Here is a 143,736-nt window from a genome sequence, read left to right as displayed (position 1 = left end):
ATCAGCACGTGCCTATGAGATGTAAGTGTCTACTGATGGAGGAGGATTTCTCCTACTGTTTCCATGAGTTGGAGGGTCTCTTTATGGGCGCGGTGGTGCAGGATGTAATTGGCAATGGCAGATGTCTTATCAGTGAGGTTATCCTCGTTCCATTAGGACGAACTAAATTAGCACGCCTCAGTTCTACCCCAATGTCCCGAGTTCTCTATGCTTAAGGTTCTGATCACAATGCAAGAGGATTCACTGGGGTGTTTTGTCTCCGTGAATATGTCCCAACTCGCCCTGGTGGGTTGTTATGGGCATTTCTAGGAATCTGTGTGGAAGACACGGACCTAAGAGTCACAGTTCTGATCGACCAACTAACATGCGGATGATGGTTCCTGTGATGATTAGTGGGCTGAGCACTTCCGTGATTTCGCTCTGAAGGTACAGAGCTTAGAGTGGAGGTCCTGATAGAACGACAGGGTTTGGACCGGTTATTCCTATGGGACTTATGGGACCCACTTTGCCTCTTTCCGACATTAGCATCGGTTGCAAGAGGGGGTAATCGAGCCACGACCTCCTCGATCTGTCTGTTTTCCCTAGCGAAAAATGGCTCCTTAATTGGGAATTTTCCATCTCGATGGTTGTTAGATATCCTGGATTAGGATTTGGTGGGCGTGACGCTGAACTCTCAGTGTCGTCTGGGCCCACCAGTTGCTTCCCAGGATGTTGCTGAACATCTGGGCCCTTTTAAGTAGGAACGACTATATAATGCGCCTCTTGCCCACTAAGTTGTTCCATTTCGTTGTCATGCATCGATCGAGTAACCACCATGATGAACGTCGAATGAAACTTGTAAAACACAAATTTGCTCTCAACGAAAGCACCAAACTGTTGACGCGATTTTTCGCCAACGGAAGTTTTGGAAATCTAATAAGAGTATTAGTGCTTATTTGTAAACCGTGATGAACTTATATGAACCTTTTCTCACACACACAATTTTATGTGGTTTAGTGGTTAAAATCCACCTAGTCCACGAGATAATATTATTGCTCTTTCACAATTTATGCAGAGTTTCAGTATTCCAAAAAGGTCATCCATTTTCTTGTCCATTATCAATGATATTTATAGTGGAATTTTCTGGACATGTTTGGGTAACCGTGTGCATAAATATGGCATACATTTAATATAGATAATTCCCTAATAGAATATGCTCTTGTTATCTCGGACAATAAATAAAAAATTTGCAATACAACTTGGGCATTAATGAGTGTATAAAGAGCCTCCGAGTCTCTCGGGATCCTTTAGTATGCATCATGACCAGGTTTCCACGGGCTAAACATCTTCATCGAATTGGTGATCAAAGAATATCCGAACCTTAGTTCGGATTATCTTCAAAGCGCCCGAAAGAGGATCTGGCCACTATATGTCTCGAACTGGAGCGTCATCCTAAGAGGTGACCTGCCAATTAGGGGTGAGCATCTAAACTGACAAACCGCGGTGACCAACCGCACCGCACCATACTACACCGCAAACCGCGGTGTCAAAAGTGTAATGGTTCGGTATGGTTTGTATTTGAGCTAAACCGTGCGGTGCGCGGTTTGGCGGTGTAAAATTTTGGTTTGCACCGCACCGCACCGCATACATACAAATATATTAAAAAAAAATAAACTTTACATATATACCATTTTTTAAAGTTACCCAATATGGGAGACTTGTATATTTTTTTTGAAAAATGGGAGACTTGTATATTTTTTTTGTGTTTCACTGAACTTAATTGATAACTTGTGATGTTGTTTAGAACTTATTAAGGATTTGTTATGAACTAAGGATTAAGTATTTTTCTTAAAATTTAAATTTTGTTATGACATATTTTTTAACACAAACCGTGGAAAACCGCCCAAACCACACCGCAAAAAATGGTTTGGTTTGGTCGGTTTGGTGCAACCAAATCATACCGCATGGTGTGTTCTAGTTACTAAACCGCACTTGTGGCGTGGTGTATTAAAAAGTCTTCAAACCACCCAAACCACACCGTGCTCACCCCTACTGCCAATTACTTGAATGTTGTCCTGTAAAGTCCTAACTCGAGTTGCTCACATCATCATTAGCTAGATATTCTACTCGTCTGCTTTTTCCATATATTCATCTACCACCTGTACCCCTACCTAAGTGATTAAACTCATGCTAATTTTAGGGTACAACACTCACATTTTCATGTCTTAGACTAATGTGTCTAGACTTTCCATTATACACACTATTATATGCTCTATCAAGTGCAGATTGACTATCACAATGTATTAAAATTGTTGATACCATATCCGTGATTAAAGGAATATCCATCATGAGATTCCTAAGCCACTTGTCCTCTTTGTCGATTATCGCTAAAGCTATGAACTTCTCTTCCATTGTTGAGTGTTATATACACATTTGCTTCTTGGAGCCCCATGAGATTGCACTTCCTCCAAGAGTAAACACCCAACAGGTGGTGGAGAGATTATCTCCAATTCCCGATATCCAATTAGCATCGGAATATCCTTCAAGCATCTTTGGAATGTTTGTATAGTGAAGAATATAATCTTTGGTACCCTTAAGATAGCCAAGTATTCTCTCAATACCTTTTCAATGCTTGATACTCAGATGTCTAGTAAACCTACTAAGTTTACTAACCGCATATGCAATATCCGATGAGCAGCGTACATTAGGCTACCTATCGCACTTGCATATTTCGATTGAGCCATCGCTCTTCCTTCATTCTTTCAAACTTCATGTTTGAATCAAATGGTGTATGTGCCTTTTTGATTTTGATATGACTGAATTTGTCGAGCACTTTCTCAACATAGTGGGTTTGACTCAATACAAAACCCCCACTATTCCTTCTAACTTTGATACCTAAAATGGTATCCACCTCTCCAAGGTCTTTCATTTTAAAGTTAGAAGATAGAAACCTCTTCATTTTCATTATTCTTTTCATGTCATTACTCAAATCAACATATCATCTACATATAGACACACAAGTATGACATAGTCACCACAAATCTTAGAGTATAAGCATTTGTTCGCATTATTGTGTCTAAATCCATTAGAAACGATGACTTTATCAAACTTCTCATGCCATTGTTTTGGAGATTGTTTCAAACCATATAATCTATTTATTTGTACCAATTGGTTTGGACCCCTTTGGAAGGTCAACCAATTCTCAAGTGTGGTTTGACATAATTGAATACATTTCATCATTAATTGCCTCCTTCCAAAAAATGGAGTCCCTTGAGGACATTGCTTCCTTGAAGGTTTTGGGATCATATTATATTTGAAGTATTATTGGATGTTTCCAAGTAACTTCCTCATTATCACCTTCAACAAGGTATGGTGTCTCTATTGGAGAAAACTTCTCATTTCATCCCAAATCTTTGATCCTTTGGCTCCTTCTAGGAAATTGAGGTTTCTCACCAATTATTATAGGAGTCTCCTATTGAGGCTCTCTAGTTTGAGTTTGTTCTAACTTGTTGTCATCGCATGACATGTTCTCAAAGAACCTAACCTCTCTAGATTCAATTTTTACATTAGACTCCAAGTCTAATAATCTATAAGCTTTGCTATTTTGAGCATAACCCACAAGTGCACATCTTATAGTTCTTGGACCCAACTTGGTCCTTTTTGGATCGGTGCTCTTGCAATAAGTAAGACACCCCCACACTTTAAGATAACCAATGTTTGGTTTCTTTCCTTTCCATAACTCATATGGAGATATATTATTTTTCTTCATGGGAATACGATTCAAAATATGACAAGCAGATAGCAAGGCTTCACCCCACAAACTAAAATTCAATTTAGAGTGTAATAGCATAGCATTAATCATCTCAATAAATGTTCTATTTTTTCTTTCCATTGGAGTATAAGGGGTTGTACATTCATGAATTATTCCATGTTCTTCATGAAACAAGTTAAATTCATTTGAAAAAATATTCACCACCCCTATCACTTCTAAGTATTTTAATTTTCCTTTCAAGTTGATTTTCAACTTCCGCTTTATACATTTTAAACACATCAAATGCATCATCTTTACTTTTAAGCAAATATACATATGTGAACCTAGAGCAATTATCAATGAAAGTAATAAAATATCTACTTCCTCCTTTAGTCAACATTCTAGTAAGTTCACATAAATCAATATGTATCAAATCTAGCAACTTAGAGTTTCTTTCAACACTAGGAAAAGGTTTCTTTACCATTTTTGATTTAGCACATAATTCACATTTTTTATGCTCAACATTATCACAATCAATTAATCCACATTTGACAACCCTTTTAATTATGCTAAACCCTATATGTGCAAGTCTAACACGCCACAAAGTAATAAAATTTGAGTCAAGCATATAACAACAAGAAAAAGAAACTTTATTGTTCACATTGTCAATAGAAGTACAAAGTTTTAACATGCCATCACAAGCATACCCCTTTCCCACAAAAACATTGGCTTTAGATAGAATAAGCTTGTCGGAATCTATCACAATCTTGATTCCTGGTTTGCCAAGTAAATTGCCACTCACAAGGTTTCTACTCATTTTTGGTACATATAAAATATTGGTGAGTAGAACCTTCTTGTAGGATGTGAAGAACAAGTCAATGGTTCTCTTTCCTTCAACCTTGAACCTTTTCTCATTGCCCATTTGGATCTCATGTCCTTCCTTTGAAGATTCAAAGGTCTTGAATAGAGTTCTATCATAGGTAACATGAATGGTGACACAAGTATCATACCACCACCCACTTACCTTTCCATGTATGGCACTAACCTCACTTAGTGTTGCCACTAGTTCCTCTTGGGCTAAGTTGACTTTTGCCTCATGGTTATGGCTCCTCTTGAACCTACAATCTATAGCAAAGTGGTCATTCTTGCCACACACAAAGCAAGGTCCCTTGAAACTTTTGAATTGTCCCTCATTCTTCTTGGGCCCCAAGGGTTTTTTACCATTGCCCTTGTTCTTGTCATTTCCTTTCCCCTTGTTAGGAGGATTTGCAACAACATTGGCCTTAGAAGTCTCTCCATTGGACTTCTCTTCATTTATATCTCTAGAATGAGATCTCTCCTCAATTCTCAAGTGTTTGAGATTTCCTCCAAAGAAATCTCTTCATTTCTATGGAGCATCTTTTTCCTATAGCCTCTCCATGAAGGAGGTAACTTGGCTATAATGGCACCAACAAGAAATTGTTCCGACAATACAATTTTAAGAGTGGACAATTTATTCACAATAATTTGCAGCTCATGAATTTGAGGGAGAAGGTGTTTATCATCATAAAATTTAAATTCCATATATTGAGTAATAAGGAATTTCTTAGTACCTTCCTCTTCTGCTTTGTACTTATTTTCCAAGGCCTCCCAAATCTCCTTGGCGGTTTTGGTGTTGGTGTAGAGATCATAGAGCCTATCCGAGAGGGCATTGAGGATGTGACCTGTACAAATCAACTCATCCTCTTTGCGCTTTTTCCTTTCTTCGACAACTTCTTGTGTATCACCTTCCTTGGGCTCTTCCAAGGCCTTTAGGTCTTTATCCAAGTTATAGAAAACTTTCAAAGTAGTGAGCAAGAACCTAATCTTGTCTAGCCAACGAACAAAGCTAGTCCCATAAAATCTATCTAATATAACAAAGTCTTGAGTTATGAATCTCAATGTTGAAAGAGAGTTAGATTCTTTCATGTTATGCTATCTCGGATTATATAGTATTAGAATGTTGGGGGAGAGTGAGATAACACCACCACAAGAAATAGAATCTACACAAAATTTGGATTGACAGAATCTTAAAAAATATTAAGAAAGAACAAGCAAACCCAAGTAGAACAATGGTGTTCTTCAACTTTGATGAAGCTTTAAACCCTAGGCAATATCACCACTTTGAGCAAAACTTTAAGCAATCTTTTGAGCCAACCAAACATGAACCAAGGCTTATACACGTTGCAAAACGTTGTCCTAATACTCTATTTTGTAGCCACCATTGATGCTTGAGGCCTTCTCTTGAGGAAATGAGGATTGAGATTGAACAAGCCTTCAAATCTCTAAGTCAAGCACTTTCTTGGAGAGTTCTTGGAGCTAGAGAGAGAGAGAGGGGGGAGGGTAGAGAGAGATTGGAGAGAGTGATCAATTCTTCCAAATCACTATTTTTTACTATTATATAGAGTAGGCAACGTCATTATGTCTAACCAATAAACTTAGACTTGAAAAACACGCCATTTAGAGCATTTACGATATTTCACGTAATACAGCAGGTGACGCATCGCCTGCTAAGATTTCTGGAAACCCTACGTCTAGGCGATGTCTCGCCCCACCCTCTTTGACTTTGGACACTTCCATAGGTCCCAAAATTGCTCTAAATACCACCAAAATTTGTGGGAACCCTTAGAGATACTCACATGTATCACTTTGGACCCAAATTTGCATTTTATAAGTGCCAACAATTGAAGCTCAAATTCACATCTTCATTATGTGAATTCAACTAAGTGTTTATACCTTGCTTGTATTTTAACACTTATCATTTGTATTTAACCAATCATAACAGTTAGTCCCGAACATGTGTGGGTCTCGCCATCACTCCTCGAGTTTGGACAGGTCTCCAAACATCATTGGACGGAGGAGGAGTTCCAAGATTACCAAGACCTAATTGACGCTTTCCTCCACCATCTAGCGAGAAGGATTGACCCCCAGGGTTTCGTGCCATTGGACGAGGTGATGTACATGCACGCGAAGTGTTTCTGCCAGTACGAGATGAACACCACTCAGGAGGTGGGCAGACTTGTGCGAGGATTTTCCCACTATATTCTTCACCTGGAGTATACATCTAGTGATGAGTCTCCCAAGAAGTTTTCATGCATATTTAAAATATTCTGCATGCATTTTATTCTCTGTTTCTTTTCCTCCAGAGGCTAACCATTTTTCGTTGCTTAGCAGGCCACATGGATTTGTCCGATTCTATTTAGGTCAAATGCCAGAGAGTGTCGGGACCCTCTCAAATCCAAATCTTGGCCGCATCAACCATGGTGGCTATTCCTCCAGCCCCTAGAGTCACTGCAGCTCTGGTAGCTATTCCACTGGTATCCCCCCCCCCTCCGAGGCTGGTGGCGACTAGAGAGGTCATTTTTTGGGGGGGTCCCTGGTCCGTGATGAGGGGACTTCGAGGATGGAAAGGACTTCCCATCCTCCGAGGTGTCTGGCAGTCTACCAACCAGAACGCCTCGGTTTGTCATCTTCCCAGAGCACTTCAAATGGGAGGATCTGGAAAGGCACCGGCGGGTGTTTGAGTACTTCAACTTCCACCTGGAGGAGGAGAATGAGGACTTCAAGGTCTTTGCAGAGTTCCTTTGCTAGGACAGATTAAAGAACCCGATGCCACTTCCTAGCTGCGAAGAGCTGGAGCCTTTCCTAGTGGGGAGGCTCAAAGAAAGGATAGCTCCACTGGTGGCAGAGCTCCTTGAGGGTTTGATGGGATCCTTCTACGAGATGCCTTCTTGCAAATACACCAGTTGTAGAGGAGACAACAATATATCTCTCCTTGCAACTTGTCATTATGCCACATTGCGCATAAGTATTATTCTGAATTTTCAGGACTTCTATTTTTATAGCTAAGTGTTATCTTGAAGCTAATTTTAATTTTATGTATAGGTTGCGGCTCTCTATCAGCGGCTTGAGGATGTCACCATGATTAGGTCCTTCAAGCTCAAGGAGCTAAGGGAGGCTTCTATCTCATTGGAGGAGCATTCAAGGCTCCAAAAGGCATAGGAGGACAAGAAGGCTCGTGCCTCCAACCTAGAGACTTGTTTAGTGACAGAGCAGTTGAAACTCCAAACAATCGAGGAGACTTCCTCCAAGTTTTTGGAAGAAGCCACGGGGCACTCCAAGATTGTTGAGGAGGTTGTCCATAAGTTCATGGAGGACCTTAAGGTGTCACGGGAGGAGAACTACCTTGCCCGCGAGGAGGCAGCCAAGCATGCAGGGGAGTCTTCGCATCATTCTAAGGATGCCGCCAAGGCCCAAGGAGACACCACCTGAGCTCAGGCGAAAGCTGCGCAAGTGGTTTTGATGGCTCAAGTTGCTGCCACGGAGTTTTAGAGATTGAAACTTCAAGTCCAAAAGCTGGAGAAGGACCTTCATGTGCTGGCAGAGGGCACCCTCTATGTTATTTGGCAGAGCAACAGGAAGATAGACTTGGCCTTCACCTTCACGGATGACCCCAACATTAGGATGTTGTTTGAGGAGCACTTTCAGGTGAATGAGGCCTCAGCTGCTCAGGCCCAGATCGTAACTGCTCAGGCCCAGGCTGCAACTGAGGTGGGTTAGGCTCACGAGGTCAATCCCATGATATACATCATCGTGAAGGTTCCTCCGGGCGAGTAGGCCCTTGTGATTTTATTTTATTTCATTTTTCTTTTTAAACAGGTTTGTGTGCCATTGCTCTATTTGAGGTACAAGAAAGTTAATGCTCGAGCCTTGAGCACAATTGCAAATACTTTTTACTTTACTGGATGGCTCTTGCTTGGACTATTTGTCTGTCTTCATTACATTGTCACTCAACCCATTTTTAGCGTTTAGTAATTGTGCAATTCGGTCATAAATTTGGTAAGGTTTTAATCTTAACTCTGATGCCACAATAATTTTAAACCTTAACCTGTCCATCACACGTGGGCAATAGTCTTCGAGACTTAGGTCTTAATTTCCCTAGTCAGTCCAACTAGGGACTTGCATTTGATACAGCGACTTGAGTCTCGTTGACTCACCTAGTATTTTGATGTTTTAAGCACTTAGTGTTGCTTTGTCAGCTCACATTCCTCGGAAGTAAATCTAGTGCGATGTCAAGTGGGAGCACTCAATGTGTCCTTACGTCCACGAATCCCAACAACTCAGGTCATAGGAGGTCAAATTTACTTAGGTTCTAATGACACAGTGTTTCTCCCTAGGCGTGTAGTCATCGGGAGGTCGCATCCCCCCCCCCCTGAGTACGAGTTACTCGGGTTTTAGAAATCAGAAACTCACTGCTAGTTCTCGGGCTCTAAGTCTTCGAGACATGGATCGAGATCTCCGCCCCTTTACACCAGGCCTTGTGATCAAGCTTTTGGCAACATGATGTTTGCGCCCAAGTACGGGAGAGTTGGGGCTTGAGAGCTGGTTACTATTCCTTGGGTGTGCACTCCTCAGGAGATAACCCAAGGTCACCCATTAATTGGGTATTTTAGGTTTTTCCAACGTAGGTTTTACAAATTTTCCTAGGCCGTTATGTTCTCAAAAGTTGTGACACTAGGCCTATTCCACTCATGATAAGCTTAGTTTCCTAGGTTATGCTCCGCGATTATGGGTGGTCAAGTTCTGGGTAACTTGATATTTGCGCTCAAGTCAGGTGACTCGGGGTTTGAGAACTGGTTATTTCTCCTCGGGTGCATAGTCCTCGGAAGATAACTCAAGTTTAGGTGAGTTTTGCACCCGAGTAATACCGATTAATCTTCGAGAGCTGAGAATTGGTTGTTAATCCTCGGGCGCGTAGTCCTCAGAAGGTAACTCAAACTCACCCCTAAATCTTATGGTTTTCCAACGCTAGGTTCCATTCTCGCAAGTCATGACACTAAGCTTACTCTGCTCACGACAAGCTTAGTTTCCTAGGTCGTGTTTCATGAGCGGTTACCCTGCGAGGTGACCCAACTATGCCCCCCAAGTGATTGGAGACTGGTCTCCATTCACTTGTCCAAGCCAGCGAGCGGGTGCTCCATGAGTAGTAAATTAAAATTTAACAAACTAAAAGAAATATAAGAAGACTTTCTGAATTTTATCTGTCGTGTTTTGTATACATGGTTTCCATTAATTGTGCTCGGAAGCTACAAAATGACTACAAAATTAAGAAAATACACTGCTCATACTACTGATAATACCGGTGAAGATGCTCGGCATTCCAGGCGTGGGTCACTAACTCCCCATTCAGTTGGGCCAGTTTTTATGTCCCTAGACACACGATGCTCTTGACTTGGTATGGGCCTTCCCAATTAGGGCCCAACACTCCAGCACCAGGGTCTCAGGTGGCTAAGAAAACTCTTCACAACACCAAGTATCCGACCCTGAATTTCCTATCCTTCATTTTAGAGTTGAAATACTAGGCCACCTTTTGTTGGTAGGATGCTACATGTAGCTGTGAAGCTTCTCGGAGCTCCACCACAAGGTCCAGTGACTCTCGGAGTAAAGCGTGGTTTGTGGTCATATCATATGTATCTAATCGGTGTGTGGAGATTGCTGCCTCAACTGGGATCATGGCTTCATACTCGTATCCCATGAAGAATGGCGAATGGCTAATAGAGGTCCTATTAGTGGTGTGGTAGCTCCACAATGCCTTAGGAAACTCCTCAGGCCAGGCTTCTTTCGCTTGCTCAAGCCTCTTCTTTCAAAGTGTATTTAAGCGTATGGTTGACCGCTTCCACTTACCTATTTGCCTGCGAATGTGCCATAACTCCGTGCCTTTGAAAAAAATCTATGAACAGTTCGCTGTCAAATTACAGGCCGCTGTCAAAGGCTATCTTCCTCGAGAGCCCATAGCGACAAACGATGTTTTTGATGACAAAGTCCAGCACCTTCTTGGAAGTGATTGTAGCGAGAGGTTCAGCCTCGATCCACTTCATGAAGTAGTCGACTAACACCATAGCGTACTGTACTCCTCCCTATCTTGTGGTCAATGCCCCAGACTGCGAAAGGCCAAGGACTTGTCATCTGCGTAAACTCATTCGGAGGAGCTTGAGGTATGTTTGCATAGCGTTGGCACTTGTCACACTTCTTGACATAGTTCATTGCATCACCATTCATTGTAGGCCAAAATTATCCTTGTCTTAGGATTTTCTTGGCGAGGCTCTGCCACCCAGCGTGGTCCCCGCAAAATCCCTCATGCACTTCTCGAAGGATGAGGCTGGTGTAACGCCCTACTTCCTTAGAGTAATTACTATGTGAGTTAAAAATGTGTCATTATCTCGCTAATCGAGGTTTAGGTTAAAAGCGTGACTAAACTGAAGTTAAACTCGTTAAGTGAAATAAATTATAAAATTTGGACTATCATTGAAATTATAGAAAGTTATACCATTGGGATCCCCAAAATACTCTTTAGAAAAATACATTACAGCTCAAAAATACAATCGAGGTCAACCTAAGCGACAAAACAGTTATTTACAGTACATCTCCCAAAAATAACCCTAGCCGTGGTAGCCAGGTAGGCTGAACATATACCCGTCACTCCACGCTCTCCATACTCATGGTTGGTCAACCTTTCCTTTGCCCTTACCTGCATCATAGAGCACCCGTGAGCCAAATCCCAGCAAGAAAACTCAACACAAAACATATAACATATACATAACAATCCACAATATACAACAAAATAGCCAACGGGCTAAACACATAGTAGCCAACGCCATCCCATGCGCTTTACCAGGCCCTAGGCTCGCAGGCTTCACCGAGAGGGTGGCTCCTGCACCCTAGGAGGGTCTCGCCCTAACGGCCTACACTCAGCGTGCTCAATGATAATCTCGGCCCCTTACTGTACTCATTTTCTTGTCATTCTCGGCCTTCGTCATTCCCAGCCTTCACCGTTCATTCACAACATGCAGCACATAGCATACTATACATAGATATTTAAATGCATATTAAATACAAGCATTAGGGTCACGCCCTGCAATACAAGCAATAGGGCTACACCCTATAATACTAACAATAGGGCTACACCCTGCAATACAAACAATAAGGCCATGCCCTGCTCTACGGGTACAATCGTTTTTTTACATGTGTCCCGAGCTATCTAAGCACCACGATCCCGAGCACAGTCCTCTAATCCGAGCCTCATTGAAAACCTAGTCACAATGCATTCATAATAACCATCCATCAAGTTATAATCCAATAAATAACTTCATAATATTAATCTAGCCTCCGGGACCTTGGATTCTACCAAACCAGGTAGTAGGATCCTTCCCGAGCTTAAAACCCTCAAAGAACCATAATTTTGCATTTGAGTCGCGACCCAACCCCTTAAGGGCTGCGACGCACTCAAGTCAGAGTCAAAATGCCTCTGTGCTGAGGGACACAGGTCGCAGTGTGCTACACCTTGCGTCGCAGCACGCCTAGGCAAAACAAAGGCCTTCCAGCCTCTTCGTGCACACAGGTCGCGGCGCCTGAAGAACAAGGTCGCGAGCAAAGCCCCCAAACCAAGAAAATCAACCTTTTTCTCTGCGTTTTCCTCGAGTCTATTAGGATCAGCTAGAGGAGTGCCAGAGTTGAGTGTCAATTTTGAGTAGGAGCACATGGGAGTAGGATGAGGCTTAGCATCTGAGAGGTGGACCTTATGCAACAAATCTTTAATGTACTTTCTTTGACTGAGATATAAGCCAGATGAGTCTCGATAAACCTCAAAGCCTAAGAAGTATTGCACTGAACCAAGGACTTTAAGTGCAAACTGTAAGTGGAGATCAGTAATAAGCCTATGAATATGAGCTTTATCTTCACCAGTGATGAGTATATCATCAACATAGACTAGTACAATCAACAACTTGGTATGTTTTATGGTGAAGAACAAACTAATATCAGCTTTAGAATTTGTAAAACCCCATTGGAGCAAAGAGTTTCTGAGTTTGTCAAACCAGGATTTAGGGGTCTGTTTGAGACCGTATATAGCTTTGTTAAGCTTGCAGACATGATTAGGAAACTCTTTACTGATGAAGCCCGAAGGTTGTTGCATAAACACAGTCTCTTCCAAATGACCATGCAAGAAAGCATTGTTGACATCTACTTGCTGAATGTCCCAACCATAAGTAACAGCAAGGGTAAAAATGACCCGTATGGTACAAGGCTTAATAACTGGGCTGTATGTCTCAAAAAAATCTAAACCTGGGGTTTGTTGAAAACCTTTGGCAACTAGTTTGGCCTTGTACCTATTCACACTCCCATCTTGATGATATTTGACGCAAAACACCCATTTGTTGCTGACAATAGCCATATCATGTGAGAATGGTACCAAAGTCCAAGTATTGTTGTCAAGTAGTGCCTGAAATTCAACTTGCATAGCTTGTTTCCAAGCTAGATTAGCAAGAGCAGACTCTACATTTAATGGTTCTAAATCAATATTACTAGCATTAGTAAGAAAAGCTTTTGGTTTAAACACATTATTTTTAGATCTGGTAACCATGTGATGAGTGTTGCGGGGTTGAGGAGGTGGAGGAAGGGCAGTATGGACATTTGAAATGGGAACACAAGAATTGAAGTCAGGTAATATGGAAGACTCAGTAGACTGAATTGGAGTGGTGTAGGAAGTAGGTTGATTGGAAGGACTAGGAAGAGATGGGCTCGGAGAAGGAGCTAAAGGAGTTTGACTTGGAGAAAAGGAGGTGGGCATGGAAGAAGAGGGAACTCTGTACGAGTTAACATCAACAAAGGCAGAAGTGGGGGTAGTACACTGGTTTGAGGGAGGAAAGAGAGTGGAATAGGGAAATTCACTTTCATTAAACGTAACACTCTTAGCTATATAGAGTCTACCACTTGGGTGTAAGCATTTATATCCATGATGAGTAAGACTATAGCCTAGAAAAAGACATTTTGATGACCTGAAACTAACCTTATGAGGCTGGTAAGGTCTAAGAAGAGGAAAGCAGGAACATCCGAAAACTTTGAGAAGGTTATTGATAACTCTATGATTTAGAGTTATTTTTATTAACTTTGAACTTGAATTTTGGGTGAAAAGAGTAATGAGGGTGTTGTTAATTGTAAGTTTGTTTAGTTTTTACCTTTATTTTCTAATTATTGTGTCAATTCAAGAGTCTTGTGATTTATTGGTAGTAATTGTAAATATTTATGTAAATATGTGTGTTTTGTTATCTAGGAAAGGAACCTTAAACTCGCCAAGGGAATCAAAAGAAAAAGGGGACAGAAAGTTGGAATTGCTGCTCGAATGTTGTAGGCCAAAATGTTAGCAAATCTGGAAAATGAAGACTGACGTGGACAAAAGCCAGCTGCAGTTATTTACTGATTTCAGCGCCTATGTGGCACCCATTTAAAGAATTAAGTCAGCTGGCTGAGGTGGAAAGGAGTAATGGACCAAAGATGGAAATGGGCTTTCTAATTAGGGTAAGGTGAAAAGGAAAGTACCCCAAGAAGGAAGTACAGCCGTAATACATCAAAAAGAAGAGAATAGAAAACACAGTCCGTTATTCAGCAAGAAGAGTACAGAGAAAAACAGAGAGATACACAGAAGGGAAAGATCAAAGAAGCTCACGGCTAGGAAGGAAGAGGGTTTTAGCACAAGACTTTACTACTCTCTCTCTCTTACTTCTACATTTCCTCTTTTGTAGTGTATACTCTTATTTTGATTAATCTGAGAACTGTTGTTACCATGGATGAACTATTTTTACATGGGATTGTAATTTTTAGTTTAGACATGAACTAATCATTTTGAGATTTGGAAAGACTTATTAATGAAATGCATGAGTTTAGTAATTTGCCTTTGTTCATTCAAGTGAGATGAATGTTAAATGATTGTTAATTACTGGCCATGACTAACAATTTAATTAGCTAGATCTGATTTTGGGAAGAATCTATCTAGTGGAGTTAACTTGAATGATACAAGAGGAATACCATGTTTAGGTAGTTCTTAGTGAGTGAAATAGGAATATTTTGCTACCTTGTATAACCTGAGATTTGGTGTGTGATTGCATGTTTTACAACCTGATTTAATATAGGAATGTATTGAATTACGTTGTGGAATTACCTCAGTGAGTTTTGGAAAAATCTCACTGGCTTATTTAGAAATCTGTTAACTCTGTGCATAATTGCTTAACGATTGCTATAACAACTGGGCAGATCAACATAGGGGGAAATAGCCATTCAGATCCATTAGTCCATAGATACTTTTTCTTGCAATTAATTTTTCTGTCATTATAGTTACATTTTAAGCAGGTTTATTTACAATCATTTAAATTTAGATTCATTACCCAATCATTCCCATATTTTCCATTTATTTCAAGTTGTTAATTAGTTGGTTTTACATTGAATTTTGTTTGCAATCCCTGTGGAGACGATCTTACTTATCATTATATTACTTGTGTGACTGCGTATACTTGCGTATATTAATTTCCACAACAAGTTTTTGGCGCCGTTGCCGGGGATTGAAAATTAAAATTCTGTATTATCAACTATTTTGCAATTATTTCTGTTTGTTTCTAATTCTGCTTGCTTGGGTTGTGCGTTTCTCAGGTTTAATCTAGTGCATGAACGAACAAGAAGAATTTTCACTTGCTCCTATTGACCCCGAAATTGAACGTACTTTCAGAAAAAGGAGAAAGACACAAGAGGCTAAAAGCCGCTACAACATGGCTGAAAATGTTGGAGAAGAAGAAGAGGGTGCGCAAAACATGACTAATCCTATTGTCTTGGCGGATGATAGAACCAGGGCAATAAGAGAATATGCTGCCCCTATGTTCAACGAGCTCAATCCGGGCATTGTGAGGCCCGAAATTCAAGCACCTCAGTTTGAGCTCAAACCTGTCATGTTTCAAATGCTCCAAACAGTTGGGCAGTTTAGTGGGATGCCCATGGAAGACCCTCATCTCCATCTTCGCTCATTTTTGGAGGTGAGCGATTCTTTCAAGTTACAAGGAGTAAGTGAAGAGGCGCTAAGACTGAAGTTATTCCCGTTCTCTTTAAGGGACCGAGCTAGATCATGGCTCAACACCCTTCCTCCCGATTCGGTGACAAATTGAAACGACTTGGCTGAAAAATTCTTAAGAAAGTACTTCCCTCCCACTAGAAATGCAAGGTTTCGAAGTGAGATTATGTCTTTTCAACAAATGGAAGATGAATCTACTAGTGATGCTTGGGAAATATTCAAGGAGCTATTTAGAAAGTGCCCTCACCATGTTATCCCACATTGCATACAAATGGAGACATTTTACAATGGTCTCAATGCAGCCTCTCGAATGGTATTGGATGCTTCAGCCAATGGAGCCATTCTTTCCAAGACTTATAACAAAGCATTTGAGATTTTGGAAAGAATAGCAAGCAACAACTACCAATGGTCAAATACTAGAGCTCCTACAAGCCGAAAAGTAGCGGGTGTTCTTGAAGTAGATGCTCTAACCGCTCAAATGGCCTTAATGACCAACATCTTAAAGAATATGAGTTTGGGAGGGAATATACAGCTAGCTGCTGCCATTCAAAGTGCAGAAGTCTCATGTGTTTATTGTGGGGACGGACATACTTTTGAGAATTGCCCATCAAATCCAGCCTCGATTTGCTATGTGGGTAATCAAAATTTCAACTGCAACAACAATCCGTATTCAAACTCTTACAATCCAGCGTGGAGGCAACATCCAAATCTGTCATGGGGGGGTCAAGGAGCAAGTTCAAGTGGAGCGCCAGCACAAGGGAAACAGTCATTTCCGCCAGGTTTTTCTCATCAGCCAAGGGCTCAACAACCTCACCAATCTCAAGGCTCTCAATCCAGTTCCTTGGAGAGTTTAATGAGAGATTATATGGCCAAAAATGACGCTGTAATTCAAAGCCAGGCAGCTTCTCTTCGCAAACTGGAAATTCAGTTAGGGCAATTGGCAAATGATCTGAAAAATAGGCCCCAAGGTTCCTTGCCTAGTGATACTGAGAATCCAAGGAGGGATGGTAAGGAACAATGCAAGGCAATCAATCTACGGAGTGGGAAAATTCTGGAAATTAATGATGACAAAACAAAAGGCAGCAGGGAGCCCACTTCAATCCAAACTGAAGGGGAAACAAGTAAAAAACCAGCAAGTTCAGCTGCTGAAATTGGCCCAGTTGATATAGCATCGGGTCAGCATTCTATTACAGAAAAGACTTTACACAAGCCACCTCCACCATTTCCTCAACGTTTTAAAAAACAGCAGCAATATGGGCAGTTCAGGAAGTTTCTGGATGTTTTGAAGCAGCTCCATATCAATATTCCCTTGGTGGAAGCCTTGGAGCAAATGCCAACTTATGTGAAGTTCTTGAAAGATATTTTGACAAAGAAGAGGAGGCTTGGTGAGTTTGAAACAGTTGCTTTGACGAAGGGTTGTAGTGCAATGTTAAAAAGCAAGATTCCTCCTAAATTGAAAGATCTGGGCAGCTTTGCAATTCCATGTTCAATTGGTGGTAGAGATGCGGGAAGAGCTCTATGTGACTTAGGTGCAAGTATTAATCTAATGCCTATGTCAATTTTCAAAAAGCTAGGCATTGGGGAAGCTAGACCAACCATAGTTACTTTGCAATTGGTGGATCTTTCTATGGCGCACCCAGAAGAAAAAATTGAAGATGTTCTAGTGCAAGTTGATAAGTTCATTTTTCCGGCCGATTTCATCATTCTCGATTATGAAGTGGATAGAGATGTTCCCATTATCTTGGGTAGGCCATTTCTAGCTACTGGGAGGACCTTGATTGACGTGGAAAAAAGGGAGCTCACAATGAGAGCTCAAGAAGAATAGGTAACTTTCAAGGTATTCAATCCTATACGTTCTCCAGATGAAGTAGGAGATTGTTTTGCCATCATTGTCAAGAACTCTAATATGGAGGAAGAGGTACCCACAAGGTATAACAAGAAAGTGAGGATGAGGTTATCTCTTAAAGAATTTGAGAGCAACAATGAGCTAGGGGCAAGTATAAACAAGGCATCGTCTCATTTGCAAGAGCCACGTAGAAAGAAGAAAAAGAAGTGTGGTAGGAAAGCTCATTCCCAAAGGTTTGAAGTGGGGCAGCGGGTGTATTTCTCTAATTCTAAAATGAAAGCAAGTTCCAGACATCTAGCATCAAGTTCCTTTTATTCATTCTTGATAATTAAAGTCTTTCCTTGTGGTGCATTGGACTTGCGTGATGAAATTTCAGGAAGAAAGTTTAAAGTGAATGGCCAGTGACTTAAGCACTATTGGGAAGGAGAGGTCAACCGAGCGAAGACCTCCATTACTTTGGAGGATGCATGAAGCGAATGGTACTTCGGGTTCCTTGTGCTCCTTGTGTTATTTTAAGGGAGACCCGAAGAGAGAGATTCAAGCAAGTCATTTTGTAAACATACCTATATATATAAACAGCAAAAGAAAATATATATATATAGCAAGAAAAAGAAAAGAAAAAAAAAAAGCAGGATAAAAATATATATACATATAGTTATATTTTATATTACTTAGTTCAAATTTTATTTTCTGCATTTTATTGTTACTGATTTTTGTTTTAGTGTTGCTGTATTTTATTTTTATTTTTTTTTAGGTCCACTGGAGGCAGGGTAAATCTTGATTTTGATGCACTGTTGCAGTTTTGGGGTTAGAAAATTACTGATTTTCGCAGCTTGGGGGAAGAAAATCAGTTTTGGCAAGCCAATTATCAATGTTCCAGGATGCTACAGCATGGAATTTAGCAAACAGGCCTCTTTACTAGACAAATTTGAGGACCAATACAGAGGCTAGGCTGTTTAATGATAATAAAAAAAAAACACAAAAGTATATAAAAAGCAAAAACAAAAATATCAAGAAAACAGAGAAATTAAAGGCAATTTCCCAAGTTAGTCAGCCTCTCCTCAGCCCGTGTCTCCTCAGCCCACCACCGAAGCTGCTGTACGAACAACCCCACCGTCCGCCACCACCCGCACCGTCAGACCCAGTCCGAGCTCAGCCCCAGCCGCCGTCAAACCCCGGCCCAGCACTTCGCCGAGGAGGTCGACCCCATCCGTGAGTTCTCTGCCCCGTCTCTCCCATTGAGCCGACTGCCATAGCCACACAGCCCGAGCTGCCGTCAAACCCATCCATGCCCCGCCTCTCCCACTGAGACCAGTGCTCCAGTTGCGAAGCCCAAGTACGCATACCCTCTAAGCATCTGAGCCACTGCCGCCTACCCACCATCCGATCCCTTTGCCGAGACGGTCGACCCCAATCACCACACCCAGGTGCACAACCCCACCAGCTCCATTATTTTTCCATCGTGGGTAACTTCGGTTTGGGCATTTCTTTGATATTGGCTCCATTTTTACTGGGCTTTGTTTTTCTCTGAGGCATTTGGGTGCATTATTTTGGTCTGTTATTCTGCTTGGGGGTCAACTAGCATTTTCACTGTTCATTCTAGAATATTTGGAAGCAAATTCTTGGGTTTTGTCTGGCTGGTGCTGTGTGTGTACACCTCTGTTGATAGTTTTAGCTTGCCATTGATGTTACTGATACATGTCTCGGCCAAGGAAGAAGTGTGGCCCGAAAAACAAACAAAACAATGCTAAAGATCTCAGCTCTATTGAACGATTTTCTTCCCCAGAAGCTAGGCATAAATTTGACGATTTTATTCGACTTAAAGATATTTATCCCGAGAGAAGTTTTCTGCCTAAAAAGACTCCATTCACAGGTGTTCCATCTTGGCTGGCTGATAATATCAAGGCCAGGAAGTGGGAATCTTTTTGCCAGCAACCTGATGAGCTGTGGTTCCCGTAGTCCGAGAGTTCTACTCCCAATTCATCACCTCGGCATGGCCAGATTCTGTTACTGTTCGTGAAGCGAGTGTTCCATTTTCAGGAGGATCCATTAATCAGTTATTTGGGTTACCTGAGGTTGAGTGCACATACTCTCAGCTCGTTGAAAGTGCCAATGAGGAGTGTGCTGCAAAAGGCTCTGCCCAAAGCTGGTCCGCAATTTCCAGCGTTCCCATATCAAATTTTGAATCCTTGGACTAACGATGTTGATGACAAAGAGGAGTTCCATGGCGAGGACTCCGAGTAGAGGGGGTTTCCTTTCCTTGTTATTTTATTTTCTGTTATTTGGTGTTTTGTGACTGTTCTTCTTGTGTTTTTAGTTCAGGTTGTTTAAATTGTGTTTTAGCATTGAACTTTAATAGCTGTGATTGTGTGTTGTTTGTATTTGTGGTTGAGAGATACTGTTGTTTGGTCTGGCTTAGCGAAGCGCTCGATGATGATATCATCCACCTTCCTCCATTTGTGTTATGCCCTGATTTTATGTGTTAAATATGCTAGTTTAGGTGCTATTGCTATCTTTAATGCCATCTATTAGTGATTCTTTCAATAGTTGTGTGCTTGTGCTATCCCACCATGCTTTGGGTCTCTAGAATAACCAACATCTTAAGAAAGTTTAAGCTTCTAGAATTGGTTAGTGTAATCCTTGAGGCGAAATCCTAGCTAGCTTTACCACTTAGAAATGATCTAGGCCATCCTTGGACGTTTGGGCCTTTCAAGCTTTCCCGTTGAATATTAATTCCCCTTAGTCACCCTTAGCTGAGCTAATTTACCTATTCTTTCTTAATACCTATCATTAATGATAACCCCTTGCTTAACTTGTTATTTTTAACTTTCATTAACCAAGCCTAGCTGCTGAAATTTATCAAGAACAGATTATTTGCAGTAAGTTTGGGGTGAGTGGGGTTAGTTTTAGCCATGTGGTGATCTATTCCAAGTTCCATTTTTTTTAGCCACATTGGGGACAATGATGGGAATTAAGTCTGGGGTGTGTGGGAATAAGCTCACAAGAAAATATACATAATTCTCTTGCTATATATATGTATATCTTTTTACTGTGTCAATGACAGGTTGTTCTCTTTAGAAAAAAATAATAATAAAAAAAATACAAATAATAGTAGCAAGGGAATTAGAGCTAAATTAATGATTCATTGTGGGTTATAAATACATTTTGGGGTGAAAGCTTGAGAAAAAAAAATAACAATAAGAGAGGTTCTTGATAAGTTGAGGTGGTTAGGTTGTAAGCCATTAGAAATATTATCTTTTATCCTACCCTAACCTAAGCCTTACACTACAAGCCGAGTAAAGTCCTTTTGATCTAGGGGGTAAAGCTAGACTACATTAGTGGAGAGGGTTGCACTAATTCAACCTATAGAAGCAGATATTTTTAAACTTGAGGATCAAGGGTAGTTATTAGAGGAATTCAAGGTGTTGGTGGGAAGTATTTGCACACTCTAGTGATTGAGTTACTCTCGGGAGGCATTAGTGATATCAATAGCACTCAAAATGAGATTGAGACACATAAAGTCAAGGCATATTCACTACCATCATATCAGTTATAGTCTGGTTTGAGGTGGAACAACTTTTCGAATGGAGAAACAAAGTTCAAAGTAGGAGTGGGAAGTCTATTAATCAAGTAAGCTGCAGAGAGATAAGCTTCCCACCAAAACTTTAGAGGCATATCTGCCTGAGCAAGGAGTGTTAAACCAAGATCAACAACATGCCTGTGTTTTCTTTCAACACGACCTTGTTGTCGATGTGTATGAGGGCAAGAGTTTCTCCTGATAATTCCTATATCTTTGAACAAATTATATAGTGGTTGATACTCTAGACCAAGATCTGTTTGAATCGACTTAATTTTCGACTGAAAGTTTCTGTCAACATAAGCAAGAAATTGTCTAAAAAGATGTTGAACTTCAGACTTAGCATGCATAGGAAAAATCCAAACAAACCGAGTAAAATCATTAACAAAACTAAGATAGTATTTGTAACCATCTGGAGATGGGTAAAAAGAAGGACCCCATACATCAGAATAAATAAACTCAAATGGTGCAAAAGTTTTATTACTTGAGCTTTTAAAGCTGAATTCATGAAGCTTGCCCATTTGACAAGCATTACAGAAACCAACATTGGTGGTGCTTACATTTGAAGAGACAACTGATAGAACTTTGGCTAAGACAGACTTAGATGGGTGACCAAGGCGGCAGTGCCAAACAGAAGTTGTCTTAGACTTATTATGTACAAGATTACTTGAGGTTGTACAATTGAAAGCAGTAGGAAGACAAGATAAAGGTTTGGAGTTACAACTAGAAACAGAACTGGAATTTGGGGTGGAGACTTGAAGCTTGTACAGGCCATCACTGAGGGAACCCCGAAGAAGTACTTGCCTAGTGCTCTTGTCCTTTATAAGACAACAAACCGAGTCAAATTCAAGTACAACATTATTATATTTAGTGAATTGAGAAATGCTAAGTAAATTCTTGGTAATGTTAGGAACATGAAGGATGTCTTTTAAGACTAAAGAATGATTTGAAATGCTAGTATTAACTGAATTAGAATCTATGTGAAGTATAGGCATAGAAGTACCATTACCAACAATGACTTTAGCTTTGCTTTTGTAATCTTCTTTGGTGTTGAGATTTTGAGCATCAGTGGTCATGTGATGCGTAGCCCCACTATCCAAGAACCATGATCCAGGGGAGTCATCAGCAAGAGGAGATTCAGTGATGTAAGCCTGAGGGGATTTAGATCCATGGGAAGTGGAGGAAGAATCAGAGGTAGGTTGAGTACCATTGAAGGTGATATCAAACCAATGATAGCACTTGTGAACTGTATGACCAGCACGGCCACAAAGTTGGCAAACATGCCAGTTTCCTCGTCCTCCACGGCCACCAAAGTTGTATCTACCACCACGGTTTGGTGTATGACTGCTTCCACGTCTTGAACTTCTATAGGCACCACGGAAATTCATACTGGCAAGGTTTGCTTGAACATTTTCAAAGGCAGTGCTAGTCTGTTGAGTGATTCGCATTTCTTGGTTGTGAAGGCTGAATCGAAGTTCTTGGAGAGTGAGATTCTCAGCTCGATTGGTGAGGTTAACAATCATAGCTTCATACTCGGGTCCAAGACCTCCCAAGATGTAGAGACAAAGGCTGTCATCAGAAATTGGTTCCCCTGCTTCAGTAAGAGCATCTACATAGTGCTTCATTTTTAGAATGTAATCATCAATGGAGGTGGATCCTTTCTTGGTTGCTTGAAGAAAACCTTTGACTTGCAGAATCCGAGCCTTAGACTTCGTTGCAAATAGTTGAGCAAGAAGATTCCAGATCTCAGCAGATGAACGACGGTGAATGATATGGCCAAGCATTGCCTCAGAAACAGCGTTCATGAACCAGTGCATTAGAAACTGGTCGAAGCGAAGCCATTGAAGATAAGTAGGGTTGGGAACATTACCTGCAAGAAATTGAGGTGGAGAGTGAATGGTGCCAAGAACATAGACATCGAGATTATAAGCACGTACAGTTGCTAGCACAAGTGCTCTCCAGTAGGAATAATTTGTGCGATCTAATCGGAGATTCAGCGGAAGAAGATTGTTGTTGGGAAGATTAGCAGGATCGATTGCTGGAGCTGGAGGTGGTGGTGGAGGCAGCGGTGGTGCATTGTCGCGAGGATTAGGAGAAGTTGACTGCACGGATTGAGAACCTTCTTCAGCCATTGCAAGAAGAACTCTGATACCATGTAAAGGTTTGGAAAAACTAGAAAAATGAAACCAAAAATGCAGAGAAAAGACTTATGAAAAATGAAGAGCTCAACCACAGCACAGTGAGACTCTTGATATATATATTGATAGTGTAAAGAATTTGTTACAAAGAAATGGTTACAAAAGCTGTTAAGACAACTATGTAACAGAATTCTGTTATAAAACAGATTTACACTAAAATGATCACGTGTTGTCTAGCTCATCATATACAGTGTGTCTAATATATGAGTTTCTAATCTTTTTAAGATTATTAAGGTGATGATGAAATAATATGTAACTAAATAGTATTTATTTTGTATGTTGATTTCCCATTTGTGTGATGGCTGTCGTATACCACAACAAATTTAACAATGATTTTTCTTTCAATACTTCCAATTATTTCAGTATAATAGCAAGCACAGGTCAAACCCACGAGGACTATCGTTCACCTTATTATTCAATAATTAACACTAAAACTTAAAAGGGGGATTTTGATTTTTAACTCAAAATTAAATAACATAAAATAGAAAGCAAATAAAAATTGATATTACGATATTAAGAAACAGTTAAAGGTTAATCTCCACCTTCAACAATCATTCTCAATCGCTAATAATAAATATTATTCTAATTTCTCAATTAAACTATTAACCCCGCAGATAACGCTGAAGCAGACAATTATCCCAGTCTCCCTATTATAATTAATCAAGGTGAAGCGCTCAATAATTAACTCTTTTATCTAAGCAATAAATCTATGAATCATACAATCTATTTAACTTAGATAAATCATTAAGTCCTATGTAAATAAGTTATTCTAGCCAATAAATTAATGAAGCATATAATTCATTTAACCTAGGTTCTATTTTTCATCACAATCAACAATTCTTTTGACACCACTATCAATTGTAATTTATCACATACACTTAGAATCCTAAACTATTAGGTGAGTAGTAATTTTAAAATGACAATTGAATAATGTAAAACCTTAATTAGTTGGCCACCTAACAAGAAATCACAAAATTCATAACATTCAATTGGAAAAATAGAAATAATTTAATATTGAGAGAAATTAAATAATAATATTCATTATCAACAATAAGAAATTCATGTCTTGGGTTTTGAATTAACCCTTAACCTAAAAAGAACCTACTCCATAATAGTAATCATAATCACAAACATAATTATAATTAAGATTAAAGAGATTAAGGGAAGAAAAGAAACTAGATTGATGAATAATAGTGTTGTAGTCTTCTCTCCAGCCATTTCTGAGTCTTTTTCTCTCCTAAACTGTCATAAAAAAAACCCCTCTAAAATTAACCCTAATCATCATTTATAGTCTCAATTAAACTATAATTAAAAAGTAATTAAAAATCTGAAAACGATGTCGCAAGCTGCGGCCTGGAAAATGTGAGCCACGACCTAGAAATTTTTTTTTGCATAAATTGGTCCGCAGGCAGCGGCCTGAAAAAACTGAGCAACGACCTGTCTGGAATAAAAAAATTTATGAAACACCAATTCCATTTAAAGTGTCGCAGCCTGAATTTTATGAGTCGTGGCCTACCTTCAATTTCTTCAATTCTTGACCTTAGATAACTTGTACATTGCCGCCACTTCAACATTTCAATCCCAAAAGCCTGGAATACTCCTAAAACTTCATTTTAACTACACTTGCCGTCAAAATGTCAGATTTATCATCATAAAATGCAATGTAAAAAAATATGTTGTAGAATCACGAAACTAAGTTAAAACTATTAAAAATGCTATCATAACACCATCCAAGCATAAAAAAACTTAACAAATATTAATACAAAAATGACATTATCATTGTGCAACAAAGTTTATGGATTTTTATTTTTCAAATATCTTCTTTCATCTTAAATATCATGTATTTTTTATTGTTAGCAGATATTTACACTTTGTTCTTCATTAGTGCAAAATCATAATATTTTTTTATTAAGGTGTGCCATTAAATTGTGCACATCAAATGCTTAAAACAAAAATATTATGTTTTGCCTTATAAATAATATTCATTGATTTATTTGTTATTTCATTAGATTGATTTACATTAAATATTTTGAAACTATAATTTTAAAAGTGAAGATAAATCCTATATTTTTATAAAAACTTGTGCTTAAATAGAATATCTAATTTGAATAAGTGATGGTTTGATTAATTTTTAATATTACTAAAACTTGGAAATCAATGTTCTTATAAATATTATTGAACTTATATTTTGTGGATTCTATTATCTTAATAATCTTTCTTTTACCATCTTGATTTCTACTATTAATTTATTTTTATTTATTGTCTTAATTTCCTTTATTATTGTCTCTTATTTGATTTTCTTGTCACAAATTCTTATCAATCTTTGAAGCTAGGTTATAATTTATTAATTTTGATTTAAAATAATTTTCTTTTTGATTTTAGACAACTCATTTGGGTTCGATCTCGTGCTTGCATGAACACTATATTTCATATACGATTCGTGCGCTTGCGAATTACAAATTTTTAAAACATACTCGTTTTGGGTCCATCACTTAACGTTCCTTTCTTGTCAAATCTCTTAATTCCTTTCATAGGTGAAACACGTAGGAATACATGATTTCCCACCTGGAACTCAACGTGCTTACGTTTAGGGTCAGCATATCTCTTTTGTCGATCCTGCGAGGCGATCATGCGCGCTCTTATCTTGGCAATAGCTTCGTTCGTTTCTCGTACTGCTTCAGGCCTAAATACTTACTTTCGTCCGTCTCATCCCAATGAACCGGGGACCTACATTTTCTTCCGTAGAGCATCCCGTATGGTGCTAACCCAATAGTTAACTGATAACTATTATTATATGAGAACTCTATCAATGGAAGGTACTTGCTCCATGATCCACCAAAATCCAACATGCACGCTCTAAGCATGTCTTCCAGAATTTGTATTGTTCTTTCTGCTGGGGGTGGAATGTTGTACTGAATTTCAACTTGGTACCCATCACTTTCTATAATCCTTCCCATTACTTATAAGTGAATTTAAGGTCTCTATCTGAAATGATTGACTTTGGTACTCCATGAAGTCTCACAATTTCTTGCACATATAGCTTTGCATATTGTTCTACTGTGTTTCTTGCACGTGGATGGAGGAGAATACTCTCCTCCCACACTTTGGAGTTATCACCCCAAAATTCGAGAAGTTCTTTTGGGACATTAGAGTAAATGGGTTGTGATGTTACAAAAATAAGATTACAAGTTTATCAGTACAAAGTTTTTGAGGTTTATATGAATTAACTATTTTACCAACGCACAAACATACTGAAGATGAAATCTTATTAAACAAAAAGTGCACGTGGGCTAATTTTTTAATAATTTAATAAGATTATATGAACATTATGATAGTTTAATCAAACATTTGAAAATTTTAAGGTTATTTCTATCTAAATAAACTACATGATAAAACTACTAAATTAATTATCATAATTCCTACGGGTAGATTAAGAAAAAATAATTTAATACAGTATCCTAATTAATTATATAAACATAATAAAATCCATGTGGGTAAAATTATTATATTTATATAATTAATCACAATTTACAAACAATATGTGATCCTAATTAGCTTAATAAATTATTTATTATCATTAGAGATGTTGTGGCTACTCCCTAATTATTTAAAATTATATGGCTCACTAGACATTATGTTTTAGGCTCGACTTAATTCCTAAGAACAACTATGCAGCAACATAATAGGCAATCACTAAGAGTGCTCCTAGTGTGGTCGTCCGAAGATCATTAAAAACCATTATAGATTGAACATTATCTCAGTTTCATGCTTTTTCATGTTAATCACAAAATTGTTTATGTATTATTCATAACTTAATTATTCTAATTAATTATAGAATATTTTATAAATCTTAAAGTGCTAATTTTTAACTAAACTTTATTTTAAAATTTTTATGAATTTGTTGATGCGATTTCTCGCCAATAGTGGATTAAGAAATCCGACAATAGAGATATTAGGCTTTTGCTAAACCATAATTGAACAAATGAAAAATATCACAAACACTCACACTTTTACGTGGTTTAGTGGTTAAAATCCACCTAGTCCACTATAACTCCCCACATAACTATCGCTGCTTCCTAGAATGACGACTGACCCTGCAAACCAACATGAGTCTTTCCAGCGTGCTTTGTTCTCACTCGTACGCTTCTTGGGAAAACTTCCCAGGAGGTCACCCATCATGAGACTACTTCAGGTCAAGCACGCTTAACTTTGGAGTTCTCAAGTGATAGGCTACCGAAAAGAAGATGCATCTTGTTGGTATAGGTAGTCCATTTAAGCCATCTTCAACTGTGTAGTCCCATACCTACACAGTCTTAGAATCATCACACTTGACCTTCCTCAGGCGATGTGGGATTGCACAACTTTTACCCGGTCTTTCCCCCTACGGATCATGAGATTTTGACTGTCACATCCACGAGACAATCTTATTAATCTATTTAGGGCTTTGGAAGAAATTGTTCATGACAATTTCAGCAGAGTTTCGTTATATAGAGAGTTGGTCCCTTATTCTGTCCATTCCTCTGGTATTTATAGAGGATTTTCCTGGACAACTTTGGGTTACCGCGTACATAAATATGGTAAATAGTAAATTTGGGTAACTTCCCATTTACATAAAGATATGATTGCCTATAAAATTTACATCCGTTATTTAGGGTAATAAATGTGTAATAAAATATGGGCATTAATGAGTGTACAATGAATCTCCTAGTCTTTTGTGATCCTTCACTGTGCGTCGTGACTAGGCTTATGTGATATGGTCACTTCCTACGAGCTGGATGCCTCAAAGCTAACCTATCCTGACACGGACTAGGTTCAGAGTTTCTAGAAGGCGATTGGGCCATCACATATCTCAAACTAGTTTGTTGACGCAAGAGGTGATCTGAAGATTACATGGTTGTCGTAAGCTGTCAACTCAAACTCGAGCTGCTCACTCCAGAGTTAGCTAGATATTCTATCTATACACTTTCTTCATGCACTTGTCTGTCAGCTGTACCCCATGCTGAGTGATTCAATTCGTATTTATTTTGGAGTACAACATAATTTAATTTATTTACCACTTAAATGACAATTAATGTCTAAAATATTTATGTGATTCTTATTGTCATAATATATAATTTTATTTAATTAAAGATGATGTGGCTACTCTATAATTAAATAAAATTATATGAATCACTAAAAACATTTCACTTATGCTTACAAAATTCTGAAAATTTTATGAGTATATTTTATATAGCAAAAATTAATTAATAAATGAATATTATATTAATTTTTATGCACTTAATTATACTCATAAAATGTAATAAATTACATAATGTGAATAACAATATGTCAATAGTAGTTAAGCTTAAAAATACAATTATGGAATATATATCATGCATTTAACCCATAAAATCTTACATATATAATATCTCAAAATTAATTGTACTAATACTAAATATTGCATGAATTAAAACATGAATAAACATACATAATTAGCACAATCCACTACATTTATATGTATGATAAAAAATAAATGCAATAATTTCATAAATAATTAAATGGTAGAATTAATTTTAAAATTAATGCTTAATAAAGTAATAAATAAATTAATCAATATTTGGTAAATTAATAAATAATTGTACTAAAACTTAATTGTAAAACATTAAATGTAATTACATACTCAAATTAGTACAATTATCATTATTGCATGCTCAATAAATAAAAATAAATCATGCAATAAATATACCAAATAAAACATTTGCACATTTTAATTAATTTCCAAATGATATATAAATTACCAAAGTTATATTCATAATTAAAATAAGCAAAATTAAAAATTAATTTTATTGCCTAAAATAATGTAGAAATTAAGAAAAAATTTAGTTCCAAAAATATTTTACAAAACTTTAATTTTTTGAAAATTTTCTTAGTTAAGAAAAAATTATGTCGTTTTCCCCTTATTGTTGTCGTATAACCCGTCAAACGACGGGTCGTTTTATTTGCTGCAGGGGGGAAACGATCGTTTCCCCTGTCTCCTTCCTTCAGCCAGATCAAATTGACTCGATTTTCTGTACTCGGGTCAGACAGACCCGAAACCAAAACCCGGTCGGAAGTAGCCATTTTTGACGTCGAAAACTTATTTTTTCAGCCCAGATCGAACCGAAATACATGTCTAAAGAGATTCATGACATTTGTTTGGATAAAAAAACAACTAAAGTTCGATCATTAATATCTAAAATTAATTTTGGTCATAACCGGGTTCTTAAAGGTTTCAGCGACTTTCAAAGGTTTCAAAACTCATTTTTTATGCATCAAAACATTAGAAAACAAAAGCTAAAAAGTTTCTAATGGTATTTACTTTGAAAAATGGTTTTGAATTATAAAGCCAAAAAAATTATAAACATTCGACTATGAACCTGTGGGATTTAAAAAAAAAGTGATGTTTCCATTATTTTTAAACTAGTTTCTCAAATAACAAATCATTATAAACATTTATGAAAGGATTTCTAATGCAACTAAAATGAGAAACAAAATTTAAATTAGTAAATTAAAATATTGAACCATTGAGACATATATAGAACATACACACGAACAAATATGTGTAAATAAATATGAAGGCATATATAAATCAAATAAATATATATGGGTATTTGCGATATAAATACCATATGTTTTCGGTTTTATAGACTTATATATCACATCTTTTTTTCGACGGATTAAATACCGAATGTTAAGTTTTTGTTACATCAGTCACTACCAAGTCCGTTAAGTGCTGACATGGTTGTTGTGATGACACGTGTCTCACTACCATTCGACCACTTCATAATATATATTTTTAAAAATGATTAATTTATTTTAAAAATAAATGTAAAAAATAAAATACTAATCCATTAAAAAAGAACTGACTTTTATGATTAATAAAAAATAATTAGAACATTAAAAAGAATATTATTTAAAATAAGAAAAATAATACAAAATAAATGTAATGAATTAAAATCAATTAATCAATCAAAATAAAAACTAAAACAAAAATCTAATTAATTAAAAGCAATAATTAAACTTTCTTCTTTCCTTTTTGCTCTCCTTCATCGCGTTAATTTCTATTACCAGATAATAGCAACCATCATGTTCATCAACAACAAATTTTCAACAAAGCAACAAACCAGATTTAAAACAACAATCATCTACTTATTTTTTACCCAATAAATCTGTTCAAGCTTGTAGATCTGAAAAAAATAACCAATTTCCAACAAAGCAACATACCAGATTTAAAGCAACAATCATCTACTTATTTTTTACCCAATAGATCTATTCAACCTTGTAGATCTGAAGCAAATAACCAACAAGCAATTTCAACAACAATCATCTACTTGTTGTCGTCCTTGAACCCCAGCCCAACCCCGTTGTTGTCGTCCTTGAAGCCTAGCCTAGCCTAGCCTCGCCTCGCCATTGTCGTCCTTGAAGCCCAACCATTGTTGTCCCTGAAACCCAGTCCCATCGTGATCTTCCCTAAAGCCCAACCCCGCCATCGTGGATCTGCCATAGACGCGGATGCAGGAGGTTGAGATGCTGGAGGTGAAGTGCAAATCGAAGAGAAGGGGTCGGGGTTGTCATGTTGAAGAGAGAGGAAATTTTTGGGGTTTAAGCTTTTGGGTTTGAGTGATATGCAAACACCACAAAGAAAAGAAGAAGAAGAATAATAAGTCGCGGGAAGAATTGAATGAGAGAGAAAAGGGAAAAAGAAAAAGAGACGAGGAGAGAGAAAAAGAAAAAGAAAATATTTTTTTATTTTTTTAATGGATTAGTATTTTTATTTTTTACATTTATTAATAAATTAATATATATATTTTTTAAAATATTATGAAGTGGTCGAATGGTTGTGAGACACGTGTCATCACAACAACCATGTCAGCACTTAATGGACTTGGTAGTGACGGATGTAACAAAAACGTAACATTCGGTATTTAGTCTGTCGAAAAAAAAGATGTGGTATATAAGTCTATATAACTGAAAACATGTGGTATTTATGCCGCAAATTCTCTATATATATGCATACAACAATATCAAGACAGAGGTAAGCACGACTCTTGATAACAAATATAAGATTAATTTATTCTAGATGCATAACAATCATAATATGTGAAATAAAGTGAATAAGATTGTCACAAAATTAATAAGATCGATATAGTATATATCTAATCATTGATTTTGATAACCTCGATATAATATCTTTAGATCTACAAAAGAAAATAAAAGAGTATTAGTGAGGGTAAATGACTTTTAAATTCTTACTAGCTCTTTAAATGACGTATGAGAATGATGGCTGAATTTGGGGACCAAAAATCTGTATTTATATAAGTGAGATATTTCTCTACAGTGTCTGTCATAACATAACATGTGACAATTAATAGAATATAAAATATTAAGTTACTCAATATTAAATAATTTGTCAATTAATCATAATATTCACTTTAATCATAATTAATTAGAAAGAGGTATTTTTGGTAAATCTAATTAATTTAATAAAATATTGTAACAGAGGACTGACAAGAAAGGTACTGAGAGGGTGAGGAAGAGAGTGGCCATGGGCATTTATGTGCAGCCCTAGTCATCCAAGCCAGTAAAATAAAAAACGTTTTCTGGCTTTTCTAATTTTATTTTTAAGAACCCTAAAATTGCTCTTCCCTTTCAAGTAGCAGCCGAGCACTCCAATCTCTACCACTCCATTGCAGAGTACCTCATAGACAACCACGCTATTGCCGATATCCATCTGAGTAAGCTCTTTCTCTTTCTCTCTATTCTACATTTGATTTTTTTTTCTTTGAATGTTTGGTTGTAAAGACTTGGACTTTGAATATTTCTGCTCTTGGTTTGAGTTTGAATGATTTAATATTGAAGGAGAAATAAATTTTGAATGCATCTGAGTTTGAATGTTTTTGCTCTTGATTTTAGTTTATTCACTTGCTCTGTCCATGGTTTACTAGCTCAGTTTGGATACGTGAGAAAATTATAGTAGGAGATTGAGAAAAACTGTATATAGATATATGAATGTATGTATGTATGTGAGACCCATTGCCTCTGTGTGAACCCATTGAGATCCTTCTTCCCTCATAACCAATTTTTTTTCTGGGTTTGAGTTAATTGACCTCAACAACTCTATTTATAGTTTTGAGTTGACTGACCTCAGGAGGCCTTGTTATGTTGTGATTGGAAATAAAAATGAAATATCAACTGGAAATTGATTGTGATTGGAATTAATTATCCTTTGTTATGTTGTGCTCATTAATTTTCAAATTATCGCAATACTTTGAGCAAATATATTATATATATCTGTGTGTGTGTGCTTTTGTCTACTTGAGTTCTGCATCTACCTCTACAAGAAGTGATGTAACAGAGTCACTATTTTCCATGGCTAATGCAGTAAAGTAGGACAAATTTAGGATTATAGACATGTACAGAGGTATGTTCGAACTCATTTTCATGAAATTTAAATTTACCATCCTCAAGATTCCTCCTAATTGGTAATTTGCACTTGTAAACGTAAACTTAAACTACAAATAAAATTTATAGATTTTTTGCATGCAGAAGTTACATGTTTATGCTTCTGTGACTTTACTCAGTTTGTTTGGTTGTCTTTATATTGCAAATAGTGGTTTAAGGTAGGTCTGTTTTTTTAAGAATAAATCCTGGGTAAAATTTTATTTTATGTGATTTGGAATTGTGTGTTTGAGAGGGTACATAATGTCCAACTGTTGTTATTTGAGTAGTGTCTGTATGCTTGCTGTAGGCAGTTCACGTTGCTACTCAATATGGACAAACAACTTTCTTTTGAATCATATTAGCTACTATGCTCACCAAGGATGTTGAAGTACTAACAGAGTATTGTTTGGATCTTGTTGATTAAAATGCAAATGTGGGTTGGGGTTGTTGTGATCCCTATTGCTTTGTTAAATATTGACAATTCAGTTTGCTTTGGACAAACAAAATGGAAGAATTCATAGTAGTTGTAATTGTTAGATGCATTAGCCATATACGCGAAAGTATTTTGTAGATTTCATACTTGTATATGGTTGTCCCAATTTTTCTGTATAAAATGAACAATAGGAAGTCGAATTTGATAGAGTGAGAAAGGAGAACAATACACAAGTTTGTAAGATGGACAAGTGAGATGGTCTAGTAAAATATAACTTTAATTAAAAAAACAAAAAATAATTTAGTAAATCAAAATTTAATATCATACAACATTTGTTTAAAATAGTTTTTTTATTCAGTTGAACCAATCATATATTCCGATTCTGTTATATTTTTCAAATTTTCTATCAATCACATATTTTATTTTTTTTAAAATTTAAAAACAATTTACTGATAGTAAACCATCACATTTTCAGAATTATGTTTTCAGTCACTAAACTTAGATTTTCATTTTAGAATCATAATTTTTGAAATAATAGTTTTCCAATCACAAGCTAGTCAGGCCCTTAGCTTTTTTCTTTTCCCATATTTTGTGGCAAATAAGTTAAACCTCTCTAAAATCTCAGTTCACTCGCTGCACTCTGCGGAAGGCCACTCTTTCCCTCGTGCTCGTGGCTTGCACCAACCTATCTTTTTCCTTGGCGCCCTCACATTCTCCTGCCTATCTCGGCTCCCCTCCGTGACAACACCACTGAAGATTGGCTTCTCACTTCTCGAATAGGGCTTTCAAGACCTTTCTCCGCCCTGCTTTTATATAAATGCTATAAGTAGAATCCTCTTTCGCCGAAATGTAAGTTCTATGTTTTATATTATTATCATTGAGATTTTGAGGTTACTATACATGTGCTTTGATCAAACTTATCAAAATAATGAGTTTGAACTGATTTTTAGGTCCAATAATGGTGGTGAAGTCCCTAATCCTCCTATCAAAAGTTCCCCCATTGATAAGCAGTTTCTTGCTGCGCCCATTAAATCTGCAGTAGACAAGTTTCAATTACTTCCTGAATTTTTGAAGGTATGCCAACCAGAAATATTTTTTATTTATTTATTTAGAATCTATTTTATGTTGTTGTCGCTTTTTCATTGGTGTTGTTGAATGGCATCGCAGATCAGGGGATTGGTTAAACAACACTTGGATTCCTTTAATTACTTTATCAATACTGAAATAAAAAAGATTGTACGTGCCAATGATCGTATTGTGTCGAGTGTCGACCCAAGTATCTATCTCAGGTTATGTTTACTGTTACTCAGTTACTTAACGTGTTTAAATTCAAGTATTCAAAAGCTTTCTGAATTTGGTCAATGCTCATTTAGTTTTGAAACTTTGGTTGATTAGATTGTTCAGATTTCACCTCAAGATTTTGTTGTAATGCTTCAAATGTATTGTGCTTAATAAATAGGGAACCAGCTTTAATTTAATTTATCTTTGATAAATTTGATATCTTGAGGCATGACTTTTTTTTTCATATTTTAATTTACTTCTTTCCTCCTACCTGAATGTTTATAAACAGTTCTCAATGATTGCTGAAGTTTTATTAACAAATCTCAATGAATGCTGAAGCTTTATATTTATATTATATACATTGTTTGGTGCAGGTTTAAAGATATTCGAATTGGCGAGCCGTCTGTGACATTGGATGGTGTCAGTGAAAAACTTGAACCCCAAACATGTAGATTATCTGACATGACGTGAGATATCTTTATTTATTTTTATTTGAATACTCAATTCTAGATTTTACATTGCTATAGCAGGTGTTTTGATTTGAAAATATGTTTTTATTTCCTTATTTGACATGAAATTTTGTCTAATTTCGTATTTTAATTATTGCTTCACGTGGCTCTCTGTATCCACCTGAGTTGTTGATATGTTGATGGTCAATTATTTATTTTCTTCTTATTATAGCATTTTAGTTGTATTTGATTATATATTGTTGAGTTATAAATTTAGGTATGCTGCTCCAATAAAAGTGGATGTTGAATATATTGAAGGAAGTCACCACTTAAAATCTAAAGTGGAAAAGGTATGCAGAAACATTTGATACATGGGGTTATTTCAGAACACATATATCTGCACTATATTATCTTATTTGTTTTGCAGAATGACGTCATTATTGGAAGAATGCCTATCATGTTGCGGAGTTGCTGTTGTGTCTTATATGGAAAAGATGAAGCTGAACTTGCAAAACTTGGTTTGTGTGCTTGACATGAAAAATTCTTATTTGTTGAAATACCTTTTGTGTCAATGCTTCTTCAATATCTTGTAAGATAATCCTTCTGTATGTTTCCTGCTGACAACAGGTGAATGTCCACTTGATCCTGGAGGATATTTTGTAATCAAAGGAACTGAAAAGGTGAAGTTCTGGCTATAGTGTTATAATGATTTCCAATATGTTGGTTCATCTTAGAATTGAATTCTGGAAGTGGCTTCAATTTCCTTGCTACTTATATCACATAATTTTTTTCATGGCATTTTATCCTTTCATCTCTTTATTGCTAATGTGATATTTGTTGTAATTCTTATTTTTCCAATGCTTGGCGAGACTGGTATGTTAAAAATTTCCATGAGCAAAATTAGGTGAAAAATATAATTTTTACTTGGTGAAAAACTTTCAAAATGTGACTGCCGAGAGAGCTTATTTTTAAATATCTTTATTTTTCTAAATTTGTGGAAAAATATATTATATATGTGCCAATTTATGCATATTTTGTATCTGTTTTTTATGTGGCATGATTGAATACGTGGTTTTCTACTTCTTGAGTAGCTAGAAAGTCAAATAAAAAACGTGGCTGTGCTTAAGCATTTTGTACATTTAAACTTCTTGCCATGTCATGATGTGTTATTCTTTCTTCATATTTCACTCTTCTTTAGATTTACACCTTAATTAATACCAGTTTTAAAACATTTGAACATTTTTCATTAATTTTAGTGAAAACAATTAATTGAATATACTTCTTCAGTTCGGTTGCCATTATTGAGGCGTGAAACAATAGTCATTCAATCATTTGGATTTTTTATTTGTTGGCTTGAGTAAAGGAATTGAAGGATTTTTCCCTTTTCATTATTTTTAATATTTGCAAGTGTTTCTTGATTTGGATTTTACTGTCTTGTGTGGCCATGGTGGATTTAAGTCCAATTTTTTTCTAAATGATTTTGTAATTTTCTTTTTGCGTAAGCGTCTTCAAGTTTTTGCATGAGTTGTATGTTGTTTCATATAAAAAAGAAAGTTGTATGTCATTTCTTTTTCTCGTATTATCACTGAACTTTGAGATTTTTTTTTCACAGGCATGCTTGGTTATTGATTTGTTTCTTTGTTGATTATTCTATATTAGCATATTATGACAAAACCACTTCTTCCAGGTGCTTCTTATACAAGAGCAACTATCTAAAAATAGGATTATAATTGATACAGACAAGAAGGGGAAGTAAGTATTTGATTTTGGTTTGTTATACTGTTTTCATTGTAGTTTACTATTGTTCCATTTAGTGTTTCAGGCATTCAATGGATTACTTTTCTTATATAAGTCTATCACCAATTTATGTATGCACCACATATATGATTTAAAGTTTTGAATCAATGCCATAGTAGGTTCTGTTAATACCTTTTCAACGGCTTATTTTATATGTTTAATATACAATATTGTGCCACATCCTAATATAAAAATTATAATTGATGATAGAGGACAAGATAAAGCAAGATTTTAGACTGTGTTTCCCATAATCAATGACAAAAAGTAAACCTTCTAATTTTTTTGAAAAAGAAATATATGATGATGACCAAAAATTGATCCGATATTGTCAGTCTCAAGTTTGCATTTGAAAGTCTTATTTTCCCCCCAAACCTGTAGACAAATATTCAAATTAAATTTTGCATCTTATTTCATCTTATTACTTGTGTTTGACACTTCTAGTTTCTTTATGCTTTGTGACATTGATCTTTTCTTGTGTTCAGCATAAATGCATCTGTCACAAGCAGCTCGGAGGCAGTGAGGAGCAAAACTATTATACAAATGGAAAACGGGAAGTTGTATTTGATGCTTAATCAATTTTCAACAAAAAAGGTTAACATTTTATAATTTTAATCTAGTAAACTTAACGTTTTTTTAATCTCCAGTCCCTCAATGTGACTGACTCAATTTTCTTTCTAATAATTTTCTATAGATTCCTATTATGGTAGTCATGAAGGCCATGGGAATGCAGAGTGATCAAGAAGTAGTACAAATGCTTGGAAGAGATCCTCGATATAGTGGCCTCCTTATGCCATCTATTGAGGTATTAATTTATTCAAGGATGTGTATTTTCATTAAGCATGTTAAAATTGGAAATTTCTTGGACATGGGTACTTGGTAAGACCAATGTCCAACCAATAAAGTACTACTTAATAGTTTGGTTTGTAAAAAGATTCTAAATATTCCAACCCCATCAATGCACAGAAAGATGAATGAAATTCCTTTATCTATACTGCAGTAACAAAGTACTGGCCTTAGACTTAGTCCAGAAAGTAAAGTAAGTTGATTTGAGAGTTCCACTTTCATAAAAGAAATTGTCCTTTGCTTTAAAAATATAAAAGAGTTGTAGCTGGTTAGAAATATCAATAAGTATACTGTTTTGTTTGGAACCAGTAAATAGCTATGTTCTGCATGGCATATTATTACGAGAGAACGTTTGGACTGTTTCTACCGTTGAGCATTTCTTTGTTTGGAACTGTGGTGTTGTAGGTTATAATGATGAAAGAATGTGAAAGTTTCTACTGCTGAGCATTTCTTTGTTTTTCCAACTTTATTATTCTTCTTACCTTTAGAATATTGCTTTGATTTCAGGAATGTGTGAAGGAAGGAATTTATACAAAAGAACAAGCCTTGGAGTACCTTGAGTCAAAGGTGGGGTTGCATGATAATCTGTAGAGAATATGGTGTCTAAAAGCCATTTTAGGAATTTTAATTTCTTTCTCTCCCTCTCTGAACTCTATAACCATAGGGAGGAAAGAAACACAAGCAAATTACTTGGTAGGTCATGTGAAGAATCGGACCCCAAACATAATGATAATAGGGAGGTAAAACTCTATTTTTTGATGTATTAAAACTGAAAGAAAAGCTAGAATTTGTGGGGAAAATCATGTCATCAATCCTACCATTGAATCTTCTTGATTATAGGAACTCAACAATCCCTTAGATTAGTAGATTAACACAAAAAATTCAAACTTACAATAAAAAGAAAGATGGATTTGGCAATGTATTGGAATTTAATGACTTTTGATAGAATTATGTCGATGGGTTAATTAGCAGTTAGAACTACTACTTCCCACCTAAAAATGATTAAAAATGTTCTCATAGAACATGATAGATTGAGAAACCTCCAGGAGATTTTTTTTTAATGTCCTTAAGCTTGTAATTTCAGCAATGATTTTGTTGATTAATATGTGTACTGATATTCAGATTTCTTATTTCTTTAAACTCCTGGATAATGTATAAACCTCTACATCTTCTCTTCTCTGCATCATGTGTATATATATACATATATATTTTTCAGCTTCTCTGCATCAGCACAGCATATGTATTTATTTTGCTCAAATTTTAGTTCCTTGCTTCTTGTAGGTGAAAAAGTTCATGTTCTCTAATGCGTCATCTGAGAAGGTAATTCTTTTTCTTGTCAAATGCATGTATGTGCTTGTTCATTCATTCTTTTTGTTTTTTGGGTTTGCATATACATGTTGATCTTATAATGAAGTCAGTTGTTTTCACTTTTGTTTAGGATGGTAGAGTAATGCCAATCCTTCGAGATGTATTCCTTGCTAATGTTCGGGTACTTTTTCTGGTTTTCTATTTATTCAAAGTATTTTTAACTAGATTAATATCTTTGACTCTTCACACTTTTTTGTTTTTATTTTTGTTCCATCAGGTGCATCATAATAACTTCCGCCCAAAATGCATATATGTTGCCGTAATGTTGAGGCGCATAATGGATGCAATTTTAAACAAGGATGCAATGGATGACAAGGTAGATCATTTATAAACTGTTGAGGTCATTGTCAATGTATATTATATAATGCAGCATATGGAGGACTTAGGGTGCCATGGGGGTGTTCAGGTTAAAGAAAGATCGCATTATAGAATGTGTCTGACCTTGCCATTCTTTGGGCAGTATGGTTGGGTAGAAACAATAGAATGTTCAATAATGTAGAAAAGGTTGTGGGAGTCATTATACAGTTTTGAAATGGGTGGCTATCTTCAACAATAAGTACTTTAGGGCCTTTACTTTGTCAATGTTCTTTTTCTTTTTTGATTGGCATTTGTGGTCTTTATATGTAATAGTCACATATCTTATTAGATGTTTTAGAATGCAGTGCCTATTAATGACTTTCTAGGATATAATATAGGTGATACTTCATCATCTCTTGTTATTACAACTTTAAAGAAAAAATAGGTATTCTTAAATTGACATTCTAGAAAGTCACTAATAGGCTAATGTTGTTCTATAGAAACAAATAAATTATACTGTGATGATTTCAGGATTATGTTGGGAACAAGCGGTTGGAGTTATCTGGTCAGCTTATTTCCCTACTTTTTGAGGTAAACATATATTTTCCCATCTAATGCTTTGCATTGTATAATAACTAGATCTTTTACTTTTTAAATTTTGTTTGGGTGTTTTTTTTAATATTGTAGGATTTGTTCAAGACAATGATTAGTGAGGTTAAGAAGACTGTGGATACTATTTTAACAAAGCCCAGCAGGTCTAGTCGTTTTGACTTTTCTCAGGTAAGCTCTGCTAATTACTAATTTTTTTTAACAGAAATGTGATGAGAAATATTTTTATCACTAATGTTTACTTAGCTCTCCAAAGTTTCTGTTAGGAGGTTGGAGGATATTGGAACCAAAATGATTAACTTATAATTTATTTCTTTTTGGTTAAAGATAAAGACACTGAATTTTTTTCCATTAATTTGATGGTTTCAAGTGAATATTTGTTATCTAATTCTTATCTAGGGTGCATGTGAAGTGGACAACTTCAAATTTGATTGACTTGACTAGGTTTGCTTTACTACTGGAAAAAGAAATAGATCTTTGATGTGTGTATGATTACACAGGAAAAAAACTATTGTTTGGTACTGTCCTAAGCATTTTTAGACTAGGCTTCATTTCATTCTAGTCTAGCTTGTATCCAAATTATTAGATTCATATTCAACAGATGTGTTCAATTTTTCTGCAGACTGATTTTAATTTTAGCGACAAGCATGATAGGCTCAAATTGATATCAAACAATAGGATTAAATAAATAGAGAGAATTCAGGGGGACTGTATTTTTGAATAAGGAAATATAGAAAAACCCAGGTATTCAAGACCAAGTTCTCTCTAAGTGCAAGAAGTTTACTACAGAAAACAGATTGCAAATATGAAATTTTGATGGAATGTAATTTGGTTCTTCTTTGTGTTATTTGAAAATCGTGTATCATTTCTTTTGTTTTTATGCTAATGCAGTGGATAGTGAGAGATAGCATAACAATGGGACTTGAGAGGAGCCTTTCTACTGGGAATTGGGATGTTAAGCGATTTAAGATGAGCCGGAAAGGCATGACACAGGTTGTATACTTCCCATAATTTTAATATTTTTTCCGGTATATATGTTCTTTCAGCCAATTTTAGTTTATCCTATAATTTTTGTTAGTATTTGGCACTTCGGTTGGTCCCTAAATCATGAGAAAAATCTCATAATTGCATTCGAATTATATAAATTCGGGTAGTTCTGTAAGCTTGCCAAAACATTTTATCTCGACGAGTTTTTAGAAATTTTTTGTCGAGGTTGAGGTAATGGAGGTTTTGCTGCAATTTATAAGATCTCTTGGAGTCCCCAGTCTGTCTTGCTTTTGAATTATAATTGTGGGTCAGGGATGTTTAATGTTCCTTTGGCGGAGCTTTGGTTTAGGTGTGCTGCCTAGGCAATTCTCCTTTAATTGCATTGTTACTGTATACAATACTTATTAAGTACTTTCTAGGTTGTAATATAGATGATACCCTGCCATCTCTCATTATTCGAAACTGTCTCTCATAAATAATATTTTTGGTACTGAAAAATTTCTGTTGAAGAAGGAAAAAAATAGTTGTTTCATATATGTAGATACATCAATTAATTACTCTCAGTTGGCCTCTAAACCTAGACGAAGGTCACAATTTTTCTGCTAAAGAATTGTTGAGTAGAATTAGTGTGGAACTTATTAGCAAGTTACTATTGTTGACTACAAACCATGTGTATAAAACTAATTATTCTTCTACAGGTACTTGCTAGGCTATCCTTTATAGGTACTCTAGGCCATATGACCAGAATCCTCCCCCAATTTGAGAAATCAAGGAAAGTGAGTGGACCAAGAGCTTTGCAACCTAGCCAGGTAAAGCATGATGTCCTAAGTTTTAAAGGGTTGGTTTTCTTGATTTGTTAAGGGAATTGTTTTGTGATTTGTATCCTCGGTTTGCATAGCTTATATTCGTACTTTTGTTCTATGAATAAAATTTGCCATGTTTCTTATCACACACCAGAAAGGAAAAAAAAAGGAAAAATGGAAAAACAGTAAGGAGTGATGTTCATGGTTCATTATTTAAAATAAATAGTGGAGTCTTACATGTTCATCAGCTGAATTTCAATATGTTTTCTAATCTTTCTTTGTTTCTGTGATAAGTGGGGCATGCTTTGCCCATGTGATACTCCAGAAGGTGAAGCTTGTGGACTTGTGAAAAACTTGGCGCTAATGACGCATGTAACAACTGATGAAGAAGAAGGTCCACTTATATCTCTGGTATGCTTTTTTATTGCTATAATATAAAATGTCGATGAAGTTTTAATTCTTTTTTTTTTAATTAATGAACTGAGTTTGATGGGTCAAAACAATTCTTCTTTTTTATTAATTCATTTATATTTTTAATTTTTAAAAGAGCATAACAACCCTTTTAATAATTTTGTCTAAGGTGGATGGATGTTGTACAGATATCATCAATTTTTCTTTTGGCCTGCTCCTCTTTTTGTTTAAGTCTTTTGTACATGTGTCCTTGTCATAAGGAGATGACCAAGTTGTCCATTAGCAAACTAAGATTTTGGACACGAACGATGTAGGACTTTCGGTTATTGAATCAACTAGTTTTGGTCATTCTGTTTTGTTATGATTTTTTATTCGGAAGTTTTACAAATTATATTTATATATTTGGTAATATACTTATCTATATGCAAAATCATTTAGTACTCTTCTATTACTTGATGTTATAAAAGTCACTCAAATCTCTGATGGTAGATAGAAAGCCATTTAATATCAGATTCTTAGAAGTTTCATATTCCATTAACCAAATATAGATTTACTACACTCTGTTTAGCCATGTATGTGGATTAGTTTAGTTTCATGATAAGGACAAAGTTGTTACGAAAGTAGAAGTTTATATTAAATTCACAGGGAGAATGGACATCCTTGATACTAATTTCATTTAACACAACCAAAAAAATGATAATTAATTGAAGATTTAGAGGGTTTGCTTTTCTCTAATTTTCTGAATGAAAAAGATACAAGAGATATAAAGAAGCTGGCAGCAATCTGCCAGCTACATTATTTAAATCTAATTAAGCTAATAGAGGAAAGTCCCCAATAAACTAGGAAAACTGGAAACATAATATTAGATTTTCTTATTCAAAGTACATTAAAAAAATCTCTGGAAATCAGATGTAATTTGGATGAGAATGCGACATTAAGCAATATTCTTAGGGTCATAAAGATGGGACAATGCAATTCCAGTGACATGTATGTTGTAACAGTTGTATATTATCAATGTATTTGACTATGGTCGCACTGCATATTAATGACATTTAACTATTGTTGGATTAGTTCTACTGTCTTGGTGTTGAGGACTTGGAACTACTTTCGGGTGAAGAACTTCACTCGCCAAATTCATTTCTAGTGATATTCAATGGGCATATTCTTGGCAAGCATCGGAGGCCGCAGGTACATAGTTAGATCCATCTAGATATGAGCAAATACACATGTAGTAAGCTGTTTCTACTTTCAATAATTAAGTTCAGCTTGTGACTTGCTATTTAGTTGTTTGGAGACATGGTCTCTGTTGCAGCAGACTTTTATAATATCACTTTTTCTTATCCATCAAGTTTAAAATATTAGCATGGTGATTTTAACAAATTATTGAAGTTACTTACTCATGAAGGGTAGTTGAGTGGTCACATCCATGATTTGCTCCTAGATCTCATTTCTTTCTTGTCCCCCAAACATTAGGGTTTAAGTATGTTGCTTTTGAAATAGTTAGTGCATTTAATGGAATGTTTGAAGCCATAGCTGTACTGATATTTGGTTTCATGAGGGATTGGGGGTTCTCTTTTGTAATCGTTATATAATTTTTTGGGGGAACTCCCTGTCTTAAATATTGTTTCTAGCTTCTATATTAATAATGAGTTGTTTATTGCTACAAAAATATATAAATAAAGAGTTGTTTATTATCAGAGAAAGCAAAGGTTTTGTATTTGCTGCAAAAAATAAGGGTAAATACCATTTAAGTGGCATGATTAGTATGATGCTGCGACAAGTAATGCATATTTTCTAGAAGGTTAGGCATGTATAATTATTATATTTGGTTGTTTCTGTAATCTCTTTCTCTTTTTTATTTCCTTCACTCAAATAGCGTTTTGCCACTACAATTAGAATGCTACGTAGAGCTGGAAAAATTGGAGAGTTTGTCAGTGTCTTCCTCAATGAAAAGCAGGCAAGTTATCAATATTTCTCCAACATTTTTTTTTCCATTTTGTTGTGGCATTGTGCCCATCTTGAATTTTTGATTTTTTTTTTAAAAAGAGAACAACCACATGTACGTGAGTGGACGTTTCCCAATTTTTGATTTTCCATTTAAGTATTGATTATAAAATTGATAGAACCTAAAATGGATGAAACACCACATAGATGAACTCAAAAAATTTCCTTCTTGTGATGTTAGAATAGAGATTTTCATGGAAAGTATTATAATTTTTTTGAGGGGGTGTCCTTTTTGGACCTCTCTCGGGATCGGGGGAATTTATGTTTTTAATGTTGCGGCGAGAGGGGTTTTGTTGTGTTTTTATTGTTGCGGGGAGTGGGGTGTTTGTTTTGCCTTTTTTGTTTTATTGGTTTGTGTAACCACGGTTTTCCTCTGCCATAAGCGAGGGCTCTCAATAAATTTGAGAGGAGGTCAGTCTAAGACAAAGGCCTCTCTCTTTTTCAAAAAAAAAAAAGACAGTAAAAGAGAAAGCTACAGAGAAACAAGTGGATGTGAGAAGGATATTTCATTCAGCATTCTTGAAAGTCTACACTACATAGTTGATTCTATAAAGATCAAAAGTTTATAGAAAGCTAAGCAAAAGCTTCCTTAAAAGTCTGTTCATAATTTCCTAGAAGAAATAAGTTTAAATAATATAATATAGCATTGCAATTATCTATATGCATAGCAAATGTTTCCATTATTTATAACCTTCAAACATATATATATATATATAGAGAGAGAGAGAGAGAGAGCACAGAACAAAATGGATTAGTAGATCAGAGGTCTATCTCTAATCACTGAGCCAGGTTTATTCTAATAGGATAATTTGTGAGACTGTAATCTCCGTTTTCCACATTGGAAGTAATATTCATGTTGGATCTTACTTCATATTATGCACTAATCATCACAACTAACAACATCATATAATGTCAGCGTTGTGTCTACATTGCTTCTGATGGAGGTCGAGTTTGTCGTCCACTTGTCATTGTTGACAAAGGCATACCAAGAGTCAAAGAGCATCATATGAAGGAGTTGATGGTAAACAAATTTTATGTTTGCTTTCTACTTGAAGAATGATATTGGTTCAAATCTAATATTCATTGTCTGCACCTTTCAAGGATGGAGTACGCACATTTGATGATTTTTTACGTGAAGGGTTGATTGAGTATCTTGATGTCAACGAGGAAAACAATGCTTTGGTTTGTCCCTATTAATGGCTTCTGTTGCTTTCTGATGGAAATGCTCAACTTCATTGACCATTACTAATGCAAACTTTTGGATTGTAGATTTCTTTGTACGAACAAGATGTTAAGACTGATACAACACATCTTGAAATAGAACCGTTCACCATCTTGGGTGTGATTGCTGGGTTAATACCATATCCTCATCACAATCAGTCTCCTAGAAACACTTACCAGGTTTTTATTTTATTCTTTGGAATTTATGTTTTGATCACTGTTTTCATTTTAAATTACTTCATTTATCAAGTTATATTGTTTTTAATTATTGCTTTGCCCCTCCTTTTAGTGTGCTATGGGAAAGCAAGCAATGGGGAACATTGCATTCAACCAGGCAAGCAATTGACATTTTTTCTTTTGTTTTCTTTTTCTCCTGTTCCACGTTTGGTAATTGTCTTGTATTCTTTTTTCCTCATGGAGTATAATGGTTATTTTTCACAACATGATTTCTGTCTTCATGGGAATATATTTTATTAGCTTTGTTGGTCTATGAAGAATTCACACTTCATTTTCTCTGGCATGTTTAGCAACTTGGATTTTTTTTTTTTTTGAAAAAAGAGATAGAGGTCATTTGTCTTAGACTGACCTCCTCTCACATATATAGATAACCCTCACTTTTGGCGGAGGAAAACCATGGTAACAATCAAAAAACAAACAAAAACCGAAAACAGACAACAAGAAACTTCCCCACAAGCAAAAATAAGGATACAGACAACAAGAACACACCCTCAACAACAAAACACCCCAACTACACATGCAAAAAAACTTATCTTCACCATCAAAACCTTTGGTACGGTACACCCAAGTGGCAACCCAAAATTTAACCCTCTCCCAAATTTGATCAAACGAAGATGACTTGTCATAAAAAATTCTGCTATTCATCTCTAACCAAATTGCCCAAAAGCAAGCCAAAATCGTAGACCTCCAAAACTTATTCAGCCGCATATCCCCCACTAAACCACAACACAACAACTGGGAGTAGGAACCTGGCAAACACCAACTCAACCAAACTCTTCCAAAACCCTTGACCACAACATTTGAGCCAAGTCACAATACAGAAACAAATGAGTGAGAGATTCAACCCCCTTTTACAACAAATACACCAGCTTGGAGAAAGACACTGGTAAGGATGGCATCGTTGAAGAACAACATTAACGCTAAGCTTCTCAACAAACAACCACCACCCAAGCACCTTAACTTTAGAAGGAACTCGACTCTTCCACAAAATTTCAGCCCACAACACATCAGCCTGCTCATCATAGGATCTAAGCTTCTGCAAAGCAGACTTACAAGAGAATAACTCACTAGGGTCAGGCTCCCAAACCCTTCTATCATCCAGAATCGACGGCAAATTAACTGTTTAGCAACTTGGATTGTTCAATGTCTTTCTTTTCTACAATTGTTAGTGTTGTAGATACTCAAGCTAAGGTATCTTAACTATGTTTATCAAGTATATAATGTACTACGAATTTGTATTTCTTAATTTTTTTTATAAGAAGCAATAACTTTGACCACTGGTGGAAAGATTGAAACACGAGTAAAATGATAGGATAAGATACACCCACACCCACACCCACACCCACACTCACACCCTATTATTTTACTTCTTAAAACTTTATCCCAAATGATGTTTTTTTACTCCAGTGTTTGTATGTATCCTTATATCCATTATAAAGCCCCCAAAGGTCATGCTTTGTTATCTTATGTATTATGAGTTATTTATTAATTATAAGGTTGTTTTTAGTTCATTTATCTTAGACTGGGTTGTGGTCATATTCTTGCCACTGTTCAGTGTTCATTCTGTTCCTTCTTTTGGTCTTTTTCATTTTTGCTGATCATAACCCTTCATAGAATCTTGCTTATGTTTTACTAATACATATATATTATCTTGATTTTGTAGCTGTGCCGGATGGACACATTACTTTACCTGTTAGTGTATCCTCAAAGACCGTTATTAACGACAAGGACAATTGAACTGGTTGGTGTACTTTCTCTGATGCTGTTTGATTATCTGTTGTTAGTTCTTAACCATTGTGCTTCCAGGTTGGCTACGATAAGCTTGGAGCAGGGCAGAATGCAACTGTTGCTGTAATGAGTTTCAGTGGCTATGACATAGAGGATGCAATAGTCATGAACAAGGCTTCTCTAGATCGTGGCTTTGGCCGTTGTATTGTCATGAAAAGGTTCTTATCTTCACCTCCTTTTCTTTTTCAATTAAACCCTAAGCCGTCATGGCACTCTGTAGCTGTACATATCATAAAGTTATTGTTGATTATATTAGGGAGTTTTTTCATGAACAGATTATCTGCTGTCAATCAAAAGTATGACAATAACACACAAGACAGGATTATCAGACCTGATAGGGAAGGATCTGATGCCGGAAGGATGCAGGTAATACATGTTGACATTCTTACTGAGTCCTTACATTGTTTTGAAATAAATTGGTTAGTTTTGCCTTTTATCTATTTAACAGTTTCTGTTTTTTGTTTTGGGAATATACACCTGTAGATGTTTGTTGTTCATCTCTGTAGTCTATTATAATTTTTCTCTGTTCAATTCAAAGAGTATGGAAATTGATATATATTGGATAATTTAGTAGTTTTAGTTTAGTAGTTTGTCACTTGAATCATATGAAACAGCAAAGAATGCGAAGTACGTTTAAACTTTCACTAGGGGTGAAAAAGTATAAACACTTGACTGGAAGTTACTGAGAATATTGCTGAAGTGAGGGTTCTAATTTTTATTGAGAGAAGGTCAATGTTTTGACCTCTGTCTCTTTTTCAAAAAAAAAAAAAGAATATTGCTGAAGTGAAGTTGCAAACATAGGGGCAAGGCCTATTTATGAACTGACTAATCATTGTCTTACTAGAAATCCCAATCCGAATAAAAGTCTTAGAGAATAAAAATCTTACCCAAACTAGAATACTGTATCAAAATAAAACTATCTTTTTGTTTTAATAAGAAACTAGAATAGTTTATTTGAATACAGGGAGAATTATAGATGATTTTGACCACAAGGATAATATAAATATTCACAATGAGCAAGAAAGATTCTTGTTCAGACTCAGAATCTTTCTTGCTTGTCTTTTGATCACATGGTTTTACATTGTACCTTCAGTTGAAGAGTCTGGTAAAGGTTGTTGGTGGATTTAACTTTCAATGGTCATGCAAGTTAAGGGCCTTGTGGTAATGAAGGGGCAAAAAGCTATTGAATTCAGCTTACCTATCTGTCTATTGGCTGATATGATTGGAAAGGAATAGGATAATCTTTAAGGTAATTAAGAAGTGTTTCATCAGTTATGTAACACAGTATCGTATTGAGTGATGGGGAAATGTGTAAAGAAATTTCCTTTATTGAATTTTTTGAACTAGATAGACTATTTGCCACTTACATCCTCAACAATACTCTGATTTTTCAAGAAATACTCAGTTGCAGAATTGGTTATCTGATTTCTCCAGGTGTTGGATGATGATGGACTTGCTGCACCTGGCGAAATTATTCGACCAAATGACATATATATTAACAAACAATCGCCTAAAGTTACTAGGGGGCCACAAATGAGTTCTGGACTAGCTGATAGGTCTGATGTTCTTGACTTCTTGCTAACTTATATTTTCTGTTATGTTCTTTAATTATCAGTTTAGTAATTCTCATTTATCAATGTAGTGACTATAAACCTGCATATCAGACGTTTAAAGGTCCTGAAGGGGAATCTTGTGTGGTTGATAAAGTTGCTCTTTATTCTGATAAGAATAACAATCTGTGTATAAAATTCCTAATACGTCATACTCGCCGACCAGAGGTAAGAGAGTTGGGTGTTTTCATCTAATGTGGAATCTGTGTAGTTTGTGGTTGCTGATTTATAGTGTGTGCTTATTTCTATTTTTCTTTTCAATTTAGCTTGGTGATAAATTTAGTAGCAGACATGGACAGAAAGGTGTTTGTGGCACCATTATCCAACAGGAGGATTTTCCTTTTTCTGAGCGTGGAATTTGCCCTGATTTGATTATGAATCCTCATGGGTTTCCAAGGTAATTGCTTCTGCTTCTATAACTAATCAATCTCAATGGTATGCTGGTCTTATTGATATGAAAAGCAAGAAAGTTTATATTTTTCTATACTAGTTATGGCAAGAAAACAAATATGGTAGACAGATCGGCTATGTGGTTCTGGCTTAACTGAGGTCCCAACTAAAGTTCTTGCTTGACTTAACTCATTGCTGCATCTCTCACCATGTTTCTTGACCCAAGTTGTTCTTATGCACTCTTCTTCACATCCTTTTGTTGTTCAGACTATTCTCTCAACTTCACTTAGAAGCCAGCCTGAGATAGAATAAGGATACATACTGCTTTAGGCTATCCCACAATACTTGACACTTTTTGGCAAAACTAACGTTCCATTTCTGTTTAACCACCACCTGAAAAGTACAAACTATCATTTTTTCTCGAAGAATTGCCTAATAAAACTCAGTCTTGCTGAACAACTCCTTCCAATCCTCCTGTATTGTGATCTCTAAGACAAATAAGTTTAGATATGTGACACTTTCAGTGATTTTTTAATAATTAATAATAAAGTAAATAAGGGTTGAGGCTTCAAATCTCATAAAAAAGGAAGCAACCCGAAATAAAACCATAAAAAAATCACCACGCATTTGGACCATTTTGCTCGAACATCCTGCACCAATGTGAGGATAGGTGAATGATTCTCTATTTTCCTGAAAATCGTGTGTATATATGATGAAGAGGAAGGATGTTTTGAGGACACATGGTTTCCAAATGACATAGATATTGATAAGAGAGAATGCAATACCAATTTAGCATGCTGTTTTTTTAATTTTTATTATTTTAAATTCCTCGACCATTTTTATGTGAAATCATTGCAAGCTTAAAATGTCTGGTAAATATTAACACTCTTCTGTTGTCATCAGTCGAATGACTATAGGCAAGATGATAGAGCTTCTTGGAGGTAAAGCTGGAGTTTCATGTGGCCAGTATCACTATGGCAGTGCATTTGGAGAACCAAGTGGTCATGCAGACAAGGTGGACGATATAAGGTGCTTAAGATCTCGTTGCTGTCTTTCATCAGGCGCTTTCTATGATTTCTTTACCTTACCTTTGTTCAATTATTTTATTTTATTTTTGCAGTAATACACTTGTGGACAAAGGATTTAACTACTGTGGCAAGGACTTCCTTTATTCAGGTTTTCTTTCTTTTCAAGGCTGTTTCCATTTGAATTGAAATATAAAATAGATATAAATCCATACCTATTGAATGTCGTGCACATTCCTCTCCTTTTATAGAGCGTCAGTTAACAGTCTACGACAGAAAAGAAAATCTTGTTAATGAATATATATTTATATATATATATCACATTTATATTACGAGGAGGATTGAGGGTTGATAGACCACCAATTAGGCTAACGTACTCTAGGAGGCCAAATAATACTTAATGTAATTTTAGAAATAGTTGAGGTGGCAAATTTCTGCAATGAGCTGCTTAGTGTTTTGTTAGTATGAGGTGGCAAATTTCTGTAATGAGCTGTTTAGTGTTTTGTTAGTACGAGTATAAATAGAAAAGTTAGATAATTGTATAGGCATGGATTTTTGTTTGTAAAAGAGGAGTAAATTTACTCAAGGAGATCCCAAGCACCTCGAATAGCTTGGAACCATTGTAATTCTTTCTGTGGATATCAATAACAATAACAACCTATATTCTAATTCTTTCAAGAACTGAGTTGGAACTATAGTTTATCAATTGGGATCAGAGCCAAGTTCAATTTATAGATTATAGTTGCAACTCAATTCTTGAAAGAATTAGAATATAGGCTGTTATTGTGGAAAATTAGCATTTGATAATCTTTATTGATAGAGAATAAGGTCTTTAAATAGGCACTGTACAGGTATAAACAAATCTGGTATTTAATACCAAATATTCTAGATTAATTAAAGATATTTTAGGGTAAATTAATTAGCCTAAAACTAAATAATTTAATTATAGTAACTTTCTAATAATTCAGTTTGGTTTCCTTATTGGAAAGATACGGAGTAAATGCTTAATATATAATATTTTCTACACCCTCCCTCAAGCTGGTGCATAGAGATTCCACATGCCCAACTTTCAAAATAACTCGTTGAAACTTTCTGTTGATAGTCCTTTAGTTAATAAGTCAGCCTGTTGTTGCTTGCTATGAATATATACAACACATACTTCCTTTCCATTAGTTTTTTCTTTAATGAAGTGTCTATCCACTTCAACATGCTTGGTTATGTCATGATGGACTATGTTGTGTGCTATGTTGATTGCGTACTTGCTGTCGCTATACAACTTTAAAGGCTCGGTCCCTTGAAGTTTTAATTCTTCAATTATGCGTTTGATCCAAATTAATTCGCATACTCCTTGAGCAAGAGCTCTGAGTTCTGCTTCGGCACTACTTCGGGCTACCACTGGTTGCTTCTTACTCCTCCAAGTAACAAAGTTCCCCCATACTTTAGTACAATATCCAGTTGTTGATCTTCTTTCTTCAACTGACCCTGCCCAATCTGCATCTGTGAAAGCCTCAACACCTCTTTCCTCATTTTTTTTAATAGCAATCCATTTCCTGGTGTTTTCTTCAGATAGCATAAAATTTTGTACACAACTTCCAAGTGTTCTTCGAATGGATTGTGTATGTATTGGCTAACTAAGCTCACAACAAATGCAATATCAGGCCTTGTGTGGGATAGGTAGATCAACTTTCCCACTAATCGCTGATACATTTCTTTGTCAATTGTCTTCTCTTTTGTTGGTTTATACTTGTCTTTTGGTTCGACTAGTGTTGTCATAGGTGTTACAACCACTCATTCCTGTTTCCTTGAGTAGATTTAGGACATAATTCCTTTGAGACACAACAATTCCTTGTTTTGTTCTTGTAGCCTCCATTCCTAGAAAATACTTCATTGGTCCAAGATCTTTTACCTCGAATTCTTGGGTTAGCAATCCTTTAAGTCTTTCTTGCTCTCCATAATCATCACCGGTGAGTATCATGTCATCAACATAGACAATGAGAATAGTTACCTTATCCTTTTGCGAGTGTTTGAAGAACAAGGTGTGATCTGATTGAGCCTGTTTATACCCATACTGTTTTACCACCCGATTAAATCTTTCAAACCATGCCCGTGGAGATTGTTTCAAGTCATAGAGAGATTTTTTTAGATGACAGACATTTTCTTTTCCATATCTTTACTCGAAGCTTGGAGGGATTCTCATGAAAACTTCCTCTTCCAAATGCCCATTAAGGTAGACATTTTTGATGTCTAGTTGTTGTAGGGGCCAATCGAGATTTGCAGCAACTGATAGGAGAACCCTGACTGTGTTTAACTTGGAAACGGGTGCAAACGTCTTGTTGTAGTCCACTACATATGTTTGGGTGAATCCTTTTGCAACTAGACTCGCTGGGTATCGGTCTATCGTTCCATCAGCCTTGTGTTAATCGTAAATACCCACTTACATACATCCAAGTAGTGATGCACACGGGGCGAGGAATTGGCAGGGAGTGCTCCCCTCTAATCCCTGTCCCCGCTTATTCCCCGTCGAGGACGGGGTGAGGAATCCTTTATTGGGGCGAGGAATCCCCTCGGGGAACCCATTTATTTAAAAAATCAATTTTAAATTAAAATTTTAAACTAAAAATAGTAAATTATATGTAAATTAAAATATTACACAATATTTATGATTTAAAATACTAAACATGATCCCAAATAAAATTTAAAATATTAAAAAAAGTTACTAATGTACTACAATAACACAAAGAAAGATATAAAATATTAGAAAAATATATAATAATTTAAACGGGGCCCTGTTGGGGCGAGGAATGCCATCCCCGTCCCCACCCCATTTAACATTCGGGGATAGAAAATTATCCCCGTCCCCTCCCCGTTCCCCATTTAGAGATGGATTCCCTGCCATATTAGGGGTGGGTCCCCACGGGGCCCCGTCCCCATGGGAAAAATGTGCAACCCTACATCCAACCACATGTTTATCTCTAAGTCGATTGACTATTGTCCTAGTTGTGTTGGTTTCTAGTGCCCCAATTTCCTCGTAGACTGCTTTCTTCCATTCTTTCTGTTAGAGGGCTTCAGTTATATCCTTAGGAACTATCACTTGCTCGACTTTTACTAGGAAAACTTGATATTTCGGAATTAGTCTACTATAGCAGACATATCTGAACATTGAATGTAGCAACTTCGGACTCCCTTCCTCTTGGCAATAGATAACTCAGATTCGGGTTCCACCATATTAGAAGGCTCAACATTAGGAGCATCATTAGGCAAGATGGGATTGAGAGAATGATCACTTACATTAGGAACAATCTGTGGGTCAGACTCATGAGATGTTAGAGCAGTAGTTAGTTGTATTACCTGATGATCCTTTGGTCGCCGAGAGTAAACTAAAAGTTCTTTAGTTTGGGGCTGAGATTGTTGCTCAAATGTTCCTATGTCAAATAGAGAAGGAGATGAGAGATTGATGTGAATAGTTTGATCAATTTCTGGGATAGCTTTAGGTAGGCAAGTGTCCCAACTAGAAACTTCACTCACTGTCCCTCCTTGAACTGGAATGTTGGGCTAAAAAGGTTTTTCTTCATTGAATGTGACGTCTAAGGAGACATACATACATCGAGGAAAAGGATTATAGCATTTATACCCCTTTTTGGTAGAAGAGTAGCCCAAACAAATACACCTAAGAGCATGTGGTTCAAATTTGGATTGGTTTGGACCTAGAACATGGACTTAAGAAGTACAACCAAACGTTTTTAAAGGGAGATTAGAAGCAAGATGAGTATGTGGATATGTAATAAGAAGGATAGAGAGTGGAGTGTGAAAGTTCAACACTCGAGAGGGCATACAATTGATGAGGTAGACAGCGGTAAGGATAGCCTCACCCCAAAGATATTTAGGGATAGATGTGGTAAACATTAAGGCCCTAGCAACCTCCAACAGGTGTATTTTTGCGTTCGGCAATCCCATTTTGCTGGGTGTGCCTACACATGAACTCTCATGAAAGATGCCATGAGATAGAAGATAATCACCTAAGATGAAATTAAAATATTCAGTGCCATTATCTGTGTGCAATACTTGAAGATTAGCATTCAACTGATTTTTGAATATAGAATGGAAGTTTCTAAATGTCATGGCAGCATCAGATTTCTGTTTAAGAAGAAAAACCCAGCTAACACGTGTGTGGTCATCAATGAAAGTGATGAACCATCTAGTATATGTGGCATTGGTTATTCTAGATGGTCCCCATATATCACTATGAATAAAAATAAATAGTTGAGTTGATTTGTCAGGTGCAGAACGAAAAATAACACTTGTATGTTTAGCAAACTGACAAATGTCACACTTAAAGGAGCTCAAATTTTTATTTTGAAACAACTTAGGAAAGAGATTTTAAATAGGAAAAACTAGGGTGTTTTAGAGGAATCGAATCAATGTAATACAACCCACTACATGCCTTTGCACTCCCAATCGTCTTTCCTGAGGATATATCTTGAAAAGTACAACAGAGTGGTGAGAATGATGCAAAATTTTGCTGATCTCGAGTGACTTTACTGATAGAGAGCAGATTACGCGATAGATTTGGGACATGAAGGACATCATAATGACTAATAGAGGGAGATAAATATATAGACCATTTACCAGCCACAGAGGAGAAGGAACCATCAGTAATCTTAATTTTTTTAGTACGTGGACAAGGGGTGTATGTGGTAAATTGATGGGACTGACCAGTCATGTGATCCGAGGCCCCTGAATCCACACTTCAGGCAGAGTTTTGAACTATTAAGTCAGCGGAGGTACTTGGATGTGAAGAGAATGATGGAGTAGATGCAGTGGCATTCTTAGAGGTATTAAGCAACTAATGGAGTTGGGTGATCTGAGCTGGAGTGAATGGGAAAGACTTAGATGGAGCGAGGCTTCCAACCAGAAGAGTTTTTATTGAGAGTGGCCATAAGTAAAGAGACAAAGGCTGAGAGAAAAGATGGAGGCTTCGAGGTTTCTAGTTTAGAGGGAAATCACTTATACCATGTGGAAAATTAGCCTTTGATAATTTTTATTGATAAAGAATAAGGCCTTTAAATAGGCACTGTACGGGTATGAGCAAATCTGGTATTTAATACCAAATATTCTAGATTAATTACAGATATTCTAGGGTAAATCAATTAGCCTAAAACTAAATAATCTAATTATAGTAATTTTCTAATAATTCAGCTTGGTTTCCTTATTGGAAAGTGTTATACCCAAAAATTGGAGAATGCATCCTAGGAGGCTAAGGAGAATGCATCTAGGAGAGTGCCTCCTAGGAGAGCTAAGGGGAGTGGTCCTAGGAGACTCCAAGGAGGATGTGGTCCTAGGAGACCCCAAGGGTGTGTAGGAGGTAAGCCTCCCAAGGTTTTCTAAGTGTTGGCTCGAACGTGTCCAAGGTAAGTAGCTAAGGAGGAGGAGTCTCATGCAAGAGAATGGAGACTTAGATTTTGATAAGGAGAGCCTATACAATGTTCGATCGGACATGTTTGGGAGATGCTAAAGGAGGTTCCCTCAATGTTGTCCAAGGTGAGGTTCCCTCAATGTTGTCCAAGGTAAGGTTCCCTCAATGTTGTCCAAGGTGAGGTTCCCTCAATGTTGTCCAAGGTGAGGTGCCAAGGAGGTTGCCTCGGACCACCTTGGTCCGAGGAGAAGCCAAGTAGATTGGTTCAAGGAGGAACATGGCATGCTAGAGGAGAGTACATGTTCGAGGAGAACCATGCACGTTCAACCCACCAAAAGCATGTCCTACCACCATGCATATCCTACCACCATGCATGTTCAACCAGCACTTGCATGGGTAGTGAGTAGGAGGTGGACCAACTAGCTAGAGGAGACTAAGTCAGACACAACTTCAACAACGTGCGCGGGAATCTCTCATTCTTCCCACAAATGAGGAGTTTGTTACATTTTGAATTTTGAATGTTTATTTGTAATATAAATGTAATAAATATAATAAAATATCCCTATTATAAGGGGATATCAGTTGAGGATCCCATCTCTATAAATAGAGAGCTTATGAGATGAGAGGGTTCCCTTCTGCTTCTTCTTTCTAGAGAGATAAAATTGGGTCTGTCTATTCCAGAGAGAGAAAGTGCTGAAATTAGAGAGAATTCTTGTATTTTCACAATTTATACTGAAGAAACTCAGTTGGCATAGTCCATCTGATCTTGAGTATAGATTTATAAATCACAACTCTAAGTGGATTAGGCGATTACCGACAATCGGGGCTGAACCACTATAAAAATCTCCTGTGTTCTTTACTTTTCTTGTTTATACCGTTTGTTGTCGTTTTGATTTCTCTTGAAGGCTTGTCGTTATTGACGTGCTCACGTCGTTGGCTAAAAACGCAGTCAACAGAAAGATACTAAGTAAATGCTTAATATACAATATTTTCTTCAGTTATTGATATCCACTGAAAGAAACAAACAAAAATCCATGCCTATACAATTATCTAACTTTTCTACTCATACTAACAAAACACTTTGCAGCTCATTACAGAAATTTGCCACCTCAGCTATTTCTAAAATCACATTAAGTATTCTTTGGCCTCCTAGAGTACGTTAGCCTAATGGACAAACTCCTAATTGCAAAGTTCAGAAATGGGATAATTGGCACATTTGGTGAATATTTAAGCAGTGACGATTTTGACTGTAATTTTTCAACTTTGGCCATATATCCCCTAATTTGAAAGACGAGTTTTCTCTCCTAGTTTGTAGTGATTTTATCTTTCCGTTTAGATGCATTTTCAAATAAAGAGATGAGATGATAGAAACTCTTGCATGGCACTGTTGTTCTTTTCTTCTGATTTTTGTGTGGAAAAAAGTCACCAAAAAAGCTTGGTTTATTAAATTGATTTAAATACAACAAAAGCTCAGTATGCTTTTGTATTTCTCTTTTTCTTAGTATTTCTTTGTTTTTTATTTTATTTGTGGCACTCTTTTTCTTAGTTGAGAGAAGGTACATCTGTCACTGATTGGGAAGTATAATATGGTTCTTCTAGGTATCACTGGTTGTCCACTGCAGGCATATATTTTCATGGGACCAATTTACTATCAGAAGCTAAAGCATATGGTGAGATTTGATTCAAGTTATTAGTTTTTCTAATGATCACTTTTTTTTTCATTTTTTTAAAAAAATTTAATGTTGTGCATCATTTTGCAAATTTATCATTTATCCTTTACTTTGGAGGCCAAAAATTGTGCCCTGCACAAGGTTAATCGTGTTTGAAATTGAATTTGTATTAGATTGAATGCTTATAATCTGATATATTGGAAGTTTTACTATTCATCTTCCTAGTTTTGTACTGATTAACTGTAATTATCATTAGCATCTTCTTAAATTTATAAGAAATGTTTTTGTCCAGTTGTAAAATCTTGCAGAAGACAGAATAATTTTCCTCAAGAGTACTGTATATTGTATAAAGATTGTGTGGAATTAGTTAGATGTTACCTCTCAAAATTTCTTGTTCTAGTTTTATTACTTTCCTTCCCCAAGCATATTCATTTTGGTATACATGCAGTATTATTGTTAATATTATTAATTTATTTAAAAAACCAGACATCCCTGATATTATTAATGATAAAAATAATTATTTAACATAAATGTTATATAATATGACAATTTATCATTTTAATTCATAGAGTTGGTTTATTTATTTCTTTATTTTTAATCCCTTATTTATTTTTGTTATCTTCATAATGTTAAGGTATTGGATAAAATGCACGCCCGTGGTAGTGGCCCTCGAGTCATGCTAACAAGACAACCAACTGAGGGAAGAGCTCGAAATGGAGGTTTTTATTCCACAATCTCTGCATTTTATGTGTATATACATTGTTAAAAACATACAAAATCATACATAATGAAATTCATGTCGTTTAGGTAAAGAGTTTAAGATTTAGCAACGTATGTTATGATCTTATTTGTCTCTTAGGTCTACGAGTAGGAGAAATGGAACGCGATTGTTTGATTGCCTATGGAGCAAGCATGTTGATATTTGAGCGCCTAATGATTTCTAGTGATCCTTTTGAAGTTCAGGTATCAGCTCTGTAATGTGCTTTGAAATCATAGAATATATTATCTTTCAGTCATTATATAACATACTAGTATTTTACAAATCTTACTCACGTTTGTATATTATTCCTAGAAATTACAAAACTTTACTCCACTTCCTTCATTACTCTCTCTATTTCTTTTTGGTACATTTCTCATGGTTGGAAATTTCGCACTTTTAACACAGGTATGCAGAGTTTGTGGTCTATTGGGATACTACAATCACAAGCTTAAACAAGGAATTTGTTCGTCATGCAAAAACGGAGACAATATATCAACCATGAAATTGCCTTATGCATGCAAGCTCTTGATTCAGGTAACACCTTTTCTCTTGAATGAGGAAAATTGTTAAGATCACTAGTTATTCTGTTCATTACAGCATTTTACTTTTGATTTTAAATTGGTTCAATAGTATTGAAAATATGATATTTGGCTAAAATGAATAAACTTGCATTCTCACCAAAAATAAGAAATTTTCATTGAAGTTTGCTTGTTATATATATATAAATATATATTCTATTCACGCAGACTTTTGCTTTTGTCACTTTGTTAAATTTACAAGTTTTGGGAAATTCTAGGGTGCACTCCGTTGTGTTTTTGGCACCTAGATGATTTTCGGCCTAATTTTTTTGTATGATAGTGTATATTGTATTTATTTAATGCAACTGCAAATTTTCGAGAAATTTCGAATAATCTACTATCCCACCGAAAGTAGGGTTCAAGTTGGTTATTTTTCACGCGCACAAAGAAAAATAAGCATGTGTGCAATGAACTATTTGAATCATGTTTTCGGCACCGTAACTTATTTAGAATTTCTAAAAATTTTACAGGAAGCTCTAAATAATTAGAATATATCCAAAATCATCTAGATACTGAAAACACATAGACGGGGTGTACCATGCATCCAATAATAGGGGGTGCACCATAGAATTTTCATAAGTATTTTTTTGTCATTCTGCAATGTGAATATGAGAAATGGAAAAATGATTGTTTATGTATTTTAATATGTGCTCCTTTCAATTTTAAGTTTCTTTTAATTGGCTAAATTTTATTTTATTTTATTTCCAGGAACTTCAATCAATGAACATTGTTCCTCGCTTGAAACTAGCGGAGGCATGATCTGATAGCTGTTTTCATCACAAATACAAATGAAATTTAATCTCTATTTTTAGGTTAGTTTATAAGTTATTGTTGTATCAAGTTCTTCCCTTCAAACACATTTTTTTTATTGTAAATTATCTAGCGAGGCAAAGAACAATTGTTCTCTGCAGTGAAATCAATTTTGTAATTTTAAAAAAAAATTAATATGAAGAGAGTGAAATAGAGATCGAGACATTTCTTGCTTGAAGTTCTTTATTTGGTTGGACCAATTATCAATTCATAAAAGATGAGGTTCAGTGTCCGAAAGGCCTCGGCTAATAATAGCTAAGAAACTCTAACTGTGAATGATTATGTCCCACATTAATTGAATTTTTCTGCAGCGCTGTACTGTAGCAGCTTTCTGTAAAAATATATGTAAAATAGAACATCCTCTAAAATCTATAACCCCAATTGCTACTAGAATACTACTTAGTTTATCTGAATCTGTTCCAACAGTTTGAGTTAATCTTGTCTTTCTTTGATAAAAATCTAACATGTTTTTTTATAAGATTTCTCATTCATCCGAAATACCATGTCTTCATCCATGGGATCCCAAATGCCTGGATCAATCAAAAATTCAATTGTATATGACTTCATTTCAAATAACATGTTCACAAGTATTCACTTTTTATTTTAAAGATTTCTTATAATTTAATCCAACTGCTCTTAGCATAAAAAAAATAACAGTATAAAATTAATTTGGTTATTCTATTAAAACTCAATTTTGTGGGAAGTCTTCTTTCTGTTTAAGAAAGATCATTATCCCTATCAAGGTGTAAACTGCCCTTGTCTTGGAATGGAATATTGGGTCTGTTTTGTGTTGATAAACAGTTCGTTAGGTGTTCACCTTGGCTGGTTGGCGGCACCAAAGGTAATTATTTAACTATTATACGTGTGTTCATCCCGTGCTATGAATGTTGTCCCTTTAGGCCAACAACATCTAGAGACTGATACGTAAAGCAATATATTCAATATTATACAATATTTAGTAATATAGGATACGCAACATCACGCAAATATTTATATAATTATATAATTTTCAATATAACAACATAGATGTTGGTCAAAATAACTGTATTTTTGTTCCGAATTGTTAATTTGTTAAATTAATTGTGATTTTAGTTAATTTTTTTTTTATCAAAGTTAGGTTTAATGGTATATTTGAATCATTTTACAAAACATAAGGTCTAAAAAATAATTTATTAAAATATAGTATCCAAATAGGTAATGAGATAAATATTAGTTCAAAAATAATATAATTTATTTTTGTAATGGCACTTCTTTCTTTTCACAATTGAATAATACAAAACACTTATTTATCCCACAACTCGTTTACAGTCGATCGATCTCGTGCACGATCACTGTTAGGGAAGTGGTTGTAATTCATGGCAAGGGTAGTGGCTGCAATTTATGGCAAGAACTTTATCCAAGCAATGTACTTAATTTATCACTCCTCAAGATTACTTATTTTCTTCATATATATTATAGGTGAAAGAAGGGGAGCCTTCTCTGTGTAGTCATGATTTTGTTGTAGATGGCCAACGTGTGGCACTAGAATGTGTTTATGGCTAACAACGTTATTACTTCAGTATCTTTTTCTAATGAATATTAGCATGGGGCCAACATTTCGGCCAATACTGTAATGCCTTGGATAGCCAAGACCGTTACAATATATTTTAAATAGTGCTAGACTCTCTAAACAAGTATCTTGGCCATAAACGTGATTAAGAGTTTAGGGTTATAATTTTTGGTCAAAAGGAATAATCATTTCATTAAAATATTTATGTTCGTACACGAGATCCCAAAATAAACATTTAAATGGTTTATTGCAACTCAAAAGTTACAACAAGCCGACCTAAGCGGCAAATTAGGGTTTGACCCTAGTTCCTTTGAGAAACCCCAGTCGTGGTGGTCGAGCAACCGCATATGTACATGTCGCCACTGAAGCTCTCCAACTCATGTCTGATCCAACTTCTCTTTCCCCTTACCTGCATCACAAAGCACCCATGAGCCGAGACTCAGCAAGAAAACTTACACATGCTCATAAGCAGTTAACAACATATTATAGAATCATAAATAGCATGCCTAGCAGTAATAGCCTTACTTATGCATGCATTCTATTCAGATAAGTGACTACAGTGTCACACTGGGGCCCGTTGCGCTAGTTACGTGATCATAGAGTCAAATCGGGGCTGCTGCCCTCAATAAATGACTATAAAGTCACACTAGGGCCCATTGCCCTAGGATATGGGACCATAGAGTCACCTTAGGGTCCATTGCCCTATCCTCTGTATAACCAGCCTTAGAGCTGACCCAACGTACCTGACACTTTATTTTCCAAACGACCATTGGGTTGGTCAAGCGTATATCACACTCATGATTAGGCCTTGCCATATTGGCTGGCGCTCCGCGCGCTATTGTCGTCCTTGACTTATAAGTCAAGCCTTTTTAATCAGATAATGCAAACGAGCATACATCATTTAACAATTATCCAGATACAGAGCATTCAAGCATGCTTAATCAAATAATCACAGGCATAATCATAATCACGCTCATTCATAGGGGCCCGAGCCCGAGCCCTAGTCATATCTATATCTAACAACCGGGCCAAGCCCTAATCACATATATCACGTATTGGGTGCAGTTTCCTTACCTCTGGTCCAACCACATGTTAATTAACAACGTCCCCCGAGCATGATCCCGTCCCAAGCCCTAGCGGTATCCTAGTCACAACCATAATAAGCGATATCCATCAATATCGAGTAAATAAAGACTTCCAGACCGACTCCTAGTCTCCGAGACCTCGAATTCTACTAAATCGTGTAGTAGAATCCTTCCTGAGCCCTTATATTTGAGTTCCTGCCACCTGAAACCTAATTTGGCCAAAATCCTCAATTTGAGCCACAGTGCCCCTCACAAGCGTCGCAACCCTCCACAAGTCAGAGAGCCCTAACCTTATTTTTCCTGGACAAGGGCCGCGGCACAACCCACCAAGCGCCACGACGCCATGGCGGTTCAAGGAACTGCCCTGACCTTTGAGTTCGTGAGGCTCGCGACGCCCCAAGAACAGGGTCGCGGCGCGACCTTGCCAACCCAGTTTTTCAAACACTTTCTCCGAGCCAATTCCCTCAAAATTCACCCCAAAGCGGTACCAAACCCATAATGTAGTCCTAAAACCTCAATACTACACTCAGAGCAGCACAAATACCCAAAAACTTAACCAAAAACCTCATCACAAGTTAAACTTAAATCCTTGAGTTCAAAACTCAAAAACACTCTAAAAACTAAACTAGAATTTAATCAAAACAAGGTTTAAAGCTTACCTCAATGTGAATTACGTCCTCCTAGCGACACCTAATCCAGTCCTAGCCTCAAACCTTCAATCCAATACTAAGTCTTCCAAAATTCAATGATTTTTAACAAAGCAAGTGGGAGAGAAAGAGAGAACTGAGAGATAAAAAGAGCTGAGTGTTTCTTTGGGTTTTCTGGTTATTTCTGAGGTTTCTGATAGACTAAGTCTATCCAAGGGCATGAAAAGACTAAAATGCCCCTAGGTCCAAACTTTCCTCTCAAAGCTCACTAATGGAAAAAATATCTTTTGCCACACTTTCCGCTAATCACAATTAACGCCTCATAATTTCCTATTAGTTCCAATATCCTCAGATAATCATCAAATAATTTTCCATTACCCGATAAATCCCGGTAATGTACTAAATTACCAAAATACATATAGGCTCAACCCGAGCCGAATATTTGACCTCGTTATGGAGAAACTGCTAACCTGCTCCCTAGGATCGCCTCTCAATCATAAAACACACACACACACACACATATATATATATATATATATTCAAATATGTCAGGTCAAAATTACAAAAATGTATTTCTAATAAAAAATAGGCTTACATGCATGCTTAATACACCTAAACATGTCAATATAGTCATATTATAATATAGCTTACATAATTCATGTAATCACGTAATAATTCAATTATTGTCTCTCTCGTCCTCTAATCAAGACACTAAACCTTATTAGGGAAATTAAGACGTTACAAATACCATGTGATGCAGTATATAATGATTACCAACACCATATGATGCAACATATGATGATTAGTACAATTTAATGTTAGTTTATTTTATTTTAAATTCAAATATGTAGGATCCTATAATAAATTACGATTTTCATTTATAACATATAGTCTATTTTGGCTAAGCTTAATCATAAAATAAGTAAATGGTGTGACTTATTTTTTGTACTTGAAAAACTATCATAAAATTAGTCATATTTGGCTACATCTATCGATTACAACACTCAAATCAGCTACTTCTCACGTGCCATGCCTAACTCCTTCTAAAAAGGAATATATCATGTCTTCACTTCATTAAAACTTAAAACCATTTGTTTATGCAATTTTTTGTATTTAATATATTTTATTTACTATACCCACACCTAAACCTTTATATTTCCTGTGTTCCGTTTTTTATTTTAAAGGGAACTTTTTTCATTTAAAACATTTGAACATTTTTCACTAATTTTAGTGAAAACAAGTAATTGAATATACTTCTTCAGTTCGCTTCCCATTATTGAGGCGTGAAAATATTCATTCAATCATTTAAATTTTTTATTTGTTGGCTTGAGAAATTGACACAGACAAGAAGGGGAAGTAATAAGTATTTGATTTTGGTTTGTTATACTGTTTTCATTGTAGTTTTCTATTGTTCCATTCAGTGTTTCAGGCTTTCAACGGATTACTTTGCTTATACAAGTCTATCACCAATTTAATATGTTGTCTTTTCTTTTGTTAAGTTATCTTGCCATCTCACAACTTATGTATGCACCACATATATGATTTAAAGTTTTGAATCAATGCCATAGTAGTTTTGTTAGGGGAAATTTTAGTTTCTATGCATCATATTGGGTGTTAATTAAAAAATATGCTAGGCATATTAAGTATTTCAAAATAATGTCACTTTTTAGCATTCTATCAAAAATACTCCCATCTCTTCTCACTTCTCTCTTCCTTCGCGCTTCTCACTTCTCTCTTCCTTCTCTCTCTTTCGGTTCACTCTCTCTCTCACTTCAGGTATTTTTCCAACACCACCACCACACTAAATACTGCATTTCGAAGAGATCTGGGCATAGTATTTAAGTTTTTTTTGCGATTTTTTTCAGATCTAAAACTTTAAAATCTGGAGAAAATTGACATTGCTCGATGGTGCTCGATGTCAGCTCGATGGAACCTTCAAAATCAAGATTCTCATGAAAAAAATGACTTTGCTCGATGGTGGTTTGATGCCAGCTCAATTGACTCGATGCGATTTTTGCAAGAGACATTATTTTTCACTCGGGTGTCCATTTGGGATGATTTATTTTTTTATTTTTGGTATTTTTTCAAGATCTACACATTTGACATGCTCATATGTATATTTTTGAAGTGTAACACATAAAAAAAATACAAAAATCCAAACATACCTTATGTTAAGATATGTTTTGGTATGTTTTCAAGTTTTAAATTTCACAAATGTGAATATGAGCATATCAAACGTGTAGATATTGAAAAAATACCCAAAATTAAAAAAATCACCTTAAACGGACACCAAAGTGAAAAATGATGTCTATTGCAAGAATCGCATCGAGCCTATCGAGTTGGCATCGAGTACCATCGAGCAAAGTCATTTTTTTCATAAAAATCTTGAGTTTGAAGGCTCCATCGAGCTGGCATCGAGCACCATCAAACCAACATCGAGCAATGCCGATTTTCTACAGATTTCAGAGTTTTAGATCTGAAAAAATTGTAAAAAAAAACACAAAAAATTATGCCTAGATCAGTTCAAAATGCATTATTTAGTGTGGTGGTGGTGTTGGTGGTGCCACGAGGTGAGAGAGAATTAACCGAGAGAGAGAGAGAGAGAGAGAAGAGAGAAGAGAGGAGAGTATTTTTGGCAGAGTGCCAAAAGTAGCATTATATTGAAATCTTTAAATTGTCTAGCATATATTTTAATTAACACTCAATATTAAGCATAGAATATAAAATTTCCTTCTGCTAATACCTTTTCAATGGCTTATTTTATATGTTTATTATACAATATTGTTCCACATCATAATATAAAAAAATATAATTGATGATAGAGGACATGATAAAGCAATATTTTAGACTGTGTTTCCATTAATCAGCTGAAGCATGCTATTTTTTTTCATAAATAAAATTGAGAGAATATGGATAAAACACTTATAGAATTGAAACTGACACGAGCTCGGGAGGCACGAGCACGACATGCACGAAAAAATATGGGCTTGGGCCAAGCATGACACGAATTGAAAATTGGCACGGCACGACACGTCACAATATGGGCCTGAGCACGGCATGACACGACAAGCTTGAAGGCACGACATAAAAGCACGAACAAACTAGCTCGAAAGCACGACACGATGAAAAACCTAATATTTTGACATTAATAATGATAATAAATTTTTATTTGTCAATTATCTATGAATTAAAATGATAATAAAAGTCTATTACTCTACTCAATGTTTATAGTTTTATAATTATAGTAATTTCTTTTAAAATTTGTAAGTTAAAATTTTTAGCATTTATTAGTAGGTTTCAAGCTCTAATAATTATCTTTGATATAAGTGTAAAGTATTGTTGAAAAGTATATAAAAATATCTCAAACTATAAATTAAATGAAAAAATGTATTTGAATTGGTGGTGAGTCAATTAATTGTTAAAGAGGGGGTTGGGGGTTCAATACCCCATTCTCACATTTTTTGGAAATAATAAAATGAGCCTAAAAGTTGGCTCGATTTGGGTCCGACACGACACGACATGGGTCGTGTTGGGCTTACTCTTTCAAATATGAGCCAGCCCAACACGAATTTGAATACAGGCCCGACCGAAATTATTCGGAGGAACGAAAATGTGGGTCGCGCCGGGCCGGGCGAACCCACATTTACACCTCTAGGTAGAAGGTGTGCACTTTCTCTGGCGATTAATCTTACTTGTCACACTCTTCAATTTTAAGTCTATTAAAGTTGGAGCTTGTCAACATTCATGGTTTGAAATTAATTTTATACATTTTTTATAAATAATTTAAGGGATATTTGCCACTATAATGCTAAAGTTTTGGTATTATTGTTGAAAAAAAAAAGAATTGGTACTTAACTACAATTATTAACAAAGATTTCGTATTTTTTCTGCGCAAATAGAAAAAAATTGGTACTTAAGTGCAACTATTAACAAAGATTTGGTATTATTACCGCAAAAATAAAAATAAAAATTGGTATTTAAGTGCAACTATCATAAAAAATTTGATATTTTTACTGCAAATATCCCTAAATAATAATAATAATAATAATAATAATAATAATAATAATAATATTACCATTGATGGAATCTAACTGAACTCTAAAAGTGAATGAGTATGGAAATAATAAATTAGATTGATTAGAAAGTATATGGGAATGAGAATCAATATTACATCATAAGCATTGTAGATTTTTTATATCCTAAAGAATAAATATGATTTTACCCCCAAACTATTACCACTTATAATTGGTGTCTCCTGAATTTTCCACGTTGTTAAAAATTCTCTCCGAACTATGCACCGTTACCAAATATAGGACTTACGTTATTTTTTGGGTGACATGGCTGATAAATCACTGATTTGGCAGTTTGGGCACTAATAGTGTCACGTGTATAATTAATAAAAAATTAATTAAAAAATCATATATTTTTTAAACTTCTTTTTATAAAAATATTGTGTATTTCCTTTTATTTAAATATTTAAAAATGAACAAAAACATATACAATAGTAACTTTAATAGTATTTTATTTGTACTATTTGCTTTAGTTTTATCTGCATGTACAATAAATTTTTTGTTTTATTGATTACACTTCAATTTTTTTCTTTAAAGATGGTGAATTTTAAAAATTAAACAAATAAAAAAAATTATGAATTGGAGTAGAAAAGTATGATTATTATCAAATTGTAAATTAATAAATATTTTTTGATTATAATATGACCACAACCACCACTACCCAATAATTTACAATTTTTTTTTTTTGAGGAATATCATTTTCTACTACCTACGTCATCATTTTCTACTCTAATTTATAAAACATTAAACTAAAGCAAATAATACAAATAAAATACTATTAAAGTTACTATTGTATATAATTTTTAATTTTTAAATATTTAAATAAAAAGAAGTAAAATTATTTTTATAAAAAAAGTAAAAAATATATTATTTTTAATTATTTTTTTAAAATTTAATTAATTATACACGTGACACTGACACGAAACTGTCTTATCAACTTTCTGTTAGCTTCATGAGTAATTTTTAACAACGTGAAAAATTTAGGGACACGAATTGCAAGTAGTAATAATTCGACGGAAAAAATCTTATTCCTTCTATCCTAAATCACATCTCAAACCTGGCTGTTTCCGCTTTTTTTGTAAAATATTTAGGTATAAGCGAATGCACCAACCCTAGTATAAACACACACACATTGAGTAGGGGTACGAAATTTTTTTTCATATAAATTGGAAAGAATTTATTTTTATAAAAACACACAAATCAGAAATTACTAATAAAATATTAAATAATTTTTTCGAAAATATAATAATTTAAAAATAAACCAATTTTCTTTCCTTAACAGCAAACTAAACAACCAAAACATAAAAGTGTTTTCTATCATTTTCTTCAAATTTTCTATTTCTTCTCTTGTATTTTCTTTCCTTCTTAGAAAATAATAAGGTAAGATCCTCAAGTGTTGGTGGTTCGGTTGGAGAACCATGGAGTCCAACGTGGACGAACAACTTTCTTCACAAAATCCACACTAAGAAAATCACTTTGTTGTTCTTGGCCAGTTTTGTAGGCTGAAACAAATGCACTATAATAATCCTGCCCTGTACTATCACTGAAAGTCAAATAATACACCGTTCTGGTAGTCAACAGATAATTCATCGTCTGATACTTCACTTTCAAAAGTTTTCCAAAACCTATGTTCGTTCCCTGCTCATCATCATCATCATCATCATCATCATCATCATCATCATCATCAAACAAATACATTAATTAATATCTGTATTATTTCTATAAATAATGTTACCTCCTTTTCATTGTAGTATTCCACTACACTTTTGGCTGCTATAATTTCCTGAGGATTGTCAGTATTCAAATCAAGAATCTGGCTAGCATTGGAGCTCTCTTCAACTGCACTTTTGGCTGCAATTTTGGCTGGCAACTGAACAATATTTTCTGAACTAACCCTTTTACGCTTCCGATCATTACAACCTGGGAAGGTCGAGTAGAAAAAATAGGATTAAATTTGATAAAGTTGTCACAATAAACAAATACTTTCAATAAAAAAAAAAGGATTTATTCTTCTTCCCTAATTCTTATTTTTCTTACGAATCTCATCTTGATTTTAATATTTTTTTGAACAAAACGTCAAATTATATTGATAGTTCCTATGTCAAATACACATACACATACACAAGGCATTCAAAATCAAAATTAAAGACTCTGCAATAATATTCAAAAATTAAGAAAGAAAATATTTACCATCGGAAGACATGATAAAGATGAAAGAGTTATGATCTAAGGGATTACAAGTTTCGATAATTGAGGCAGAAGAGTATAGCAGAGGACACTATTTTAGGTTTTGTTTTATTCATCATTTTAGTTATATATATATAAAGCAATCTATGTTATTAGCCACGTCAGTCCGCGTATAGTTCAAACTGAATAAAATTAATTTAAAATTCAAATTATAAAAAAAAAAATCAAAAATTAAAAATAGTAATTTTAATAAAATTTAAAATTTAAACAGAATCTTAATATTATAAAAACTAAATTAAAATCTAAACTTAAACTTAATACTAATCCCTACTCAAATAAAAAATTCAAATTTCATTTAAACTAAATAATTTAAAATAAGTTATATTTGTTACTATTTTTCTGCTTCATCTTCTTTCACTCTATATCGTTTCTTTTTGTGTTTTTTTGTTGAGGGGTTGTTTGAAAGAACAACGAAAGTGGATGTTTATTCATTTTCATTTTAATCATGGGTAACTCCATGAATTAACCATTTTTCATCATATATTTATAACCATAATCCCTCATTAATGTTTCTCACATTAATGACTTTATAGGCACTTAAAAAGACATCAATACCCTTCAATAGATATTAAGTTGTTCCCTTCTCTCTTTTGTTTGTCTTGCACGTACCTAGCAGCCATGGAAATGATCTACTTTCACAAAATATAGCAAACACATATTCTCTCTCAAATCATCAAATCTCAAAGGTCATCACCATTTTTTCGCACCAAGATTTAGAAAGTGACGTTAACTTCCACATCTCTTTTCTTCTCACCCAAGTTGAAGAAGATTAAATAAAAATCATCTCCCAAACTTGAAGAAGATTGAACATTTGATTTGATAATGAGTAAGTATTTTTTTATTTATAGGTTATGGGTGTCTTGTGTAATAGTTTAAATATAATTTTGGAACTACTATACACTAAAAATCTGTGAAAAGAGATAATTTTATGTTGAGATGACGAATTTTCGAATGATTTTCGCGATTTAAGTCACTGTGTTCACACTTTGTTCACACATTATTCACACTTTGTTCACACTTGGTTCACATTTTCGCAATTTTGGTCACTGCGTTCACACTTTGTTCACACATTATTCACACTTTGTTCAGACTTGGTTCACGAGTACTTAACACATGATTCACATTTGGTTCACACATGATTCACACTTGGTTCACACATAATTCACACTGGGTTCACACATTGTTCACACACGTTTCACACTTGGTTCACACATGCTTCACACATGCTTGCTTCACACATTTATTTCTTATTTCTTTTGGCTAGTTTTACCTAATAACTTTGGATTTCGAACCTTTTGTCATATGTTATGCAGGTCAAACACATATAAATATTGTGGTGTTATATAATGGATCGTGGGAACAAGTTTTGAACGAAGGTTGGTCATTTAGTGCTAAACAAAGCAAGGGTATGAAGGTGCCAAAGACTATCACTTACAATAGTCTTGTTGATCAATTGTATACTTTAATCGGAGCTGACAAGTCTCGTATTGATCTTGACTTAAATGTAATCTATCATTTTGGAAGTAAAGGTATCCCTCCATCTTTAATTAGTAATGATGAAGATGTTGCTTTTTTTCTTGATGAGATAGGAACATCTATCAATCATCGGACACCCCTATGTGTGTCTACTATAGAGAAGAGAAGTAATGATCATTTGGTTACTAAAACACTTGAGTTGTATACTATTCCTCCAGTTGAAACCAAAGTGAATGATGATTTTTGCATTGATGGCAATGAAGACAGTTGTGATGATGATAATAATGATGCAGATGGCAATGAAGAGAGTTGTGATGGTGATAATAATGATGCAGATGGCAATGAAGACAGTTGTGATGATGATAATAATGATGCATTAAGCTCAGATGATAATGAAAATATTGATAGGTCTACCTGCAATGATGTACTTGTGAAACATAATTTACAACAGTCAACCTCCAATGAAGTATGGAAGAGCCATGATTCCTCAAATAATAGAGGTCGTAAATGTAACGCCCTGGCTACCCCAGAACAGTTACGGTGAACGGTGGACCGGAAATTTGACTCACTACCTGAGTCCTTTGGTCAAAAACGTGCTCTAAGCGTAATTAACAGGTTAAGGCATAAAACCAATAAAAAGGAAATGGAGATTTTTATTACAAACTGCTCTGCAGAGCTAAACAAAATGTTTACAAGCTGTTCTCAGTACAAAAAGGTCACTACTGTTGTAAAGTTACAATCCCGCCGACCTAAGCGGCAAAAAATAGGGTAAACCCCCTAGTTCCTCCGAGAACACCTTGACCGTGGTGGTCAAGCGGCTGCATATGTACACACCACCACATCAGCTCTCCACTCAAGGCTAGGTGAGCTTTTCTTTTCCTTTACCTGCACCACATAGCACCCATGAGCCAAGGCCCAGCAAGAAAACATAACACTTTATATAAACATTATCAAATGATTATCATTATAACCACACTGAGCTTAAAGCTTCAAACAAATGAGTGAACACCACATGAGGTTCTGGTAAACCACACTGAGTGACTGACGAGCAAGTCACTAAATCAAATGGGAGAGTGGCTGCTGAGTAAGCCACTAGCCTCCAAGCGCTTATTTCATTCATCGACCCTCGGGGTCGGTCTGGCATTAATGCTCTTCGAGTCATTCAATGCTAATAATCGATTAGATCCAATCTTGCTGGCTTGCGTGACACACGCCAAGGCCGTCCTGACTAATAAGTCAGCTCAACGTGTTCAATGCCCAATACCACTGCCGAACCTGACTAATAAGTCACAGCTTCACAATGATACTAGCACCCTTGCCAAACCTGACTAATAAGTCAGTACCATGCACAAATGAGCAACATATGCTAAGCATTCCATATACAATCCATGTCCATATTCTCACATTCAACATGCCTCAGGAATATCCATGCATGTCACACTTGGGGTGCAGTTTTCTTACCTCTGGTTCGAGCAAGAACGAACAAAAGAACAACCCTGAGAACGATCGACTTTTTGGTCCTTTAGCGGTTACCTGGTCATAACCAAAATATGGGATTTCATCAATAAAATGACTAATAAAAGGTTCCCAAACCAAAACCTAACCTCCAGGACATCAAACACTACTCAACCGGTAGTAGGTTCAACCCCGAGGCCTTAGGCTTGAATCCCCATGCTAAAAACACTATTTTGGCAAAAATGCCCTGAATTCAGCACGCACCAGCAAGCACCCTCCTGCGTTTTTCCTTGGAACCAGCCCTTCAAATCAACTTTAAACCTCTTCCAAACACCCATTTAAACCCCCAAACATTACCCACAACTTCCCCTCATCAAAACCCAAGCAAGACTTCACATAAACTCCCCTTAATTCCAACTTCCCACACTAAAATCTAGAATTGAAAACTCAAAACAAAAACAGGGTATAACCTGAAATTCAAAGACAATTCCTTACCTCCAACTGGTTTTGAACCCTCTTAAGATGATGAACTAAGATCACAACCTCCAAGCTTTGATTCCCTAACTTGCCACCTCAACTTGGGACCAAAAACCTCAAAGAATGATAGAGAGGAAATGATGTACGGGAAGGTGAAGAAGCTGCTCTGTTTTTTTTTTGTTCTACAACTTTCTACAGCCCTTTGAAACATATATATAACCCAAGAAAAATGACATTAATGCCCCTAGGTCATCAAAAGCTTCTAATATCTCCCCAAGGGTAAAATCGTCATCTTTCACCTATTTCGTTAATCATAATTAACGCTTCACAATTCCCGCTAATCTCATTATCCTCAAACCTCAATATTTCACAAACTGTTACCCTTTAATACCCGGTAACACTCTAATCATTAAAACACCCCGAGACTCACCCCGAGCCCCGAGCTCAAGCCTGTTATGACCAAACCGACATTTAACATTTCCTTGATCGTCTCATATCAAATGGCTCAAACAAACCCACATCATAATGTGGTCCCAATTTATATCACCAACATGCGAGCAAATAATCAATTTACCCTTAACGGGCCAAATTACCATCACACCCCTGTATAAAGAAATATGGACTCACATGCATGCATTTCACATCATATCATAATATAATCAACATATACATGCATTTTATCAATTAATAACATAATTAAGTAAGTACGACCCTCCCGGCCTACTGTTCACGCCGTTAAATACATCGGAGAATTTAGGGCATTACAGTAAAGTAAGACAGGTTGGCGAAGATAATCTATGGAGTACTCCACTTTTGTTGAATCAAGGGGAAAAAGGCTCTACTTCAGCCTCAACAGCTCAATTACTGACATCTTCTTCGAGTATCAATTCGTGGGAAATAAAAGAGGGTCAAATATTTGAAAACAAGCAAGAGTTGAAGATGAAACTCCATCTTTATGCATTAAAGAAAAACTTTGAGTTTAAAGTAAAGAAGTCTGCGAAAAATATATGGTGTACAGTATGTGTTGATGATAAATGCAAATGGAGGTTGAGGGCTACAAAATTGGTTAATTCCAATATGTTCGAGGTTCGTAAATTTTTCGGTGAACACACATGCTCATTGGATGTTCGACATAAAGATCACCGTCAGGCATCCCCATGGCTTATTGGACATGTCATAAGGACAAAATTTGAGGGTGATGATGTTAATTACAAGCCAAGGTCAATTGTAAAAGATATGAGTTTATCATATGGAGTTCATATGAGCTATGCTAAAGCTTGGAGGTGTCGAGAGCATGCATTGGCTTACATAAGAGGTACACCAGAATCATCATTTCAGAAACTTCCCTCATTTCTATACATGATGGAGCAAAAAAATCCTGGAACTGTTACTCATTTGCAGATGGACAATGAAGGTAGGTTCAAATATTGCTTCATGGCCTTAGGTGTTTCTATAATGGGGTTTAAAACATATATTCGCCCAGTTATATATGTAGATGGAACCTTCTTGACTACTCGGTGTGGAGGTACTTTGTTATGTGCCATGGGACAAGATGCTAACAAGAAAATATATCCAATTGCATTTTCAGTAGTTGACTCAGAGAATAATGACTCATGGTTGTATTTTCTACTGAGGTTGAAGGAAGCGATTGGTGAAGTGGAGAATCTAGTATTCGTGTCTGATAGACATACTAGTATAGCAAGTGCCTTGACTAAAATTTTTCCTGAGGCACACCACGGTGCTTGTATACATCATGTTAGCATGAATATCCGTGCGAAGTTCAAAACTGACCATTGCCATGAAGAATTCTTCCTTGCAGTGAAAGCTTATAGAAAGCGAGAGTTTTTACGCCATTTTGAGAAGATTAAATTCAAAGATCTTGCAATTGCTCAATACTTAGAGAATCAAGTGGGTTTTGAAAAGTGGGCTCGTTCTTTCTTTCCTGGTCATCGATATAATTTAATGACTACAGGTATTGCCGAAAGCTAGAACAATGTCATTGCTGAGGCACGTGGGTGGCCAATTACTTGTCTCATGGAATTTATGAGGCACACTTTACAAAAATGGTTTTTCGAGCGTCGAACTGCAGCATCAGCGGCTACAAGTCCTCTTGCCATAGAAGTGGAAGCTGATTTGCGAAAGTTAGCAGACAAGTCCACTACCTCGTTCTCTTTTCCGTCTAGTCAGTATGAAATAACAGTATTGGATGGTGATCTTGATGGAGATGTCGACCTGAGGAGGAAAACATGTAGTTGTAGAAGATTTGATTTGACAGGTCTTCCTTGTGAACACGCTCTAGCTGGTGCTCGAGATCGTGGCATTAGTCCATATAGTTTATGCTCCAGATTCTACACAGTTGAAGCGTGGTTGTCATCCTATGGTGGATCTGTATATACGCTGGGTAATGAAGAATCTTGGGTGATACCAAATGACATAGGAAGTATGATGATAGCTCCTCCTTTAGTGAAGCAGAAGGCTGGTCGTCCAAAGAAGAAACGACGTTTATCAAAGGGTGAGAAGAATAGCAAACAACATAGATGTAGTAGATGAGGTGTCCTGGGCCACAATCGAGTGACATGCACCACTGTTTGTCCCCCGCCGTCTAGACATGCTTAGTTTGTACTTTTATTGTTTTACTTTGTACTCTTCAATTGCAGAATTTGAATTTTTAGATTGGTTCAGTAATACGACTTTTTGTGTTAAAGTTTATTGTTTCGGACACACCTAATTCATATTCACACATAATTCACACCTAATTCACACATAGTTCACATATTATTCACACATTTCACACGCGGTTCACACATAATTCACACATAATTCACACCTGGTTCACACCTAGTTCACACATAGTTCAATCCCGGTTCACACATATTTCAATCCTGATTCACACTTAATTCACACTCAATTCACACATAACGTAATAAGATAAAAGTGACAAAGATTTATCCATTCCACTATTAAGATGAAATAAACGAAGTCATTCAATACCATTTAATGAGATGAAGTTGACATAGTTTCTTCATACATTCAAAAGTAAGATACATATATTTAAATAAAAGACAACTATGGTTGTAAGTTATGGTAAAACAAATCTACACAAGTCTTTTTTCTAAAGAAATCCATGTTGTCGTCATTCACTTCGGATAGCGGTTTTTTGGCTAGCAAGTACTCCAGATGTTTGATGACATATACCCCACAATCGCCACTGCAAAGGAAATAAAGTTTTTTAATTATTGGAAGACCATATTGATTATTGGAAGACCAAAGTCTTTTAATATAAATATGGTTAACAGAGTTATACCTAGTTTTGGTCTGTGGCACTTTTTCTGTGCCAAGTCTTGTGAACTCAAAACGCACTTTCTGTGCTTGTAGTTGGACATCTTTCCTATGGCTTAACAACCTGGATTGAATTAGAAATGGTAGCATTTTTCCCCATCTGCTCATTTTATTCTCAAACTCCTTGTTGGAGACCACAGTGATATCAGAGTCATAAGCTTTTATAAGACAGCTTGTCAATGATATCTCTAACAACACCCAATGTGTCCCAGAAAAATTAATTGGGGTAAACACTTCGTCAATGTCTTTCCAACTCCTTTTGAAATTGTTATCATCACCTACCAAGTAATCAAGCACTTCTTGTGGCCAAATGTAGCTTGATTTGATTTTCTTCTTATTGAATTGTTCCCAATGTGGTTCGAAGAACTGTTGGAACATAGAATCCACGATGGTGAATCTTTCGGAGTAAGTCTTCTTGTAAGTGTACACTCGTTCTTTCATCAACCCTAAAGATGCATCAATGTGCTGCATGCCAAATATTATAAGTATATATACATTCAAATTATATATATTTTTAAAAAAAAATTATTTCAGTAGTCTTACCAGTCCGTCCAGCCATGTACGTGGTGTAATTAGCTGAATAAACCATTTCGCAGTGCACGAACCAGCCAAGAGAGAAATAGGCTTATCATTCTTTTTTAAACCAATTACCCATTTCTTAAAACGTCTCATTTGCTTTTCGTCATATGGCTGTAGGGGATTAATTTCACAAGGATCAGTTACAATTGTCTTTGCTTTCTTTTTCTTCTTAGTTGGATCAGTAAACTCGGAACCAAAAATTCTTTTCGTTGGAACCCTCCTTCTCTTGAATTCCACCCCAGCCATATCTCCAGGAGATACCACCTTACAGCTAGGGCTATCTTCTCCAACAACGTGCTCCATAATAAATGTACGGTGTGGTGAAGCAAGATGCTCATCTGATAATGAATCCTCAGAATCACCACCTTTACGTTGCGAGAGCACTAATTCAATTAGATAATCCAACTTCTCCTCCATTCTTTGTTGGTTACTTTTCAAAGTGTCAATATCAGCTAACAACTTTTCATGGTGGGTGTTAATTGGAGTTGGTATCTCTTTCTTGTCTTGCTCGTGACGATGCCCATCTGCTACATCGGGCTTTGTGGGAGATTCCTCACGTTCTTCCCTTTCAAAATCCAATTCCACATCATCGTCTACAAAGCTAATAACACGTCCCATGAGTAGTTCATCTGGTCCTTGAATAATAGAGTCATGAAATTCTTTCTCTTCGGGTCTTGGATTGAGCGTGGCCTTCACAAGATTCTGCAACAAAATAATAATAATAAAGTATAAACATTACTTATAAATCACAAATTCAAATAAAATCTTAACGACTTACACTTTTTTTCTTAAATACACCTTCAATATCTTTCTCTTTCAGCATTTTATGCGCTGACCAGCTAAGCATTCTTGGAAAGGCCAGGGGTTGTTGATCAGCAAATGCAGAGAACTTTGTGAAAATTTCATAGGCCCAATATTGCAGAGCAATGGCATAACCATAAATTGTGTACTGAGGTGCTGGTCTTTTTCTCTTTTGCTCAACATTCTTCAAGTATTTATTCCTTAGCCTTTCCATATCTTTTGCCAAGCCGAATAATGTCTTCTCGTACGATAATCTCCCCCAAGGATAGTTGAATAAGTCATCTTCATTTTCCACGATGGAAAGGACATCAATAAAGCATTTCTTCTTTAGTTCACTAGGTAATAAAAGAGAGTCTACCAAAAAACATAGACCTAATTTCCATACGTCTTCTTTCACATCGCACCTTTTGAATCCATCTTCCAACTCTTCAGAAGACAAACATTCTTTATTGTTCAAGTATGTCTGGAGAAGTCTTTTACTCTTGGTCATTTCTTTATACGTTGCCTGATCCGGAGAAATTCCACAATTCAATCCAGTGATCAAACCAAATTCACTAATTCCAAACCTTGTATTCTGACCACAAATATTAAAATTCAAGCAGTATTCGTTCTTTCCTCTACCAACAACTCTCCTAAGCAGTAACTGGTGAATAATAACTCCAGAATATTGTAGAGGCGGAGCTAAGAAGAATTGCTTGAATGGTGACTGTTTCGCTCGTTCCTACAAGTCAAATGTCGTGAACTTCGCATTGTACTCATAATGCTCCCTCCCCTATACACAGCCTTTGCTGGATAATGCCTTTCAGTAGGAAGCATGAGGAGTGACATCTGAAAAGGTAAATTAAATAAGCGCTTAATACATAACTCATATATATTCACACTCTCTTCACATACGGTTCACACATTATTTACACATGGTTCACGCATAGCTCACCCAAATTCACACCAACCTCACATAATTCACACACAGTTCACACATAGTTCACACACAGTTCACACACAGTTCACACACAGTTCACACACAGTTCACACATACTTCACACACAGTTCACACACAGTTCACACATATTTCCTCAAAAGTTCCCAAATAACAGTCTCATTCCTCATTCTAGTCAACCTTTTCTTGGTTATCTTAAAGAAATATATGTATATATATATTCATGATTTCAGCCGAGGCCATACCATAATACACATCACTTAGAAATTATTTCAACACTTCAAAATAAGACAGTACAATTTGATATTGACAGTATGTACAAGTTTCTCATCATACTCTTGCCTCACTACAAGGAAATAAGTCTAATAATGGCTTATTATAATCAAGAAAAGGTTCAAGAATCACTTTTAATAGGGTTAGTTAGTGTAGTTTCCTTTTATAATTCACACATTATTCACCATAAGTTCAAAACATGGTTCACACACCATTCACACCAAATTCACACATGGTTCACACATCATTCTCACATTGTTCACCATAATTTCGGAACATGGTTCGCACATCGTTCACACACTATTCACACCAAATTCACACACTATTCACACTAAAATTACACATGGTTCACACCAACTTCACTTCATACATGATTCACACCACAATCACACATGGTTCACACCAATTTCACACATTGTTCACACTGAAATTACATATGGTTCACAACAACTTCACTTCACACATGGTTCACACTAAATTCACACCACAATCACACATGGTTCACACCAATTTCACACATTGTTCACACTGAAATTACATATGGTTCACAATAACTTCACTTCACACCAAATTCACACTAAATTCACTCCTTATTTCCCAATTAAAACATGCCTCAAGTAGTTAGAAATTTAACCAAAGTACAAATTCAAAATAAACAAAGGAGTCATAATAACAACAAGGGATCCCAACAACAATACCTTGGGCTAGGGTATCGGGCTTGCAAAGGGAGTGTGGGGTCTTAGGTGTTGTAAACCTCGGGCTCCGGCGACGTGGGCTCGACGATATGGCTGAAATGTGGGTGGGTTCGGCGTCGGGACCAAGCGGAGGGGATGGGTTCGTGGGTTCGGGACCAAGAGTATAAAAGGGGCTGGTGGCTGTGGAGATGATGACGCAAGTGGGAGGAGGGACGAGGTGGGTGCTGGCCGGAGTACCACCGCAGCTTCGACGGGAATAAATCTGGGTTTGGGAGGGAGGGTTTTCAATGGACGGGAAGGGGGAAGGGGAAGAAACCAGAGTTTTATTTGGGTTGTTTAACAAAAGGGGTAATTTTGTCTTAAAGGGTTAAAAATGTGAAAAACTTTAACTAAGGGTTAGAGTTATAAATATAGGGCTGAATAAGGTTAGTTTGTGGAGTTACCCTTAATCATTAGGTCTTTTCTTTTTTATTATTAATAATATTTATTTTTTAAGATTGTTTGTTCGGTAAGAGTAGAGTAAGATAAAGTGTTTAAAGAATTAATAATACTATCAAATCAAAGGTAAAAAGTGAAACCTACTTAGAAACATAAATCTCAAAACATTAAAAATAAATTTATTAAACTTAAGTTAAATTTGACATTTTCATTCTCACAAAACCTAATCTCTATATGAGTTATTTGCGACTCACGAAACTTAATAAACAAAAGAGACTAAGATTTGTTTAGTCACGTGAAATTTAAAAGATGGACACATATCTGTTGTATATTAACGTGACAGGAAGAAGACTGGGAAGTAGGAAAGACGAGTTTTTTTCTTAGAGAGTTCTTGCATTCGGAAAGTTAAAAACGTTCATGAAAACTTGCAACATCGACGCCCATTCTATGCTTTGTGACAAAATTGGTGTGTTCTATGTAAATCAAATGGGAAATCAATGAATCATGTTACCTCTAATCTATGGATTAAGACTCTCAACTCAACGAGTTCAACCTCACTTGGTGTATGCCCCAAAATTGCAAAGACTTGCGGTTGAGGGAAATGAATGGAAATTGGCTTTGCTTTGGACAATTTGGCTACTGCTACTACGAAAGTTTTGCTGTGGAGAAAGATACACTACTGGGTTACCCTTGGAAACATAATAAGAACATCACCAATGGATGGTGTATAATTTGTGCCAAATTTGACTCAAAATATGTGTCAATGATATATATAGTCAACTTTTTGTATCTATACTACAGTACACAAAGTGGAAACTAGCTAAAAAAAGTCAATGTAGCTATTAATTTTTATTGAAAATATACAAAAATAATTAATTTTTTTATTAAAATATAAATTAAAAATTAATAATTTGTATTAATGAATGGCAAAAAAGTAATTAAAAAAGTTAATATTTATTGTGACCCATGCTATATTTTGTACTATTTTGTACTAAATTAGGCACAACTTTTAGTATGTGTAAAATTTGACACATATTTTAAATCATCATTGAAATTTGATTTTATGAAAATGGGCTAAAAAATAATTTTACAATACTTTTACAGCACTCCATTGGAGATGCTATTATATTTTATATTTGCATGAATCTGTAGATCTGGCACCAGGCAAGTGTAATTGTCTCGCCAGTACTTTTTTAACTAGAAAATGCTCTTGACACGGTATAAAAATAAAGTCAATATAAAAAACACAGAAGTAGTAACCGTAGATATATATTTAGCATGTATCTTCATTATTAATGTATGATAAAGTTTGTTAAAATACTTTCTTTCTTTGTTTATTGGGGTTTAATGAGTTATTTCCTATGGAGATACATACATATCTAATTATGTAAATAATCCAGAAGGAAACATTGGATATGAAATTGTATTGTACACATGGATTGATTGGGATCCGTATTTGCATAGAAACATAGTTTTTGTTTAGATATATTGCCTTCTATTCTTTAGATAGATTGTAATCTAACACAATCCAAAATGTGATGCCATTTTTGGTTTTGTTTTGACTTGTCTTGCTAGTTTATTATTCTGGAACATGATAGGGTCCAAGTGTGACATACATCAACCGAGACATACATCTCAAAATGTCTTTATGCATTTTTAGAGCACTTTTAGAGCATCTACAATGGGTGCAACATTAAAAATTGTTTAAGTTGTCCCATCATAATTATTTTAATAAACTTAACCAATAAAAAAAAAAAAAAAAAAACAAATATGAAAGCAACGTTGCCACAGTTGGGCAACATTACTAATTTTCTTTTAAATCAAACTCCTCCACACCATCTATCTACCCCACCATTGACAAGCACTCATCTGAGCAACTTCCATTGGAGTTGCTCTTATTCGGTTGTTTTAAATTAAAGATGTTAAAATAGGTCTCCATGCTTTATATCTCATTTTTATTTTATAGATTCTCTAAAATTTACTATTATTTATCGTCTACAGAAAGAATGAATAGCTCCTTCATATAATATTTTATTATTTTTACTTTTGTTTTTCGTTTAAAAGAGTTTTTAATTAATATTTAGTACTTTTTTATTAAAATAAATAAATGGTATTTTTTAAAATATAATATTTAAATAATATAGAAAAAAATGTAGAGTAACTAATATATAAATTAATGTAAAATAAAATAAAAAATGAAATTTTGATGATGTATTTGATGAATAGGATAGAGAAGCTAGTGTGAGAGGTATAAGGGAGTGTTTGGTTTGGTGGGAATGAGAATGTCAAATCTAACCTATGTTTGGTAAATTTATTTTTAATAGCTTGAGGGTTTGTGTTTCCAAGTGAATTATTTTTTAGCTTGATTTGAAGATAATCTTAATTACTTTAAACACTTGAGTTTCGCATCGCTTAATTTAAACTTCCTCTAATTCTACTCCCACAAACTCAAATCTCGTACCAAACAACCTTAATTCATAACACTTTGAAGCTCAAATTTCAGCAGGAGTACCTAGAATAAATATGTATATACATCCATCTGTTTCGATACAGTAATGTTAGTTGAGTGATTGTTCTGAAGATGTGGCAGTATCATCATTTAAACACTTAAATTCTGAAAATAAATAAATTGGTTGGTTGGTTGGGAGCTTGTACCCAGAATTGTTCATCGTCTAGGTGTTTGTAATAAGATCAACTGATCACCCATAAATGTAGATCAATTTGATGGAACCATGCAAGTTTGTTGGTGTTAATATGTTGCATTTTTCGTTACTACGTTGATTTGAAGATTTAAACTTTACTCTGAAAACTTGATTAGAAGGTGTTTAGATCAGTTGAAGATTTAGTAGTGAATGCAATAAGAGGTTTAGATGAATATCATAATTAGATTTCTCTAATACACAAAAATGCACACGACATGCATGCATTGAGTAGATCTTCGTAATTTGGTCCATCATTCTCTGTTTTGTTTTCCTATACTTTGCCCATGTCCTTTTCTTTGCACTAGTGCATGACAATATTGATATAGAGAAAAAAAAGCTAAAAAAAAATATTATGTTTGCACACAAAATATATATTAAAATATTATACATTTTTTTTTAAAATAACGAGTCTTCTTTAAATAAATGTGATTGGTCGGAAGAAATTTTTTATTTGTGTAATGTTTTAGTGCATAAATTAAGTGCAAATATAAATGAATTTTACATAACAATTAATTAATTAAAAGGAATTTAAACAAAAGTTTAAAAGTAAAAAAAATATCTAATATAAAAAATTGAAAACATATAAAAGAAAAATATGATGAATTACAAATTAACCTTAAAAAACTAATCTATAATTCACTTATAAATAAAAAAAAACTATAAATTTAATGCAAGGTTTAAAATCTCAGATGTAGAAAAAACAAACTTTAAAAAATTGAATTTATAAGTTAAAATTTATTTATTAAAATCTGAATAGGTATATTGTTATATATTGTTTCATATTTTTTTTAAAAAAATTTGTGATAATTGGTAATTTTAAAATGAAAAAATTAAAGAATTTGTGAGTGTTCTTTTGGAGGGAAATAATTATTTTAATACTAAAGAAAATATAAAATTTCTATTTTCTTTTTTTGTTTTAACATCTATTTTTACCTTTTTAGCTTAAAATGATTTGTATTTAGTTTTTAAAGAGGATCAACCTTTGCTTTCAAAAAAAAAAAAGATCGACCTTAAAATCATAAATCTGATTCACCAACCAATATAATTGGGATTTAGGTCACTTTTTCATCTCAAGATTTTGTACCAATAGGAAAAGCACTCATAGTTTCTCTTCAGAGTATTACTTGGCTCTCTTTATCGGAGAAGATGGAGAGCTTGCCGACTACGAAATCGGAGAGACGATGGAGATCGAAGCCTCTTCAGGCATCGAAGCCTTCTCTACTGATGGCCTTGTTCTCTTGCATGGCTTGGCTCTATGTAGCTGGACGGTTGTGGCAGGATGCCGAGAACAGAACCTTACTAGCTGATCTTCTCCAGAGAAATGCAGGCCAGAAACCCAAAATCGTATCAGTAAACGATAAATTGGCAGTCCTCGGCTGCAAAGATCTGGAGAGAAGGATTGTGGAAGCCGAGATGGATCTGACATTAGCCAAGAGTCAAGGGTTTCTGAACAAGAACCATTTGAAACAAACTGGCTCTTCTTCTCGAATTCTTGCTGTTATAGGAGTGTACACTGGATTTGGGAGTCGATTGAATAGAAATGTGTTCAGGGGATCTTGGATGCCCAGAGGCGATGCTTTGAAAAAGCTTGAAGAAAGAGGCGTAGTCATTCGTTTTGTAATTGGTCGGAGTGCTAACCGGGGTGATAGCTTGGATCGTAACATTGATGAGGAAAATCGTTCAAGAAGAGATTTTTTGATTCTGGAAGGTCACGAGGAAGCCGAAGAAGAGTTGCCCAAGAAAGCTAAGGTCTTTTTCAGCACAGCGGTTCAGAATTGGAATGCAGATTTCTATGTCAAAGTTGATGATAACATTAATCTTGATCTTGAGGGGTTAATTGGGCTTCTTGAACGTCGTCGTGATCAGAAGAACAGTTCTTATATTGGGTGCATGAAGTCGGGAGATGTTGTGGCTGAAGAGGGAAAGCCTTGGTATGAACCTGAATGGTGGAAATTTGGTGATGAGAAATCTTACTTCCGGCATGCTTCTGGTTCTCTTTTGATTCTCTCTAATAGTTTGGCTCAGTATGTGTACATAAACAGTGCTTCTTTGAAGACTTATGCTCATGATGATGTATCAATAGGCTCATGGATGATGGGTCTTCAAGTAACATATATAGATGATAATCGGTTTTGCTGTAGTAGTATTAGACAAGACAAAGTGTGTTCTCTAGCCTGATCAAGGAGAGACAATCCAATCTTAGCTTGTTGGTTTGTGTGAAGAAATTGACATGTTTGTTGTTATAGTTTTGCTTTTGATATTGGCCTCGATTCTTTTTATGATCCCCAGAAGTTATTCAAGTCAATTTGTTTTACGAACAATTTTATTTTTTGAAATAAGAGACAGAGAGCAACCCAACTACAAAACAACAAACCTACACTAGCAAAAAAAACTCTCCCTAGTGAGGTCTAAAAAGTAAAAAGTCCTCAAAACCTTTCGTGCTATACACCCAAGTGGCAACCCATATCTTTTTTTACCTCTAAATTACATTTTCTTTTTTACCTGATTTGTTGAAGTTGAGGTATTTGAGATATTTATCTTTGCAGGGTTGTAGCTACCTAAATTAATTGGTGAATTAAGGCATCTTTGCTACTTGGACCTCTCTTACACTTCCATTGTAATGTTGCCCACTTCTTCAAATCTATTGTACAATGTACAGACATTGAAGTTGTCTTGTTGTTCATCTCTCACTAGGTTGCCTAAGAGTTTTCATCATCTCATTAATTTGAGATGTCTCGATGTCAAAGATGATGGTGTGTACTAGAGACGCCAATCTAAATATGCAAACTAAAAAAAGCCTTCAGAATTTGAGTGTCTTCATTGTGGGAAATATTGTGGAGCTGGAGCCAAAATAGGAGAGTTGGGGGAGCTTTCAGATCTTAGGGGGAAACTTTCTGTTTACAACTTAGAGAATTTAGTGGAAGCTAATGAGTAGTGCATGGGCAGCCAGATCAGGTTGAGAGAGAAGAGGCTTCTTGAGGAGTTGGACTTGAGATTGGGTGAAAAAACTATTGTAGTAGAACAAGAAGAGGTGTACTTGACAATCTATTGCCAAACACATCATTGAAAGAGCTCAGCATCACAAATTATGGTGGACAAACATTTCCAAAATGATAACAATTGTAGTGACCTGGATGGTATTGCTCTTGTCATGGCTTCCTTTATACTTGAGACTGGTTTTAAGGGGTTTAAGTTTGTGATAGAGAGGCTAATAGGTGGCTATTGCTTAGCCAATATTTGTCAAGCAATTGCTTGTTGGAATAGGGATTGTCTTTGAGGAAGACTTGCCTTTTCCATTGTAATTTTCTTGTATTAAATTCCAATCTTTGTTAGTTGGTTTGTGTGAAGAAATTGACATATTTGTTGTTATAGTTTTGCTTAGATATTGGCCTTGATACTATTTAGGATTCACAGTCACACCAATTATCTGCTTCTCATTTGGTCCCAATGATTTATCCATGTATTGCAATCTGAATTGTTGGAAGAGTTGAAATAGAATGTCTGTATTGAATCATTTTCATTTTTTTAAAAAAAAGAAAAAAATCTTATTGCTTATGACAGGCGTGCCATGATTCCCAGAAGATATTCAAGTCAATTACCAAAGCAACTTGTTTGAGAACATATTTACCTCTAAAATTACATTGAAACTGTTTGCCCTATGAATCTTGAACATATTAGTACCCGATTTGTTGAAGTTGAGGCATTTGAGATATATATCTTTGCAGGGTTATGAAAATGTCGAGCAGCTACCCAAATCCATTGTAGTGTTGCCCACTTCTTTAAGCTCATTGTACAATTTACAGATATTGAAGTTGTTTTGCTGTTCATCTCTCACTAGGTTGCTTAAGAATTTTCATCATTTCATTAATTTGAGATATTTCGATGTTCAAGGATAGTGGTGTACTAGAGGTGTCGATACAAATATGTAAACTGAAAAGCCTTGATAAGTTGAGTGTCTTCATAGTGGGAAACACTTGTGGGGCCAAAATAAGAGAGTTGGGAGAGCTTTCAGATCTTAGGGGAAAACTTTCCATTTACAATTTAGAGATGTAGTAAAAGCTAATGATGATGAATGGGCAGCCAAATTGGGAAATAAGAAGCTTCTTGAGGAGTTGGGCTTAAGATGGGTTGACAAAACTAATGTAGCAGAACATGAAAGAGATGGACTTGACAATATATTGCCAAACACAACATTAAAAGAGCTCAGCATCACAAATTATGATGGACAAACATTTCCAAAATGATATCAATTGTAGTGACCTGGATGATATTGCTCTTGCCATTGCTTCTGTTATCATTGAGACTGGTGTTAAGGGGGTTAAGTTTGTGCCTAGAGAGGCCAATAGGTTAGCTCATTGCCTCATTGTTTAACCAATATTTATTTGAACTGTCAAGCAAGTGCTTGTTGGGATAAGGATCTTCCCTCTGCTGCTTGTTCTGTCTTTGAGGCAGACTTGCCTTTTCCACTGTAATTTACTGGTGTTAAATGAATTGTTTTCTTTCACAACAATAACAATAATAAAAAAAACATTTCCAAACTGGTTAGGGGACATGTCATTTGCAGTCTAGTTGATATGTCCTCTTCTGAAATGTAAATTTTGCCACACCTTCCCATCACTTGGGCGACTACCCTCCCTTGAAAAAAAATTGATTGTAAAATTTGATGCATTAGAGAAGGTGGATCTTGATTTGTATGGGACTACTACTTCAACAATGAAGACATTTGTATCGTTGGAATCCTTGACATTCAAATACTTGTCAAACTGGAAGGAATGGTCAATGACAGTTCAATGCTGTAGCTTTCCCAAAGCTAAGAAAACTTGAGATAAATAGATGCTTAAGGCCTACAAGAGATTTTTATTTCCTCTTTCCCTCTTTAAACCAGCTTTCTCTCTCTTTTGGTTCAGAGCTTTATTCTTCCCTCCAAATGATGCCAACCATCCATACAGTAGCACTTAACTACTGTACTAAGCTTGTAGGATTCCAAGTTGTTAAATCATTCAGCTGTCTCCAAAATCAGAGTATTTGCTTCTGACAAAGTTTAGAATTTCCATATTGCACCACTCATATCAGTCCCTCCAAGTCCATTGCATATACAATAGCTGTAGCTTTATCAGATTGTTTCCCTTAGATTCCCTTCCCATTATTAGGAGTCTCCGCATTATAAGTAGCCAAAACCTTGAGTCTTTCTCTTTATTTAAAGGCCTAGAATCCCTTTCATCTCTGCAAACTTGGGAATGTGTATTTAGAACATTTCTATGGTGCAGCTCACTAAAAGAGCTATACCGGTGGAACTCTTTTTGTTTTGCACCCTGTGAACAGATTTTGGCGTAAATTTTTTTATAGTCGTGTATATTGTAGGTTAGAATATCCTGTAAATTTTTAGAAAATTCTAAATAATTTATAGTGTCGAAAACAAGGTTCAAACAGATTATTTTCCATGCGCATAAAAAAAATAGTCACGCGTGCAACAATCTATTTGAACATTATTTTCAATACGGTAAATTATTTAGAATTTTCTAAAAATTTGTAGAATGTCCTAAAAAAACCTATAAATATAAACGGTCATAAAAAAATTTCGAACCGAAAACTGTTTATAAGGCAGAAACTGAAATAGCTCCACCAGTGCAGCCCTCTTTTTGTGAGCTGCACCATAGAACTAACCTGTGTATTTATTCGTTTCCCTGTTATGCTGTTGTTGCACTTAATGCCAATTGGGCTATTTAAATTATATTATTAAAAAAAACTAGAAAAGGCTTTATTGTAGTGTCACAAATTTTTAGAAGAGACCATGCATGCAATACATAATGTTATTTTATTAGTACTTTCAAACTTGCAGTACAGCTATTCTACATATGCACAGAGAACAATATATACACATCTATCTAAGGCACATGTTGATGTTATTTCCTAGGTTACGAGCCACATGCATTCTCAGACACACTGTAGTTAAATAAGACTTATTTTTCTTACTTCAGTTTGTTCTGAATCTCAATATTGCCGTTGCTGCATTAGCTTTTTGAAAACCTTTCACCGTGAAACTGAACTGCCGAGGAGCACCATGGCTGTGGAGTTGGTGGTTGGACCTGTTGTCTCTGCTTCCATTGAGTTTTTGCTGAAGAAGGTCACTTCTTCTGATGTGGCCAGCTTCTTAAGAGGAAAGAAAGACTCTGGATTTGATAGGCTTCTTGACAAACTGGAGACTACGTTCCTCTCCCTTGCTGAGGTGCTTAGTGATGCAGAGCAGAAGAAAATCAGAAACCTGAGAGTAGAGAAGTGGCTGGACAAGCTTCAAGATGCTGTGGAAGATGCTGAGGATCTCTTTGAAGAAATTGAATATGATGTTCTCAAGCTCAAGGTGGAATCAGAGTCGGAACCCGACAAAAACAAGGTACGCAAATTCTTCTCTAGTTTCAACTCAACCGATCAGGATAGGAAGATAGATATGGAGAAACTTCTTGAGAGGTTGGATACTTTTGAAAAACAGAGGTACATCCTTGATCTGCAAAAGGGTGTTGAGAAGATCCAATCACAAAGACCACCTTCAATATCTTCCATAGATGATTCTAATTTTTTTGGCAGAGATGATGAAAAGGAATTTTTGAAAGGGATGTTGCTGTCAGATGAGTTGGGAAGTGAGAACATTTGTGTGGTTCCAATAGTGGGCATGGGTGGGATTGGCAAAACTACTCTTGCACAGTCTGTTTACAATGATGATGAAGTTAAAAACTATTTTGAACCCAAGGCTTGGGTTTGCGTCTCAGATGATTTTGATGTATGTAAGGTAATGAGAACCATTCTTGAGGAAGTCACTGGCAAGGGATGTGCTGTTGAGAGCAGGAATGGGCTGCTAATTAAAATACATGAAATTCTGAATGAAAAGAAGTTCTTGATTGTTTTGGATGACGTTTGGAGTGAAGAATATGAGATTTGGGATAAAGTGAGGATGTTTTTTAAAGTGGGGGCATTTGGTAGCAAGATAATCGTCACAACAAGAAGTAAAGTAGTTGCTTCAATCATGGGAACAACTCGATCTCAGCATCTGGAAGTGTTGAAAGAAGAAGCTTGCTTCAAGTTATTTGTAAAGCTTGTGTCTGGCAATGAAGAATCTACTACAGATGCAGACTTGGGAAGAATGGGCAAAGAACTTGTTAAGAAATGCAAAGGCTTGCCATTGGCTGTGAAAGCACTTGCAAGCCTTTTGCGCTTTACTGATGTTAAGAAATGGAAAGGAATAATAAACAGTGATATTTTGGATTTGCCAATTGGAGAGAAAAATATACTTCCAGCTTTGAGACTGAGTTATCATTATCTCCCATCACACTTAAAACGATGCTTTCTTTATTGTTCCTTGTTCCCCAAAGATTATCAATTTAGAAAGGAGGAAATGGTCTTACTATGGACAGTAGATAATCTATTGGAGCATTCAAGCAGCAATAGGACAATGAAAGAAGTTGGATGTGAGTATTTTGATGATCTAGTATCTCGATCATTTTTTCAACCTTCAAGTGGTTTTTTAACAAGAGATTGTTTCGTGATGCATGATCTTATGGTTGATTTGGCTAATTTTGTATCTAGAAAAAAGTTTGTTTACATAGAGAAAGACAAGCTATATGATATTGGATTGATAAAGCAAGCACGACACATTCGATTTGATATAAACAACTACTGTTTTCACGAGATATTGAAGTTGGTTTCTGAAACAACTTGTTTGCGCACATGTTTACCAGCTATTAAAAAAAAAATTCCTCCAAACATATTCCTGCAAGACATGTTGAAAGAATTGATGAAGTTGAGGCGTTTGAGGTATTTATCTTTGAAAGGATATCAAGATGTCAATGAACTGCCTAAGTCAATGGGTGAATTAAGGCATCTCCGCTACTTGGATCTCTCTCAAACTTCAATTAAAGAGTTGCCCAAATCTGTGTGCATGTTGTACAATTTACAGACATTGAACTTAGTTAGTTGTTATGATCTAACTAAGCTCCCCAAAAATTTACATCATCTCATTAATTTGAGATATCTCAAGATGAGTTATTGTAAATTTTGTACCTTGCCACCACTTGGGCAATTACCTGCTCCAAAACTCTTTCCATTGTAAACTGCCATGCAATAGAAATGGTGGGTCTTGATTTTTATGGGACTAGTTCTTTGAAATCATTTCCATTATTGGAATCCTTGACATTCATAGAAATGTCAAAATGGAAGGAATGGTCCATGCCTAAAGCAAATGTTGAAGCTTTCCCAAAGCTAACATCACTTACTATAGGCAGTTGTCGGAGACTCAATGGAGATTTACCTCACCTCCTACCATCTCCAACACAGCTTCATATTTTTCGCTGTTCAGAGCTTGCTTCCTCACTCCCAGTGATGCCAACTGTCACTAGTGTAAAAATTGACCAGTGTGGGAAGATTGCAGGATTCAAATCATGTAGTACTTCGCAAAATTTTGATGAAAGGTGTGTTCCTATCAATTTGGAGAACCTGTATCTCAGGTACTGCAACAATCTAGACTTTCTACCGCTCTGTGATTGTAAATCCCTCCAAAAGCTTCCAGTTGAATATATATCTAGCTCTTTCAAAGTGCTTCCTCTAGATTCCTTCCCCAATATTGGAAATGTCGAAGTTCATGATTGTAATAATCTGGAATCTTTCTCACTACTAAATAGCCTAAATTGCCTATCTACTCTCTCCATTAGATGGTGCCCTAATTTCACATTATTACCTGATAGCAACCTTCATTGTCCAATTCTGATTCAACTCCATCTCAGGTATTGCCACAAGTTAAAGTTTTTACCTGACCAACTACCCAGTCTCCTCCCTTCTTTACAAGAACTAAACATCTCTAATTGTCAAGAGTTGGAATCACTACCTAGATCTGGGTTGCCTTTGAGTTTGCGTAGATCACCTTGGAGTACTGCCACAAATTAAAGTTTGTGTTTGAGCAACAGTCTGAGGTACTTCATTCTTTACAAGAACTATATATCTATGATTGTCCAGAGTTGGAGTCACTTCCTAGATCTTGGTTGCCTTACAATTTGCGTGAGCTCACCATTATACTCTGCAACAAGGTGATTGCCTCTCGAAAGAATTGGAGTTTGCAAGCACTTCCTAATCTGACACTTCTTAATATTGGATATTATAATGGTGAAGATATGGAGTCCTTTTGTGAGCAAGGATTCCTGCCGACTAGTCTTACCTGCCTTCGAATTGGTGGCATTGATTGTCTTAAAACCTTAGCCGACAAGGGGTTTCAAGAACTCACATCCTTGAAAGAACTATACATCCAAAACTGCCCCAACTTGCAGGCACTTCCAGTAAAAGGGCTGCCACCCTTTTTTGAAAGTTTCATCATGTATGATTGTCCTTTGCTGGAAGCAAAGTATGAGTGGGAGAAAGATGGAGAGTTTAAGAAGATTACTTGCATCCCTCAGCCTCAAGTTCCTATCAACAGGAACCCTCCTCAAGTGCCCATCAGTCGGCAGTGGCTTTTAAATAGGCCATCCTTTAGCTGGTTTGGGCCCAAAGCACTCTTGTTTCACATCACTCTAATTCTCTTTTGTATATATTTATTTTTGCACTTCAATTTGTAACTACTGGATGAGTAAAGAGAAAGAAAGACCAGTCTTTTGTTAACGGTCTTGAGTGCTTTTGTGTATATGAGATTAATTTAGGTTGTAAGACATTTCATGAATAATGACTAATTTGTGAGCCCAACGCCATCAATGAATAATCAAGCCAACACCACCTAGTTCCAGACAGGTATTTGTGCTTTAACTTGTAAACTTTAGAGAGAGATTGGAAGCATTGTGTTCGTGTTTCCTTAAAGAAAGAGAGAATAAGTTTTGGTTGTAAGTGAGAAAACTTCAAGAAAGCTTGGTTGTGTTTGGGTACAAGGAATTTTATACGATCGCTTACTTTGTGTTCTTCTCAACTCTGAGGAAGGAGGGTTGTACAATAATGTTCGAACATTGAACAATAAAGCTCGTGGAGGGTGGTTGTATATTTGTATGTGTACTTCACTTGTAACAGCTACAGGAGTGAAGAGAAAGAAACTCCATTCTTAGTGTATTGCTTTGCTAGCAAAGTTTTTTATTCACTGTTTTCAGTGCTTTTTTGTATATGAGATTAATCTATTATGTTGTAATAGATTTCATTAATAATTAACGAATATGTGATCCCAATTCCCAACGACACCAATGAATAATCAAGCCAACTCCAACTACTTCCAGACGGGTATTTGTTCTTCAACTTGTATAATCTATCTTTGCTATTTTTTTTATTAAACTACATTAATAGATTTGTACTAGATCAATAATATACTTACATTTTTTGAATCAATAACTTGTTAGGATCTCTATGTTATTATATTTTAATATATATTATTAAAATATCAATGCATAAAAAAAAATATCTCTTCTATATAAAAATTCTTATATTTAATGGTAGAATTTAAATTTAAATAAAATAAAATAAATAATTAAACAAATTAAAATAAGATGTTTTATAATAATAATTATTTAAAAATAATAAAATTATATATTTAATAATTTAAATAAAATTTAATTAAACTTAAACTTAATATTATATTAAACATATAATATATAATCTTTTGTTTTGTTGTCACTGCCAAATTTAAAAATTAGAAACAAACATAAAATTAAACAAAAATAAATAAATAAATAAATAAATAAATTAAAATATAATATTTTAAAGATATTTTATAAAAATTTAAATAATTAAATCATATTTATTTAAAAATAATAAAGACATACATATCATTTTTTTATCTTATAAATTTGTGTGATAATTTATTTTTTATCAAGTGATTGAATCTATTTTTCTTCATCAAATTCACCAAAGGACATTGTGAGATACATTAAAAAATAAAAATAGTTTATGCATGTATATTACTGTCTACACTATGACTTAATCTATTCTTATTTTATTTCTATTATTAATTTCTTTTCAAATATTAATGTATTTTATATATATATGTCATGTAGTCATGTAAATATATATCTATGTCAACATTGTGTTTGAAATTATTGATATAAATATTTATATATACTATAGAACTATAATTCATTTTATTATATATATATTTTTAAAAAAACATAATTTTTTATTAAAATTATAAACAATGTTTATAATTTTAAAAATAAACAAACGTGATTGCACATTGCTTCTCCCTATTATATATATTTATATAACAGTGCAGCTACATTTGTTATAAATTCTTTTAGATTAAAGAATGAGCTTTTAATTATCCTAGCAATTACTAAAACCTAAAAAAAATAAATATGATTCAATGAAAACAAGGAGAATTATATAAAAAAAAATAGTTGTTGGCATATTATTATTATTATTATTAATGGAAATAAATTTATAATTCAGTGATCTAACATACATAAAACAGTGGTGGATCCATAACCGAATCAAAAGGATCATAACATAATAGCACAAGCCTAGCCAAAGTCCACAAGGGACAAATGCAGATTTTCAACAACTCTTTTAATTTAATTTTTTTGATACATGTCAGTTTTTTTTATAGAAAAGAAAAACAGGAATGAAAATTTGGAACAGAAATTTTTTTATCCTTTTAAAATTGAAAATCTTATACAATACACATTACATTGGCTTGAGTTCTGATAATGAACCTGTATTACTTTAATGTAATTCTGGCCTTTCAGTTGTTCCCCTCTTATTCCTGTATTAAACAGCCTAGTCAAAATCTAGATCTAGTACAAGTTCCCCCAAAAAACTCTCCAAGGTAGTTCTTGAACAATATAAATTAGTAAAAATAAATAGAAACAGCAACAATAATGGAGTAATTATAGGACGCCCTCCTATTTAGATTTCGAAACAAACTTTGATGAAATTTTCAGTCCAGTATCAAAAAAGGAATCTGAAATGCAGACAACTTTTTGTTGTTGGCAACTTATTACAAATCCCTTACATGCCCTGGGTTCATCTTTAAAAAAGCAAAATTAACAACTTGGCCAGAACATAGGAATATTGAATTAAGGGGAAAAAAACAAAAAAACAACAAAACCCTCAAGAATCAGCTTGGGCCTTGACAATGAAATTCTGACGACTAATGGGGTTCATGACAACTGGTGGACCGGCTGTACGAGGCCATGCCTGGAACTTCTTGTCAGTTTCCTCCAACCATTCCTTGTTCGAAACAGTACCTGGGGTAGTCCCTGAATCAAAAAAAAGAAGAGAAGAAAATTAGATAAATGAAACAAACCAACTACAGAAGTAAGTATCTTTGAAATGACAATGTTTTCACTCGCCTCCAAATATCTTCTTGTCAGAAATGTAGTAATCACAGAGCCAAGCCACTGCAAATGTTCCTGCAGTAGCAGCTAAGATGTACTTGGTTGCCATGTCGAAACTGCGATAACACAAAGTATTTTGTCAATGAAAATGAGAGATTTATTGTGCTGAAACAAAATCCTTGAGAGAGAAACAAACAGCTAAGATTGTTTCATGAATTCAAAGGCTGGAGTGTCCATGCACAAAAGGATACTAAACGAATCAGAAGTAGATATTTATGGGGATTATTGGAGGAAAAAGAAAGAAAAATAAAACAAAATTGCTTGAATGTATTTCCAGCACAATCAGCTAAATTAACCCAATCACCTGGCATGAAACATAAGATACTTCATCTATGGTAAAAATTCTACATCTTAGGAGAGATACATGGAAAGCTGGCAAACAAAAATAGTAATAGGGTGCATTTTCTTATGAACATACACAAGGAAAAAGAACAGTAGCTCCAACACATTATGGACACTCCAAATGATATTTCAAGTTGGTGGATTGCATTTCTCAATATCGTAAAGTTGTAGCATATTCATGTTAATTGTCAACTGTTTACATCATACGGTAAAACGTAAAATCACAAAAATTGAGTATGAACACCACACAATGAACAGTATATCAAATCTTTGACATGTACCAAACTTCCTCAATACATTCATGAGTAATTAATCAAAACAAAAAATGCACGTATAACACAGAAGCTTCAATCTACATTCTTTTTTAATTTAAAAGAAAAAAGGCTAATGTTAATACGTGGAAAAGGCTACAAGCATAAGTGTGAAAGAGGAAATCACACAGGAAAACCAAAGCAAAACATAATTACAACATAAAACTCCAATTTTTTTCCGAGATTGGAAAACAAAACATCTTTAAAATATTTTAGAGCAACTAGCCAAAGGGCAACCATAAAATTTGCAAATCCTCAAGACCTACATTTTAGGATGCAACAAGCTAAAACAAAAGGAATAAGCAACCACTGTTCTTTTTGTCTTTTAATCAAATCAACAATTTTCTTTTCTGTCTGTTTTTCTGATAGGAAACAAAGGATACATTAACAAAGACGGAGTATCATCAAAAATTTACATTCTAGAATGACAGTACGAGGAACTGCATGCCAAACCAACATAACAAACAAAGACTAATACAAATAAAACATAAGGAACAGGAAGGCTAGTACTCACACAGACGCATAGAAAAGGGAATTCTATGAATTCCTGACTTTTGAAAATCCATATAGCCACCTAATGTTTAACTTTATCTCCAAACTCCAAAAATTAAGTCTCTAGCCTTACCCCAAATCAACCATTTTCTAAGTATAAATTAATAAGAAAATATTAAAAATATACAGCAAAGACATAGAATAATTATTATATAGCTTACAAAACACATATACTTGTCAAAAAAGCATATGATTTTCAGTTTTCTATTTCAAAAAAAGAAAGCAATAAGTAAAGATTATGGTTTCTAATCCCTCTTGACCCTTTCTTTTTAATTCTTCCTAATAAGCACAATAAAACAGTTTTCGTGTCCTAAATTTTTCAGGGTCAAGACTCGAAGTCCATAAAAAGCAAAAGGCAAAACAAGAATCAAAACTCACTCATATATAGTAATTTCAGTGGATAAAAGCAGGAGAAAAAAATCACAGTAGCACAGTGGCGTGGTTGCTAACTGGAGTGAGAGATGAAATTATAGACTTAAATTGGGGGTTTGAAGATGAAGGGAACATGGTGAAATTAGGAGAGCGAGGCCGACTGAAATAAATTAAGAATAAGAAGCTGGATATGTAGTTCCAAAGGGGAAATGTAAAAGATTTTCTAAGAACCAATATGAAATAGATAATGCTAAGACGACTAAATACTGATTATGTATACATTAACATACATTTGATATAAAAATTAACACAACAAAATCTCTGTTGAAGAAATTGGTTCGTTCAATAAATTCTAAAGTTCCAACATTGAGCACTTCTATGAAAATATATATGGATTCCAAACCTTTTTCCCAGACAAAGAAACTAAGAACCACCATGTATACCAAGAACCAAAGATCATATATTCTAATCCGTAACTGGAAACGAAACTTTGGGAGAAAAAAACATTTTCAAGTGATGAAAAAATGAATTTTTTTTTAGCTACGAACATGATAGAAATACATATGGGATTTAAGATCACAATCGCAAAAAGCAAGCACAAGTTGAGTAATGAATTTGAGAAGTAGTAATAGGTTAGCGGAACTCTGTTCGGAAGAGTACCAGGTGGATGTCGTTCTCAGACGACTTTCGATTTTGGATCCATTGATTGATAAAGAAAAGAAAATGCAATCAGAGAAGAAACCCTAGATAGGTTACCTTGAGATTTCGATGGTACGCGAATAGAATTGCTAGTCTCCGATCGTTCCAAGCCCTGTCTTTGCATTTAAATTTCCAAACCAATATAAAATATTAATATGTAATTTTGTTCATTGAAACGACAGCGTTTAGTGAAAACTAATTTTGAACTACAATAATCAATAAACCTCTTTTTATAAATTAATATTGATGTTGCAACAAAAAAATATATATATTGATGTTCAAAGAAATCTTGTTGGAAGAAAAGATTACGTTTTCCGAAAGAATTACTTTTTCTTTTGTTGGGGTTTATAAATTTTTGAATTTGGTATTCTTTCTCATTATTTGTTTATGATTACTTATGTATTTTAAAATATTATTTTTAGATTATATATTTTATAAAATTGTTCAAATTGACCTTAAACTCAATTTATAAAATTGAATATAACAATACAGTTTTTAAGCAGAATAATTTTATTTTTATTCTAAATTGTTAGTTTGGTAAATTATTTGTGATTTTAACTGGAAAAACTTTGATCAAAATTAAGTTTAAGGTTTTATTTAAATCATTTTATAAAATATAGGGTCTAAAAAATATTTTTTTAAAATACAGAATACAAATAGATAATGAGACAAAATACAAAATCTAAAAAGTATGAATATTTTTTCAATAAATTACATTTTAGTTTTTTTTCTTTTTAAAAGAATTACTTTTTACATTAAAGTATAATGTATTTTCTTAAATGGGTTGCCCATGTAATTTTAGGAGCCAAATTGATATGATATGAAAATTAAATTTATCACCCAAATTCATTCAATTTGTATCATTTTCAAATTATATTATAGTGTCCTGTCAAAAATTGTCAACTCTAATTATATTCTATATTACTTTCTCATGATTATTATCATTATTATTATTGCTTTCTTATTCTTAAAATCACCATAGCTATTAATGTTTTATAAAATACATTATTTTAAATTATATATTTTAGAAATTAATTATGTATAAGAGTGAATATGAAAAAAATTATCAAATACAAATTTTATTATTGGAGTTTATATTCTAATACTCTAATTTTTTTTGTTGGATTTTAGTTTCTATCAAATAAATTATTTTATCTCAGTGGTTTTTTTTAGATTTTATTGGAGTTTATATTCTAAGACTGGAATTTTATTGTTGGATTTTAGTTTCTATCAAATAAATTTTTTTATTTCTGAGGTTTTTTTAGATTTTAGTTCTATTCAGATTTGAAAACTCCGTGGGAAATAGTATAATTTTTTATAGGGTAGGTAACCGTTTGATACCCTGTGTTTTTGTAAAATATCATTTTGGTACCCTCTGTTTTCAATAATACTCATATGGTACCCTGTATTTTAAAATAGTACATATTTGATACCCTAAACTCAAATTTAATTAATAAAATTTTACTAATTTAATTAAACTGCTGTCAATTATGTAAGTTCCAAATTTAAATTTAATTACTTAGTTACATATAACTGATGACAGTTTGATCATATTGACAAAATTTTATCCATCAAATCTAAGTCTAGGGTATCAAATATATATAATTTTAAAATACAGGGTACCATATGAATATTATTGAAAATAGAGAGTAACAAAATGATACTTTGCAAAAATATAGGGTACGTAAATTCTCTTTTTTATATGCATAAATTTTCACGAAATAATGTATGTTAGATAGTTTTGGTCTATGTTGATTAATTATGTGGTATCTATTTTTTTATATGAGTCTACTATTAACACTTTGATTTTTTCTCACATAATTTTTTTTAATTATTTAATTATTATCAAATATATTATTTTAATGAATTCACATAAATAAAACAAAAACCAAACATGTTTAAAAATAACACATGATTGATATTATATTTGCTACTTGTATATGTAGATGTTAAAATTTTTGTAAGGGTCGTTTGGTATGAGGAGTTCACAGTTTTCATATTATTGGGAGAGTTGAAGAGGGTAATCTGATAGTCTGAAACTTACATCATTGTGTTTGGTTGTGCATAGGAATCTGTTAAGTTTTCATATTTTCATAAAATTAATATAATAATATATTTCATCAAAATAATTTATAAACAATTTTACTCATGAAATATTTTTTAACCGAATTAAAAAATATATATCTATTGAATACTAGAATCAAGTATAATTTTTAAAATTACAAGAATACTCTTATTTTATTTTTAATAATATTTCATTTATTATTTTAAACTAAAGTAATGATATAAAAGTTTTACATATCAATTTCTTTAAATAAAAAAATATTATTTATTATTTTATAATTTGATATATGTATATTTGTTTTTTTTTCATATTTTCATAAAATTAATATAATAATATATTTCATCAAAATAATTTATAAACAATTTTACTCATGAAATATTTTTTAATAGAATAAAAAAAAATACATCTATTGAATACTAGAATCAAGTATAATTTTTAAAATTACAAAAATACTCTTATTTTATTTTTAATAAAATTTTATTTTTTATTTTAAACTAAAATAATGATATAAATGTTTTACAAGTCAATTTTTTTAAATAAACAAATATTGTTTATCATTTTATAGTTTGATATATATATATATATATTGTTTATATATTATAAGCTTCAAAAATAAAATAAGTCATTAACTAAAAATTTATTGGTTTAAGATTTTTTTAAAAAAATAATAATAATAATTTTGAAATGTTTCACATTCCTAGGTATCTGAAAACCACTTGTCAGATGGGTTTCACTTGAACCTAGAATTAGGAAAAGTTAAAACCCTTGGAGTACATATTCCCAGGTTAAAAAAACTCAAACCCAGTACCAAACATGAGAAAGTGTTCAGATTCTCATTCCTGTGTCCAGATTCTTGTATACCAAACGACCCATTTGTTTTCGGTTTGTTCGAAGAAAAAAAACTCATCAAAACAACACAATCTATTTCTAATTCAACGAAATTAAAATATAAATTCTTCAATTTAAAATTTAAAATTTTCATAGAAGAACTATGATTAATTTTCAGACTGAAATAAGAGATATACACTCACCAATTACACATAGAATACATACACAACAATGTTTATATTTTGCATATTTTGAGTGTGATTTGTGAGTATCTTATATGAAATTTTCCAAAGTTAAAAATCTCTAAATAATAAAGCAAACATCTCCATATAATTTTTTGATATTTTCAGCGAAAGCTCATCCAATCCAATCCAATTATTCATTAAATGTTGAATTTTTACAACCGATTCAATTCAATTAACCGATTTGATCCAACAAATAATTAGATTGGATCGATTCCATCAATTGGATGTATCCCCTAGTTATTTATTATCTATCCAATTATTTAGAATCTTTTTAAATATATATTTTAATTATAAAACACAAATTACTCATTCGTTCTAACATCCAACAAATGACCGACCCAATTTGAATTTTTAAAAATTACATCCAATAATTGAATATCTAATTTTTGGCAATTGGTTGTAAATGAATCAGTCATATGTAATTAGATTGGATATATTCTGCACACTCCTAGCAGACCTCTCTCGGCTCGGGTACTTGGATTTCCTACAGAGCTTTTTAATACTTTAATGCATCTCTACTATATAACTTTCTGAGAACATTTTTTTTCTTATGTTTGATGGGTTTTGTCAAGCAGCCCATGAATCGACTTAGCATACCGTTTAAGAAACAATGAGAATTTGAAAGGGGAAAATAATAGTGGTGCCTTCATCAAGACTATATACAAATATCATCCATAATAGGCCACTGGCTAGCTTGCTGCATAATTTTGCATCAAATTTTCAAATTGTAAGAAAACTTTGGTTCACTGTAAAGATTGCTTGTTCATCATTAGCCTTGCAATAAAAGACCAAGGATAAATAAAAACCATATGCATTATTTGAAATACACAAATCAAACCTCCTTTACCGCTGCATCATAATACATGTGTACATAATAATTATTCGAAATATAGGCATGGCCACTCTCCAACAAAGAAAAAAAGAAAAATCAACGTACATTGTTCTTGCGAGCTAGTTCACGTGCCATCTCCCTCATCTCCTCTGGTGAGTGAGGTCTTGGTCCCTCCGGGGGATAAACAACATAAGAATGCTGCAGGGCCAAAAGTAAGAATCCATAAGAAAAAAATCAACAGTCATGGCCATATTTTTGAGGATTCCATTATGAATTTAGCTACACAGAACATAGAGATCATTAAAAGTGGGAAGCTATACGCAACATATGATCCAACATGTTTCAGAAGCTGAATATATATGACCCTTGTGATCATAAGTACTAGTTTATACCAGAATCTTCAGTATGTGTCTCTAATGTCATCAAACCTTTATGTTGCAAGAATGTTTTTTCAGTCCAATAAATGAAGACACGTTATTATCTTAAGCCGAAATCTAAGATAAAAGTAATCATTATATGTAGCAAAATGCATTCAAGACAGAAAACTTTCATGAACATCCAAAACTTGTATAACTCCACCAAGTTCTGGTAAAGTAAATTATCTGACTCAAAATAATATTAGGCACCAACTCAAAGAATAAGCTCCCAAAGGCTTATCTAATTCAAAAATGCGCTTTTTCAGCTACTTTATATACCACGATAACCAGACAAATAGTACTCCTCTACCATATTTATGAAAGATGTATTGAAAATTCAAGTGAAACAACTCATCAGTGTCAAATAGACTAGGATTGTAGAAATCAAAAAGAGTACCACATATCCCAACTTAATGAAAGAAACCTAATCAGTTTTTTTAAAACCAGTATCTTCATCTAAACTTCAATTTGTATAGATAACTCAGGGTAACTTACACCAAATATGTATTAAAATTATAGCTATTACTTTACTATTGGTTTAATATCTTATGAAAAAGAGTAGCAAAGTAACTAAACTCTAATTACAAAACAGCTCAAGCTAAGGTTTCCCAAACAAGTAAATTCACACCAAAAAATAATTTGGTTAGAAAAAGAACACCCAGCACTTAATTTTTAACCCATAATGGCAAAAATCACTAAAAGAGATCTACTATCAAGAACAAAAATCGCTATTTTGCAATAATTGGATGAAATCATTCATTCTAACATCACTACTTCAACATGAACACACACACATATGAATATATATAGAGAGAGAATTACATTGCCCATGAATTTCTTGATATTTTTACTGTTGTTGGCGAAAGCGTACATGAGAACGATCGGAACAGAGACGTAGAGACCGAACTTGGCAATTTCAAGAATACCCTTTGAAGTACCCACGGAAGACATGTTTATTGAAAGCCCCAAATTGAAACTAGAATGATGCCCAAAACCCTGCAAGTTAGAACAAGCTCTGTTAATGGAGTTAAAGAGGAAACCAAACCAGACCAAGAGAAAAGGGAGAGTATTGCAGAGAATGATCCGGATACGTGGAACTCACACCTAGCTACGGGTGGAATGCCTACTGCCTAGTGCAATAGTGGGCTGGATCAGAATGGCCCATTATCTCACAAACATTTGGGCCCTTATTTGATCTTATATCTTTTTTTTTCTTCAATTTAACAAAGTAGAAATTAGATGCAGTACTCCTTACATCCTGATTTTACTATTCAAACATTCACACATTCTGCAATTTGGTTCTCCTCTCTCCTCAAACACACTCACTCACTCCCGCTGCTCCTCAAACTCAAGCCATATCCCTTTCATCTTCTTCCCCAAAGACATAGTCGAACTCCAGCCCATTTTGGAGCTCTCTTCCCCTCTCCACCCCTTGCTCTCCTCAAACTCAAGTCATATCCCTTTCATCTTCTTCCCCACGTCTTTGATTTTATTGCAATCTTCGACACCTCGCAAAGATTTCGGCGGTGCTCCACTGTTCTAGTGCCTATTCGAACCACCTATTTAGTGAGGTATGTTAATTTTGATTGTTTAATATATTGCATTCCATCTGTTTGATGAAATTCCTCATTAAACATCAAATGAAAATTTTTCATTTCTTATCTAGTATTTTTATTATTGATTGTGTTTGTTTTGATGAAAGTACTCAGACATAGCCGAACTCCAGCCCATTTTGAAGCTCTCTTCCCCTCTCCACCCCTTGCTCTCCTCAAACTCAAGTCATATCCCTTTCATCTTCTTCCCCCACGTCTTTGATTTTATTGCAATCTTCGACACCTCGCAAAGATTTCGGCGGTGCTCCACTGTTCTAGTGCCTATTCGAACCACCTATTTAGTGAGGTATGTTAATTTTGATTGTTTAATATATTGCATTCCATCTGTTTGATGAAATCCCTCATTAAACACCAAATGAAAATTTTCCATTTCTTATCTAGTATTTTTATTATTGCTTGTGTTTGTTGTGATGAAAGTACGCATTGATGTTCATTTTTTTTCTTTAAATTTGCCTCTTGGTTTAGTATTATGTATACACATTTATGTGTATGGGAATGTATAGTAGTAGTTCTACTCATTGTGTCTTTCATTTGAGCTAGATATCACATTCTTTCCAATCAACAAACGTTTGAGTAGCAAAATAAATAAAGTATTCTCAAAATGTCTAGGAAGTAGTTTTAGAGTTAACTATGCTAGAAATGTGTAGCATCTTCTAACAGTGGCTTTAGTTTTGCTCTAAGATTTATTGACAATGCAGCTCATTCTATTGCCAGATATATATGATACATTTGAGTAATGAAGCTGAATTTGCCCTTCCTTAGTTTCTGGTCTAATTTGCATTCCCCCATTTGAAGAAAAATGAATATTATCTTCCATGAATTCCCATGACAGCAACTAATTGTGTGGAAAAATATCAATAGGATTTTTAATGATCATAATCTTATATGGATGTCAAGCTGAGAATTACAACCACACGATTTTAGATGTCTCATTATTATGCTCATCAACCTGCACAACCAAAATATTTCAATTACCCAAAATGCAAAATTAGTTAAAACTTCCAACTTTTTCAAGAGAACATAATTACAACTTACAAGCCATCATATCGTATAATCTGTGGTGAGACATTTCTTTTGACTTCAATATTTGATATGCCTTGCCCCTGCTCCTCCTCTATTAGCTAAGCCATGTTTTCTATGACACCTGAAATGTTTGTGATTTAGGTGGAAGATTCTTAGTTTAGTTAACTTGCTGATTCGTACAAATGATTTAAATATGGTGTTCATTTTTTGCTACATTTAGGAACATGTTATGGGGTTCTTAATGCATTGCTACAGATGCACACGAAAAACCAGCTAGTAAATGCATTAGGGATGGAGTTTCTTGCTGTATTTCCAGTGTTAATTTGCTGGTTCTTTTTTTTTCCACAACAGAGAGGACAATTTTCCACAACAGAGAGGACAATTTTGGTTTAAAAAATACATCTTAGAGCTTGTAATTCTAGCTGCTTTATTTCATGTTATGGCTATTAATTTATTTCAGTTTATTTGTTTCATTAATGACACTTTTCAACTAAAAATATATAACAATTTGCTGCATCTTTTGGCTACAGCATAGAAGAGTTTTGGTTTAAAAAACGCTCACATCGAAATGATTGATAAAGCAAAATAAACACAATCATTATTTATTTCAATAGAAATATCAAATAAAGAACAAATCAATCAATAAAGTAATACATAAAAAGGGGGAAAATTAAAACTTAGAATTACACAACATATTGCAACTTCTTCATCCTTTTTGTCCATCATGGAATGCTCTGATATCTTTCTAATTTTGTTCTAATCTCCTTAACAATGCATCCAATTCTTGTTTTGATCTTATTCGAGTGGTAGGTCTATCGATACTCATTTTCCACATTTTTCTATAAAAAAAAAAAAAAGTTAATTTCCATACACCCATTTAGGTAGAAATTAGATGCAGTACCCAATTTTAAGTAAGTCCTTACATTTTTACCCACAATTTTTAAGTGTTAGTATAATACCCACTATTTTAATCTATATCCCTATTATACCCCTCTAGTTTTACGATTCAAACACTCACACATTCAGCAATTTTGCTCTTCTCTCTCCTCAAACTCACTCACACATTCAGCAAATTGGTTCTCCTCTCTCCTCAAACTCACTCACTCACGCTGCTCCTCAAACTCAAGCCATATCCCTTTCATCTTCTTCCCCCAAGACATAGTCGAACTCCAGCCCATTTTGATGTTCATTTTTTTTCTTTAAATTTGTCTCTTGGTTTTGTATTATGTATACAAATTTATGTGTATGGGAATGTATAGGAGTAGTTCTACTCATTGTGTCTTTCATTTGAGCTAGATATCACATTCTTTCCAATCAACAAACGTTTGAGTAGCAAAATTCTTATGACCATAACATTTTTCTCCTACATCAATGTTATGTGGTTTCTAAGGAATGTCACACTAGTTTCTTCATTGTGTTGATTTGACACAAGGGAAGGTATACCATTTTAGCATCAAAATAGTTATTGAATGCAGCTGATAAAGACAACAAACTTGTTAATTATTATCATCTTTGCCATGCTATAATAACACATTTAGATGCCATTTTCCTTGAGGTCAGTAAGATAGAAAACTTGCAGCCTCTGGCACAAGCTCGGACAGGCAAATCCATGTCCTCCCCTGTCGTCTGATCCTTCCATCCTCCGGCCTCATTGAGTGCTGAGAGTCTCCATACACCATCAGTGCCTACCCAAACATTATCTTCTGTAATGAGTTTTTGACTCGTTATGTAAAAATTTATGACGCAAAATTTTAGCAAATCCCATACATAGATTTTCGTTTACCATTAAAACCAAAGAAGGAATATACTGCAGTCCCCATTTCTTGCTCCACTGCATCTCTTGCATCCTTGTCATTAAGTAATCGTCGGAATTCACTGCAGCCCAGAAAACCAAATCATCACACATTATCATCAAAATCCATTATAATGCTCTTAAATTACTGAGATCATGCATATTCCTTATATTAGTAAAAGTAGTCATCAAGATAGTGCAGTGAAGTTCACAGCGAGAGCTATCAATACTGCCACTCCTAGCAGCGAAAATTTGCACTATCAATCCAATTAAGCATCGATATCTTTGTTCGTTTGCATTTAGACATTAATGATTTTACCATAATGAAAACCATGAGCTTAAACCCTACTTTGCCTGATTCAACAAGGCACTTCTAATTTGCATAGGTACCTAATTTTGGTTAAAAAAAATTAAATATCATAATATTTTGCTCAATATCTTGCAATCTAATTTATTGTTTTAGTTGCAGATTATAACTAAACTAACTTATTTAAAGTAGATTGAGTAAAAGGGAAAGGGCAAAATGAAACTAATATACTATAATGTAATATTTTGTTGTTCTGTTATCTGAAAAAGATGACATAATTAAAGTCACAAACTACAAACATTTTATAATTCTGATAGTGGCAAAACATGCAAAAAGATGAAACCCAAGTCATATACTCATATGTGTGTGTGTGTATATTATATTCATAAAGTTTCCTTACCAAACATTTGTAGTGAGAATATTAAGTACTAAGATACCAAACCATGAGAAAAAAAGTGGAAAGTGAGATGGATTATTCTTCTTTATGCCATCATAGATTATAGATAGCATAGACAAAATCAAATCTGGAATATAGTTATAATAAGTCAAAACCAGAAAACAAGGGAGAACATTCATCAAATCTGAAAATGACATGGACGTATAAGCACAAAACATAAATAAGCAAAATATGAAAGAAGTCGAAGCATATTAGGTCAGGACAAGGCTTTCTATTTTTAATTTTTTATTATTAATTTTGTCGTTGAGCCAGTATGTTGAGATCTTTCATTTCAAGTCTGTCTCTCCCAAGTTCATTGCATACCCACCCTATAATTTTAACGACCAGTTGCAGTTTCTCCCAAACTAGATGAAAATTCAGTCACTGTATTTTTGGCTTCTTTATAACAGCTTAAAGCAGCTGACTAATGGTATTAAACATCTCCAACTATAGGACCTCGGAGGTACTTAAATATGACCCCATTCTTTCCTTTAGGTGTTTCAGTTAAAGGAGTTTCTGATTGAGAAGTCACAGATGATCCCATGTCATGCATTTTCAAAGCGTCATTAGATCTTTTAGAATTGGTAGTTGCCACTCCTTTTACCACAAATTTATTTGTATTAGAAACACCTGTTAACTTGCAGCATCTCTATTGTGGTGCAATTGTCCACCATCAGCAGTTTGTCTGTTTTCCAATTTGCAATTAGTATTGTCATCTTAATGATCTGCCAAAAGTAAATAGATGTTATTCTTTGCATAAGATGTTTTGTTATGTGATAGATCTTTCTTAGGTAAGAATAATTCTATCTTAGTTTCCAAATCCAATAATGAAATTTCTCAAGAACAACTTTATTAATAACAATGAAAGATTTACAAATGAGCATTAAAGTGGCTCAAACTCTCCTAGCACAGTCTTTCAAGAGGGCTGATCTCTCCACCAAAGCTTAAATTATAAATCAAGTATCTTTAAACCCTTAGTTTTGAAATTTTAACTACTAAGCTTTAAATTTAAACCACAAGGCTTAAAATTTAAACTGCATGCCTTAAATAACTTAAAATATGAACCACTAAACTTAAATGGCATCAAAATTTAATCCACAAGGTTTAAGTTTTAATCATTTAGGCTTAAATCATAAACATAATCTCTTTAATCTATATAATGTAATGCGTAAGTCTAATCCAAAATCTTTATAATTTTAAACCAAATGGCATCAAATTTTGAACCACAAGGCTAAATGGCATTAAATTTAAACCATCAAATTTAATTATAAATCAAGACCATTTAAACCATAATGTTTTAAATTTAAACCACTAAGCTTTAAAATTTTAACCACAACCCTTTAAAATTTTAACCTCTACCCTTTAAAATATAAACCTCTAGACTTAAAATGTTGATCACATCTCTTTAAAATTAAAACCATAATCCTTTAAAATTTAAACCATGCATCTTTATAATCTAAACTACAAACCTTAAAAATGTAAACCACAACCCTTTAAAATTTAAGCCACAATTATTTAAAATGTAAACCCCAATGCATAAAATGTAAACTACAAGGCATAAAATGTAAAACACGTCTCTTTAAAATGTAAATCACAATCCTTAAAATGTAAACCACAACATTTTAAAATGTAGACCATAAGCCTTAAAATGTAAACCCCACCGTTAAAATATAAACCACTAGACTTAAAGTGTACACCACCAGCTTTAAAATGTAAACCACAAGCCATTAAGATTTATGATTTTCTCTTCAAATCACTATAAATGCACCAAAAGTTGCAAAATTGGCATCAACTTCATGCATAGGCACCCTTATAACTTGATTAGCACCCTTATAACTTGATTAATACAAACAATGCATCTATCTAAATGTAAACCACATTCCTTGATATGTAATAAACCATAACCCTTAAAATATAAAGTCTTGGCCTTAAAATGCAAATCACAAGCCCTTAAGCCTTATTATTTTTTTTTCAAAACATCATAATGGTGTCATAAGTGGCAAAATAGGCACCACGTTCATGCACAAGTACCAAAGAACCCCATTATAGTTTAATTAATATAGGCAATGCATGAATCAAAATGTAAACCACAATCATTAAATTGTAAATCACACGAATGTATAAACCTCAAGACTTTAATACTAACGGTTTACATTTCAAATTATCATTTAAGGCTATATGGTGCCAAAAGTGGCCAATAGGTACCAAGTACCTGGTTAAGTGATTAAAGGTGCTTGCTTTAGCAATGCAAGTCTCAAGAGATGATGCTTTCAACAAACAAGTTCTAAAGAGGAAGAAGTGAGGTCAAAATCAAGGAATGATCATCCTTTGTTCTTCATAAGTGACAGAATAAAGAATAAAATAGCTCAGTCAATCAAAATAAAGAATAAAGCCAACTAGATACAAGGATTAAAATACAAAAAATATCATATTAAACTAAAGTCACTAGTTCTTAATTCTTTCCTGATATTTTCTGTTGTCTCTTCTGGTATACACATAGGACAGTTTTATCATTATGCTTCCTGCCATAAGCTATTGAGTGCACATATCCATTTTTATTGCTTGCACTGCTTCCACTACTTGCCCTATCACTCTTGCAGCTGCAGTTTACCAGAGAACATGACCTACAGTTCTTCATATATTGCCCGAGTTTCTTTTTTAGCCTTTTAACTTCCTTTAACAACCTCAGATGCTACTTTCAACTCTCTAGTAGAAGATTTTGACTCAGAGTTTGTCCCACCAACAATGTGTCTGTTGGTTCCTTAAAACTTTGCAAAAATTAGTAGATTAGTAGTTATTTTTTTTGGTAGTGGTGGAGGGGTTTGGGGTGAGGCTTTTTAGACTAGATTAGTAGGTATTGAACATATGGAGGTGGAGATTACACAAGTCATTTTCCAACTTCTATTTTCAACTTTAGGTGGGAAACAAACATAATAAAATGTCTGCTGTGACTTTCAACTCCTTATCTTCTTCACTCATTGTTTTGCTCAAGTCAGAAGTGGACCTTTATTGTCATCCATGTTTGACTGTTAATGCCTCTATGGAATGGAATCTAGACCTAGCCACACACCTAATCTCCTGCTGCTTCTTGTTTCGCCAGTGTCAAAAAGTACCTCTCCCAATCCCATGAAAAATAAAATAAAACCCCTAAAAACCCTTCCCTCAATAATGTCTAATAGATAGATCCATACTTGAATGAAACCAACAGAATAAGAAGAAGAAAATGAAAAAGAAAATGAAAAGGGAGAGGCATATATTAAGTTATTAGAACAAATATTAATACTGTACTTAAATTGATTGTTCAGTTGTTAGTGATCATGCTCATGATTTGGTGGGTAATCTCCGCCACAAGATAGAGATTTCATATATATATATATATTGTTTCTTCTTCTTTCTTATGCGTTGCCTTGCTTTATCTATATGGGGAAATTTAGAGGGGCATGAGATAATAAAAAATCATAATCGCTTCGAAGCTGGGACAAATAATTTTTCCATGAACACTTGAGTTTTGATCAATCACAAAATTTGATGCAAGTAAAAAATTCTCATCATTTTGGATGTTTTGTTATTCCATTATTTGTATTGGATACACATTTTCTTTTGAAGTCTATTATTTGCTCTTGAATACACACTAAAATTATTTCTAAGTCTTTGACTATAAGTGTTGTTTTTTTTATTGCCTTTCGGGATTGAATGGTCAAGCTGAGGTCTTGAAAAATATGAACATCTTGTCTATGAATACTTGTTTCTTACTGTTCATTTGTTCAAGTAGTTTTATTATGCAAAATAAAGAATAATTGAGTAGCTGAAATCATTGTATGTCCTTCTATGGATTCTTCTGCATGTGCTTTAATTTTGATATTTTTTTATTAACAAATTTTTATTATTGTTTATGTTTCATTGCATTTGTTTTGATTGAGCATTATTTAATCAGTAATGTTAGATACATATTTATTATTATTGTTATTTATTTATTTTATTTTTTATTAGTTGTTTATTTTTGTTTATGCATATTTCATAAATGTCTTCCAAATCTTCAATTAATAAAGATAAGAAATCATTATCAATTGTTCATTCAAAATCAAATGATATGTTTCAAGTAAGTATTTTTTATGGTTTTTTACGTATTTAAAAGTTTTATCATCTGTAAATTTATTTTTTTTTTAAAATTTGTTGTTGCTATTAATACTTCTTTCTATAATTAACATATGTTTTTTAATTTTCATTTATTTGTGCAGTATTTAAATGAAGATAAATTACTTTTTATGCATTCTAATATTCGAGCTCAATGCTATTGGAGTGATATTGGATGCATTCAAAGTTTTTTCAGTAATGAAGAAGTACAACTGCTAAAACAATCTTGCCTTGGGTTCATTCTAGATTTGGATGCATTACTTGAACCATCGCATATGATCATGCATTCTCTTCTTCTACATGAGGATGGCAGCTCTAATGGGAATGAGCTTCATCTAAATTTTGGAGGTAACAAAACAAAATTTGGCATTGAAGAATTCAGAATTATAACAAATTTAAATTGCAATGAAATTCATGCTGACATGGGGGTTACCAATGATAATAATCGATTACTTGTTAAATATTTAAGTGGAAAATCATCAATATCTAGAAATGAGTTGAAAGATTTCGTTAAATCTAGAAAAATAGATATTGATGCTGAGGATGCTGTTAAATTAGTGAAAGTATATATTGTGGAAAATATATTAGGTAGTAAAAGAGGAGATAGGTTAGTAGACAATTTTGTCATGAGTTTAGTTGATGATGATCAAAAGTTTGAGGCATATCCTTGGGGTCGCCGATCTTTTAACGAAACAATAAAATACCTCACAAACGCCCTAGATTCATCGAAGACAGGATATGAGCTATGCGGCTTCCCTATAGCCTTCCAAGTTTGGGGTTTTGAGGTTATTTTTTTGTTAGCGTCATCATTTGCCATTCATATTGGTTCAAAGTTCCCGAGAATTTTGAACTGGAAGACAGGGAAGAAGAGTTAACATTTAAAGACAATTTGGAAAAAAGTTTTTAAAAAATCAAAGGTAAAAAATTTGTTTTTATTTCTTATTTTTTTTTAACTTTCTCTCTTATTTTTTAGAATTGTTGTATTAATTTTTTTATTTTGTTTTATGTATAGGTTTATGCTCCTTTAAACTTTTCTAATGATGAAAGAAATTAATTTCATCATGCTATGTTTTGTGTCTCTTCAACTTCTAAAAGAGGGAGAGAAGAAGATGATCATAATTCGAAAACCAAAAAGACAAAAAGTTATAGTTCAAGTAGTTATAATGAAGAAATTATTTCTTTGTTGAAGGTTCGTTTTTTATTGTTTCTAACTTATGTCTTTGTTTTTGTTTTTTGTCTAGTTTGCATTTTGAAAATATGTTGTTTATAATTTCTTGTATATTTTACTTTTGTTTTGTGTTGTTCATTATATATTTTTGCCCTTCTAATTTTTTTCAGGAAATCAAAGATAATATTTCTTTGTTGAAGGTTCGTTTTTTATTGTTTCCAACTTATGTCCTTGTTTTTGTTTTTTGTCTAGTTTGCATTTTGAAAATATGTTCTTTACAATTTCTTATATATTTTAGTTTTTTCTGTGTTGTTCATTATATATTTTTGCCTTTCTAATTGTTTTTTTCAGAAAATCAAAGAAGATCATATTGTAATAAAAAAATATATTGCTGATATTAAAACAAAGGTGAATAACATTGAGGAGGGAATGAAACGTTTCTTTGATTTCATGGAGGTTTTTATGAAGAAACATGATGCAAACAAGGAAGTTCCTGGTGAAGGGCAAGGAGAAGGTGAAGAACAAAGATCGAAAGTCTTCTTCTCAAGAGGGGAAATTCTTATTTGAAGATGATTTGCATCAAAGTATGAATGACTTCAACACTGTAGAATGTGTTGGTCCTTTAGCAATTATTCCGGTATGATTTTTAATCTATCTTTGAATTGAAAAACCTTTTATTATTTTGTGTTTTATCTTTTTACAAAATGTTTGTTTATTTTTCTTAAGTTGTCTATCTAATTCTGATTTTTAGGTTTCCAATGTGGAACCAATTCAAAATGATCTTGAAGAATTTACAACAAATAAAATTGATATTGGCCATGACAAAGATTTTGAGACTACTCCAACTTTCAATATTTTATCCCAATCATCAAATAACAATCATAAGGTTAAGAAATTATACTCAAGAAAGAAAAGGGAAAGGAAACCAAATAAATTTGTTTGTTCTCCATATACCTATGATTTGTGAGCAATTGTTTTTGCTTTGTCCAATGAACGAAGAAAAAAGAAAGAACATTTCATTGAACAATTTCCTTTTGAGAGCAAATTTGATGATATGCCTTCAATGGAGTTGGAAGAAAGATTCATATCATGGTATAAGCTTGGTCTTAAGAAGCATATGTAAATTGGTTTACTTATTGAGTATATATGTTAATTATATTGTTTTATATATTAATACCATTTGTTTTTTTTTTAGGTCTAAAAAGGAACCATTCTATGCATTTTATGCAACAATGCCTGGGTTTGTATATGGCGATCAGTGCATTAATTATAAGAAGTGGTTCCATGATCTATAGGACAAGAATGGCCTCCTTGATGATAATGTAAGATTAAATTTCTTTTTTATCTTGTTTTATACTTTATGAAAATTTGTATTCTTTTTATGATTTTTCTTGTCCCTCATTTTTCATATTGCAGCATATTTCTGTAGCACTTTATTATTTGAAAAGGAAGGCTATTTGTCATAGTTGCTTGCCTTCATTTCAAAATTGTACTACATCGGACTACATTTTTTATGCATTTCTTAGGCAAGTAGCAGTTAGTGAATCTGAAATAGAAAATTTTAATTGGAGTAAGGAGGTGACTATAATTGATAGAGTACTTGGCAAATCAATCTTATATGGGAAGTCATGGTTAGATGTCGATTTTGTATATCTGTCATTTTTTATTTTAGGTGGAATTCACCTAAATCATTGGTGCTTAGATGTTCTTGAGATTGATAAACGTAAAATCTTTATTTATGATTCTTACTACATGATTTCTTACATTTTCATCACCATCTTGGTAGTAAGAATCATAAATAAAGATTTTACGTTTATCAATCTCAAGAACACCTAAGCACCAATGATTTAGGTGAATTCCACCTAAAATAAAAAATGACAGCTATACAAAATCGACATCTAACCATGACTTCCCATATAAAATTGATTTGTCAAGTATTCTATCAATTATAGTCACCTCCTTAATCTAATTAAAATTTTCTATTTCAAATTCACTAACTGCTACTTGCCTAAGAAATGCATAAAAAATGTAGTCTGATGTAGTACAATTTTGAAATGAAGGCAAACAACTATGACAAATAGCCTTCCTTCTCAAATAATAAAATGCTACAGAAATATGCTGCAATATGAAAAACGAGGGACAAGAAAAAGAATATAAATTTTCATAAAGTATAAAAAAGAAATTTAATCTTACATTATCATCAAGGAGGCCATTCTTGTCATATAAATCATGGAACCACCTCTTATAATTAATGCACTGATCGCCATATACAAACCCAGGCATTGTTGCATAGAATGGTTCCTTGTTAGACCTAAAAAAAAACAAATGGTATTAATATAATTAACATAAATACTCAATAAGTAAACCAATGTACATATGCTTTTTAAGACCAAGCTTATACCATGACATGAATCTTTCTTCCAACTCCATTGAAGGCATATCATCAAATTTGCTCTCAAAAGGAAATCGTCCAATGAAATGTTCTTTCTTTTTTCTTCGTTCATTGGACAACGCAAAAACAATTGCTCACAAATCATAGGTACATGGAGAACAAACAAATTTGTTTGGTTTCCTTTCCCTTTTCTTTCTTGAGTATAATTTCTTAACCTCATGATTGTCATTTGATGATTGGGATAAAATATTGAAAGTTGGAGTAGTCTCAAAATCTTTGTCATGGCCAATATCAATTTTATTTGTTGTAAATTCTTCAAGATCATTTTGAATTGATTCCACATTGGAAACCTAAAAATCAGAATTAGATAGACAACTTAAGAAAAATAAACAAACATTTTGTAAAAAGATAAAACACAAAAATAATAAAAGGTTTTTCAATTCAAAGATAAATTAAAAATCATACCAGAATAATTGCTAAATGACCAACACATTCTACAGTGTTGAAGTCATTCATACTTTGATGCAAATCATCTTCAGATAAGAATTTCCCCTCTTGAGAAGACTTCCGATCTTTGTTCTTCTCCTCTTCTCTTTCTCCTTGCCCTTCACCAAGAACTTCCTTGTTTGCATCATGTTTCTTCATAAAAACCTCCATAAAATCAAAAAAACGTTTCATTCCCTCCTCAATGTCATTCACCTTTGTTTTAATATCAGTAATATCTTTTTTCATTACAATATGATCTTCTTTGATTTTCTGAAAAAAAAAATTAGAATGGCAAAAATATATAATGAGCAACACAGAAAAACTAAAATATATAAGAAATTGTAAACAACATATTTTCAAAAAACAAGGACATAAGTTGGAAACATTAAAAAACGAACCTTCTAACAAAGAAATAATATCTTCTTTGATTTCCTGAAAAAATTAGAAGGGCATAAATATATAATGAACAACACAGAAAAAACTAAAATATATAAGAAATTGTAAACAACATATTTTCAAAATGCAAACTAGACAAAAAACAAGGACATAAGTTGGAAACAATAACAAACGGACCTTCAACAAAGAAATAACTTCTTCATTAGAACTACTTGAAGTAGAAATTTTTCTCTTTTTGGTTTTCGAATTATGATCATCTTCTTCTGTCCCTCTTTTAGAAGTTGAAGAGACACAAAACATAGCATGATGAAATGAATTTCTTTCATCAGTAGAAAAGTTTAAAGGAGCATAAACCTATACACAAAACAAAATAAAAAAATTAATACAACAATTCTAAAATAAGAGAGAAAGTTAAAAATAAGAAATAAAAACAAATTTTTTACCTTTGATTTTTTAAAAACTTTTTTCCCAATTGTCTTTAAATGACAACTCTTGTTCCCTGTCTTCCAGTTCAAAATTCTGGGGAACTTTGAACCAATATGAATGGAAAATGATGATGCGAACAAAGGAATAATCTCAAAACCCCAAACTTGGAAGGCTATAGGGAAGCCGCATAGCTCATATCCTGTCTTCGATGAATCTAGGGCGTTTATGAGGTATTTTATTGTTTCGTTAAAAGATCGGCGACCCCAAGGATATGCCTCAAACTTTTGATCATCATCAACTAAACTCATGACAAAATTGTCTACTAACCTATCTCCTCTTTTACTACCTAATATATTTTCCACAATATATACTTTCACTAATTTAACAATATCTATTTTTCTAGATTTAACGAAATCTTTCAACTCATTTCTAGATATTGATGATTTTCCACTTAAATATTTAACAAGTAATCGATTATTATCATTGGTAACCCCCATGTCAGCATGAATTTCATTGCAATTTAAATTTGTTATAATTCTGAATTCTTCAATGCCAAATTTTGTTTTGTTACCTCCAAAATTTAGATGAAGCTCATTCCCATTAGAGCTGCCATCCTCATGTAGAAGAAGAGAATGCATGATCATATGCGATGGTTCAAGTAATGCATCCAAATCTAGAATGAACCCAAGGCAAGATTGTTTTAGCAGTTGTACTTCTTCATTACTGAGAAAACTTTGAATGCATCCAATATCACTCCAATAGCATTGAGCTCGAATATTAGAATGCACAAAAAGTAATTTATCTTCATTTAAATAATACTGTACAAATAAATGAAAATTAAAAAACATATGTTAATTATAGAAAGAAGTATTAATAGCAACAAAAAATTTTAAAAAAAATAAATAAATTTACAGATGATAAAACTTTTAAATACATAAAAAATACTTACTTGAAACATATCGTTTGATTTTGGATGAACAATTGATAACGATTTCTTATCTTTGTTAAATGAAGATTTGGAAGACATTTCTGAAATATGCATAAACAAAAATAAAATAAATAAATAACAATAATAATAAATATGTATCTAACATTACTGATTAAATAATGCTCAATCAAAACAACTGTCATGAAACATAAACAATATTAAAAATTTGTTAATTAAAAGTATCAAAATTCAACCACATACACAAGAATTCATAAAAGGACATACAATGATTTGAGCTACTCAATTATTCTTTATTTTGCATAATAAAACTACTTGAATTAATGAACAGTAAGAAACAAGTATTCATAGACAAGATGTTCATATTTTTCAAGACCTCAGCTTGACCATTCATTTCGGAAAAGGTAAGAAAAAAACATTACCTAATGGTCAAAGACTTAGAATTAATTTTAGTGTGTATCCAATACAAATAATGGAATAACAAAACATCCAAAATGATGAGAATTTTTTACTTGCATCAAATTTTGTGTTTGATCAAAACTCAAGGGTTCATGGAAAAATTATTTGTCCCAGTTCGAAGCAATTATGATTTTTTATTATCTTATGTGCCTCTAAATTTCCCCATATAGGTCAAGCAAAGCAACACATAAGTAAGAAGAAGAACAAAAAAAAAATATATGCAATCTCTATCTTGTCGTGGAGATTAACCACCAAATCATGAGCATGATCACTAACAACTGTACAATCAATTAATGTGCAGTATTAATATATATTCTAGTCACTTAATATATGCCTCTCCCTATTCATTTTCTTCTTATTTTGTTGGTTTCATTCAAGTATGGGTCTATGTATTAGACAGTGTGGGAATTTTGTACTAAACAGAACCAAATAAACAACTAAAACACAACAAGCTAGTAAGCAAGAGCACAATCAAATGCAAGATTAGAAAAATTGAGAATTGAACAATGCAGAAAACAATAAACAACACCAATGATTATACTGGTTCAAGACCAATAGATCGATGTGATCTATGGCTCTAATCCAGTTCTGGAACACCACCAACTTCCTCTTTATTGATAAGAACAATTTCTTGGTACAATACAGTCAAGTAGATTCAACTCTCTTGGATCCTCTCAAAGTGCTTGTCTTTCTCTCAAGAACACTCAGACCCGAGCTTGCATATTCATCAACATATGCAGCTCATTACAAAACCCAAGAACCCTAATCTCACTCTTTACTCTGTACCCAAACTCTCTCTCTTTCTTGCTCTTTTTCTGTGTTACAAATGAGGAGAATGAAACAGTATTTATAGGCAGCTGAATACGAGTGGCCTTGATAGATTTTCAGCTGAGATGGATCAGTTAGTTAAAACCAGGAAACTAACTGACATAACTGACTTTCTGTTGCTAATCATTTATAGGAACTATACCACAGACAGTATTGAGGGAAGGGTTTTTAGTGGTTTTATTTTATTTTTCTTGGGATTGGGAGAGGTTTTTTTTGACATTGGCAAAGCAAATAAGCAGCAGGAGGTTGGGTGTGTGGCTAGGACTAGATTCCTTTCCATAGAGGCATTAACAATCAAACATGGATGACAATAAAGGACCCAATTCTAACATGAGCAAGACAAGGAGTGAAGAAGATGAGGAGTTGAAAGTCACAGCAGGCATTTTATTATGTTTGTTTCCCACCTAAAGTTGAAAATAGAAGTTGGAAAATGACTTGGGTAAATACCTACTAATCTAGTCTAAAAAGCCTCACCCCAAATCCCTCCACAACTACCAAAAAAAAAATCACTAATCTAGTAATCTTGGGAAAGTTTTAAGGAACCAACAGACACATTGTTGGTGCGGCAAACTCTGAGTCAAAATCTTCTACTAGAGAGTTGAAAAAATCATCTAAGGTTGTTAAAGAAGTTAAAAGGCTCAAAAAGAACCTCGGGCAATATATGAAGAACTGTTGTTCATGTTCTCTGGTAAAATGCAGCTGCAAAAGTGATAAGGCAAGCAGGGGAAGCAGCGCAACCAACAGAAATGGAGATGTGCACTCAACAGATTATGGCAGTAAGAATAATGATAAACCTGTCCTATGTGTATACCAGAGGAGACAACAAAAAATTTCATTCTTACCTACACCATGAATGTGTCCAGTTCTAATTTGTTGGTCAAACATCTTATATTAGACAGAGATGGCTGGAATATGGATTTACTCCAAATACATTTCAATGTGGTTGATCAAGAATGTATTTGTTCTATTCCAATTAGCAGATTTTTTAAGGATGATAGTTGGTTATGGAATTTTACCAATGACGACAATTACTCGGTTAAAAGCGGATACTCTTTGGCCACTCATTTAGCTTTTGGTGTTCCCTCTCCATCTAGAGCATTTTTTTTTTGGAATGGTGGAAAAAGATCTGGAAGATACATTTACCAGACAAAATTTTACATTTTTTCGTGGCGGGGCTTCCATGACATTTTACCTACGCCAGTTGAGCTTTAAAATACAAAAGTATTACCTAATTCAAGTTGCCCTCTATGTGGTTGTCCTGGAGATTCTAATGGTCATGCTATATTTTGGTGTTATGGGGTCATGAAGATTTGGAGATTGTTACGCTTCAAATTTCTGCAAGGAGTGCTATTTGATGTCTCTTTTCAACAAGTGATACTCAAGGCTTCTGAGGTGCTTACTCAATCTGAGTTTGAGATATGTATACTATCAACTTGGTATATTTGGGGGAAAGGAACAATATTACTCATGGTCTACTTCCACAATTACCTCAGATTGTTGGGATCCGAATTAAATCTTTGTTTTAGGTGTATTCTCAGTTCAGGATCTCAAAATTTATACTTGTTTTTTTATTTTCTTTATTTTATTTCTGTCATTATGTTCCATGTTTATTCTCCGAATCTTGGTTAGGCAATTTTTAATAATTGGTTGTATTCATCTTTATGTCTATTTTGTTTATCTTGTATCCCAATCTAATCGGTATTAAATATATTCTTGATATTAGGATTATATTGTATGTGTTCATTTTTCTTATCATTATGTTGTAATTGTACTAGTGATGACCGACATTTGCAAGTACAAACTAAAACTATACTCTCTAACTAGTTAATGTAACTATGTTTATGCTAAATGTTATGTCTGTATGATTAGATGAACTATAATCTCATATAATTTTCTTTCTTAAAATATAAAAGTTCATCTAACAGTTATTTGTCCTTCCATTCCTCTAGACCTTTTAATATTGTTGTGACTATTTATTCTTGGACTTCTAAGGCATCAGATGCTTCCCTTAAGGGCACTTCAATATAACTACTATATTTAGGACTCACTACTTTATTTCTTTCTCCTTACTAATGTTCTTCTTTTTTAGTTGAAGATCTTTGGTCACTCTCCAAACTGAGTTTGAGTGAGTCTTTGGTCACCATCACTGTTTTGTTCTGAACTTGTTACAAATGCCAGTAAGTTGTAAATTTGGTTCTTTTACTTTGTTTTAATTTTCTCACCTAAAACCTCATCTTTACAAAGGGTCTCTTATCTTTCTACTTTCAGGGCTTATTTCCCAAGCAGCCAAGCTGGGAACACAAGGAGCCCCACTCTGTAGATTGTTCTCTTGTGAAGAGTTGAGAGAAGCAAGAAACAACTTTGACAAGTACATATTTTTGGGTGAGAGCTTCACAGGAAAGGTACCTACCAAACTCAAATGTGCTATAGAATTAGATGTCAGACTTGAAAAATTGCAGAGAGAAAAAGTATGTACCTAAGCTCTTTTTACAAGTATGTTCTCTAAGAAGATTCTCTAGGGAGATAAAAGTTCTAATTGTCTAATTTAAAACTCCCTTCTCTAATAGACATAAACCAAATCAATAACAAAGCATAATGGTGCTAATTCTTAAGATATATAAGGGAATCCAAAATCACCCAACTAGTTGGAACTACATCAACTCTTCCATATTTAAGCCTCAAAACCTCCTCCTATAAAAATAAGATCCCCAAAATTTTAATTATGTAAACAAAACATAAATTCAGCAACTCCCTACAAGAAAATGAAAGTCAACATCAAAAATAAAATTTTAAAGAAAGGCCAATATCTAATTGAGATTAAACTGACTACACACTAAATTTAAATGCTTTAACATTTGTATCTATTATCGAAGGAACTCAGATAATTTAGCTAGCCTCGCCACTAATCTGAGACAATCTACTCAGAATTCCATTTCAAATTGGGGCAAGATAGATCCTAACTCTTCCTATGTGGTTGGTTCCTAATACATATATATTTAAATAAATCGTTGATAAGTAAAGAAAAAATAAACTTCCTTGAAGAAAATATAGAAAGAAAATCAACAAAACAGCCACCATCCTTTATATTAAAATAAAAAACAACAACATGAAAAAGCTAGAAAAATATGCACAACTATACCAAAGAAAAAAGATAGGATAAATGAACTTACTAGGAATATAAGTATAAAAGGGTAGACATAATACTACTATTATTCTCTAATACTAAGCTGAACTTTCATGGTATTTTCTTCAGTCAGAAGGTTCAGCAGGTTTCTATTTCTTCCTAGGAGAAACTTTTTAGACTTGTTTTTCTTCTAATGGCACTTCTATTTTTCTAAAAATAAAAATAAAAAACTCTACATATGTCTGCCTTTTAGAAATATTTATTTTCTTTCTATAAGACCAAGTTGCCAAAAATGCTCACAACTCAAGGCTAAAAACTATTTTTATTATATGTAATAATAATGGTAACTAACAGCCCATGTGAAAATAATTATGTGTGAAAACTTTTTCTGAATATCATTATGTTTTTTGGTTATTTAACTGAATGAAATTCCTTTGTTTGGAGTAGCACATAGAATATAGAAATAGTACAACTTAATTTAAAAATTAAAACAAAAAGAAAAGTAAGATAAAGATTAAAACCATTAGACAATGTCACTTAATCACACTGAACTGCACTCCTAACGACGATGTTTTTCATTTTTCAAACTTTCACAAAAAGTTTGGAAAGAATTTTTGAGACTGCCACCCACTACATACATCTATGTATATATATATACATATATACATATGTATAGCAAAGAAAGAATGATATACCAATCTCTTGCATTAGCCATTTTCTATGGCAAAATTTAAAATTAAAACATTAAGGTTTAAAAACACTTGGATTATATGTATGGCTACAGAAATAGGCTATAGCTACTCTCTTCCATACTAGTTTGGAATCCTATATTATGCTTATCTACACTATTTTTTGGAGTATAAACGTTTGGAATCCTATATTATGCTTATCTACACTATTTTTTGGAGTATAAACCTTTTTTAAATGGATTACTTTTATCAAGCACATATCATATGCTAAAATAATATACTCATGAGCAAAAGGGACACGACCTGTCATCTTATGCATGCATAACCATTATAATTGCCTTGTTTTGTCAAGAAAAACAATATTTATGATGTCAAATGCTAAAAGAATTATATAATTTCCTAATTTAGACAATCAAATACATGGCCTTAGATATCATGTTATTAATATAGCCACATAATAGTACTACTCTTATCTTCTTAAAAATTAGTAGAATCATTACCCCTATTTTCTAACACAGAACTATTCCATTTTCAAAGACATAATATAGCAAATAGAAACCAAAATAGACTAATAAATAATATTCCAAAAGAACAAAATAACTCCAAAATCTAACACTATCTATTAATTAAGTTATTAAAGCTCTAACATTGTAGATGACAAAATGGCCTGAAATATTCCCATAAGGAAATCATGCCTAATTTCATTTTACTATTTCCTATCACACACAATTTCAAAATAAACAAAACTTCATGTCTATGTTTGCTTCAGGAAGACATTGCATACTTATAATATAAATAGGACCATTGGTTACTAACGCCAAAATCCAAAGGGTCGTTCTCTTCTTCACATAACACGAAACTCTTCTACATTAAAATAAATAAATAAATAAAACTTCATACGCAAACATAACAGATAAATTAAAGTAGAAATTAACCTTAGGGGATAACTTAACAATGCTCACACAATATAAAATGATTTTGATAAAATAAATAGTTTTATAACATAAACCAATATTTTAGATCAACACACATATAATTAGACAAAACGTTTAAAAATACATCAAGAAAACATTAATATGCACGTTTAAGTTTCTGGGATTGAGTTTATAAGGAGCACAGCAAGATTGAAAGCTTGAATGATACTAGCTGTGAAGAACCAACAAACAAAAGAACAAACACATACTAAAAGGGCAAAAGCTTCACTTGATTCAGACCAAATTCTTGACCCTAGAACAACCTCAAAATCATCTTGGAGAATAAGGAAGTACAACAAAGAGAGTTACAAGTAGTCTTGCTTCTATTACAGAAATGATGAGTCTCACAAACACCAAATATCTATCAATGTTTCTAACATAAAATTTACAAACAGTGTAGACTAGTGCTCATAACTAACTAAACTATACAAGAGTCCAAGCCAAAAATCCACTATAAGGGCACTTATGCATAAACTTGATGACAATTTTGCAACTTTTGCTGCCTTAGTAGTGATTTGAAGAGAAAATCATAAATCTCAATGGCTTGTAGTTTACATTTTAAGGCTGGTGGGGTACACTTTAAGTCTACTGGTTTATATTTTAAGGTTGGGGTTTACATTTTAAGGCTTATGGATTATATTTTAAAAGGTTGTAGTTTACATTTTAAGGATTGTACTTTACACTTTAAAGAGACGTGTTTTACATTTTATGCCTTGTAGTTTACATTTTAAGCATTATGGTTTATATTTTAAATAATTGAGGCTTAAATTTTAAAGTGGGTTGTGGTTTACATTTTAAAGATGCATGGTTTAAATTTTAAAGGATTAAAACTTAAACTTTGGGGATTAAATTTTGATGCCATTTAAGTTTAGTGGTTCATATTTTAAGCTATTTAAGGCTTGCGGTTTAAATTTTAAGGCAAGTGGTTTAAATTTTAAGCCATGTGGTTTAAATTTAAAGCTTAGGAGTTAAAATTTCAAAACTAGGGGTTTAAATATACTTGATTTATAATTTAAGCCTAAATGGATAAAAATTTATAAATTGTAGTTTAAATTTGATGCCATTTAAGCCTTATGGTTCAAATTTATAAATTGTGGTTAAAATTTTAAGCCATTTGGTTTAAAATTATAAAGATTTTGTATTAGATTCACACATTACATTAGATAGATTAAAAGAGTATTTTTATGATGTAAGCCTAAAGGATTAAAACTTAAACCTTGTGGATTAAATTTTGATGTCATTTAAGTTTAGTGGTTCATATTTTAAGTCATTTAAGGCTTGCGGTTTAAATTTTAAGGCAAGTGGTTTAAATTTTAAGCCTTATGGTTTAAATTTAAAACTTAGTGGTTTAAATTTAAAATAATGCTTAAAATTTAAACTACAAGACTTAAAGTCTAAATCATGTCCCTTTAAAATGTAAACCGCAATGCTTAAAATCTAAACAACAACTCTTCAAAATGTAAAGTACAAAACTTAAAATGAAAACCACTTGGCTAAAAATCTAAAACACGACCTATAAAGCATAAGGTTTAAAAACTCTATCTCATATTAATCGCTTAACTTTTTAGCCACTCAACTTTGCATGCCCTTTTACAAGTCAATGAGCTTTTCAAAATTTCAATTTCTTTATTTTGAAACTCATTGCCCAATTTAGAAGTTCAATCTTTTTGTGGGGTTGATATTTAATGTGGTTTTGATGGGTGATTTAGTGCAGGGAAGTGAAATTGTGGTTGGCAATGGGTTGTGGTTGCTTTGGTGATTTGAATTGGGAGCCAAAGACTCCAGGTGAGATTAGTATATCTAAATGCTTAGTTGCTAAATTTCCAGTTTATTAGACAAGGGTAAATAAGCTAAAGCTTTAAAACTTTAGATTGGAATGGACTGTATATGGTTGTCACCCAACCCACCAAAATATGTAACTGTAACAATTGCATTGTAGGTTTCCATTAGTGACTCCAACCTCACAACCCACATATCTAACCATTTGAGCCATCACTGTCAACATATTTTTCTTTTCAACAAATAGACAATGAAAAGAAGTACTCCTATACATTCCCATGCACATATATATATATATATATATATATACATAAAGCAAGACCAAAAGACATATTTAAAGGAAAAAAAACTAACATCAATGAGGACGTTCATCAAAACAAAACAAGCAATGAAAACACTAGATAAAAAAGGAAAATTATTCATTTGATTTTTAATGAGGACTTTCATCAAACAAATGGAGTGCAAAATATTAAACAAATCTCTTTTAGATACCCCACTAGAAGATAAACTAGGTGAGTGTACAGTTGGCATTTTTTGTTTATGAATCAATGCCTCAAGATTCACCTCATCAATGATAGGTTGCTCATTGTTGCAAACAAAATTCAGCTATGAAAATGACAACACTAGATCATGTAATGGTGATGCGAACTACTCCTAGCTCAAATGAAAGACAAAATGAGTAGAACTACTCCTATACATTCCATACACATAAATGTGTATACATAATACAAAACCAAGAGACAAATTTAATGAAAATTAATGAATATTTTTATCAAAACAAACACAAGCAATGAAAACACTAGACAAGAAGGGAAAATTTTCATTTGATGTTTAATGTGGAATTTCATCAAACAAATGGAGTGCAATATAGTAAACAAACTTCTTTTACATACCTCACTACAAGATAAACTGGGAGACTGCAAAAACAAAGCAAAGTTCCAAAAATGGCTTTGAAATCGATGCAAAAACAAAGCAAGCTTCCAAAAAGATGATCTCGGCTCTTTTGTGGAAGAAGAAAATGAAAGGGCAATTGGTTCGATTGAGGCGTTGGAACGGTGGAGCACCGCCGGAGAGTGGGGAAGCTTGAAGGAAGTTTTGAGAAGAGGAAGATGGTGATTGGTTTGAGGAGAGGAAAATGGTGATCGTCAGAGACAAAGCAAATATCAAACAGAAACCTTCAAAATAGAGGGAAGGTGAGGGAAATGTGGGAAAAAATGGAGAGTAATTAACTTATAAAATAAAAGGGTATTATGGGAAAACTGATTAAAAAACTGGGTACAAATAACACTATAAAACTAGGCACACAATCTAATTTCTACTTTAAATATAGTGCAAATTGGATGAGTTACTTTCAACATTGTAAGTGCATCTAGCGGATTTTAAATTTTTTAATTCAATCTAATCCACACAACTATAAACATCTGCACTTTACGAATTAGATTAGATGAGATCGTGCGGATTAAATTGGAAAGGTTAAATATTGAACAACTATAGTTACGTGTGCCTACTGCCTAGTGCAATAGTGGGCTGGGCTGGACTTGTTCAGAATGGCCCATTAGTCTACAAACATTTGGGCCCTTATTTGATCTATGAGGAAATTATATTAAATATGAGATTTTTTTATAAACTTTGAAAAATATTGCAGTTTTTTTTAAGTTTTTTATGGCATATTTTTTTTGTTTACATTTTTATGAGAGTTTTTTTTCTATATATTTGTATACCATATTTTATCTTTTATACTTTTTTAGTACCTATTTTTTATATATTTTGATATTATTTTAATAATTTTAATCTATTTGTATTAATTTTTATCATTTATATTTGATAAAATATTTTTTCATTTAAAAGAAAAAGTGGTGTTGCAAATCAGTTCAAAAAGAGAAAATCATCCAATGAGAAAAATTCGGAACAAGGATTCTTATTTCAATATCTTTCGTTTTTAAGATCTGCTCCGTCCATGACCACCAAACTCTGCAGTTTTTTCTCATTTCTGTTCTCTATGTTCAAGATCCTCAACTGGATGCCGAACAATGAAATGAAATAGTAAGCAATAAATAGTTCAAGTTCAACTATTAATGAGTACAGCTCAAATTGGATACAAAACAAAGTTAGTACAAATGAACGAAGCCCACAAACTATCGAAATAGAGTACTTAGCAACCAAGTAACAACAGTCCATACCAATAGAAATCAACCATCATCATAAATTGCATCCACTATTGTTCCTCCAAAGAAGAGAAGAAATCAATCATCATCAAACAAGTATCATTTATATTTTGAGATTATTTTAATAATTTTAATCTATTTGTGTTAATTTTTATCATTTATATTTGATAAAATATTTTTTTACATAATTCTTTGAGAGAAAAAGCTGAGACATATTTCCATCACCATACTTTTTATTCTCATTTCTTTTTCTTTTCTTCTATTTTTTATCTTCTTCAATCAACATTTTATCCACAATAACTGGTTACCACTATCAAACACAATTTTTTATTTTTTTTGTGATAATAATCGTATGCTACTGTCCATTTTTTTTAATGATGTGTGGTAACCGGTTACAACTATAAAAATCAGTTTTATTATTTAAGAGGTGTTTTAGTAACTGGTTACAACTATAAAAATAATTTTTATTTTTTTAAGTAATGTACTATTATCAAAATATCAACTGAATTGTAACTGGTTACTTAGTGAGATTTAGAAGAAACAAAAATTAATATGAAAAAAATAAACTAAATTGATCTTGAAGGTAACTGGTTACTACTAGGTTTGAAAAAATAAAAATAAATAAAGACAGTTGCAATGGTAACCGGTTACTTAGCCAGACTTGGAAAAAAATAAGATTCAAACAAAAAATCTAAATTAATCATAATCGTAACTGGTTACAGTGAGGTTTGAAAAAAAAAATCAAATCTAAAAAAATGAACCAATTGTTATGGTACCTGGTTACTTAGTCAGATGTGAAAACAAAATCAAATCTAAACAAAAGAATCTAAATTATTCGTTATTGTAACTGGTTATACCTAGGTCTAAAAAAAATCTGATATGAATAAAATGAATCATGCGTTATGGTACCTGGTTACTTAATTAGATTTGAAAAAAAAATCAGAAAAATCAAATATGAAATACAAAATCAGATATAAAAAAGAAGAATAAGAAGAAAGAAAAAGAAGAATAAGAAAAACACAATAAGAAGAAGAAGAATAATAATAATAAAATTAGATTTGAATAAAGAAAAAGAATAATAAGAAAGATAGAAAAAGAAGTGGAGACCTGGCTGGACCAACTCTCGAACAGACCCATCTCTCCACCACGCCTTCGTTCGCCTGGTTGACCCAAGTACAAAATGAGTTTGCTATATTTTATATAATTATATTTTTCCCAGTAAATATGTATTTTTCTCATATTATTTATTATGTAAACTGCTCATGATCTATTACCGTTGATCCTTTGGTTTAACTACATATGATGAAGTGAATAATATGGATGAAATTAAGAGAATGAACTGAACTGACTGAGAACTCTGAACTCCAAACTCAGCAGTATCAGATTTGGTCATTTAGCCATGACAACCCCTTACCCAACTCCCATCACCCCAGCCAAAACCCGTATAGGCTGGATCGGTATCGGCGTAATGGGCGCCGCCATGGCCTCTCGCCTCCTCTCAGCCGGCTACTCTCTCACCGTTTACGCCCGCACCCCTTCCAAAGCCCTCTCCCTCCAATCTCAAGGCGCTCACCTTTCTGATTCACCGGCTGAACTCGCTCGCTCCACGGACGTTGTTTTCACAATGCTGGGGCACCCATCAGATGTTCGGTCAAATGTCTTAGAAAATAATGGCGTTTTATCCGGCCTCAGTCCCAGCTGCGTTACCGTCGACATGACTAGCAGCCACCCGGTACTTGCGCGGGAGATATTCGCGGCGGCGCGTGAGAAGAATTGCTGGTCTGTTGATGCTCCTGTATCAGGGGGCGACATTGGCGCCAGGGAAGGGAGATTGGCTATACTTGCAGGCGGTGAACGTAGTGTTGTTGAGTGGCTATCGCCTTTGTTTGAGATTATGGGAAAGGTTACTTACGTGGGCACTGCCGGGTCCGGACAGAGTTGCAAGATAGGGAATCAGATCGTTGTCGGGGCAAATTTGATTGGTTTGAGTGAAGGTTTGGTGTTTGCAGAGCGAGCCGGATTGGATACGAGACAGTTTTTGGAGGCGGTGAGAGGTGGGGCTGCAGGATCAATGGTGATGGAGTTGTTTGGCGAGAGGACTATTGAAAGAGACTTCAGGCCTGGTGGATTTGCTGAGTATATGGTGAAGGATTTGGGGATGGGGGTTGATGTTGTGGAAGAAGGTGATGATGGGAGAGTGGTGGCTTTGCCTGGGGCTGCATTGTGCAAGCAGTTGTTTTCTGGGATGGTGGCTAATGGTGATGGAAAACTTGGTACTCAAGGACTCATCACGGTAATAGAAAGGATCAATGGAAAATGAGACCTCTTTACATGATGATGAGACAAGCTTTGGAATCTAGAGTTGATTTGTGGTATGCTACTCTCTCTTGAGCATAGTTTACTTGGTTTGCTATGGCTTTTGTGTAAGCAAGATGTTTATTATTCCGTGTACATGATACATGATACTTGCTTATTTATATGTGTATTTATATATATATATATATATATATACTGGATCATTTGAAGCTGGGCTATGGATGAGAGTGGTGGTGGGAACGGAATATCACAAGCGGATTTTGATGTATAGTAAGGTTGGTCAACAATTGGTTTGTATATGTATGTGCTCTGTTATGGCTTCCATGAAGAAATGTGCTTGAATCGCTCTGCCTTTTATGTAAACCAAATGAGTATTGGAGTATGAACAACATTTTTATGTCTCACTATTTGACACGAACACCCCAGGAAAATGACTTCTAATATTATAAAAAATGTGAGCATTTTGGTAGAGCCAGCATGTTTTGGCAATATATGATTGTATGCTTATGAGTGAAGTGATGATCGTTGTCATTGATCTCTTGAGTTATTTTATCTATACTTTTCTGATCACTTATGCATGAGATCACTTGAAACTTTGTGAAAATTTTCCATCGTTTGTGCTCCTATGTTAAACATTTGTCGAATTTGGGTGTCTTATAAATTGCCTTTCTGATGCTCAAATTTAAGAGTAAATATTATTTTGTGCAGACATGGAGCCCAAATAAAATTGGTTTGATTTGGTGACAGTTGTGAATGAAGTTGACTTATGGACAGGCGCTAGCTAGAGCCTTCACCAAACAATTTCATGTCCTTCGTTCTCAGTATGACAAGAACTTCTCTTAACTCCATAATAAAATATGCTTGTGTATAATCTTTGGAGCTCATTATGTGTCTCTTTGTAGACGTGTTTGCGTTCATATGTTTACTTGTGAATTCAAATCTGCTATACCTTTTAAGGAAGTTCAATGTTGGGAAGCAAAAAATTAGATTCTTCATTCTTGTATGCCTTTGTATACTACTTCATCTTGGAAAGTCACTAGATGTTCATTACAGATGTTGTAGCTAATCTAAATGGATTATATATAAACTTTTATCTATTTGTTTTCTCAATGGACTAGGGAATATATATACTAAGAGTATAATTACTATTATTCATTTATTTAAATAAATTGGTTTTTAATATTTTTTATCTTTGCTTTTTGTGGTATATTTCTTGTATGATCAACTCTAAACAGTAAACACATTTACCTTCATAACAACAATTAATTCATCATATGATATATAACATAATAAAATAAATAAATAAAAAATATGGAAGCTCCTTTAGTACTACAGAACCTTACAATGGCTGAACATGTTGGAATGTAGCTCCCCTACACATTCCCAATTGTATGTCACATATAGAAAAGGGTGAAGAACTAAATAAAGAATTGTGGCTGGAAAAACAGAAGTCAATATAATCTTAGCTGATCTTTGATTGTAACATCTTACTGCTGAGCTAAGAAGGTAAGCTATAAGTAAAATGAACACTTTATACGATATATCTGTCAAGTCTGTGCTAGAGTTTATCATTCTTTGGATTTAACAGCCAGCAGCCTTTAGGAAATTGTCAAATGGACTTGACGCCGGCAGTCTAAAGAAGTGGGGATGGTGCTGGTATTCAGTAGCACACTGCATAGGCGCGGCTGCAATGGGAGTTTTGCATCCATCGTCGAATGAGTTCCCATCAACAAAAGGATTTTGAGCCTGCATTTTCATTTTAGTTCACAACTTTAAAGATGAGTTATAAGGAAACTGAAAAAAGCACATCTGCAAAGCCAGCCAAATCATGAAACACATCGAAAAGGCATGGTGTTAAAAGTTTTGGGAAGTGGGATGTACCCCAAGGGAATTGGCATTGACATATGAGACAATCGTTGTCACTTCATTGGTTTGACTTTGTAAAGAGATGTGCATCAAACATTCCTGTCTTTGTTGGTCACTTATTAGACCAGACATCTTTTGCTGCTTTCCCATAAGCAGTGCTTCGCAATGTCGGGCCATTTCCCTGTAAGACACGTCGGGTGTTGTTGAAACAGATATCCTTCCAACTTGATGTGTAGTTTCTGAAACCTGCGGACAGAAGAATGTTATGACAATGTTATAATGAAGAACATTTCTTACTTTCAAGGAATATAAGTTGAGAATTTTCTGGCGAGGAGCATACTGATTCCAGAAGTTGGTTTACACTCAAATGATTGGGAATTTCCATGGAAAATTCTGGTATTTTTCTATGACTATCAAATGATTCTGCAAATGCATCATCATCTATTGAAAAAAGTGGGGCAACCTGTATAGCAACAACAATATATGAGTTCCTTCCCAATTACTAAAATGGAAAATGATATCATACCAGAGTTCAGAGTTTATTACCTCCTTAGATACACTACTTCTTGAATCAGTCTGATACATTCCTTTTGGAGTATCCATGAACAATTGCGCTCCTGGTGGACAGAAATCGTCGGGTATGAAGTCGGCGAGAATCTGTTCTCTTATAGCCGAAGACTCAGACTGCAAAAGAAGACCAATAGAGCTCACCAAATACACAACACAAGCAAAATACTTTAAAAATGACACTCTGCTCTAATTTCTGAAGTTGATAATTGTATGATGTCTGATGACAGAAAGGCTAAAAACTATAATATAGGAACTTTACCTCTGACAAATCTTGTAAGCTCTTCACTATTTCAGGAGCAAAGAATTCTCTAGTTTGCTCTTCAGTGATTTTTATCTCTGAAAGAGACTTCAAGGCCAAACAATCATCTTCTTTGGATCCATAAGCATGCGCCATAGATCCAGGCTTAACAGCTCGTAACTTGTGTTCTTCAACTAAACATAAGAATGGATCAACCTGATTCAAGAAAATTAATATATTCAGAATGTAATAAATGAAATGGAAGAAGTTAAATTACCATGAGACCAATGAAATGAAATTGTATTATTAAATCAAATTTGACCCAAGTAAATGACTTGGAAGAAAAACCATGTGAACATAACTTTACTAGAAATAACATAACATACCACTTTATCTGTAATTGCTGACTTGACAACATGAACAAGAGAAAGAATATTAAATGCTTTCAATGCAAAGAGAATCATTGATGTTGCCAAGACAAAGAGAGACCTACGACGTGATGGTGGCAATCTCCCTGCAATAAAAAGAGGGAAATTGGCTTGAGTAGAGATTAACATCTCAAAACCAAAACTCGAAATGGATAAATAAAGTAAAAGCCACATGTGTATGATCAGTCAATTCAAACAATTAAGCATCTGAAGTCCTAATCATCTATTGCCAATAAAACTATCACAAAGGTTATCATGTAGTGGTACAAGCTTAGTCACAAAATGGAACTTTTGTGAGTAGCATTGGATGTTTTCTTGTATGAAGAAAAGAAAATTGTTATAAGATGTTGAAAACTACCTACATTGTGTTTAGTACCAAATACAGGGCAAAAGATGAATGTAAGAACATTGACTAATTCATCATAAAAATGACTGGGGATTTAGTTTTAAGTTTAGAAACTAGGCTAAACACCCAAGAGGGCTCTGTCACCCTCTTCTGAGGGAAATAGATCTCACACAATTGTAATTTGCCTATCAATATATAAGCTTAGTTATTTTAATTATTTATCAGAAATGAATGTATATGATATTATGATCGTTGAGATTTATCTTTGTTCTCTTCTCTATTTTCTTATCCTCTTTATATTTTCTACCATTTTTCATGCATCACTTGATAATAACAATCAGAACACACGTAACTGTCTTTTTATGTGGTCCAATATCATGAATGAAATAAGAAACTAGTATTTATAATCACCAATGACAATAATGTTGTAGAATTTTGGAAGCTCACTGCCGTCACTAAGAGAAATGTTCCGCAAGGAAACCGCTAGCTGAAAACTACGCACTAGAACCTCATGACTGGAATTCTGTAAGACAAGAAAAAGTGTTAATGAAAAGTAAAATAGATTTTAATATAGTCAGCTGTCTAACTAATGTTCTCTGCGTTTTTTCATTGCAAGTATCATGTGATCAGTAAAATCAATGGAGCTCCTACAACTACTAACTAAAATCATGCTATCAACAGAAACCTTTTAATGAAATTATGGAAAACAGTTGTGAATGCATAAACAACTAGCAAAGCAACAGTAGTTAAACAAAGTTTTCTCAGTTAGAGGGAGGAAAGAGGATGGCGCGCTTATGGCAGAGTACCGTCCTGGCAACTTTTTGGGTTATTTGGTTGGAAAGAAATAGTAGGATCTTTGAAGAGTCCTCTTGTTCCGTGGACTCTCTTTGGGATAAAATCAGGTTCTGGGTTGCCACGTGGGTGTATAGATCGAAAGGTTTTGAGGGTGTTTTCTTTTTAAACCTTCGCATGGAGTGGGTGTATTTGTGGTCGTAATTTTTGTTTCTTACTTTTCTTTTGTTACTACGGTATTCTTCCGCCATAAGTGAGGGTTTTCAATGTTATTGAGAGGAGTTCTATTTTGACCTCTATCTCCTTTTTTCAAAAAAAAAAAAAGTTTTCTACTGAATATGCAGTATAAGAGAAAGGATTATTAGTGAAATTATACTGAAAATTGCCAACAATTTAGTTTAAGATATAACATTATAAGTAAATTTTTCTTTGAAAAAAGAAATTGACCAGAAAAAGCAGCCCCACTTTACCTTGGCTCGAGAAAACAGCAATACAAGGCTATAAGTGTGAGCAATTGCTTCATAATTCTCAGGGGTGTTTGCAGGGGAGATGGACTGTACCCAGATTGACGATAGCAAGAGACTTATTTGATGGCTGCTCAGCCTCAGAGCATTAGCCTCCTGGAATTTGACATAGATCACCACACCAAGTAAAGATCAGTTTCTAACAATTTATTGTTTATTAATGGATTTTTCATTTTCGGATATATGCCAGATACTACTTATGCCTAACAGATGTAATTGCTATCATTTTTACATATTAACAGGCTTTTAAATTTCAGGAGACAAACATGATATGATTTAGGATTTGTGAGCCAACAAAACTTGTGAAAATTGATGAGGATATCTAAAATAGTGAATATAATGCTGACTTTTTTACACAAAGAGGAAAAAAAAAATCAAATCTTACTGATTCTTTAGTTGAGCTATTTGTATTATTTTCTTCAGTCACTGAACGCTCGGGTGAATTTCTCATACTGTATGACCTAATGTAAGATGACTTCAATCTATCAAGTACCCCAGAACTGATATCATTTGTTTCCTCTACATTAACAAAGTTTTCCTGGTTGCCTTGGAATACATTGTCCTGTGACAAAAATTTCTCCTTCCTTAGCTTCTCAAAAAGAGCAGCTGAAGATGAAAAAACGGAGACTGTTCTCGAAAGCGTCCTAGGGAAATCAGAGGCCTTCTTTGAATCAGAAATCAATGGCAACGAACGAGGGAAAACTGAAGATGGCACAAGAACAACAGAAAAAATGCGGTGGGCACCAACTCTAGTTTCATGGTCCGGGTGGACCATAGCTGGGAGTAGCTGATGAAACAAAGTTTCTGGGAAAGCCTAAGTAAAACATGAACATGTTAACAATAACTAAATTATTAGTTTATTACAAGGATGGAAAAAGCTTTGAAAAAACTGTGAAATCAATTTCTTATCCTTGCCTTGTTCTGATAGGATAGACTTGGTAAGGACGCAACAATTTGAGCAGTACGGTAAACTGCAGAAATAGTAGTTCGAGCTATAACAGTAATAGTAGAGATATTTTCAAGCATGACAGCCATAATTTCAAGAATATGGCCTGCATCTCCAACCTGATAACCAATCCATTTCAGTATTTACTGTTAGATAAATTAACAATAATAACAAATTTCAGAAAAATATTTGGAATTTATGAAGACTTACTGTACTACTAGAAATGGGAAAGCAGATTCCAAATATATTTGCTAGATTTAATGCTTATTTCACAAGTAAGAAAATGAATTCACCTTGTGTGACAACTGTACTAGGCACTTATCCACAGCTTCTTTAAAACTTTTATTCCACTTTATCACATCCTCCCCAAGATTTGCATCATCAAGGGAGCAGTGTATGCTCTTTCGTAAGTGTCTCATGACATCACTTACTGCACCAATTATTTCTACAGAAGGCTCAACCTTTGCTTGTTGAGCAAGAGAAGTTGTAACGCCAACAATATCCAGTTGCATGCCAGGATGCTTAAGAACATTTTTATGATCTAAATGCTTGATTAAGATAGATAGTAAAACATGAGTATTTTGACCTGCAAAACATAAATTTGGATAGAATATAAAAGGATTACAAAAAAGAACTGGGGTCTAAAACAACAAAAGGAACTGCTGACTATAAATTATTAACTAAATTACCAGAAAAATCCATTAAAAATTGCATGTCGTTGAGAACTGGCAAGGCAAGGCCATTCTCAGCAGACCATAAATTTCCATTATCAAAGTATCGAAACAAAGACTCCAAAACACGCCTTATAGTTGTAGCTTCCTTGGCTAGCTTGGCCATGTTATGCAGGCAAACCCTTGCCCAAAAGCAGGGATTCTTGGCATCTTCACTATGAGAAGAAAAGGAAGATATGTTACTAAAACAAAGTATTTGTACACATAAACACAAATACATGTGACATGCGCACATACACACACACAAAAAGAATTTTTCTGTAAGAGAAATTACGTTGTCACATTCACTTCGCCTTTGTCACTAACAATCACCCTCCAAGAAGATACTCTTGTTGTGGTACTTGGTGAAGAAGAAACGAGTCCTTCATTCTTTCTCACTTCATGCACCCACCGATTCTGGGAATCTTCTGGATCCACCGTTTTCACCTTAGGACCTTCATAATTTTCTAACACTACTGAAACAATCTGGTTACAGAATCAAGAAACCAAATCATTAAAAGAAATCTATAACTATTTAGTCCTCAGAAAGCAAGGCAATTGGTTCTCCCATACAACTTGTAAGTAACTTTATCTTTATAGTCAAGGACTCATGCCTTAATTTCATAAAATAAATATCCATTAAGGTTAAGTATACCTACATTATCAAACTCCACTGAGATATGTGAGTTTTGACCCATATACCAAACCTACAAAGAGGAAATGAGACCATTCGATTACAAGAAGCATACGAACTTCAAACAAAATATATAATGGAGGAAATATAATGTAAAATTAAAGAAAGAAAAAAGATATGGTTCTTTGTGATCACTCTTTGCAAATGAACAATACAGTAGAATTCTTTCTTGTAGTTTCAAATGAAAATGAAAGCACATAAAATGCTTGAGCTTGATCCTGTATAAAGCAATTTAAGTAAATATCAAGATCTACCCTAGAAGCTCTATAGCAATATGTGAACTTTAAGTGGATATCTACACTAGAAGCATTACTTGTGAATACCTTCTGCTTTTATAGCATGATAAATTACTAATTATCCAAACATTTAAGCCATTAAGAAGTGGGCCAATACGATATAACATTCTAACAAGTACTATGTTTTTGTTTGTTTAGTTCTTCAGGAAAAAAAATGTAGTCATTTTCTTCATTTCCTGAAGAAAAGCAGGTTTGGCACAATCTTCAGTTTGAAAAGACCACAAGCAATACCATTGAAGAAAGAGCTTGGAGTCCAGCTGACCGTAGACTATGAGCACGTTCATCTTCTCCCACCTCTTGAGCTAATTGGCAGAGTAGAGGAATAAAGCCTTCTAGGTTAAACATGTATGTCCCATCTCCCTGCAAAATTTGATAAGGTGATCTAAATTTGACTTTAAGTCATTTAGGCTATAACTGAATCTGATAAGCAGATAACTTTAAATTGTATGGTAAAGAACAACCAAGGACTGACCTGACTATTTACGAAGTCAAAAAGAGTTTGAGATCCTATAATTCTCATATCATCTTGCCGTGATTGTTCAAGCAGGGCATGCATGATACTGAGTAAGCTACTAGCCAACAGAGGCCTAAAAAACACTTGGAAGAATAGAACAACTCTTTAACTTGCAAATATAGGGAAGAAAAAAAAAATCAAACATACATCCATTCAGAGCATATAAGCAATTTGTACCATCTGGGAATGTCTGATATAAATGTTAAAGCCTAAAAGTAACAGTAAGTCAAAAGTGTATGCATCAAAGAAAAATTGAACTGCCTAATGACAGATAGTGAATCCAAGTCAGACAACACTTACGCAGATTAATTATATTTGGTCATAGCTCAACTACTTCCAACCGAAAACACAGTAGAGCAATACTCTACTTTGTACTATATCTAATGTAGCTCCTTGAGCATACATTTGCCTTTTCATGAACTATTTACTCCTTTGTTCTTATTCATCAAATAAAGTAAAAAAAATGCTTTTTCTCAGAAACCAGAAAAGCCTCACTTAAAATTAAAATATGTGTCAAAAAATAAACAAAAGGAAGATAATAAATGGCCTCTTATGGAACAGCATGTCAGCATCTGAGACAATCTATGGAACTGGAAGGCATTGAAAGAAAAAAGATAACACACGGAATGAGAGAAGAACTAACTCACATTTGTTCCTTGCAAGATATCAACAATTTCCTGTAAATGTGCATGACAATTTTTGCAGATTGAAAGTTCTCATTTCTCATTTCCTTGTAACACCTTTGTTCAAGGGTATTTGCGATCTGATCAACAGATTTAAAACTTCTGTGAGAAAGAGTAGAAACAGTTCCTCTGTAGATATTTATGAGTTAACAGTATAATTTCCTCAATTTGTAAATATGTATATACAGTACTGAAAGAGAAACATATTATATTCACTAGCAATTGAAGTATCAATAATTTTTACATTTTGTGACTTTATATATAGTTCATTTTACGTGGTCAAAATGTTGCTGACACTATCAATTGAAAGCTTCCTTCATTTTTCTTAGATAACACAAAGGATTGTTCTGTCCCCACCCTCCTCTTCTTCTCTGGTACAATACATGACTTCTGTAATAAAGTGTACTGAGGTTTCTTCACAATATATCAACATACCTTTGGGATGCGCAAAGGATTTTTAGCAGCATATTCGCACAACTTTCCAATCCTCCTATCATTTGGTCCTTCTTCCTGTAAAGTAAAGAATAATCTTCATGTAACATAATATATAAGAGGGGGTGGAGGAAGGTATAGAAAATAAAGAACACTGTGATTAGAAAAATCAAGATTCTTTAGGCACCCACTACATTCACTACAAATAATAGTGAAAAGTATGAATTCATCAATTAAGCGCATTGCTTGCAAAAAGAAAAGTGCAATTTATAGATTTTTCTTTTGTAAAAAAAAAAAAAACCTTGATTCAGAAATCAGATTTCAAAGATTTATCTACGAAGTTGTACACTTATAATTAAAGAATGACTTTTCCAGTGTCAACAGGACCCAAAGATAGCTAAGTACTATTTTCTACAGTCTGCTGAACGACATACATGCTAAAAAAAGTGATTGTATAAAGCATTAATCAATTGCACTATGCTAGTTTCAAGTACCACTTCCATATAATTCTCGTGCCCATATAAATAAAGTGAATGACAACATTATAAATGTTAGGGTAGGAAACCATTCGGTACCTGTGTTTTTGCAAAGTATCATTTTGATACCCTCTGATTTCAATAATGTCATATGGTACCTTGTATTTTAAAATTGTATATATGTGGTACTCTAAATTCAGATTTAATTAATAAAATTTTATAAATTTAATCAAACTGCTGTCAATTATGTAAGTTTCAAATTTAAATTTAATTACTTAATTACATATAACTGATGACAGTTTGATCATATTGATAAAATTTTATCTATCAAATCTAAGTCTAGGGTATCAAATATGTATAATTTTAAAATACAGAGTACCATATAAGCATTATTGAAAACAGAGGTATCAAAATAATACTTTGCAAAAACATAGGATACCAAATAAGTAAATTCCCTAAATGTTAATATAAAAGTAATTCACATCATTAACGAGAGGGTTAAAGCTCAAAACATTTAGACTGAAAACTAATGCATTCATTGCGCTCTCTCATCTTTTTTAGCCAAAATATCCACTTAACCAGACAAAATGATGACTAACCAGAAGGTGTGACAAAACGAGTGCGAATACATTATAGGATAAAAAGAGAAGCAAGTCAAGGGTAATTCTTATCAGCTGCTCACAATTTTAGACTACTTGTTGAAAAGTATTATTAGACTGCACCACTAATGGTATTAGCCTTAGTTGTATCATGTAATGTACTACAATCTGAGATAACAATTTTCAAAGTGGAAACTATCAGCAAACATTATTATCTTGACACAAACCAGAAAATTTCTGAATACCCAAAAACACAATGAGCTTCTTGTACCTGGTTTCGAGGAAAAATATCTGCAATGAGCTTCTTGTACCTCTTTACAGGCTGTCTAGACCTTGCCCGCATAGCCGGGCAGAAGAAACAAAGACTCCCACAAGCAGGCAAAACTTGCCTTGAAAGAACGCCCTCAATAGAGCCCATTTTTGCGTTGTTAAACTTGTACACCCCAAAGACAAACGATTGGCCTTCAAAACTACACTTTCTTTCCCTTCAAAAACCGATTGAGAAAACTCAGTTTTTGGTCAATAGAAGGGAAAGAAAGGGTCAAAACTCAAAAGGGTATCCTCAAAAATGTATAACCAGCCTGCTATATCAACAAATTTCTCGTCATAAAGCTTCTAATTCAATCATAACCCAAACACGAAAAAAAAAACACAATGTACCTTCCAAATTCAATAAAAGGGGTATCAGAATTCAATGATCTTTAAACGAATTGATCAATAACTTAGATTAACCAAAGAAAATTACCTCGGATTATGCCTAAAAGAGCAGTCCAGAGGCTGGAAATGCCTCTAAGTCATGTACAAGCAAATGTACCGTAAATTCAGCAAATTCTACCGCAAACTTCTTATGCTCTGTCTCTCTCTCTTCTCTCTCTATCTAAATCCAATCCAATTTTTAATTTTGATTTTTTGGGCTTTGTTTTGTGATGTTACACATAAATGCTTGTCCGCCCGGCGCCTGCCAATAATGATTGAAAATGTCTAACATGTTCAACGGAAATGAGTAAGAATGGGACCCATTTCCATATGCCAGCGTTTTAGAAAGTGCTACCCCATAATTCACGCTCATTACCAACGTACGATAAAGCTTGGAGATGATCACAACCGTTGGTTAAATTAATGTTCGAACACAAAGATAGACGTGCTGCCTCGACAGTTACTTACCCGCCTCTTTTGAGTTTTTAAAGTAAACAAATTTTGAACAATATTTCCTACTAAAAATGAAAAAAAATAGAATTAAGTTTGTTTGTCTGTTTTCAAGACGAATGAATCAAAAACTTGAAAGAAAGAAAAAAAAAGTACGCTTTTTAAAAGGCATTGTAACATTATTGTTATTGAGATTTATATGCTACAGCATTGAATTTATTAGGAGACATAAAAAGATGTAACTTCTTTCTGTGTTATTATGATTCCAGCTGTTGAAAAGCAATTTTCTTTTTCTTTCTTTCTTTAAATATGGATGTATTTGAGTACCTATGTGGATCTTAATTAAGGAGAACATGTCGGTGATGTAGTTTAGAAATCTTAGTCAACTGTTCTTGTGAAGAAAAAACATGTGTAGAGCTTTTCATTGATGACATGTTATTGAATGCACTCAACTAATAGTTAATATAAATTCTGAGAAATTTTTCATAGTTGAAAGGAAAGTACTAAATGGGCACTTCGGTAATGTACCAACTCCTTCAAACTACACATAACTGAAGAGGAAAACGCTCAAACAGGAAGGCATGAATGAATATAAATATATTTGCAATTTGAAACACTTTGTTTTTTTTTTCCTGTTCTTTGAATTCAAAGGACAACATAGCTAGGTCCGACTTCAGCAACTCAAACCACTAAACGAATCATGAGCTAGATTTGACTTCAGAAGGTTAGTCCAACATGCACGATTGGCCATTTTGAAGTTAAATACAGTTCGAGGAAAAATAATTGACTGACTGCTCCAGAGACTTCTGCATTTGACAACCTCGGAACCATGGAATCCAAATCTAATAGAAAAGAATAAGAATAGCTTCACTGGAAGTGAACTTGTATTGACATGATCATCTACGCTCGTGAAGTACCGCCATGCTCCCTCTCAACATGTTCTACAAGTGCAACAGGATCCCGGAATCCTTTACTACACTTGGGGCATGCATCAATTGTCACTTTCTTTCCCCCTACTCTGTTACCACCACCCCTTTCATGGACTTTCTCCACATGATCCACCAGAGTTGTAACAGAAGAAAACTTTGCACCACATTGCGGGCATACCTCCATCTGGTCATTGCTATTACTGCTGCTACTGCTCTGTCCCACACCATCCTTTGTAATCTGCCATTTTTGGCTAATTTCATTGCTCAACTTTGTTACACTTGCTTCAGCAGAGGCTCGAACACTAGATGCAACATTAAGAAAGCTGGAAGCCCACTTTGAAGAAGTTGTAGCAGGAGCCCTACTTGGTTTCTGCTCCTCTTTCTTACTCCTATTTAGAAGACCCATAAATCCAAAACTTGATTCTGGTTTCTTTGGTCCAGGACATTTGTGGTCAGGTCCAAACCGGTGCTTCAAACAATGGTCTACCAAGCAGTCCCTGCACTTGATTGTGTTTGAAAAAGTTAGGATCTCCTTGCATCTGGGTACTGGACATGTTTTCTTCTTCGTGACCCTGTCATAATTTGAGGGATCACAATCAGTGTTAACATGTGTCTCCCAAGTAATATTTGCGTCCTCATCAGGATTTAGACGAACACCTTTGGCGCAGAGTGGACAAATGACAACAGTGACATCGTTTCTATCAGCCTTTGGACAATGATGTTTAATGTAACTACGATGCTCCAAACAAAACACCTGCCCAATATTTTGAAATAATTAGTAGAACCAATCAGAATAATACAAGAAGAGCAGAAGCAATGGAAAAAAGTAGAATGAAAAGGCATGTATAAGAAATTCTCTTATTATTGAAAGATAAAGATAACTGTATAAGCCAGAAAAAAGAAAGGCAGCTATATGCCGGATGCACAATTATCTCCTCCATGTTTTATTGCCAATTTAACATTATTGCATCTCCCAACTCCCCATTCACAAAAATTGCTTTCTAGAGGTAACTAAAGATAAACAGATATAAATTCAACGAATGTCCAAATTGACACCATGTAGATGAAATTTATGATTCTCAAAAAACAAAGGCACACGCTAAAAGTAACCTGGTCATAAAAAATTAAAGAGTAAAATAAAATCATCACCATCTACATCACCATTTGTGAACAATAATGGCCCAGGCCCTCTTTTCCCATTTGAAAGCAAAGAAAGAGCCAAAGTACCAAACATTAAAAATAACAGAGTTTGATATACTTTTAAGGCAGACATACTTGAGTCTAAAAGGTACAACTATCAAAATATCATTAACTTAACTGCAAATTACGAGTATCAAACCCATAAAAAAGCCAGCACTAACTAAGAATATGATTATAGAAGCTGTTATGAATGTTACATTCAGTAAAAGAGATACGAAAATTATCATTGATAATTGAATTAGGCACAAGCAATACATATTTATAGAACACGCAGAGAACTAAAGAACAAATAGGTTGAGGACAAGACAAGTGGCTAGAACTATTAACTGTAAAAACTAACTATAACTAAATCAACTAACTTAAAGTCTTAATACTCACTCCGCATTGTAACTTAAGCTAACCTGCCTTTATATCAAGAAAACCATTGAAGGTATTACTAACATATCAGTTATTTACTCATTTTCATCGTCCAAGAAAATTTTGGAGGAATTAAAACAAACCAAAAGTTCCATATTCCCACTGCAACCCTTCTACAATCTAAAGATTCTTAAAAAAATAAAAGGGCCTTTTCCTTTTAGGGTACAAAAATTGAAACATACGAATGAACCTTATATCAATATAGACCTATAAATTACACTAATTGGATAGTTTTTCTTTTACAATCCTTTTTCTTTTATATCACAAACAAAGCATAAAATTACTATAAATATATCACCTTTCCTTCTATTCTTTTCTGGGTCACTCTCAATTTCCTTATCAAAACATATAATAACCCAAATCACTTTTTGTTAGTGGATACAAAAAAAAAAAAAGCCATTCTACCCAATAGACCATAGAAAACTCAATAAACTCTACACACGCACAATTGTGAATAACATAAAGAGATAGAAAACGGACCAGGCGGCAGCGATCACAGGTGAAGGGTAAGAAGTCGATCTGTTTGCATTCTTCAACGGAGCAATGCTTACCCAGATCAGGGAATTCTGGAGTTCCCATCGAAAATTCCAAATGAAAACAATAGTGGAAAGGAAAATTGGTTTTCAATTCGATTCAGGAAAACTTGAAATAACTGGTTTTGAATCGTGTCGAGCGCTGATTTTACGCGGATATGTAGCGAAGAAGGGGACGAAGACGAGAAACCCCGCGGAATCAGAAGAAGACTCCAAGCCCAAGAGCCAGGAGTCGTTCAAAGTCACCAAATATTTTGTACTTATTTTTTCAAAAATATATATTTATATTCTATTCTATAATACTATTTTATCGCCCATTGGCTCAATTGACATTTTTTTCTCAAATATTAATTATTTATTACTAGAAACAAGTAATTATTTTTCTTTTATTCAAACACGGAAAAAAAAGTGAGAAACACGGAAAAAAATAATTAAAAGTAACACTTGGGAATAAAATAAAATTATTAGTGGGTTTCAAAAAAAAATCTTTATGTCAAAATATGAGTAATTTAAAATTGTTTATTTAAGAAAAAACAATCCAATCCAATATTATGATAAATTAGATTCATGTTATGGTGTTGGCAATACCAATACAACTTAATTATTAAATGTGCTAAAAATAAACTATTTATATTAGCATGGTACCCAATTTTTATTTTTTATTAC

At 34.1% G+C, this 143,736-nt stretch overlaps 13 protein-coding genes and 1 non-coding gene across 30 annotated transcripts; 6 read left to right on the top strand and 8 right to left on the bottom strand.

Annotated features, from left to right (window-relative positions):
- Positions 1-15,786: 15,786 nt before the first annotated feature.
- On the bottom strand, positions 15,787-15,893 carry LOC133833645 (small nucleolar RNA R71). The gene has a single exon (XR_009893014.1). It is a non-coding gene; the product is annotated as a small nucleolar RNA R71 (small nucleolar RNA).
- LOC133833078 (uncharacterized) lies at positions 15,820-17,463 on the top strand. Its single transcript, XM_062263336.1, has one exon. The coding sequence runs from the start codon at positions 15,820-15,822 to the stop codon at positions 17,461-17,463; it is 1,644 nt and encodes a 547-aa protein (XP_062119320.1).
- Positions 17,464-31,813: 14,350 nt separating this feature from the next.
- LOC133831437 (DNA-directed RNA polymerase III subunit 2) lies at positions 31,814-59,680 on the top strand. Of its 3 annotated transcripts, XM_062261732.1 has the most exons (39): positions 31,819-32,012; positions 33,777-34,000; positions 34,102-34,225; positions 34,319-34,440; positions 34,807-34,899; positions 35,159-35,231; positions 35,309-35,399; positions 35,509-35,561; positions 36,569-36,633; positions 37,161-37,269; positions 37,370-37,480; positions 38,029-38,088; positions 38,803-38,841; positions 38,960-39,010; positions 39,107-39,205; positions 39,718-39,777; positions 39,874-39,966; positions 40,687-40,788; positions 41,481-41,591; positions 41,880-41,996; positions 43,068-43,184; positions 43,873-43,953; positions 44,917-45,021; positions 45,102-45,182; positions 45,270-45,401; positions 45,511-45,555; positions 47,122-47,199; positions 47,265-47,404; positions 47,522-47,612; positions 48,681-48,802; positions 48,889-49,024; positions 49,123-49,253; positions 50,150-50,275; positions 50,367-50,422; positions 57,284-57,354; positions 57,989-58,073; positions 58,214-58,317; positions 58,520-58,648; positions 59,401-59,680. In XM_062261732.1, coding segments are annotated over exons 2-39 (3,456 nt in total). In that variant the 5' UTR covers positions 31,819-32,012; positions 33,777-33,998; the 3' UTR covers positions 59,452-59,680. The 3 variants fall into 3 exon arrangements, with proteins under 3 accessions (XP_062117717.1, XP_062117718.1, XP_062117716.1); XM_062261733.1 differs by lacking the exons at positions 50,150-50,275; positions 50,367-50,422; positions 57,284-57,354; ... (2 more) ...; positions 58,520-58,648; positions 59,401-59,680 and having other exon boundaries at positions 31,814-32,012; positions 48,911-49,024; positions 49,123-49,205; XM_062261734.1 differs by lacking the exons at positions 48,681-48,802; positions 48,889-49,024; positions 49,123-49,253; ... (5 more) ...; positions 58,520-58,648; positions 59,401-59,680 and adding an exon at positions 48,340-48,495 and having other exon boundaries at positions 31,814-32,012.
- Positions 59,681-67,990: 8,310 nt separating this feature from the next.
- LOC133829477 (uncharacterized) lies at positions 67,991-69,138 on the bottom strand. Its single transcript, XM_062259197.1, has 3 exons — positions 69,044-69,138; positions 68,589-68,773; positions 67,991-68,491 (listed from the first exon to the last, which is right to left on the bottom strand). The coding sequence occupies exons 1-3, from the start codon at positions 69,054-69,056 to the stop codon at positions 68,243-68,245; spliced, it is 447 nt and encodes a 148-aa protein (XP_062115181.1). The 5' UTR covers positions 69,057-69,138; the 3' UTR covers positions 67,991-68,242.
- A 550-nt stretch (positions 69,139-69,688) lies between these two features.
- On the top strand, positions 69,689-75,058 carry LOC133833077 (uncharacterized). The gene is made up of 4 exons (XM_062263335.1): positions 69,689-69,926; positions 70,414-71,085; positions 73,335-74,416; positions 74,498-75,058. Exons 1-4 carry the CDS (start codon positions 69,923-69,925, stop codon positions 75,056-75,058), a joined length of 2,319 nt encoding a protein of 772 aa, XP_062119319.1. The 5' UTR covers positions 69,689-69,922.
- A 1,314-nt stretch (positions 75,059-76,372) lies between these two features.
- LOC133833076 (uncharacterized) lies at positions 76,373-77,717 on the bottom strand. Its single transcript, XM_062263334.1, has 2 exons — positions 77,205-77,717; positions 76,373-77,128 (listed from the first exon to the last, which is right to left on the bottom strand). The coding sequence occupies exons 1-2, from the start codon at positions 77,715-77,717 to the stop codon at positions 76,373-76,375; spliced, it is 1,269 nt and encodes a 422-aa protein (XP_062119318.1).
- Positions 77,718-83,294: 5,577 nt separating this feature from the next.
- On the top strand, positions 83,295-84,517 carry LOC133831436 (hydroxyproline O-galactosyltransferase HPGT3-like). The gene has a single exon (XM_062261731.1). It carries the CDS (start codon positions 83,419-83,421, stop codon positions 84,448-84,450), a length of 1,032 nt encoding a protein of 343 aa, XP_062117715.1. The 5' UTR covers positions 83,295-83,418; the 3' UTR covers positions 84,451-84,517.
- A 3,276-nt stretch (positions 84,518-87,793) lies between these two features.
- Positions 87,794-90,377, top strand: LOC133831435 (putative disease resistance RPP13-like protein 1). The gene has a single exon (XM_062261729.1). The coding sequence runs from the start codon at positions 88,334-88,336 to the stop codon at positions 90,371-90,373; it is 2,040 nt and encodes a 679-aa protein (XP_062117713.1). The 5' UTR covers positions 87,794-88,333; the 3' UTR covers positions 90,374-90,377.
- Positions 90,378-94,095: 3,718 nt separating this feature from the next.
- LOC133831434 (uncharacterized) lies at positions 94,096-97,089 on the bottom strand. The gene is made up of 3 exons (XM_062261728.1): positions 96,950-97,089; positions 94,572-94,672; positions 94,096-94,478 (listed from the first exon to the last, which is right to left on the bottom strand). Exons 2-3 carry the CDS (start codon positions 94,663-94,665, stop codon positions 94,330-94,332), a joined length of 243 nt encoding a protein of 80 aa, XP_062117712.1. The 5' UTR covers positions 94,666-94,672; positions 96,950-97,089; the 3' UTR covers positions 94,096-94,329.
- Positions 97,090-100,825: 3,736 nt separating this feature from the next.
- Positions 100,826-102,366, bottom strand: LOC133831433 (uncharacterized). The gene is made up of 2 exons (XM_062261727.1): positions 102,101-102,366; positions 100,826-101,060 (listed from the first exon to the last, which is right to left on the bottom strand). The coding sequence occupies exons 1-2, from the start codon at positions 102,227-102,229 to the stop codon at positions 100,959-100,961; spliced, it is 231 nt and encodes a 76-aa protein (XP_062117711.1). The 5' UTR covers positions 102,230-102,366; the 3' UTR covers positions 100,826-100,958.
- A 103-nt stretch (positions 102,367-102,469) lies between these two features.
- LOC133831431 (probable 3-hydroxyisobutyrate dehydrogenase-like 3, mitochondrial) lies at positions 102,470-129,841 on the top strand. 10 transcript variants are annotated; one of them, XM_062261725.1, is made up of 8 exons: positions 102,470-102,849; positions 102,981-103,177; positions 119,774-119,861; positions 119,953-120,086; positions 124,181-124,256; positions 127,724-128,787; positions 128,942-129,006; positions 129,440-129,841. In XM_062261725.1, the coding sequence occupies exon 6, from the start codon at positions 127,815-127,817 to the stop codon at positions 128,733-128,735; it is 921 nt and encodes a 306-aa protein (XP_062117709.1). In that variant the 5' UTR covers positions 102,470-102,849; positions 102,981-103,177; positions 119,774-119,861; positions 119,953-120,086; positions 124,181-124,256; positions 127,724-127,814; the 3' UTR covers positions 128,736-128,787; positions 128,942-129,006; positions 129,440-129,841. The 10 variants fall into 10 exon arrangements, with proteins under 10 accessions (XP_062117709.1, XP_062117701.1, XP_062117707.1 ...); XM_062261717.1 differs by lacking the exon at positions 128,942-129,006 and having other exon boundaries at positions 102,988-103,177; XM_062261723.1 differs by lacking the exon at positions 128,942-129,006 and having other exon boundaries at positions 124,186-124,256; positions 127,793-128,787.
- On the bottom strand, positions 110,690-125,510 carry LOC133831430 (uncharacterized). The gene is made up of 5 exons (XM_062261715.1): positions 125,144-125,510; positions 115,469-116,480; positions 115,203-115,379; positions 114,609-115,061; positions 110,690-114,493 (listed from the first exon to the last, which is right to left on the bottom strand). The coding sequence occupies exons 2-5, from the start codon at positions 116,297-116,299 to the stop codon at positions 114,278-114,280; spliced, it is 1,677 nt and encodes a 558-aa protein (XP_062117699.1). The 5' UTR covers positions 116,300-116,480; positions 125,144-125,510; the 3' UTR covers positions 110,690-114,277.
- Positions 129,842-129,997: 156 nt separating the features above from the next.
- LOC133831429 (protein SEMI-ROLLED LEAF 2) lies at positions 129,998-139,937 on the bottom strand. 6 transcript variants are annotated; one of them, XM_062261709.1, is made up of 20 exons: positions 139,591-139,937; positions 139,117-139,429; positions 137,774-137,848; positions 137,303-137,418; positions 136,614-136,728; positions 136,373-136,501; positions 135,811-135,858; positions 135,447-135,637; positions 135,131-135,327; positions 134,735-135,027; positions 134,411-134,560; positions 133,881-134,309; positions 133,442-133,591; positions 132,591-132,702; positions 131,792-131,919; positions 131,427-131,621; positions 131,144-131,281; positions 130,938-131,060; positions 130,613-130,843; positions 129,998-130,477 (listed from the first exon to the last, which is right to left on the bottom strand). In XM_062261709.1, the coding sequence occupies exons 2-20, from the start codon at positions 139,261-139,263 to the stop codon at positions 130,313-130,315; spliced, it is 3,132 nt and encodes a 1,043-aa protein (XP_062117693.1). In that variant the 5' UTR covers positions 139,264-139,429; positions 139,591-139,937; the 3' UTR covers positions 129,998-130,312. The 6 variants fall into 6 exon arrangements, with proteins under 6 accessions (XP_062117693.1, XP_062117692.1, XP_062117694.1 ...); XM_062261708.1 differs by having other exon boundaries at positions 139,117-139,426; XM_062261710.1 differs by having other exon boundaries at positions 139,117-139,330.
- Positions 139,938-140,434: 497 nt separating this feature from the next.
- On the bottom strand, positions 140,435-143,333 carry LOC133831428 (zinc finger AN1 and C2H2 domain-containing stress-associated protein 13-like). Its single transcript, XM_062261707.1, has 2 exons — positions 143,018-143,333; positions 140,435-141,674 (listed from the first exon to the last, which is right to left on the bottom strand). The coding sequence occupies exons 1-2, from the start codon at positions 143,114-143,116 to the stop codon at positions 140,892-140,894; spliced, it is 882 nt and encodes a 293-aa protein (XP_062117691.1). The 5' UTR covers positions 143,117-143,333; the 3' UTR covers positions 140,435-140,891.
- Between the last annotated feature and the right edge of the window lie 403 nt (positions 143,334-143,736).

This window comes from Humulus lupulus, chromosome 4 (genome assembly GCF_963169125.1).
Source record: "Humulus lupulus chromosome 4, drHumLupu1.1, whole genome shotgun sequence".
NCBI classification, from domain to species: domain Eukaryota; kingdom Viridiplantae; phylum Streptophyta; class Magnoliopsida; order Rosales; family Cannabaceae; genus Humulus; species Humulus lupulus.
This window is presented reverse-complemented; position numbering and strand designations above follow the sequence as displayed.

What these genes read in the sequence shown, in the direction of transcription:
- LOC133833078 (XM_062263336.1), top strand. Translation starts at nt 15,820, where the DNA reads ATGGAAGATGAATCTACTAGTGATGCTTGGGAAATATTCAAGGAGCTA.
- LOC133831437 (XM_062261732.1), top strand. An exon ending in ATCATATGAAGGAGTTGATG is followed by an intron (nt 45,022 to 45,101) that starts GTAAACAAATTT and finishes GCACCTTTCAAG; the next exon opens with GATGGAGTACGCACATTTGA. An exon ending in CTGATGCCGGAAGGATGCAG is followed by an intron (nt 47,613 to 48,680) that starts GTAATACATGTT and finishes TGATTTCTCCAG; the next exon opens with GTGTTGGATGATGATGGACT.
- LOC133829477 (XM_062259197.1), bottom strand. An exon ending in AATACTACAATGAAAAGGAG is followed by an intron (nt 68,492 to 68,588) that starts GTAACATTATTT and finishes GATGATGAGCAG; the next exon opens with GGAACGAACATAGGTTTTGG.
- LOC133833077 (XM_062263335.1), top strand. An exon ending in AAATAATAGAGGTCGTAAAT is followed by an intron (nt 71,086 to 73,334) that starts GTAACGCCCTGG and finishes TGTTGAATCAAG; the next exon opens with GGGAAAAAGGCTCTACTTCA. An exon ending in CTCAATACTTAGAGAATCAA is followed by an intron (nt 74,417 to 74,497) that starts GTGGGTTTTGAA and finishes GCCGAAAGCTAG; the next exon opens with AACAATGTCATTGCTGAGGC.
- LOC133833076 (XM_062263334.1), bottom strand. Translation starts at nt 77,717, where the DNA reads ATGACCAAGAGTAAAAGACTTCTCCAGACATACTTGAACAATAAAGAA. An exon ending in GTGTATTTAAGAAAAAAAGT is followed by an intron (nt 77,129 to 77,204) that starts GTAAGTCGTTAA and finishes ATTTTGTTGCAG; the next exon opens with AATCTTGTGAAGGCCACGCT.
- LOC133831436 (XM_062261731.1), top strand. Translation starts at nt 83,419, where the DNA reads ATGGAGAGCTTGCCGACTACGAAATCGGAGAGACGATGGAGATCGAAG.
- LOC133831435 (XM_062261729.1), top strand. Translation starts at nt 88,334, where the DNA reads ATGGCTGTGGAGTTGGTGGTTGGACCTGTTGTCTCTGCTTCCATTGAG.
- LOC133831434 (XM_062261728.1), bottom strand. Translation starts at nt 94,665, where the DNA reads ATGGCAACCAAGTACATCTTAGCTGCTACTGCAGGAACATTTGCAGTG. An exon ending in TGACAAGAAGATATTTGGAG is followed by an intron (nt 94,479 to 94,571) that starts GCGAGTGAAAAC and finishes TTTTTGATTCAG; the next exon opens with GGACTACCCCAGGTACTGTT.
- LOC133831433 (XM_062261727.1), bottom strand. Translation starts at nt 102,229, where the DNA reads ATGTCTTCCGTGGGTACTTCAAAGGGTATTCTTGAAATTGCCAAGTTC. An exon ending in TCAAGAAATTCATGGGCAAT is followed by an intron (nt 101,061 to 102,100) that starts GTAATTCTCTCT and finishes TTGGCCCTGCAG; the next exon opens with CATTCTTATGTTGTTTATCC.
- LOC133831430 (XM_062261715.1), bottom strand. Translation starts at nt 116,299, where the DNA reads ATGTTTTTTAATTTTCATTTATTTGTACAGTATTATTTAAATGAAGAT. An exon ending in AAGTTATTTCTTTGTTGAAG is followed by an intron (nt 115,062 to 115,202) that starts GTCCGTTTGTTA and finishes TAATTTTTTCAG; the next exon opens with GAAATCAAAGAAGATATTAT. An exon ending in GTCATTTAGCAATTATTCTG is followed by an intron (nt 114,494 to 114,608) that starts GTATGATTTTTA and finishes TCTGATTTTTAG; the next exon opens with GTTTCCAATGTGGAATCAAT.
- LOC133831431 (XM_062261717.1), top strand. Translation starts at nt 127,815, where the DNA reads ATGACAACCCCTTACCCAACTCCCATCACCCCAGCCAAAACCCGTATA.
- LOC133831429 (XM_062261709.1), bottom strand. Translation starts at nt 139,263, where the DNA reads ATGGGCTCTATTGAGGGCGTTCTTTCAAGGCAAGTTTTGCCTGCTTGT. An exon ending in ATATTTTTCCTCGAAACCAG is followed by an intron (nt 137,849 to 139,116) that starts GTACAAGAAGCT and finishes TTTACTTTACAG; the next exon opens with GAAGAAGGACCAAATGATAG. An exon ending in TCCAAGCTCTTTCTTCAATG is followed by an intron (nt 135,859 to 136,372) that starts GTATTGCTTGTG and finishes TCCTCTTTGTAG; the next exon opens with GTTTGGTATATGGGTCAAAA.
- LOC133831428 (XM_062261707.1), bottom strand. Translation starts at nt 143,116, where the DNA reads ATGGGAACTCCAGAATTCCCTGATCTGGGTAAGCATTGCTCCGTTGAA. An exon ending in CCTGTGATCGCTGCCGCCTG is followed by an intron (nt 141,675 to 143,017) that starts GTCCGTTTTCTA and finishes AATATTGGGCAG; the next exon opens with GTGTTTTGTTTGGAGCATCG.